The sequence below is a fragment of the Rhipicephalus microplus genome, unplaced genomic scaffold, assembly GCF_043290135.1.
Source record: "Rhipicephalus microplus isolate Deutch F79 unplaced genomic scaffold, USDA_Rmic scaffold_31, whole genome shotgun sequence".
NCBI classification, from domain to species: domain Eukaryota; kingdom Metazoa; phylum Arthropoda; class Arachnida; order Ixodida; family Ixodidae; genus Rhipicephalus; species Rhipicephalus microplus.
In genome coordinates, this window is record NW_027464604.1 from 619,723 (window position 1) to 763,901 (window position 144,179).

A 144,179-nucleotide genomic window follows, 5' to 3' on the forward strand; every position below is an offset into this window, starting at 1 on the left:
TCCTAAACGGGGGATCAAAAACTCCTTAAACAGAAATGACTGTGCAGCTGGGCTGGGTCGTCCGGTGCTTCCTTGGTAATTTTTCATGGCAAATTCTGGTATCTATGCGGCGTCTGCATTATGGAAAAAGCAGCGTTAGGTGTCAGTGAAAATTCCAGGTATGAGCTAGCCGGAGGACGTTTGCACCTTTATGTTTTCCTTGCGGCACACAGCCCTTGCAGGAGCGAAACAGGCTATCAATACAGAGTTTCAGTGCGGCGGCTCCAAGTGGCTTGCGTACATGAGCCCTTGCGTTCTTTTGTATTCTCCACAGGTGTGGCGGTGAGTTCAAAGACACGCAATAGCATGCGCGTGCTACAGGCAGCTAGGGGTACCCGACATTAAAACGCGCGTGTGCACGCACGCGCGCGCCCGTGTGGATGCGGATGCTGCTATCGGGCACACACACACACACACACACACACACACACACACACACACACACACACACACACACACACACACACACACACACACACACACACACACACATATATATATATTTCATGACCTTTCACTGTGTTCAAACTTTGCGCACCAGCAGATGGATGTGAAGAATCATTGTGGCTGACAGCGCCAAGACTCATTCATAGAGTATAAGTGGACATGGCGCAATGCGCAGTGCTTTATAAGCGCTGTGCCATGTCCTATCGTGTAGCTCGACAAAAGAAATACTGAACGCTGCATGTAACAGCAACGCGCGTCCTCGCGTCATGAAAGCATGCATGCAGTTCCAAGTGCATAAATGGAACGAATTACCGCACATGTGAAGAGCAATACGAAAAGCTCTTTCACAGCATGCAGATTATCAACAAACAGCCTTCTTGTGATTGGTTAAACCTAAGAAAGGTAATTCATATTTATTTTACCGTTGCTGTTTTACAAATGTGAGTAAAGATATTACAGGCGAAGCATTTCTTCTATCTATCTATCTATCTATCTATCTATCTATCTATCTATCTATCTATCTATCTATCTATCTATCTATCTATCTATCTATCTATCTATCTATCTATCTATCTATCTATCTATCTATCTATCTATCTATCTATCTATCTATCTATCTATCTATCTATCTATCTATCTATCTATCTATCTATCTATCTATCTATCTATCTATCTATCTATCTATCTATCTATCTATCTATCTATCTATCTATCTGTCTGTCTGTCTGTCTGTCTGTCTGTCTGTCTGTCTGTCTGTCTGTCTGTCTGTCTGTCTGTCTAGCCGCTCACGTCTGGGTGCTCTCGTGATCACCTCCTTAACTTGGCGTGAACCAAAATTAGTATGGGAGAGTTCCATAGTTTGACGAATACGACGCGCCGGTGAAGATATGAATAAGGTCACAATCCGGTTACGCGCGTCGTCAAACGCTTCCTGCTGAACAGTGACACATACCCGCGGGCGGCTATGTGCCCCAAGTAATTGACACTTAATTTTTTGCATCTACCCAGGAATGACGAGAACACACGTGGAAAATTTTGACACGTGAGCATTGAGAAATTATGAACCATTTCCCCGAAGAGAACCCTGCTGGGATGCGAAGCAGTAGTGGTGCTCACGTCGTTGACCCAGTTGAAACGGGCGTCAACGCGGGTGCTGGAAGAACGGCTGGAAGCGAACTCGGTGTATTGTTTACTCGAGTAAACGTTTGTTTGAAACGCAAAGACATGGGAGGCGGGTTGGGTTTCGTGTAAGTTTCATCGCAGATAACGAGCTAAAAAAGTGTTTCCACTCGACGTGCGGTCGAGCGTTGCGGGTGGTGGAGAGGGTGAAGTGGGAGAGATGTGTGTTATGAGCGGGTGGAGGAGCCGGCAGCTGCTGCGGGTGAGACGTCAACGTGCATCTGCAACTTGACCTACTTGGCAGTGCTCCAATACCTGCGGCGAGAAAAACGCGCTGCGGTGCGTTTGCACGGACGTACGTACGGCGTTAAACACGTGAGTCAGAGATGCTTCGCATCTAAAAAGCCTTACATCGGCAGTGCTGACCCGACGAATGCAAAGAATAAATGTCGCGGTCCCATCAGGAATTGAACCCAAGCATTCTGCGCGGCACTCAAGCATATTCTACAACAAAGCCACGCCAGATCTCGGACCCACTTTTCAAATAGCTTAATACCTTCATATGGTCATGAAACGTAAATAGTGGTTGCAGTGGTGGCAATCCAGCTTTATAAACATTACACATGTACTCCTATGATGCAGCTGTGATATCGAGTTGACGTCAATTGTTGCTAGGTGCCATGCACTGAAGTTGATTTATGCAGCAGCGTCCAGGGCTACCATCCTCACTGGCACCAGCACTTCATACCAGTTTATTGATTCTGGTGTTCCTAATGCTCAAGTTCATGTTTGCATCATTGCACAAGTGCAAACAACTGGTTATATAAACACTTGGAATTCTTCAATGTATGTCTGTGTGTGGAACATTTGGACGTATATTTGGCATAATTTCATAACGTGCCGCTATAAAAAAATTACAACATGGTCATGCTAAGCATGCCTCCGCATGCTTCGCATAATGTCGATTCCGGAGCTACGTGGAATATGCTGAATTTTTCAGAAATATTTTTGGGCAAGACGTACTTTCGGCATGAATCTTGACATAAGTATGTGTCAGTTTTTTTTACAAGAAAATGTAACTCTTAGAAATTCTGATTACCATATTTTTAATTGTATAGTCAGTGTACTCAACATTTTAAGCAGTACTCTCTTTTATATTCATACAAAACACAGCTGTAGTGTATGGCTCATAGTTGAGGAAAATGCTGGGAAAGCACAACTTTCACTTTTGCAGTCAAGACGACGTAACTTAAGGGCCCACTGAACGTTTGTGTTATGCATGGTGTACTACTAAGTTATTACCGTTACTTCGTGCGATCAGGCTGACATTATGATCTGTGCATGATACAGCTCCTCAGCTGCACGATAGTGATTTTCATTGCAAAGCTGTTTTCTGGCACGACAGGCATGAGAATTTTGGGAGAGGATGTGACAACGAGCATGTACGCTAAATCTGAGTGCGCCGTCAATTCAGTCGATCTGTGTATAGGAGCGAAAATTTAGCCAGGTAACGGTAAAAAAGTGACGCATGGGGAAAAAACGAGGAGCCCTCAAAAATGAAGGCTAGAGAAGTTCAGTGTGCGTGTGCCTCCTTTTTTCTCTCTTTTCTTCTCTCTTTCTCTTTGAGAGCTCGCCTTTGTTTTTCTTGCTCTGTTCCCTGTTTTATCTTTTCTCTTTGTTTTCTTTTCTGCCTTTGGATGCACCACTTTCTACATTCTTTCCTTTCGAGGTGAAAATACTCCACGGTTTCAGTTCACTTTAACTGAAACCATGGCTGTATACAGCTGGGACTAAGTACAGGCCAACACATCAGCAACATGTTCCAGTTGGTCCCAGCATGAACCACTCGAGACTGAAAATGAAACCAGCTGGCCTTGAAATGGAATCAGCTGGAATCATTTGTTATAATGAAACCAGTTGGTGTGAATTATTATTATTATTATTATTATTATTATTATTGTTATTATTATTATTCTTATCTTCCTTATGGTCATTCTCTTCATCCCAGAATAGCTGTAGTGCAAGGCAAATAAGTGATAAGGGCTCATTGCCTTCATGATGGTTTTTTTTGTACATCTAATGCTGACAACATTTACAGTTCATTGTATGCCAGTACAAGTTTAATTTCAAAAAGGCACAGGGTATTTCAAGCAGTGCAAACAACTAAAAAACAGTTTGTGTAAAGCACAGGACATATGCGCAACCAAATATTGGTGTGTGCTGCATCGAAGTTTAAACGGGCTGGCACTCCTTTACCTCCTCTTGCCTAGCACCTCTCTGCCAGAGGAGGACATGGCACTGCAATTTATAGAAAGGCATAAAGCTACTCTGAAAAGGTCTAACTGCTTTGCCTCATACTGCCATCACCTGATCTTTTGGAGATAAGGTAAGGTTGCATGGAAAACAGGTAGCCGTGCATCAGTCATTCCCCAATACGTACCTCTTTGAAAAATTCAAAACATCCCCGGGATGTCCTGAAATGACGAAAATATTCTTGTCCTGTAGGTTGTGCCACAAGACTGGCTGATATATCTGAGTCCATTAAATGCAGTTAAAATATGTAGGTCTTTGTAAGGACATTATAAATACTGCATTGAACAGTGTAACAGTGAAATACAGATTTAATGAGTAAACTGCAAATCAAGTGCAATGTTATCAATGCAATAATAATAATAATAATAATAATAATAATAATAATAATAATAATAATAATAATAATAATAATAATAATAATAATAATGAATATATTACTAACATGATTATAATAGTATTGTGGGGTTTCCCCATACAAAGTAACTAATTGCAAGGATTAAAAGGGGGTGAACAGGAAGGCAATGAGGTATATTTATAACAAATTCAATCTAACGAATTCTCCTACTGAGTTGCAAACGAAAGCTGGTCTATTAACACTACAAGGTAGGGCAAAAATACCAAAACTAAAGGTTTTGTTTTAATTAATTCATAGTGACATAAACAAGGACACGTCAAAAGTAATTTTTTTTCTGTCATTTTAAGTTAACACCTTACAGGCACTCACAAACACATAATAAATACACTTTTAAATCAAGTTGCTATAAATATTCATACTTCCCCCAAACCATAAAAGAATGTAAACCAAATAAGTCCTTTTGGTACTGATGCCTCATCTTTCACTGTGTCCTTAGATATGGTACAAGCATCACGCATAACCGAGAGGAGAGAAAACAAAGAAAGGAAGGCAGTATTTGCCGAACAGTATATTAGACAGCGCTTTCTTAAGAATTACATAGAAACTGCAGTTGGGTAAAGATAACTAGATGGCGCTGTACTCCTACTCTCAGATTGGCTGCACGGGGGGCTGTGCCTGGATATGCATAGAATGAGCGGATCTCTCAGTGTCCTTTATAGTCACCATACGTAGTGGATCGTTGGTGGGGCATGAACGAAGCAGAGTGGCGGGCACGTTGAAGACGCTTGCGCTCGGCTCCTTTGGCACGCGTCTCATCGGTGTTACCCATGCGTCATCTGCATTCTCAAACGCGATCGAACGCATAGACGCATGCATGGACGGACGCTTCACCCCACTCATCATCAATCACTCCGTAAATATGCTGTAATTTTTTTAATTTTCTTTTTTTTCTGGAATTTAAAAATTTATTATTATTTTTCCTCATTTTAACTTGCACATATGTTGTAATACCACTACTAGTATTATATTCTAACAAAGCTTATTCAGTAGCTAAGTACCTCTATATCACCCTACATTTCATACAACACTACGCAGTATAGATTTAAAACTACGCTTCAAAGTTAGACTCCACTTATTTACTCATAAATTGTGCCATTCTCTTTATAGAGTGATTCATAGACTGAATTATTTAGAATTTTCTAACACATTTGACAAGGTCAGTCATAAACATTTACTTAAAAATTAAGTCATCTGGACCTTGGCACTACCGAACAAAGTTTAGTACTTTGAATGCTTCGCATGAAATTGAACTCACTTTGTGCTCAGCTAAGCCCAGCTTATTTCTCATTTTAACTGCCAATGCCTCTTCCTTGCTATCATCTAAATTTCCTCATGATTTGCTGATAATAGTGTTGTCATTTGTGAAATTACTAACAGAAACTATTTGTACCACATGTTATAGATATATTGCTAAAACAATAGGCTGGAATTAATCTGAAACTCCAGCACTAACTATAAAGTTAGTGCGGGATAAATACCATATTCTTTCGTCACGATCGTAAAAATTCACGTGGCGGAGGCATACTCATCGCCACTAAAAAAGAACTATCATGCTCTCTAATCAACACATCTTCACAACTAGAATCATTATGGGTAATATGCCGTGACCCTCCCGAAGCAATAATACTTGGCGTACGCTATAGGCCCCCTCGAACTGACCCAGACTTCCCCCGCAAACTTAACGAAATCTTATCCCAGCTAACTAATAAACACCCTAACGCACGTGTTCTGCTTTATGGGGATTTTAACTTTCCCTCCATTAATTGGCTCAATCAGGTTTCACCAACCTCTGGAAATACTGAAGCAAGAGAATTCGTCGATGTTTGCCTCAACTTCATCCTCATCCAACAGGTAACCAAACTAACGCACGTCACTAGTGAATCCTCGAACATTTTAGACCTGGTATTAACAAATAGCCCCGAAAGCTTAAAATCTATTGCATACTTACGTGAAATCAGCGATCACAAAGTCGTCCATACCATATTTAACTTCACCCTAAAAATACGCTCCATTTTCCGCAAAACGATTCACTTGTATGATAAGGGTAATTATGAATTAATTAATCGTGAATTACGAGATTTCCTACCATACTTCGAACTCAATCTCAGTTCCTGTTCTCTCAATGACAGCTGGCTAATGCTTAAGGATAAGATAACTGACTTGACTAATAAATTTATCCCCACAGTGAGCTTTACTGCCAATAAAAATAAACCATGGTTTTCCACAAGTTTGAAAACATTTGAAAATAAAAAAAGCGCCTCTTCCGAGCTGCGAAGTTTAATGGTAACGCGTGCGCATGGGGCAAGTACTATGCTGCGGAAGATGCTTATTATGCTGAAATTAGAAAAGCGAAACAGACATTCTATCACAATGTTTTAACTAAAATTCTGAAATCTAACCCTAGAAAATTCTCGGAAATCATAAACCTGTAACTAACACGAGACATCACGCTTACAAACGATAAAAATGAAGACGTAAGCGACACTGTTTGTGCCAATATCTTTAACACCGCGTTCTCATCAGTGTTCACTAAAGAAGCCAACGTACCGTTTCTTACGCCACCTACTACTACCAGCGATGGACCCTGTTGTGTTATCCGTTAGTGGCATTTCATCACTCATTGACAAATTAAAACTTTCATCATCAGCTGGCGTAGACAATATTAACTCTAAATTGTTAAAAAATACTAAGGAAATTATTGCAGTGTACTTTTCGATGATGTTCTCATTGTCACTCGAAACAGGAATTTTACCAGGACTGGAAAGGTCATTCTAGTCCACAAATCAGGTAACAGACAGTCCCCCCTAAATTATTGACCCATCTCTCTAACAAGCGTCCCCTGCAAAATCATGGAACATATCATATAATTACACATCATGAACTTTCTTGACACCAACAATTTTTTTCATTTTTCCGAGCACGGATTTCGTAAATCATTATCCAGTGAACCCCAACTTGCTATATTTATTCATGATATACACTCTTCTCTCAACCATCACTTTCAGACCGATTCAATCTTTCTCGACTTCGCAAAAGCCTTTGATAAGGTACCGCACAAACGCCTACTGTTAAAACTTTCCCAGCTGAACCTGCACCCCAACATTCTTGCATGGACCACACAATTTCTTACTAACCGCTCTCAGTTCGTCTCCATTAAAAATACCCGTTCTAGCTCCCTCCCAGTAACATCCGGCGTCCCCCAAGGATTTGTACTCGCACCCCGTTTGTTCCTAATATATATTAATGATCTTCCTGTTCTTGTATCTTCCCATATCCGCTTATTTGCCAACGACTGTGTCATCTATCGCACAGTTACTAACATTTCTGATCAAACTACACTCAAACAGGATCTGGATCTCGTGCAACAGTGGTGTGATCTTTAGTTAATGAAGCTTAACCCTACTAAATGCGAACTCGCCTCACTTCAACGCCAGCGTAATCCTTTATCATTCTCATACCTAATCTCTAATTCCGCTATCGAACAAGTTCAGTCATAACTACCTAGGCGTCACCTTAACATCTGACCTTTTTTGGAACACTCACATTAACAACATCATATCATCCGCGAACAGACCCCTCGGTTTCCTAAAGCACCAATTGCGTCACGCACCACTAGACATAAAACTTCTGGCTTACAAATCGCTTATCAGACCTAAACTAGAATATGCAGCGCCCATCTGGAGCCCGCACCAGATATACCTAATAAACGAAATAGAATCTGTACAAAATCGTGCCACTAGGTTCATTCACTCTTCATATTCATACGAAATAAGCATATCATCCCTAAAACATGACATTGATATTGATAATCTTTCTGTGCATCACCGCATCGCCAGCCTCTGTTTGTTTCACAAGTTCTTTCACAGTTCCCTCAATCAAGCACCTTACATTATCCCACCAACGCGCATATCTCACCGCACAACCCATTCTTATTCAATCGCATGCGCAAGCGCTCGCACTACTACTTTTGCTGCCTCATTTTTTCTTCGCACAGCAGTGGACTGGAATGGCCTTCCCCGTGACGTTGCAGCCATCACGTGTTCATCAACGTTTGCGCAAAACATACATACATATTGCTTGTCAGAAGATCACTCTCTGTAACCTCCATTTGTTAACCTACCCCTTATGTAATACCCCCTCACCGGGGTCTTTAAGATAATAAAGTGAAGTGAAGTCGCACAAGCCAAGCATGTGGTAGCAATGCTAACCACATGCTTGGCTTGTGCGAGAAATGTCGCACCACTCCTTCCTTTCTTAATGTTAATGTACAATCAAACCAAAACATGTGCACGCATGTGCCTTTAACACATTTTGTAAACAGATTTGTCCAATGCCTATGAACAAGCCTTACCAATGCCTTTTGGCCTGTTTCACACTTCAGGGCCTTCGATGCACTGTAAGGGCACAAGAAAACTTGTGGGTCTTAAAAGTGACTTGTTTCAAGACTTTGCAATATGATGGTTAATTGAAAGTGATAAAATACTGAAGTTGATAAATGAGTTTGTTGTGGTGTCTTGTATAATATTATGCATACTTTTAAAAAAAGAAGCAAGCATGCAAATTACTAAATTCATAGTGAAAACATAATGACATCAGTGGAAGATTGGTTGTTGTGGTAACTCACCTGCAGTTTGATCGTAATTATGGAATATGAATGTTTAACTATCTTGAGTTTTAATGAACTGGCATTTAGTTTGTGAATAACAGTATGCTAAAGAGCATGTACATATTCTTGTTTGGTTGTACAACAACAGCGTTAGGAAATATTTTTAAAGAATGAGTGGTAAAAAATTTGTGGCACAAGCCAAGAACATTATTAGCATTGCTCATTTTGTAGCCAGCCTGGACATTCGAGAATAATTTAACAGACATCTGCCCAGCCAAGTATTTAAAATTACGAAGGATGTTTCAAGGGATGACTGCATAATAATTGCACCTGCATGCATGAGCTTTTGTCTCTCAAGTTTCATGCATGTGCTTCGTCATGGCAGAGCATGGTGCAAATACACCCAATGGTTGTCAGCCACTGTTTGGTACACAAGTTGCGCAGCAAAACGAATTTGAAATAAAATTTAACACAAAATGTTTCATTGCTATTTCCCAGTTGATGTATTATTTCCATTGCAATATAAAAACAAGTACATCAAATACTGGCTGTATCTCTCTTTGCAGCTATGATAAGGACTCCTAGAAATCTTAAAAGTAGGAATCGAGTATCTGGCGAAAACATCAAGCCCTTAAAATCTACAGAAGTGTTAAGCAAGGGTAAGTGACAATTGTATAGGTAGCAAAATTACTTTCCTAGAGCGAAGCAGCCAGCTGCACTAGATAAGCTGTCATGTTTAATGCGTATAACCTGCCAGGGATGAAACTTGTGATACTTTTACACATTTTCGCTTTATTTCAGTGTACTTAACATTTTAAATTTTATTAAACTAGTAAAAAATGTTTAGTTCCCCAAATAATGGCGACGGAATGAAATATAACAGTATTTAACTTGGTATGTGAAATCATAGAATATTTTGCACACTCTTCGAATTTGGCAGTTGCAGAATTTCCCTGGGACGCATACTTCTCCATATGGGCTTTACATGTTTTCTAGAGAAAGCTTCTGGGCCATCATCGTGAAATAATTTGTTTTAATTAAGCCATCATAGCAAGTGTGGTACTTCATTAGTTTTTTGCAAAGCAGTTGTAGGGTTCACATATCTCTATTTTCAAGAAATATGAAGTGAATGAATGAAAGTATAGTTAGGCAGCTAACTGAATGATATAATGACCCGTATGGACTATGACCACTGGAAGGGTGGAGCGTGTGTTGTTACACGTGAACTTACAGGCTGTTAAGGGTAGATAGACAAATATGGCTGATTGTGTGTAAGTATTAGGGCATGTCAGTTCAGATTAAATACCAGACAAAGATTACAGGCAGCAGTCCTGATAGATGTGAACTGTTGGAAGCAGTTCAAGCTGGAAAAGAAGTGGTGTATTTAATTGTGACACATTTGTTGAAACTTTGAAAACCAGGAAAATTTCTCGAGCAGGCAATGTTAAGTGATGTTTTTGATGACTGTGACATTGCACACTGTCACTCTTCACATGTGTCTGTTTCCTTATATATTTTCTACCAAAGCCACAAACAAAGATAGATGGCAGTTAACTCGCGTCCTGTTCCCTGTTTTATGCAAGTGTCATTCTGCACTTTATTACCTTAGAAGTACTTGCTGCTAGGCAGGTTGGTATAACATTATTAGAGAAAATTCTAGACGATGCGAATGTGTGGTGTAGTGTAAATATTTTCTGTAGTTCAGCTGCGACCGATGCTCTTTTTCTGTGCTTTTTCATTTTTCCAGTGGTGCTTAGGCGTCTATAATTTTCCCCCTTAGCTTAATTAGCTCCCTGAAGCTATGCATCATCTTGCCCTTTAACAACCATTGTTAAACTATTGTATGTGGCATTGTTGATGCAAAATGACCTTAGAGTATATGCTAAAGCTCCTGCAGGATCACCGGCTGAATGTGACAACCAGTTCACCATTTATAGGGCCAGAAGTATTGACATTTTCAATATATCTGTTCGCACAGTGCTTCATTGGAGTCATGCAAGCTTAAAATATGGTGCTCCCACAGAGAAATTTTTCTTCCTGTGCTGTGACCAACGGGAAAACTATGTAGACAATAATGAAAAGAGATCACAACTAGGCTTAGCTGTGTGATGTCTGCCTCAATAAAAATGTAATAAATTAATGCAAGTGTGCTTGTATCACCATGGTGTTGCCAGTTTATTACTACATTTGATATGAATCTCTGCTCGCTCCACCATGGTGTTCCTAAGGGCGTACACAGTCTTACCTCTGAGACAGCATTGCCAGAACTAATTTCACTGTCACAATCTTGAACAGGTGAGCAACAAGCATTCGCCAGTGCAGAGAACACAAGAGAAGTGGTCACTGCTTGCATGTTCAAGGTCGTATACACGCACACCGGACTATGATTTTGCAGTGTCTTACATTTTGAGTGGAGTATACATCGTGATGGCGGGAGCCATCTCTGTGGTCACCAGCTAGACTGTCACAATGTGCATATTGTTGCTTCAGACAACTGTTTAGGACAAAAAAAAGGGCACCGTAGAAAAAAAAATTTTTAGGCTAATGTAAGAGCTTGTGGTGAGGAGACTCTCAAAAGGTATATGGTGTGTCATCTTGCAATAGAGAAGCAACATTTATACCTAGTTTATGTTAGTAGGAGTCTGCTAAACATTGGCCATACAAGCTTGTGGCTAGAGAAGGATGATGTCCAGAAGTTGCCCTCCTGAAATGTTAACCTGCACCGTCCTCCCTTGCCCTTCTTGGTGCACTGGAATTTTTGCCCTATAGGTACTAATTCCTTCAGTGGGTACTCTTGAAGGGCTTCTGAATAGGCTCACTCTTACCACCTGCTTTACCCAAGGGCAAATCCTACTGTAGGAACTTGTTTGCTTGGCAGAAATTTTTAACAGGAAAAGAAGCTTCACTCGTTACACAAATAAAGCTACAGCATTGCAAGATTACTATGATGTTATGTACACAGACCTCCCACATACAACTAACTAAAATCTCACCACTTACCTCTATGGTGAGCCTGATTATGCCTTAAGACAGCATGTAAGTTTCTTGATCCTATACTTTTTACTCAGTACATGAACCTTGAAAAAACAAGATCGTCACGTGCAGTCCGTAAAACCAGTGCTTATGAACTGCAATGATGCCATCGAAAGCATCAGCGAAAGTAAATGCACCCTGCTGGAAAGCAAATTCTGCGTGAAGCCTGTAAATGTACTGTTAACAAAGTCTTCTCGACAACTTCATTATGTCTATTTCTGCAATTTGCATAATCCTGTTTCATACATACCTTGCTGTTCACCCTATAATTATTGACCTCTGAGTATTACTCAAGTGACCATGCTCATTTAACATACCTGCAAGCCTCAGTGCTAACCTAATGAAATTGGAGACTTTAATAAAGTAATGCTCTCTAACGCTCACCCCTTCAAAAAAAGTTTTTAGCATCCCCTGAAAACCTATTCTTTAAAAATTTGATCATCAGAGATGCGATGTATCTCCACACCTGATGACAGACATTTGTCCAATTACAGCCACATTATAACAACAAGCAGCCTTTGTAAGATGCGTGAACACGTGCCATCATCTCAGGTCAACATGTTTCCTGAAACCAGCTTGCTCTTAGTTATGAAACAGAATGGTTTTCATAAATCATTTTCTTGCTAAGCTCAACTTGCCCCATGACAAACTGTGTGTTTAATTTTAGACCATTCTTGGGGAGCTATTTTTCTTAATAACTAAAGAAAGCCCGATAAGGTGAAGCATGAGCTTTTAAAAGGAAATTTGCAAAACATGCACAATCGTCTCCAATACCTAGCCTGAGTATATATTTCACTAATAATGATCATTTTCATTTTAGAGCACATATCTGATGGCACAAAACCTGGAGTACCAAGGAGTCTCTCACAGGTATCTTTCACTTCTTTATTAGGGGTCATGCAACAATTTTAAATTATTCATGCGATATACTAGAAGTTTACTGCAGTGTGAATCACTTGCCACAATTTAAAAAAATAATTATGGGGGGAACATATGGACTCTTTACGAAGGTTGAAGTTGGTGCTGAGGCCGTCTGTCGCATGACCAGTAATGAGACAAAGCACGGCGCATCGCATTAGGCCTAATAGCAGTGCTACGCTTCCATTTCACACACACACGCGCGCGCATAATGTATGCTTTACTGCAATACACTGCAAGCACTTCACCCCATGACACTGGTGTATTGCGGCAATGTTAACTTTTGAAAAGACCTTTACGGGTTAGCAATTGAAGCTCGACAATGCTCCCAGCAATGAAATTTCTATTTTATTACATTTTTTCATTGTTATACACTTGCCTAAACTAGTGTTACCAGCCGTCCCGAATTTCGCTGGACTGTCCAAGACTTTGCCCGCGCTCTCCCAGTCGGGACAAATGTCCCCGATTTTTTTCCGGTGTTCAGTAAATGAAAAAAAAAAGAAACGTTTTGCGCTATAAAAGGCATGCCAAGTAACGAGCGTCCGTCATATCACATAGACAAAGAAATGTTGCTGTGGTTAGCTGCAAGGAACTTTAAACACTTCAGCTGAACTTTAGCCTCAACTTTTACTAGAGCATTCTAGAGCGAGAGGAAGTGTCACGAAGAGCACATAGCAAAATTTAGTGCCACATCAAGAGACCGACGCAATGAAGAGAAGAAATAACGGATTTGTTTGGAAGGCACCGCAACAAAGAAAACTAATTTCCTCACCCACACACAACCCCCTTCACTGCTGGTTACCCCAATCTAAACACACACTGCTAAGCAAACAAATTGCCATCATCTGCGACTGCTTAATAAAGCCACTAGGACAAGAACGTTCTCTAATTCCAACTTGTGCATTCCGTATCTATCTCGCGCACTTACGCAAGAACAAGCTTCAATGAAAGCGTTGGCACAGTATATACTTCCTCCCAAGTGACACCAGCTGTTTGATCAGTCCTCAAGCAACACGCATGCACCTACCATACATCCGCGTAGTACATGCATCAGACCAATATTCACAAATCGCGTTCCAAAGGCCTTTATTTTATGCTCGTTGTCATTGCTTGTAGATTTGGTGGCAAACACTTCGGGCTGGTAGGTGTTAATTCTGTGCTTCGGGCGAATGACGTTAACTACTCGATAAGCACGGCGACATCACAGCAATTAAGAAAAGCGGCAGCGACTTGCGTATGAATCACTTTCTAACAACAGAAAGCGACCACGACCCCACGGACAGAGGCGCTTCTCGCCATTTCAAACAGATTACAGTCCAATCCAACACCAACATCGGAGAAAAAAACATCACGACTAGAATACGATGAACCCGCTACAGACTGTGTGTCACAAGCTAGTGAGGAACTCTACCTGAACCACGGAATAAAGAACGCCCAAATCGCCTGAAAAGTGTTTTTTAACACACCGATTCTAACGCCACTTTAAGCCAAGTCAAGCCGGTTTTAAGTGGCTATTGGGTGAACCGAACCGTTTTGCCTCGAAAAGGTTCGTGCCACCGGGGGAACCGAAACACTTCCTAAAGCTAGCTAGCATCGTGAAACCACCAAAAACGACGTCATCAACGAGATAGTGTTGTTTTGTTGCGAGTACGAAACTGCGATAGGTGAAATATTGTGAAAGCACACAAAACGACATGAACTAGCCGGATACTGCGTCTTGTATTGTTACGAGTGCGAAACTGCTAGTTTGTGATATTCTCGTGAAAGCACATGCAAACATCGTGAAACCTTAAAGAACGATGTCATTTAGCGAGATGCAGCGTCCTCTACTGTACTAGAGAGAGAGAGAGAGAGAGAGAGAGAGAGATAAAGATGCAAGGAAAGGCAGGGAGGTTAACCAGACGCACATCCGGTTTGCTACCCTGCACTGGGGAAGGAATAAAGGGGAGAAAAGAGGTTGCAGAGAGATGAGAAGGTACACACAATCACGAGCACACTCGGGGAGCACACACAGTCTACAGGCGGTCGCTCAGGTTTGTTGACTTTAGGTAAATTAGCAGTGCTTTAGTTGCTTTCTGCGCGACTGAGGCAGATGCCCAAGGTCCTAGTATCTTCTGCACACAAAATGGTCCGGGTTCAAGTTGATTTGTGAAACTCCCGTGTGGGAGCGGCGGCACTACAGCAGCAATGTCGCCGAAACATGCGTGGCTTATCTTGCAGATGGTGCCGCTCGTGCACAGTGCTCCAACATCGACCGACAAAGTCCCGGCCCTGCCCAGATTATCCCCGACAGCATCCCGTGATGTCATCGGGGCCAACCTATGGAACTGGAAGACTTCGGTTACGTCACCACGCGAAGAAGACATAAAACCTCGTCCGCTTCAGTGGCACCTCAGTGGGAGCGGCGGCACTACAGCAGCAATGTCGCTGAAACATGCGTGGCTTACCTTGCAGGTTGGTTATTGTGCTCCTGCATCTTACTATCGTTCCTGCAATCTTTTTTTGATTGTGCTGCCGCTCCCAGCGAATTGTTTTGACATTTTGTTCAAGTTGTGGTCAGAATTGGTGCTAATGCTTTCCGGGGACATTGAACTCAATCCCGGATCAACAGTTGAGGAAATGCTAGAGACAATCTTAAAGACACAAACTCAAATACAAGCTAGGCTTACTCAGATAGAAGAAAAATTGGAACCTTTGTCTGAATATGCTGCTAAGATAAATAACCTTGACATTGCTGTTGAAAGCCTCCAGCGCACGATTGAACAACAGCAAGAAAGGTTAAACGAATTGGAAGACAGGGCTAGAAGAAATAATCTTCTTGTTTTTGGTGTCACTGAGACTGATAAAGAAACACGACAGGACATTGAAGAGAAAGTATTAAAAAACATATTCTCAATGCGCCTTGGTGTTACAGTGTCCTCAGTAGAAAGAATTCACCGCACTGGTCAGAAGAAAAGCAAACAGGACAGACCAGTAATTGTAAGATTTTATGACTACAATGAAAAGATGGCCATATTTAGGAGCTGCAAAAAATTGAGAGGTACTAATATCGGAGTCTCTGACGACTACTCAAAAGAAACATTAGAAAAAAGGAAGTCCCTTTGGCGCTCTGCTCTTGATGATAGGCGCAATGGTGCGAAGGTGAAGCTTGTTCGAGATAAGCTTTACATCGACGACCCTGCTTATACGTGGGATTGCCGTTCCAATACACGCGTGAAAGTTAAGAACGCTCAAAGCGAAGCACGCCGCCCGGTCTGACAAAAGAAGCAGTGCGACATAAAGCTGATAAACGTGAACGCACGAAGCGTTTTGAACAAAACAGAAGAACTAGAATCGTTGACACTAATTTATGACCCTGACTTCGTGGCTGTAACAGAAACTTGGCTAACAGAGGATGTTGCAGATACAAATGTTTTTCCCATTTCATTTCATGTACTGCGTAATGACAGACTAACCCAAGGCGGAGGCGTTGCTTTACTGATTAAGAAAACTCTTCGGTACGAATTATAATAATAATAATAATAATAATAATTTTTATTTCCATCAGCGATGGAGGAGACTGCGGGTAAAAGTTGCTTGAAAGCACAAGCAACTTGACAGAGGCCCGCAGCCACCCCTACAGTGCAGGCAGCGATGGCAAACATTCACATAAAGAGAAAAAAAAAATCACAAGAAACACATATTCGGAATACAGATATGTCTAAAAAAAAACACATCAGTAAGGAAGAATAAAAAAAAAGCAATATTTTACACTATTTACTATGTTAGCATGAATTGATGAAATGCTCGCGCAGTGTTCGTGCAGAAGTTATTTTCAATTCAATGTGTAATTTATGAAATGAATTTAAAAGGGTTGGCAGCGTGTATGATAGCTTCTGCATAGAATAGCTTGTCCGCGCAGTGACCACCTTCCACTGTTCTATGTAACGAGTGCCGTATGAATGGGTGTTTTTGGCAAGATGAGATAACTCGTGGAAAAACTTTAGGTTTTCTTTTATCTCTCGTTTGAACGCTATACTTAACTTGTAATTGTATAGGGTAAACACGCGGATGACATTTCCCTTCAAGAATAAATCTGAAGTATGGGAATTGTAGGGTACATTGAAAAGCGCCCGTAGAAATTTTTTCTGCAGTACATGAAGTCTTTCAAGATTTGTATATGTCGTCGTACCCCATACCAAAAAACAATAATACAAGGAAGAAAAAAAGAGCGCATTGTAAACAAGAAGCTTTATTTTAAAAGGTAATATCAATCTGTGACGCGCCATCATACCAACCACACGAGATAGCTTGCCTAAAACTGATTCGATGTGTAAATCCCAAAGCATATTTTGTGTGAAGGTAACTCCCAGTATTTTCACACTACTCACTATTTCTATTGCTTCATTTGTGTAAAGAAGGGTGATGTGATCGCAGGTTATCTGCTTAGATTTTGGTCTGAAAATCACGGCTTTTGTCTTTTTAGTATTAATTTGCAAAACGTTTGCTGCTGACCATTCTTGGAGCGCCCTTAGAGCAGTGTTGGTGTTATTCTGAGGCTACCAAGTTCAGGTGACGAAAAAAATAGGCTAGCGTCGTCAGCGTACATAACGTATTTCGCATCACTGTAGATATTTACTAGGTCATTGATGTAAACTATAAAAAGAAATGGGCCGAGAATACTACCTTGAGGAACGCCTCTGCTGATGTGTTTTAAGTCTGAACGGTAATGCTCAATCTGGACATACTGATGGCGATGATCTAGATACGACTTCACGAGGTTTAAGCAGTGCCCGCGAATACCATAGGTTTCAAGTTTTTTAAGTAGTATGGAATGATGGATACAATCAAATGCTTTACTGAATCCATTAAGAGTGAGTAAGCGCAAAACAGACAAGGACGTAGAAGAGACAGACACATACAGAGCGCTACTTTCAACTGATCTTTTATTTTCGCACGAACCGATAAATATATACCGAGCGAGCGGAAATAACATAAACATAAAGAACATATCGCGGAATCACATCGTAGAACCAAGCACGTGTAAATTGCACTACATAGTAAAAGTACAAGTCACTGTGTCGAATCAAGGTAATGAAGTTCTTTTTGAGAAAGCGATACTGATGGTTGGCTAACGCACATGTCAGATAATTTCGCGATTTCATATGCCTCCATAATCTCCCTTGTCATTTTGCCAGGAGCCTTAGATAGAATTTTAGTTTTTTCGAAGAGGGGTATACATCCACAATCTCGGCAATGGATGCCCAAATGGCCCGAGATTGCTTTCGTGACATTATAATGATGTTCTTTCAATCTCTGATTGATACATCGGCCAGTTTGACCAATATAGGTTCTTCCACAAGAAAGCAGAATAGCATAAACAACATTGCGAATGCAGTTCACAAAAATTGTTCGATGATTAATAAGGCAGGTGTTTGCACTGTTACACTGTGAATTAACGCGTCGACACAACCTATGTAGACGTTCGGGAGCTGAAAAGATCACATCCACTCCTGCCTTTCCCGCGATCCTTCTGAGATTATGCGATACACCATGCAAGTACGGAACGACGGCCACTTTTTTTGCTGTACGACCATTACTGCCTTTAGGTGTATCGCATAATCTCAGAAGGATCGCGGGAAAGGCAGGAGTGGATGTGATCTTTTCAGCTCCCGAACGTCTACATAGGTTGTGTCGACGCGTTAATTCACAGTGTAACAGTGCAAACACCTGCCTTATTAATCATCGAACAATTTTTGTGAACTGCATTCGCAATGTTGTTTATGCTATTCTGCTTTCTTGTGGAAGAACCTATATTGGTCAAACTGGCCGATGTATCAATCAGAGATTGAAAGAACATCATTATAATGTCACGAAAGCAATCTCGGGCCATTTGGGCATCCATTGCCGAGATTGTGGATGTATACCCCTCTTCGAAAAAACTAAAATTCTATCTAAGGCTCCTGGCAAAATGACAAGGGAGATTATGGAGGCATATGAAATCGCGAAATTATCTGACATGTGCGTTAGCCAACCATCAGTATCGCTTTCTCAAAAAGAACTTCATTACCTTGATTCGACACAGTGACTTGTACTTTTACTATGTAGTGCAATTTACACGTGCTTGGTTCTACGATGTGATTCCGCGATATGTTCTTTATGTTTATGTTATTTCCGCTCGCTCGGTATATATTTATCGGTTCGTGCGAAAATAAAAGATCAGTTGAAAGTAGCGCTCTGTATGTGTCTGTCTCTTCTACGTCCTTGTCTGTTTTGCGCTTACTCACTCTTAATGGATTCAAACCAACTAGCCCACCAACGTGTTTTGGCTTTACTGAAATCAATGTAAAGGCCGAGCACAAGATTCTTGCTTTCAAATTGTGTTAAAATGAATTCTTTTTGTTGTAGCAAGGCTAACTCAGTAGAAAGGTGTTTTCTAAATCCAAATTGGGCTGTAGATATAAGATTGTGCTTATCGAAAAAATTAGACATTTGCACGTGTATAAGTTTCTCCAGCCCTTTGGATAATACTGGTAATATCGAAATAGGTCTATAATTTTTGATATCGTTTATGTCACCTTTCTTAAAAAGCACAGAAACTCTTGCGATCTGCATCCTCCTGGGAAAGATAGCGCTCGCCAAAGACAGATTAAAGATGTAGGTAAGATATGGACAAATTAAATCAAGCACATACTTGATTGGACGAACCTGCATGCCCTCAACGTCACAACTTGAGCTATTTTTAAGCGAAAGAAAAACTGACAGTACTTCAGACTCTGTAAATGGGCGAAGGAAAAAGGAAGATGGATTGCTATCAGGCATAAATTTTGTAATATCAGCAGATGCACAAGAATTAGAATTGCTCACAAAATAATCATTAAACGTATTCGCCAAATCATCGCCCCATATTTCGTGGCCACCAAGAAATAGCTTTTCTACACGTGGAGACGATTTACGGCGATTTAAGACAGTATTAAGCTTTTTCCATAACATATCGGGTTTTTTCGAGCAGCTATCAAACTCAGCTTGAAAATAGCATTTCCTGTGTGACCTTAGTTCTTTGTTTAGTTTGTTTCTAAGCGACTTGTATTCTTTCAATATGCTTGGTTCCTTACTTTTAATGAACTTGTGATAAAGCGCATTTTTACACTTAATTTTTTGTAACAATTCAGGGGTTATCCATGGTTTTCTTATTTTTTTACCCAATTTAAACTTTTTTTGTGGGAAGTGACGCTTATACACACGAGAAATTTCATCAATAAGTTTACTGTATGCAATGTCAACGTCGTCTGTTTTCAGAATTTGCGGAATATCGCTAAGTAGCAATTCAGCTCTAAAATTATCCAAACCTGTTTGTGTAATATTTTGAAAAGAAATGTACTGATGCTTTTCATTTATCGTGAAATTTTGCTTTCTTAGTAGAGCAAATATTGGGAGGTGGTCACTAAGGTCCCACGTTATTACACCACTGTTGGCTTTTGTAGAATCGATATTAGTAATAAATAAATCTAACAGTGTTTCGCTTTCAGTAGTTACCCTTGTCGGTACATAGATTAAATTTTCGCATCCGTTAGAAGTCAGCATGGTTAACATGGCCTTTTGTGGTGCAGAAATGGTCAACAGGTCGATATTAAAATCCCCAGCAGACACCAAATAATCGCCAGTTTCTGAAACAAATGATAACAGCTGTTCATAGAAACAAAAGAAACTAGGAAGATTTCCACTTGGTGGTCTATAGCAAACGGAAAACATACAGTCATTCACACGAGCTGTTATTATTTCAAAATCATCACAACAGATACAAAAGTTGGAAAGCAGCTCGCAGTTTACGTGCTCTCTTAGCAACAGCATAACGCCACCGCCTCGGCGATTAGTTCTGTTTACACAATACGATTGATAAGACGGAAATTTGAACAAATCACGATCATCCCTGCACCAAGTTTCACTAAGCATTACTGCATCAAACAGAAAATGAAAACCATTGATGAAGTCATTTATATCTTCTTCCTTGTTATAGAGTGAACGAACGTTTAGATGAAGGCACTTCAATTGTCTCCCATTAAAGACTGTGAGAACGTGTGGTGCAAATTATTTATGGGAGATATCACGTTACTTATAGGGGTTCTCTATAGGCCCCCGGAACTTCAGTTGATATTTTTGAGAAATTGGATGACTACTTGCTAACAATGACAAACAAACGAAGCAGAGTAATAATCACAGGCGATTTTAATTTACCAGGTGTTGACTGGAATGCACGAGTTGCTGGGCCGCTTAACAGGCCTCTTGCAGAAACTCTGCTTGACATCATGATCAAGTACGATTTGGTTCAGGTAGTTGACAAGCCCACTCGAGTTCAAGGACAAACCGAGACATTGTTGGACTTACTATTTTTGTCACAGGAAGTGTTTGATTATGAAATAAGTATCGAGGATGGAATCTCGGACCATAAGGCGGTTGCAGCAACTCTTAAACCAAATAAAAAATTAGAAAAAATAACCAGAGTAAAGGTGTACACTTTTCAGGCCGCAGATGATACCTCAATTCTTGATTACTTGGAAATGGCTTTTGACGCTATCCCGCCTGCAGATGATGTAAATGACCTCTGGAAATACTTTAAGAAGGTAGTAAATAACTGTTTGTCACATTTTGTTCCCCAAAGAGAAAAGAGAACTGCAAAAGCTAACCCATGGATTACCAGAAGTATCATTCACCTAAAACGGCAACTATGTCGCGCCCGTCAGAAAATACCAAGAAACTCGTCTGTTATTGCTCAAATTAGTGCTCAGGTACGAAGAGAAGTCAAGCAATCTAAAAGTAATTTTCTAACTAATATATGGTCTGAATACATTTCCAACTCTCCCCAGAAATTTTGGCGGTACCTGTCTAGTTCGCAGTCTGAAATAACAGGGCTTTCTATAGATGGGATCTTCTATAGCGAACCGATTCAGATTGCCGAAGCACTCAATCATTACTTCAGTATTGTTTTTTCTCCAAGTATTGATCATTCAAAAAAAGGCTGTACGTTCAATGATACTAGTTCGAATCTTCTTACCGTATCTAAAGAGGGCGTAATGGCATAACTGCTTGAATTGGATCATAAAAAATCACCTGGTCCGGATATGATTCCCAACAAATTTTTGAGGCGCTACTCTGATTGGGTTTCTAGTTTCTTAGCTAAAATTTTTAATTTATCTTTGTGTACTGCCGCTGTTCCGATTGATTGGTTATTAGCAAGAGTTGCGCCCATTTTCAAAGCTGGTGACCGCCTTAATGTTTGTAATTACCATCCAATTTCTATCACACGCACGGCGTGAAAAGTAATAGAACATATAATTTCAAAATATATATTTATATATAGAAAACAATAATCTGTTTTATAATAAGCAACACGGTTTTAGAAAAGGCCTTTCAACCGTCACTCAGCTTTTTGAATCTGTTCATGCTTTCGCTACAGCCATAAACTCAAAAGAACAAGTCGATGTCATAGCGATTGATTTCTCTAAGGCCTTTGATAGAGTATGTCACCAGAAACTTATTCAAAAAATGTTAATACTTGGTATTGATCCCGCAATTGTAAGATAAGTTGAAGCGTACTTGCGCAATAGGTTGCAGTTTGTTGAAATAAGTGGCGCACTTTCTTCTCTTTTACGCGTATCCTCTGGTGTGCCACAAGGCTCCTTGTTGGGACCTCTACTCTTTTTAATTTATGTGAATTATATTGCAACGGTTGTGCCTCCTTTTGTTGATGTAAGGTTATATGCAGATGATTGTCTCTTGTTTTGTCATGTGAAAAGTGTTTCTGATCAAATGCTCCTCAATGATGCTCTTCGATGTATTGACAACTGGTGTGAAAAATGGGACATGAAAATTAATTTTGATAAAACTGTTTGCATGACAATTTCAAATAAAAAATCCCCCCTTAACTATAAATACACAATAAACAATAGAGAAATTAAGAGTTCTAATGAGTTTAAATACTTAGGTGTTACTATATCCAGCAGTTTAAAGTGGGAAAATCATATTGACAACATTACAGGACTGGCGAAGCGAAAGCTGGGTTTTCTGAGAAGGAAACTCCGTAATGCAATGCCCTCTGTTAAATTGTTGGCGTATAAGACTATTTTTAGACCAACGCTGGAGTACGCAGCTATCATCTGAGATCCACATACTAAAACTGAAATTAACAAACTTGAACGAGTACAAAGATTGGCCGCGAGGTTTATTTATTCAAATTACATGAGAACACAGTCTGTATCACTTTTGCTTGCTAGGGCTGACCTTCAATCGTTAGCTACACGTAGAAAAATAGCTCGCTTAAAATTTATTTATGACCTGTACCATAAGAACTACAAGCTGGATCCCAGTGTATACCTGTCCCCCCAGGACGAGTGTCGGCTCGTACCAATCACTCATTTTCTGTCCAAGCTAATGTACCGCGGGTGGATGTATTTAAGTTTTCGTTTCTGGTGCGATCTATTGTTCACTGGAATGCGCTTCCTCCCGAGGTACTTACAGGATGTAGATCCTCACAGGATTTTCAACGACGGCTGGACTTGTTTTTTGCCTAACATTGTTTGTGTATTGTTCACCTGTTCACCTCCCACCCCTGCTACAGCCCGCAAGGGTTAGCAGTATTGTAAATGAATAAATAAAAAATAAAACCATCCGGATCTGGCATCGCTGTGTGTCGTAGCAAGCGCAGCTGCACAGGACGTGTTCGGTGGTCTCTTCAGCTCTGCAGTAGTCGCATGTAGGAGTGTCTGCCATACTAATGCGAAAGGAATACACCTTTGTAAATGCAACACCCAACCAAAGGCGGCATAACAGTGTCGCGTCTGAGCGGGAAAGTTGTGATGGTAGCTTTAGCTTCAGCGAAGGATCTAGTTCATAAAATTGACACCTTTGGATGTTGGTAGACGACCAGAACGTGCGTGTGAGATCTCGAGCCAGCAGGTAGAGTTGTCTTGCTGCATCATTCCTTGATAGAGGAATAGGGACTACACGGGTTCCTTCATGGGCTGACCGGGCTGCATCATCGGCTAATTGATTTCCGGTAATACCGATATGTCCAGGCAGCCATTGATATATAATATCATGCCCTCGTGCTAGAGCTTCATGATAGCAATGTCTTATTTCTGTACTGTACTAAGTTGGTTAAAAACTGTGAGGTCATGCAAATATCGTAATTGTGAACGAAACAGTGTAACAGAGCATTTTTAGATACAAGTGCGAAGGTTAGGTTAGGTTAAGTTATGAAGCGTCATAAAACTGCATGAAACAATGTCAGCTATTGAGATGCAGTGTTTTTCATCATTACAAGTCGGAAACTGCGATATCTAAAGTGAAAGCGCATGAAGGCGTCGTAATGTTCCATAAAGCATTGTGAAGTAGCGAGTAAAACGTTTTCTAACGCTAGATGTGCGAAGGTTAGGTTAGGTTTAGTTGTGTTAGTTTAAGCTAGATAGCGTCGTGAAACCAACAAAAACGACGTGATCTGAAAAGAAAGTGTTGTTTTGTTACGAGCGCAAAACTGCGATATGTGAAATATTGTGAAAGCACACAAAACGGCGTGAACTAGCCTGATACTACGTCTTGTATCGTTACAAGTGCGAAACTGCTATATTGTGATATTCTCGTGAAAGCGCATGCAAGCATCGTGAAACCTTAAAAAACGATGTCATTTAGCGAGATACAGCGTTTTGTACTGTACTAAGTTGATGAAAAACTGTGAGGTCATGTAAATATCGTAATTGTGAACGAAACAGTGTAACAGAGCGTTTTTAGGTACAAGTGCGAAGGTTCGGTTAGGTTAAGGTTTGAAGCGTCATAAAACCGCAATAAACAATATCAGCTATCGAGGTGCAGTGTTTTCACCATTACAAGTCGGAAACTGTGATATCTAATGTGACAGCGCATGAAAGCGTCGTAATGTTGCAGAAACTATAGTAATGTAGCGAGTAAAACGTTTTCTAACGCCAGAAGTGCGAAGGCTAGTGTAATGGTTAAGGACGTTCGTCACTATGTTTGTTTATGTCGGACGAGAAAATATTAACATGAACAATTTAAGCGAACAAAAGAAGCTTTATATTGTACACTAGACAAGGAAGTGACAGGAGAAAGTAAAACTATATGTCCAACCCTATACACCAAGCATCACGCAACATGCACGAGAGTCAGACCGCCATTAATATGGGCAGAGTTCGCGGCTACGCTAACTCAGTGTCCAGCGCGTATAGTTCACGGTTCGTAAGAAGAAACCGCTCTCTCACAGTTTGGGTCCCCGTCATCCCGACATGATGCGGTCGTCGACGTGCGCGAGGGCAAAGATGGCACGGCTGGAACGGCTGACGGCACACGGATGCGCTACCGTGTGCAGCGCCGTTTAGTCGGACGTCGCGGCCAACCCAGCAGTCAGGGTCGCAACTCCTGAGGTCCAGGATCAGGCCATGGCTCACGAAGACCTCCCCCTGTAGGCCTCGCCCACGAACCTGCTCCCGGCCACTGCACCCAGGCAGGAGGCGTTCAGCAGGCCCCGTCCTTGGACCTTGTACAGGCCAACGGACTCGAGCCCAAACAGACACACCGGAGCTCGACCTGGCCGACACGTACGGGTCCCACGTCCGGCTCAGGAACGCTGCCAGGAACTCGTCCTCTCGAGCGGCGCACCGCTTCGTCTGCCTTCGTGGCCTCAACCCTCCGTACACACGCCCAGTACACACGCCCACGCCTCGTTCGGCAGAACGTCTCACTCGTCCCTTGCCGATGTGCGACGCTCTGGTGACACCGGTGCTTGATGGGATGGGTGCGGCTACGAAGCAGTAAACCCGCATCGGAGACGCGATGCTCCATGCGTGTAAATGGCCAGCCCGTCCAGCAAACAGCTTGCGTCGAGACGCGATGCTCGGCGCAACCATGAGCATTAGCCAGGCCACCTACGTCGCTGTGCCGAACGGCTGACCGTGGAGACGCCTCGCCGAGATCCGCGATGCCCTCGGCAAGGAAGGGAACAGCAGGCCAGGCCGCGCCCCGAGATGCAGTACTAGTGCCGGCAATGCCGCCCCAGCTGGTGGTTGGACGGCAGCAGCGTGGACGGCCGCGTTTTCTGGCCGGAACCTGGATCGCCTGCGTCCGACGCTTCGGCCCGCTGTCTTCCATCTGCCGCTGCTCCGGCTCGTCCCCAGCCACAAAGCCTACTGCCACGTAATGATCACACGTGGCCCAATCGTGGCACGCCACTTCTACGGGCCACCGCTAGTCATCAGCTGATTGGCTGACCTCACGCGCACAGTTGGCTCAAAATACCACGTGCCTGGCCCCGCACTTCCGTTGTTGTCATCGTTTTCTTCACTCATCATTAACCCCCCACACAAGAAAGTTGTTTCCACAAAACAACTTTTCTCACACAACAAAGTGATGAGGGACAGAAAAACATGCAACTTCCAACAATATTCGGAGATGACACTAATGGAAACGCCGATCTGTCTTTACAATCATACAGTCCAGAAGAATGATAACTTTTTAAATTAAACATGCATACGGGCAACAAAAACCAATCACTGCACAAGATTTTATTCTCTTATGTACTAAACAGTCCAGAACTTCCTGGCATACACTCATGAGTTCTTAAACAACAGCAACTCAGTCTTCTAGTATAGGCTGCCTTCACTCAATCTTCACAGAGGCTGAGTTTATCAAGTCCAGCTTACTCGATATTCTTCTGGAAGCGTAGCATAAAACTAAGCAGCGCTTTCGAGCCCTCAAGCCTAACGTCTTCCGAAACTGCAAGGCGCCTACGCCAAACGTCAACTCACAACGTCAAGCGCTGTTCACTTACAATGTCCTTAAAACTTCCGTAGCCGTCACCCGTCAAGCCACGTTCACTGCAAGCTTAGCGTGATCTTTCACACGACCTAGGGCTCCTGTTTCACCAACTGTGCTAAAGCCAGGGCGCATGGCTGTTTCGAGTTTGTCCGAAACGTAATCTACTATCGTGCCCATTCTGCTATTACACAAGTGCATCAAGCCCTCCCGCACAACAACCACGCTACCCTCACGATCACACAATAACCTCAATGCTCCGGGCCCTTACGGTTGTTTGCACCTAACCGCTTTAAAAACAATTATTTTTTCCTCGGCCGAATTCCTACTATGTTCTACAGTGAATAGTGCAACTTTTTCCGGGTCCGTATCTCAGCCACGGCACACGAACAAGGTGAGGCTCCTAAAGATATTTAAAACAAGAGCTTAATCCTGGCAGGCTCGCCATTTATTGTAATGAAAATATTATTCCTTATCGGGGCTAAGGCTCGTCAACGCTTGTTTTGCGTATCGTGCGAGGAGAAACGGACTTTGACAAAACGCGGTAACAACACACATGACGTTTATGACAGAGCACGAAAGAAAAACATAGAACACAGAACCAGAAAAACCGTGAAGCCGAATAAGTAACAAAACTGTCTGATCGAATGAGAAAACTACAGAACATGAGTTCAAGGCGGAAAGTTTCAAAACCTCACGATGAGATAGGGGGTCCAACGAAAGCCGAGGTGCAGGGCAGCAGGCGCTGACAGTTGATCGGAAGCGGGTTGCACCTCGATGTGCGACGCTATGGTGACGGTGACGCTTGGCGGAGTGGGGGCGTGGGTACGACTACGGAGCAGTCAACTTGCATCGGAGACGCGATGCTCCATGCCTGTAATGGGCCAGCCGGTCCAGCGAACAGCTTGCGTTGAGACGCGATGCTCGGCGCAACCGTGACCATTAGCCAGGCCACGTACGTTGCTGTGCCGAATGTCTGACCACGGAGACGCCTCGCTGAGATCCGCGATGCCCTCGGCAAGGAAGGGAACAGCAGGCCAGGCCGCGCCCCGAGATGCAGTAGCGTGGACAGCCGCGTTTCCTGGCAAAAACATGGATCGCCTGCGTCCGACGCTTCGGCCCGCTGTCTCCCGTCTGCCGCTGCTTCGGCTCATCCCCAGCCATAAAGCTTACCGCCATGTAATGGTCACACGTGGCCCAATCGTGGTACGCCACCTCCATGGGCCACCACAGGTCATCAGCTGATTGGCTGACCTCACGCACACAGTTGGCTCAAAATTCTCACGCGCCTTGCCCCGCACTTCCGTCGTTGTCATCATTTTCTTCACTTATCACAGCTAGGTTGAATTATGTTAGTTTAAGCTAGCTAGCGTCGTGAAACCACCACAAACGACGTCATCTAATCAGATAGTGTTGTTTTGTTGCGAATACAAAACTGCGATAGGTGAAATATTGTGAAAGCACGAAAACGGCATGAACTAGCCAGAAACTGCGTCTTGTACCGTTACAAGTGCAAAACTGCTATTTTGTGATATTCTCGTGAAAGCACATGGAAGCATCGTGAAACCTTAAAGGACGATGTCATTTAGCGAGATAACTCGTTCTGTACTGTACCAAGTTGGTGAAAATTTCTGACGTCATGCAAATATCGTAATTGCGAAAGAAACAGTGTTACCGAGCGTTTTTAGATACAAGTGCGAAGGTTAGGTTAAGTTAGGTTATGAAGCATCATAAAACCACAATAAACAATGTCAGCTATTGAGGTGCAGTGTTTTTCACCATTACAAGTAGGAAACTGCGATATCTAATGTGAAAGCGCATGAAGGCATCGTAGTGTTGCATAAAGCACTGTAATGTAGCGAGTAAAACGTTTTCTAATGCTAGAAGTGCGAAGGTTAGGTTAGGTTGAGGTATGTTAGTTTAAGCTAGGTAGCGTCGCGAAACCACCAAAAACGACGTCATCATCGAGATAGTGTTGTTTTGTTGCGAGTACGAAACTGCGAAAGGTGAAATATTGTGAAAGCACACAGAACAGCATGACCTTCCCAGATACTGCGTCTTGTACCGTTACAAGTGCGAAACTGCTATTTTGTGATATTCTCGTGAAAGCACATGGAAGTATCGTGAAACCTTAAAGAACGATGTCATTTAGCGAGATACAGCGTTCTGTACTGTACTGAGTTGGTGAAAAAGTGTGAGGTCATGCAAATATCGTAATTGTGAACGAAACAGTGTAACAGAGCGTTTTTAGATACAAGTGCGAAGGTTAGGTCAAGTTAAGTTATGAAGCATCATAAAACCGCATTAAAGAATGTCAGCTATTGAGATGCAGTGTTTTTCACCATTACAAGTCGGAAACTGCGATATCTAAAGTGAAAGCGCATGAAACCGTCGTAATGTTGCAGAAAGCATTGTAAAGTAGCGAGTAAAACGTTTTCTAACGCTAGAAGTGCGAAGATTAGGTTGGGTTGAGTTATGTTATTTCAAGCTAGGTAGCGTCGTGAAACTATTGAAAGCGACGTCATCTAATGAGATAGTGTTGTTTTGTTGCGAGTGCAAAACTGCGATATGTGAAAGATTGTGAAAGCACACAAAACGGCGTGAACTAGCCAAATACTGCGTCTTGTACTGGTACAAGTGCAAAACTGCTATATTGTTCGAGCACAACCATTCCATTAGATAAGAATCGATGACGTGCAGAACCCACGTGGCTAATATGTAAATGTTATCACAATGTAATCGACAAAGTAATGCTGTAAACAGCAGCACAGGCAAGCATGAGTAGACGAGGTGCAACTTTGAAGCTCGTGCAAAGGCCGGTTTGTCTGTGCCTCCATTCACACGGTGCCAAAACCGTTTCATTCTGGCATGGCATGAGAGAGTATGCTGTGATTAGCGCCTATGCTGTCCCACATCTGGAAAGAACGGAGAACATAAACAGGCATTTAATTGTAAGCAGCAAAATGAGCAGCAGATCTGGCCCTTCACGTCAGCCACGAGGAAGCCAAATAACATAGAGGTTAATCTCCTGCAAATATTTTTTTAGCATACCAGTTTCCTCAGTCTGAGCAACATGGCACACGAAACTTTGTTGGCATTGCCGCCCCTATCTGCCACCACACGTCAATATGGACATTCCGTGCCTGCAAAGGTGGAGCGTGCCGAGCCTTCAACATTGGAGAGATGCCCTCGGTGTCTGCTAGATTGCAGCAGATTCTACCCAAGGTGTGTACAACGCTGTCGGGTGTTTCAAAAACACATCATTTTTCCAATTATTTCTTTTTTTTTAGCCTAGCAAGTGTTGTCATCCTGCCATAATAACAAGGAATTCATTTTTTCTCATGCTGTTGACCTGTGGTTTGCATTCCAGGGCTTGTTTAGGGCAGTGTGTTGGCTATCGCTTGGACACCAGTGCTAGTACAGAGTGGCAAGTTTCAAAATGTCTCGTAAGTGCTTTCTATTCATAAAAACCAGAACAGCTGAAATCTCAAAGTGACGCTTTCCTTATGGGTTGAGCACCTTAACCATCTGTCGTTCAGTCGGTCTGTGTAGTATCTATCTGATCGATTGATTTATTCTAGCCTATTAAGTTTGGGCGCTCTGTGATCGTCTCCTCAATTTGACACCTTAGGTCAGCAACTCACTTATGAGTTGACTTTGTCGAGACGCGCTCATACTCAAATAAGCCATGTGCTTGACTGAGTAGGGGTGAGTAATATTTTAGCGAGCTTGATGTCGAGCGAGTCTGGTTTAAGAAAACTTTGGTGGGTTAGAATGAGCCCCAGTGCGAAATATGTATAAGTGAGTTTGAGTGAGCTCTAAGTTTTTGACCACTAATGGTTGACATGAATCAAAACTTGCATGACAGGAAAGAGTATGTTATAAAAGGGTTTGATTCAGCAATTCACTGACATTTGGTTTCTATATTATACAAGATGTTTATTTACACTACTTACAAATGCGTTAGAGAGCCAAGAATCTATGGTTGACTGTTTTTGAAAAGTCTCTTGTCACTGTCTTTTCGACCACTGATTCACCCTGCACCGACTGCTTGTCTTCCTCTATTGCTTGCTGCACCGTTCAGTGTACCAAGGGTCGGTAATGCAGTTTCCCTAACATATTGGGCGTGAGGCCCACCACCGGAGGCGCGAGTGCTGAAATCGCTGTGTCGTGAAGGGTTGGATCACGTGATCTCGCCTCGCACTGGCAAAGGAAAGCTGGCGGTTGCAAGTGTGATTCTACCGTGACTTTGCAGAGTCTTCATTTTCGAACAGCGTTGTTTTGCTCTGGCTTCATGTGTGCGGACTTACCCAGACAGACGACACAATCCGGAAAGACAGCAAAAATTACCGGAGACATGCCACAGTGCACTACATACGTGAGGGTACTCTCACGGCGGTTTGCAGTGCCACTGTCTCCTCTCTCTTTTTGTGTTGTGGTTGTTATCAACTATGGGGTTAACATGAGCACCGACCATGAATGCTCGCATAAAAGTGGATCATTTAGGTTTCCGCACGGGAACCCTGTCACAACTAATAATGAATGTGCAAAAAGTCCAATTATATATATTCCAAAATAGAATGTAGGTGTGTGTATCTGGGGGAAGTTGCTGTCATTGTCATTACACTCAAGAATGTGCCAGGTTGTTGTCCGAATTGTGAGAGAGTCTAGATATAGCCCGGAAGTTCAATTCTTTTTCCTTTATTTTGGTAATTTCACCTTATTCCAGTCTATTTCATTGCCAGTTGCTTCTGTGTGTTCGGCCAGCACGTTGGACGCAACTTTGTTACATCATACATGTGTCGCTCCAGTTAGAGCTACTTTTCGCGCCAAGGTAACCTAACAGTAGCCTGTGCCACTCTCACCCTCCTCCCCGGCTCTCCTATATGTGTGCACTCGACCACACTGGTTTCCGTCCACCAGTAGCGTAGCCAGGGGGTGGCACACCAGGCCCATCCCTCTGCCCTCCCAATATTTTCCTATGGTATATAGGAGAGCAGAAAATAATGGTGTACCACATCTACTTGCATAGCTGGGACCCATTCTAATCGAGGTGACGCCCCTTCGAAAAAATTTCTGGCATGGCCTCTGCCATCTGTGGCCTCAGCTCACAGGGTTCTTTGCTTATATATTACGTCTGTAGGATGGGCCCATAGCAACTGTCACTTCCTCTCAATGCTGATTTGATCTACAGGCGAAAACTTGGTAAGCTTCGAAAACTGGTTCATCTTCTAAGAGCTGCCATGAAATATCGCACAGTTCGTGAATAAAGCTTAAAAGAAAAAAAAAAACTGGACACTCCCTATTTTATTGAAAGCTCTGAGCCCCCCGCCCCCTTTTTTTTGTCTTGAAGTTGCGTCGTCCCGGCCATGGTCCTGGCGATGGACATTTGCAGTACTGTCGCTAGGTCAACGGGCGCAGCCGTTGTTACCTTACCTGGTCGAACGTGCCTTCGAGGAAGAGTCGAAGCGATACCTAACCCCACGGTGGGGAAAAAAACAAGGTGGGAATTCGGGGAAGGGGAGGTGTAGTGATTCCAAAATTTCTTGGTTTGGAATTTTAACCCGTGCAGGGAATCCTGAATAGGCCACCTTTGCCATTTTACAACGTTGCTTTATGAAAAAGCGTATTGAGATTTGGAAGAGGCTGTTATCCCTAGTCACGGGACACAGCGCATAATGTTCACTTACTCATGAGTTTCTACGCTGTCTAATGATCAGTATCAGTGTAATCACTTATGTCTAAATATGCTTCTGGAAATAATTTGAAGCAGTGTATGACAATTCTGCTTCCCTAAAAAACAAAATTATATTGTGCACCAAATTTTTTTTCTTTCACCACCTCTGCTCTTCGGTTTCAGGAATCTCCCAAATTTCATGGTCGCAAGCTTGGCAGATCCATATTTAAATTCACAGAGTCTGTCAAATGATTTTACAGGCACAGCAAATGCTAATATGGACTTTATCGTTGTTGGCTCAGTGGGGTGGTTCAAAATACCACTTTCGTTGAAAAAGCAGTGCTCATGTTTACACTGCACAATTTAGGTCATGTCGAATGGTTTATACATATTTTGTTTCTAAATGTAAGCTATGAAGCGTGGAAGCTTGGGCAGGTTGGTTCATTCAGTTGGTGCATTCAGTTAAATGAAAGCTTTCTTATTTATACTGCTCAAAATTTCGAATTTAGTGATGAAAATTGCACCCCTTTTTCCCTGTAACCTGCTCAAAATTTACATTTTAGTGCTTCAAAAGTAATATTTTTTTGTTTCTAAAATTGCTCCAAGTTGTATTTCGACTGTTACACCCCTGATCTTGTTAAACAGTAGCTTTCAGTGACGTTGTGTTCAATAAGCAAACAAGCTTGATATTTGGACTGAGAAATCTTGTACACTACTCCTGTAACACAAGGAATGGAGGAGCTTCGGTGTTTCTGACACCATTCACCTTTATTTTCGGTTTTGCCTTTGGCCCCAAGCCTAACAAGTGTGCAAGTTCTGCCCCGCTTCTTAAGAGCCGTACATACCACTGCCACATCATATCTGGATGCGACATTCTTAATTGTGGGCCATCTTGTGAACAAGTCTAGCAAGTATTGTGTATTTTTATGTACTAATAAGAGCTTGTATCAATAAAGAACTTGAACGTAGGGCAGCAGGCGAAAGCGGCTTTCATTATTTTTCTCACAGACTTCGCATTTGCTGAAATGTTTGATGCATCTCACCACCTTTTCGCAGGATCTAGTGACTGCATAATCTGGAAACCCTGCTGTTGGAAACCTCTGGGTCTGAGCATAAACACTGCTCATTACCTTGTGCACACATGACTTGCACACAGCCTCCTGTACCAAAGATGCAGCCAATCCATCTTCGATCACTTTGGAATAAGCTAATGTGTAAGGCAAACGAGGCTGTTGCGACCTGGGCCTGTACTGCCAACACACATGCATTGGTAAGGAGGGAGGCAGCTGCTCATATTGCGCATTTTTGATACATTTCTGTTTCTTTGTGCCAAGCTGCTCTAAAAGCATAGTAATCAAGAAAAAATGCACCAAAATGCTCCGAAACAGTCTCGAAAGCTAAAATTTTGATGTCAACCTCAGCTTCAGTGGGAAAAAAAATGGCGAGTTGGGCTAATAAGATGCACCCAATTGTGTTTTTTTTTCACTTTCCACATTTCTTGTGACAAAGGCTCCCATGGTGCCGCCATAATTTTTAAACTTTAGCAAATATACATGACTCACAAAAATGTGCTGCCGTGCATCGAGCTAGCTGCTTCTACTAGCTAGGCTGTGTGTTCTAGCGCCACTGTCGGCTTGCGAAAACCACCGAGTTCGGTGGCAAGCATAGCGGGGTTGACTCTGCGGTTCTCTGTCGTGCATAGCCCATTCCTCCAGGCACTGTGGCTTTCATGTTGACACTGCTGCATGTGGTCACCTATGAGTACGTGTTTGCTGTGAGTGAGTAACTGTAAACGTGGAGTTATTTTTTCCCTGCATTCAACGCGTCTTCCGGATGCTCTGGCACATGCACATGGGTTCTCCAAATGGGTTCCGTGAGTGGCAGATTGTGTGCAACCTATTCCCGGTTTACACCAATTAGCTGCTAATTTATTTAGACAGGCGAGAGTTCTCATTGGATTTTATATTTATAAAAGCCATCGCAAGTGAAATCCGCACATCAATGTTTGCAGGTAGAGAGAAACACTTGGTTACATGCGAAGTTGCGGTGACAAAGCGAGTGTTCAAACCATTGTAAACAATAATAACGGGCACCTTGGTGCTTTATTCGTGACTCCTTACACATCAGCAATCACTTCACACAGTTTTCATTAATGGCAATTAGCCACTGCTTCGTTTTTTAATCAAAACTCACAAGTGCCCTAAGAGGTGTCGCTGCATGCTTGCCGGCCCTGGGCTACACGAGCTTTTGGCGTATCTCAATCAGTGTTTCGGTTGGCGGCAGTGTGACCTTATTTTTTTCTTTTCTTTTTTTTTTGCAATAAAACCTGCCTCTCTACGGTCAGCGTTTTGTTTGCGTGGACAGGGATTTTTTCACCTGTGGTGCGCTAGCACTTTACGCGAGTCACGGAGCTGCGTGGGCAGCAATCGCAAGCCGACGTATTATTGAGAGTTCTTCATTGATGGTGATGACCTATAGATATTGAAAAAATATAATAATAGCGCGTGGTTGCTCATGTGGAGAGGCGTTATCAGTATCACTCGCTTATCACTTAGTGCCATATGCACGTGCTTTACAAGATAGTCTATGCTTGAAGATTTCTTGGATCTCTCCCTGCACTTTTGGAGTTGGTCTTGCATGAGGTGACCGCGAACGGCAGTGCAGCATGCTTTTGTTTGTTAGAAGCTCTTGACGCTATCATGTCACACTTTTTTTTGAGCGAACGACCACTCTTAAGTCGCTAAGATTCTTGTGCAATCACAATTATTTAATTTCTTTTTGAGTGTGATGTGTTCTTTTTTATGTCTCCGCAGAACCTAGCTTTCAACTAAACCTTTTCTAGATATTATTTTACGTGTTACGAGGGCTAGATAAGTCACGTGTGTAGCATGTAAAAAAAGTAGTGCAGTTCATACCTAGCGATCATCTGTTCAAAAACTTCCTTCAAAATCTGTTTCAGTTTAATGTGTATCATAAGGGAATTAAAGTATGCACTGGTGCCGCCACGTTGCTAAACATGGGTATTTTTAAGCTACCAGGACAACTTAGTAAAGGCTGCTAACTGCTACAAAATTGAAATTTCGCTGCTCCAGAAACCGCTCCCAATTTAGTTTCAGCCATCTCACCCCAGTTTGAGTAAAGCGTTAACCTTAGGTCTAAAAACTGAACGTTTAATTCCTGCGGCAGTTTTGCCGTAAAGTGAAGTACGCTTCCATTCTCTAAAGAGACACTAAAGAGCAAAACAATTTTTTGCATATATTTGCTTCTAATTACACTATCCGACAAACACTTTTCTTGCGGTAACATGATGCTCGGCAATGGAAAAAACACGCAAGAAGAAAATTTGGGTGGAGATTCCACTGAGATTGCCTTTGCCAAACACAGTGACGCACGAAATAATGAATGCGTCTACTGGGGGGGGGGGGGGGGAGGGTCCCACATAGCTTTTACTCATTAAAAATTAAGTACATTGTGTTCAGTGGGTGCTAGACCTAGCATACGATGATTGGAAAATTTTATTGAGCCAATGTCATAAAAATACGAAAAAGACATTTTGAAATTTGCTACGTGATGCTCAAATGCAGGGGTGCAACAGCTGCGCTGATTGCGTCAATTTTATAAAATTGCTCATTTGTGTGCCGAGCTGTGCCAAAACCATAAAATTTGCCGAAATTGTGCCACGCTGCGCCAAAATGCCTGAAGGCCCTCAAAATTTTCTCGTTTGCCCTAATGTGAGCGAGAAATGGAGACCATTTTAGCCACTTGTAGTTTGCATCATCAGTCTATGCGGGCAGACCCTAACCATAAACCGCAGTGTAAGGCAGCTGCTCATTAGTTCTAGACACTCGCAAAACTGTATCAACCAGATGAAGTTACAACGCCGCGTGCCTGTCGGTCTACTGACTGCAGCAGATATATTTAACGACGGGACGACGCAACGACAACACAAAAGATGTGTTGCCGTAGCCAGCAACACTTCGTTGGAAATATGAATTTTCTAGTCGGGAAGTGCTGCCATGGCATCTTACGAACCATTAGGAAATAAAGCTGGAAGTGTACAAGCTCTCAGCATATCGAGCTTGTACACTACCAGCTTTACAGCCAGTTCATGCCGTGACGTCAGTTGTCATAGCAACATCACATGCGATAGATATCCGGTGCCATTGCGAAGCCAACTGGCAGGTTGGTCTCGCAATGGTTTGATTAGATTGCTTTATCTGGTCAAATGCGCCTTGCAAGCAAGCCAAAAATTGTGCCCTAAACCTAACTCCTTCACAAAAAAAAAAAAATGAAGGGAGGGGGGGGGGTTGTTGTTCGAAAATTTCTTGGTCTTGTTCTAACCTGTGCTGAAACACCGCTTAAGCCACCTTCGCATAGTACATGATGGCCAGCGAAAAAGCCTTATAATATTTAGAAGGGGCTTATAGTAGTCTCTAGACACTTTGCAGTTTGTTCAATGACTGATGTATGTATATGCCACATATTTGTCAGTAGGAAAAGTTACTGGCAAAATTATTTGGGGTACAATATGACATCTCTACAGCTGTAAAAAATCTGTTTTTTTTTTTCAGTTTTAGGAATCTCATGGTCACCATCCGGGGAAATCCACATTTGAATTCTCAAACGATTTGACAGGCCTGGTGACTTCTAATGTGGACCTCATGATTGTTTGCGGAGTGGGGTGATTAAAGAAATTACTACTTTGTTGAAATAGGAGTGCTCATATTCACTGTGCATGATTTAGGGAATGTTAAATGGCTTGCACATAAATATATATTTTTAAGTCTAAGCCTTCTTTCTGCTCGAAATTAGCTGCTTGAAATTCGGTCTTTCGTGGTAAAAAAAAATGAATGTTTTTTCGCTTGTAACCTGCTCCAAATTTGAATTTTGTGCTTCAAAAGTAAAATTTTGCTGCTTTGAAAATTGCTCCAAATTCTAGTTCAGCTGTCGCACCCTGGCAAATGTTTAGGCACGAAATTTACCATTGAAATGTTGACCTTGATTTTCGTTCATTATTAATGAAATGATGACAGTGAAACTTGTAGCATTAGAGATCTCAGACCACAGCTTGTTCATCTAAGTCAAGCGATTGTTTCTCTTTATTGTCCCGACTATATCTACTTGCGGCCAGTCTGGAGGCGCACGCTCGCTTTGTTTGGGGACTGTGTACAGTAAGGAGGTTGTGCTTCTACCTATTGCCCCAATCTTGTTCCAAACTTACTCGCCGCCATCCATTGGAAAAAAAGGCTAGCACACTCAAATATTGCTCAGGTTCAGTTCTACTGTTGCACTTTCTGGTGGTACCAACGCAATGGAAACATGGTAGGAAGCATATATGACACCTCTTTCTGATACTTCAAGACAGGAGTGAATTGATAAATATTCCATTCTGCACGCACGTACCATTGTGCGTCGGGTTCAGAAGGCTTGGCCACAAAATCCTTCACAAACTGGCAGAGGAAATGATAGACAACATAATCTTTTCTTTTTTTCTGAGAAAAATTGTTTTGGAAACGTTTACTTCGAATTCGTATGCGGCAGCCAGTGCCCATGAAAATGATAAATTGGCACATTCTTGTTCAAGGTATCACATTTCGTGCTTATTGAAATAAGTACTTCATTAAGGTGAAAGTAAAAGCATAAGAGGGATGGTCACTATTTCTCACAAGTAGGTGTGAATAGCACTCGCAATAGCCGGAGTAATAGCAGTAGTAATAAGAATGTCAATGAAAATAATAATTGTTCAAAATGAAAACACAAAATTTGGAGACATGAAAGATCATGTTGTGATGCAGTTTTGGAAAGTCGTTTAGTAAAGAAAAAAAAAACCAAGTCCACACAATCCCACATGCAATCTTCAGTGCCGATGAAAAAATGTGAAACATTTTCATATGCAATAAGGCTCGCCAGAGACGCACGGGAAGAATATAATTTTAGAGAATCAAAAAATGTCCTCGTTAGTACTAATATATTTTCATTGCACCTGAAGAAAAAAAAGCACCGTTGGCAAAAATTTGTTGTGATGATTTTAGCTGAAATAGCGACATTGTTTCTAACCAGAAATGCTTTTGTGTGGGCTTGTAAACAAAGCGAGACGGCATGTCATTTCGATCCGTTAACATTTTTACCGGTATGCAATTAACTAGAAGAATCTGGAGAAACTTTTCAGAAGTACAGTCGACTCCCGGTAATTCGAAGTCGCTTAATTGGAAGTTTCAGTTAATTAGAAATGAGCAAGTGGTCCCATCAGTTTTGCATGCAATCGTATAGAAAAAAATGCTGGGTAATTCGAAGTTAGAAACCCGTAATATTGGTTAATTAGAAGTTTTTTCAATCGACAGTCTCGTTGCGACCGTAATTTTACAGTAAAATAAAGAACTTTTCATATGCCAAAACATCTGCCGGACCGCGCTGGTGTCTTTGCCATCACTACTGTCCGCAGCGCCATAGATCTTGAAGCGGCAATCTTTTTAACGATGGCGAATCGCATCGGCGGCATCGACTGACTCTTTAGTTGACTTTTGTCGAGACTCGAGTGTGTCACCGCGTCACCCGCGCGCTGGGTTGATTTCACACGTGTTTCCGCGCTTCTGATTTTGAGTGTTTTGGTGGTGACCTACGTTTGATAATGGCAACTCCTGGCCCTTACCGAACGCTAGACCTAGCGACGAAAGTCGAAGTCTTGAAGGAAGTTGACGAGGGAGGCACCGCCAAACAAGACATTGCAAGAAAGTACGGCATTAGAGAGTTTTAGTACTGCGGAATGGTTCTACGTACGCATCACGCAAGCGCCTTGCGTTACGTGGCGTCGTTTGCCACTAATCGGCTTTTAGTACGCCGTAGTACCCACGTACGTAACGAGCACGAAGCGTGTTGCGCCACCTGGTAGATCAAAATAGAAGCACGTGTTGTTGACAGCCAATGTGAGCCAATCCAAGTGTTATAGCCAGATTATGGCCATATTTTAAGCCACAGAGCCGGTCGGTGCTTGCATTCCACGGAGGTGTTGCCTTCGATGCCGCCATTTTGCAAAACGAAGTGTCGCGCTGTCGCGAACTTGTTCGAGAGCGGCGCGATCACCTCATGCGTACGCACGCACGCATCTCATGCGTGCGTACGTAGCGGCTGCGTACGTAACGCGATACGTGCGCGTTGCGGTCTGCGCATGCGCATTGCGCAGAACGTGGCGTCCTTACGTTCGTAACGCCGCCACGTACGCAGCGTACGCAGTACTAAAACTCTCTATTAAGCCTAACACGCTGTCGACTTTCATAAAGAATAGGCGCTCAATATTGGATGCGTTTGAAAGTGAAAAATCCAAGACATCGCGTAAGCGGATGCGCACCGGCGCCTACCCCGAGTTGGAGGAAGCACTGCTGATTTGGATTAGAGAGGCACGAAACAACAAACTTCCTCTCAGTGGTGAAGTCGTCACTGCAAAAGCGTCATCGCTTGCTGAAATGTTGGGCATCAACGACTTCGCTGCTTCGGATGGGTGGCTTACGCGTTTGAAACATCGCCACGACTTGATTTTTAAAAGCGTGTGTGGGGAGAAGGCGTCAGTCGATGAGGAAACGTGCCTGACATGGAAAGCGGGCAAGCTTTGTGAGTACCTCGAAGAATACCAGCCGGCAGCCATTTTTAATGCAGACGAGACTGCGCTTTTTTATCGGCTGCTACCGGACCAGACCCTGACATTTAAAGACGACGACTGTTCTGGAGACAAAAGAAGCAAAGAGAGAGTGTCGGTGCTAGTCGCGGCGAACATGACTGGCACAGAACGGTGTCGCCTGCTTGTGATCGGGAAGGCTGTCAAGCCTAGGTGCTTTAAAGGCGTGAAGACGCTTCCTGTGGATTATGCCTCGAACAGAAAGGCGTGGATGACATCCGATATATTTAAGGACTGGATCACCAAACTCGACCGCAAGTTCGCGCAATCAAACCGTAAGGTGTTGTTCCTTGTGGACCAATGTAGTGCCCACATGAACGTACCTGCCTTCAGTGCCATCCGTCTTGTGTACCTGCCTGCAAACACGACGTCCGTGTTGCAGCCCAAGGACCAGGGCATAATAAAAAATGTGAAGGTATTGTATAGGCAGCATCTCGTCGAGCGCATGCTTTTGTGCATGGACAAATCGTCGCAATACGACGTGAGTTTGCTTAGTGCCATCAACATGCTAGCGCGAGCATGGACCCGCGAGAAAGAAGAAACCATCGCCAATTGTTTCCGGGCCTGTGGTTTTATGGAAAACTCGGGGGATGCTTATCCTGGTCGCCAGTGGAAGTGCAAACAAATGAGCTCGACGACGGTAGCTTTCGCGCCGCGCTCGGTGACGTCCGTTTTGACGAGTATGTCGCTGTGGACAGCAACGTCGAAACATGCGGTCCACTAACGGACAGCGAAATCGTGCAGATGGTTCGGCCCCATGACTGCATTCCTGAAAATGACGACGACATCGGAAATGAGCCACCACCGAGGGCTGCCGATGTAGCTGCGGGTCTTGCTCTTGCGCAGCGGTTTTTTGTTGGAGAACACAACGCCGAAGAAGCACTTCGACACGTGTATTCCTTACAAAACTTGCTAGCCGCAGCCAGATTCGGCAAGCAGAAGATGACAGACTATTTTTCCTCAAAACTGTCGCACTTTTAAACTAATAAAAGTGCCGTTTTTAGTGCTTCTTGCTTAATTCGAAGTTCGTTTAATTCGATGAATTTGCGGATCCCGTGAACTTCGTATTAACGGGAGTCGACTGTAATTAGCGCCGACGCTTTTGCGTGACTCTTGTCCACACTTTCCGAACAGGCCAGCAGCAGTGAATCTTCAACGTATTGCTCAATAATAACTGTTATTGTCAAGGAATATTATTCGAGGAAGTTAGTTCACTGATATGTTTACGAAATACACCATAGTGGAAGGCTCTGGGAATTTTGACCATGTGGAGTTCTTTAACGTGCACCTATATAATAAATACAACCACACGAGCCTAAAGCATTTTCGGATTCAGCGAATAGAATGTGTTTGAGCCTTAAAAAAATATTTCGTGTCGTTGCGTCTGCATATTCATTACCCAATGCATGCGTGCCAAAAAATGCAGGCTGTGCAACACACACGTCTACTACTCTCACTGCTTCCTACAAATTGAAAAGTAATTGGCGCGAGAAAGTGGCCAAGGACAGCTCATTTACAAAGCAGTGCGTATGCGGCAAAATGCGTTTTGAAGAGTTGCCTCTCGATGCCCCCATGCGGAGCGCGCGGACACTGTATAAAAACAACTATATTTTACTCGCGGCGGCTGCTTAGGCCATAAAAGCAGGGAGCGAGCGAGTGCCTACAGACCGGCTGTGATCTACCACCCATTCGTTATATTTTTCCCTTCATAATTGATCAGGTAATGGTGCATGTACCCAAATACATACTGCCAAACCATCTGATATTGCTGTCCCAATTCATCTTGTTGGCATCACTTAAAGGAGTACTGAGACAAATTTTCAATATTTAGGAATTGTTGTTCTATAGAAGACGATTGGTTTCAAGAAGATAGTTTGTGTTGCGTGGGAAAGCATCGCATATGTTTTTAATACCTCTAATTTTAAAAGACACTATCAATTTCGATATCAAGTGGGTGGCTTCTCTGTGATATGACAAGGCAGTGTGACGTTGCAGGAACTTGGCGATTTGCTACGTACTAATGGCAGAAAAGCGATCTGCTCGTGGTACATATAAACCATGAGTGCATTGTCCCTATTGACCATGACAGTGATTTCTGTGATTCAGGCTGCATGGAAACTTCGTTTGCAAACTCAGAGGAACCTTGTTGACTTGTCATGATAATGTCCACTCCATTGCTTGCCAATACGTTGGAACAAAAACTTTAAAGTCAAAGTAACAATCTCATGCACGCTGGCTGACTATTGTGTGGCAAGTGGTAATACTGCTTGCATACCGAGGAAACTAAAAATGTCCCTTTTGCGATGTCTCAAAATTGTCTCGGTACAGCTTTTAAAGACATTAAAACCAAAAAAAATTTTTCGCGTATTAGTCAACTACAATTTATCTATCCAGGAAATACCACCCTTACCGCGAAACGACGCTTGGTAATTGAGATAACGCACCAAAAGAAAATGTGGGTGGAGATGGTCGCTTGATCTTTTCGCACGAAACCAGGTGACATCATAATATTCAAACACGTGTACTGGGTCTTATGTAAATATTGATTCATCAAAATTAAGTACACTGTTATCTGTCGGTGTGATGATCCTAAGATACGAAATTTCCGAAATAATCATCAAGCCAATGTTGCGAAAATACAATTCATTTTACAAATTTGAGCATCACAAAATAACAATAAACTTCATCCCTGATATTTTCTTCGCTGAAAATGAACTTCTGGCTTGAGAGGTCTCGGTGTGCAGCGTGTCAGTCTAAACTGAGACATTAGTTCTCTTTAGTGTACCTTTAAGAAAATATTGCCAACTGCTGGTGTAACACGAGTCACTGCAAACACTGCTTTAAAGCAATATTTGATTTTATTGAAGTAAAACATGAGAGGTTCACTGACATTTTAGTCCTATCACGTCATTGAACTCGGCCTTGTCGTTGACCCTCGTGTTCTAGCGACTTAACAGCAGTCATGAGTTCTTTTTGGGGCATGGCATAGCGTTATTATGATCCCTTTTTTGTGCCCAATTCAGGGGCTATCGTGATATTTCTGCGGCAGAATGATCCAAAGACATGCACTGAATTTAGCTTAGATGTCGAAGACCTGTACTACCATGAAATTGGGTTACTTTGTGACAGATTTTTCATGTTTTTTTCTCTTGCTGGAGAATCATCAAAATAAAGGCAAATGAAGAATGGCAGAACGTTCATAAAACATTCCCTCGCACTAAGGAGTGTTCTACTGATCCCAATTTTCAATACAAATGGCTCTATTGAGGTGGGGAGGTGAGGTGGGGAGGTGAGGTGGGGCAAATGACTCTACATCGTGTGGGCAGCTTTGTGACAATGTTGTTTTTGGCTAAATATGATTGAGAGAAAAAGGCTATCACAAAGTTACACAATGAAAAGTTCATTTGAGTTATCTACAACTGGTTTCTCTTCTAGCAACCTCACAGTTGTATGAAAATATATTCATACATGTGCCTCCGCAATGTTTTACCTCAAAGATGCCTTGTTTTGCTGGATTGGTGTTTTGCTGGAAATGAAACGAGCATATTGTGCAACAAACGGCATTGTAAACTTTTTTTTTATCTGGCCCACTGAGCGTTGAGTAGTGAACTTCAAGACTAACAAAGTTTCCATGCGTCCGTCTATTTAACCACCACCACCAAACTTTAGCTGGTGCGTGTAGTGAACAAAACGATAGGCGGGTAGTTTTTTTTTTTTTTGTAAACGGTTGCGTGTAAAGGAAAGGTGCATTGCCCACAACACTTGTTCATACGCCTCTGGGCTGTTTAAAAGATACTCTCGCGGTAAAATTTCGATGCTGAAGTGCCTCTCCTTAACCTAATTTGTGCAAAAGACAGGGTTCTTGTTGCAAAGGAGCAGAGTACTCAAAGCTTAGCTTTATGAAGCCAGCCAATTCAGTAAGCATTTTTCTCACTTGCTGCTGTGGCTAAGTAACATCGGAATTTGTGCATTTCTAGAGAAGTATCAAATGTCTTCGACGTTTACCCTTTGTTTAGTTCACCTAACACGCAGTTTCAGTTTTTTCCGCTTCCCTGTGTCGGCCTAAAATAAACATGTCTGTTCAACATCGATAATTGCTAGGCTTCAATGTGCCAACAAGATATCATTCTGAGGTACGCTGTAGTGTGCGTACCAAGATTGTGACCGTTTGGGGTTCTCCAATGCGCACATATTTTTTGGTTCGCAGGTGTTCTTTTTATATTTCGTCCCCATCTAAATGCAGCCGTTATGGTTGGAAATTCATTCCGCGCTATCAACCATACGACGGCGACACCACCCGTGCTAGGCTGTCACAGTCGTTTGCCTGATCAACAGGCAAACAACAGGTACATGCATTCCGCAGACAGGGTGTACATATGCCGCCAGAAAAAGTGATGCTGCAGCCACTACTTATTCGTTTTTTTCACTACAGAAGTGCGCAGTGTAGTATCGTCGCCACGCAGGCATATAAGCCAGTACTACCATAGCACAAAATCCCAACCAGGAAATGATCACAAGGAAGTTGCCATCACTGCACAACACTGTCTCTTCGATGCCACATGCATAGATGCAGTTCGCTTTGCAGAGCTCCTTTCTGTTTTCAAGTGCTATTTATGTGAGAGTAGCCTTCTGACAGTTTTTTTTTAAACCACAGTACAGTATTACTGGCGCAATGGCTTTTAGAGCTTTTCGTTCCAAAATGAAGCATGGTAGCGCCACAAGTACGTTCTCTCTCTGCAGCCGGTCCGCAAAGGCTGTATTGTGTCGCGAGTTTCTGTCAAGTACTGCTTTTTGGTGAGCTGCCTATCCAGTCCTGGTCTCCTATACAACGAAGACTTCAGATCAATGCAAGTCACTAAAAGCACGTGAAATTTCGGAGGTTTATTTAATGCGAAAAGAACAACATAGGAAACCACATCAGCACATCTTTCATAGCCTTTGGAGATACCATTTTAAAATTGGTACAGGAGCCTTGCAATAATCCACAAGTGTCAGTGCTGAAATTGCGTTAGAATAGATTCTTTTATCTTGTGTTGTCTATCTGGTGGTCTGTCATCCTCTTGTGCAGTATTAGCTGACGTGTGCCGAAGAATAATCCAGAGTTGAAAGTTCGTGCAGTCGTGTGTCTTGTTGTCCTGTTATAAATTTATACAGCCATAGGCTATAGCTGCAGACTAGTTCACCTGGCTTGCAACCCTGTAAATCATGTGTAGAAATCATGAAAGACCTGGTGTCTATTTGTCAATTAGTCAAACAAGCTTGTTTTAATCAACTTTAATTGAAACCTATTCCTGAATATTTTGGTCTGTGGCAGATTTTTTTTGCACAATGACTGTTGAAGTATTTGTTCATTTCTTTCCATAATGGCCACATAGCATTTGATCTGGATAGTACATTATAACGTCTACTGTCATTGTTGTTCATTGTTTTTGCTTGATATATGTTATACTGCAGTGCTTAGAACTTATCTTGAGGTGTTTATTTCTATTTACGTATGCAGGTGTCTGAAAAAGCACAGCGTTTCATCAAGACGTGGCTGTTGAAGTTTGTTGGCCTTGATGGAGGTTAGGAAAGGCACTTTACAGATGTGTTCATAGATTTGCAGCCTGGTCGCTGCTGCCCCTCGGAGCAGGGATCTGCGACAGCCTGTGATGGTTGGTTTCCTGCCCAATCGCTGCTTGCAGGACCCTGGGCAGCCCACTGTCATTGCCTCATCTCCTGCTGCAGCCTCTGAATCATCACCCAACCTCTGCTGCCCTGGCCAGCCCTATGCCGATAGAGCCTTGCTGTACTCGCCTCCTAGTTTGGGCTTCATTACTGAACTGCAGCAACTTGAAAAGCCGAACTGAAATAAATATTTTGGCTTGGCATAAAAAGTTACAAAAATTGTGTTCTGGTATTCTTATTTAGAGATTGCTAGTGTGCGGAATATTTGCACGGAGCAGTTACTTTAGTTAATGTTTTTTAGCTAATACTTGATAGAACAGCCCAGTCTCGCGAAACTGAAGAAAAATATGTGTCTTATGCTCTACATGTTGGGAGGGTAATAGGCAATGCAAGAAAAAAGGCAAAAATGGAAGATTTAGTGAAATCCTGTAGTGCTTCTACACTAGTGATCCAGTGGTCAGTCGCCTTGACGTATACTACGCTGCCAAGCTCGTACGGGGCTGCTATAATCTGCTAGAGGAGATTCTGGGGACGTAATGTAAAGTGCACCGGCAAAGAAATGCCAGTAGTAAAAAGCCCATATTAATAACGGCGGAAAATTGGCAAGCCAATGGTAGCCAATATTCGTCGTAAAGCGAATGCTGGCGTAATAACGGCATTTCATTGGCTACAAAGTGGCCCGAGAATGGTCCTATGCTGGATGTATGTTGGCAACTACGTCGGTGAAAGGACGGGCCTTCATTGGCATTCGTAGAGTGGGCCGCCGTCGGCTGGGTGTCGACAAATGCAACGGCAGGACTTCGGCCCCAGGTTGGCTTGAACGGCGGTCCTGCATCGGAAGAAGTTGCACTTTGCGGATTTGCCAACCTTGGGCCAATATTGCAGCCGACGTTAGCCAATACCGGTCCAAGATCGGTCCAACGCCGGTGTGCTGCCTGTGTTTAGAGGTGTGCGCCGGCTGGTCGGCGCGCCGCCGCCGAGAGTTTTCGCCACGCCGCCGCCGCCGACGTTTTTCATCGGCGCAATCGGCGCGCCATTTTTGCGCCAGCACTGACTTTTCACAGATTTGTCTCCTTTTTCATCTTGATTCATAGCTTCGTTTCACATTTTATGTAGCCAGTAAAAATCAGGCTTAGTTATCTTCATCCAGCTTCAGAAACCGAGAGTACCACTATGAACAGCGGCACAAGTTCGGCGGCCGCTGCATAAAATGACATATTGGACAAATTGACAAAAAATAAATATAACAGTTACAGTAAAGCATAGACACTGCCATCTTAAGCCTAAAAGCAATTTTTGCTGTTTTTTGTGTCGTAATTAGCTATGATTATGGTCATACGACGTTGAATGTAATGGCCCAGTGTTTTGATGCGTGCGAGTTCACCATAGCACTATTCGAATATTCATAAGGATGCAAAACGGCATCATTATCAGTCCAAGAAGGCAGCCTATAATTGTACCCGAAATAGTTCGTATAAACAGAAGAAATGAAGTGGTAGCAGGGCAGCACGAATGCAGCGCGTTAGATGAAGAACTACATAAAGCCCCGAAGGATGAAATCGAAAGGGAGAAGTTTAATGAAGATTGAAAGCGTCGAGTCCATGCTCGAAGCTACTCAGGGTACATCAGCACCTGTCCGCGGTGTTAAAGTTGATAATTTTTGAGGATGACCACTTATATGCAGTGTCTGAACATGCAGAAAATATTCACCATCTGTTTTATTCTTTAACTTATCTATTTGTACCGGTCTTTTAAGACATTGGATATCCGGGATGAAGATGCCAAGGCAGTAAGATGGCAAGAGAGAGAAAGGAACGCTGGGGGATTAACCATATCTTGGCATCCGGTTTGCTGCCCAGCACTGGGGGTGGAGAAATAGGGGCAAGAAAGGGCGTGTATAGAGACAGAAAGGAAAACGCATGTGCACTCAGGAGTAAGGCGGCAAACTTAACAGAGGATTTATTACATTCTGTACAGACAGGGCGAGAGATCTCTTACGAATGAGCTGGGTGGCTAACTATAAAGTGTGCGTTTTGACTATATCAGGGAATGGGTCCAGAATGCGCTGTTGAATCACGAGGCATACACACCATTTCTGACGGTGCCGCTCACGCTCGCTCAAGTCAAGATCTTTGATTGGGGCGTGGCCACCACACTGCACCTGTGACACTAAGAAACCATTGTGATCGTTTCGTCGAACGTATTATGTTGTCGGAATGCCACCTCACTTCTGGCTATGTTGGACGATACGCGGCGGACAGCAGGCTGGCAGCCCTTCGGTGACTTGTTTGATGAACAAAGAACGCGGCCCTCCTCCGTCGGCCCAGGCGCCGCGCGCAACAGCGGCTATCCAGTGGTGAGAAGCGGCGTAATAAGCTTGTCTGAGGCCACCAGTTTTAAAAATAACAAAACAAAATTTTTAAAAAAACTTGCCAGTAGAGACTTCACAAAAGACGGCTGGATTCATCAGAAATGCAGAGACCGAAATTTGAGCGGCATGTCATATATGACATAGTCCAGCACACTGGTTCTCATCACGTAACTTGAACGGACCTACTGGCACTGGGAGAGGTTAAGGATGATTGTCGCTGACAGATGTACTTCATTTGCGAAGGTAATGCTCAAAATCAACCAAATAAAACTTTACATTATATTCAAGTCTTGATAAAAAAGTAAGACAAGTTAGAAAGCTCCTTAGGTAGCCAAATAATAAATTACTTCACCATAAAATAGGAAGAAGTAATTTGCAAATAAATAATGCAACCGCTGTTTAATTGACATTCAATGACATGACCGCAATCAACGGTGTGTCGTTGCTATAAAAACTGGAAAGTTATATGTGGACACGATTGGGCGAATGCGGCGGAGAACTAATAGGTCACGCAATAAAAGCGATGTGATGTTGCAGATTTTCATCTTAACAACTCCGTGTCCTTTTGCTTGCTCGTGATGTATTCGAAGGAGCTAGCCAAGTGTCAGGTAGAAGTCAAACAGAGTAGCCGGTGCTGATAAGAGCAACGTTTATATACACTATTTACACACTAAAGGTAGCGTAATACTATATGTTGATGGTAGCATCATGGAAGCTTGATGAGAGCTTCCGAGAGCTGGTTCAGAGCGTCTCGGTGCTCGCGTTTTAAGCCGTGGTCTTCCTAAAGTTCTCTGCAGGAGAAAACAATGGACAGTTTGCAATAATCTGCAAGGCAGCTTTTCTGTAAGGTTAGTTTTCCTACCAAAAACTCTCGTTCACAGACTGCTTTTCTCGCTCATTGAGTTTTTGCCATACACCTTTTTGAGATATTGTTGTGCTCGCGTGCCTTCGCTGGAATTTGGAGAGGTGACATTTTGTTGTACTCGCATGCTCGCGTGCATTCGCTGGAATTCGAAAAGGTAAAGGCACAATGAGGGAGAAAAGCAGTCTTTGAACGAGAGTTTTTGGTTGGAAAATAAACCTTATAGGAAAGCAGCCTTGCATATCACTGTAAACGGACAGACTGCATGTCCATTCAGTCCAGGGCAGTCCAAAAAAATTGCCGTCTTCATCTCCGTCCCCCACATGGTGGGGGTAGTGGTTAGAAGAAGGCGCCTAATTTCTGCAGCCCAGCAGGGAGCGCGGCGCAGCGAATAAAAATTTAAAAAAAAAAACGAGAGGGAGAAAGAGAGAGAAAGTCAAAGACTGCCTTCTTTTCAACCCAGGAAAGGGAGAGTGTGCATGTTCAGTTCGTCACATGGCGAGGGAGAAGCACAACGTAGGTCACAGCAGAGTGCAATAACGTTGCATCGCACGTGCAGAATAGGGCCTGCAGCGCTAGGCAGGCTACGGGCTCTGGGAATGGAAGACTTGAAAGCACCACAGAGTGTGGGAAACATACCTGATGACGGATCTCAAGCTCTCGGCTAGTTGTTCAGCGCGTCTCTTGGCACGTCAAACAAATCAAGCAGCCTCGATTTCAAACAGCTCTCCCTAGGCCGTCAGTCAGTCAGGCGTGTCCAAAGAGTTTTTGACGGGGCAAGCCAACAGCCCTAAAGAATTCGAAGTATGACTGTCGCTTTGTGTTGAAGAACTTGAAGTATGACTGTCTTGGCGCACCTCGAGGGCGTTGACCTGGAACAAATTAGGGTAGGCTTAGCTGCAATCGTCCCCCGTGTCCAAGCGGCGCCAAGCCGAAGAGGCCGATCTGAACATCTTCTACAGACACACGCACACAAGCACGCACAGTTTCACTCCGAGAGGGAATCGGTAGTGGTCACAATGACGTACGTAACGTGCATCTGCTATAAAAAGGCGTGCAGTGTATGCCATAGCTTCTTTTCTTAGTCTTGGAATTCTAGTATATTTTCATTATATAGTGAAGTATGAGGCGGTTGTTAGTCGCATATATTTTGGTTAAAGTACTACAAATATTTATTCGCCGCGCATGATTTCTGGAATGGTACTCCTGAATGATGCGCCAAGAAAAAGGAAATCGCTCCAACATTTTTTTTTTAAACTAAGCTCGCACGTGGGAGTACTTGTTCTGTGTCAGTGCTTTTCTATGGTTCATGAATGTTAAGCCCCACTGCTGCTTCTATAGAATGGTGTACAATAAGCGGTATCAACGCTGTGACAGGACTTCCTACAGACTACCAAGCATTCGATCACCAGACATTTTCCCTCCGGCATATTTTGATTAAAAGAAGCGACATATTTTTGCTGAAAACCCGGTTTATGCACTGGGGCCCGGTGCACAGATGTTGCAAACTACAACTCTTGACCATCGCCAACACGAAGATGACAAGTAAAAGCCTTTATGCTATTGTCTGTACGGCCGGTGTAACGAAACCCTCTAGTCTTGAGGTTGGTGGGTTTAACCATGCACTTTGCTCATTGCTATTTTTCATCATGGTGTTTGTCTATTCACTGAGTGGTGCTATGTGGAGCACGCGGCAGTAGTGCCGATGTGCTTTTTGGTGCTGGTACAAAATGAAAACTAGCTAGCTTGTATCTCTTATTCAATGAGTCCTTCAATTAAACCTATTCTAGGGGGCTGCATAGAAGACTATACGCATGACGCAGTTGGAAAAATAAAGCACATAGTAAGAGACCACTTCTGCTAATTGAAGGACTTGTAGACCATCAGCATCTAGACTGTGGTGTTCTGCAGAAAGATGTTGAGCCAATGACGCACCGCACTAGGTTCTAAATTTAACATTGATGTGTCCAGAGCGCATTTGCTAGCAGCCTGCCCTGTGTACTGACTGTATGTTTTTTTTTCAAAAAGCTTTTTTTTTGTTTTTAGTCAGCTAGACAATTTTAAATTGGCGTTCTACTGATATCAGTCCTCGCATGTGTTTATATTAAGGTGGCTGGTTGTGGTGGTTCCTAGCATTAAGTGCAATCCTAGCATTAGGTACAAGCTGAGTGGACGCGAGAAATATCTAGACAGTATATGGAGCTCTCTAAGTACTTATTCAAATTATTTCTGTGCAAGTATTAGCTTTCGTCATCGAGGAATTCGAATACTTTTAGAGTGCACCACGTGCATCTCTTGTGACACTGTGAAGGAATACTGACGTGTAAAGCACCTGGTTAATTACATCTGAAGAATAATAAATTGATAGAGAACAACGAGCAAAGAATCCGCAAAAATAAAAAAAAGGTATGTTTCGCGGCGGATGAGTTGCAAATATAAACCAACGCATGATTACTGGTTAATTAAACATGGTCCCTCAAATACTATTCAGTTAGTTCATAACTGTGACTTTGCTATGCAATATTTTTTTTCATGGATTATTTGCTTTTGTCGCACAGGTTGGTATTACTTATTGGTAAGCGGAGCGCTGCACGTGGTTTAAATGCACCTAGTTAGAGTTCGCATTTTTTGTTGACTAAAGCTATAATAATGTGGCACTCGAAACGCCGAAAATTGAAATGACGAAATATTGGAATGCCAAAAGTTGGTACACCGAAAAATCAAAAAGCCGGTTAAACAAGATACCGAAAGTGTAAAATGCCAATGGCGCTGTTATTTCTTCTTTTCTGCTCTTCCTGCTTCACGATATGTTTTTTGCGCCTCAGTCTTCTGCACCAAGCCAAAAAATAAAAACACCCAACTATCGAAACGCCGAAATATCAAAATGTCTGCGCCACCTAGCTATACTGGAAGATGAGGTACCTACCTAAATTAGAGATTACGCCAGCACACTCTTTCACCCTAATTTTCAGTTGTCCCTTTACATTTATCTCAAGCCTTCATACAAATAGCAAACTATATATTTTCCACCTCCAATCGCACATCAGAGTGATTTCTTGCTTATCGCAAACAGCTTGTGTGCAATTCGTTGTCGAAAAATTGAAACGTCGTCATTGTCCGGGTTGCCCAAAGCAGCATCAAGCGATTTTGCAAAAAGAACGCAAACAGAGCATTTCGGAAAGATTTCTGGATGCTTGTATGACAGAAAAATAGCAGCAATATTGTTCAGCTTTTAACACCTGGAACAAACGATTTTGCTTAACTTCAAAACCAAATTCGCTATTCAAACGAGCAAGGTTACAGTACATTTCGCAAACAACACTCAGACTACACCCTGCGGAATACGGAAAGATCCCATGTACGGCATAGGTTGGCAAAATAAATGGAACTCACTCAAACTAACTCAATAACCATATATAAAAATATTTTGCTTTGGACTAACTCGGACAAAAAATGAGCGATATTCGACGTGGTCCGGCTCATACAATAAACGTCGAAGGAGCACCATTAAAAATACATGTGAAAGAATTGCAATTGCCAAGCAACATATATATATATATATATATATATATATATATATATATATATATATATATATATATATATATATATATATATATATATATATATATATATATATATATATATATATATATATATATATATATATATATATATATAATTAAGAATAAAGGAGCACACTTACGAAAATTTGATAATTCTTCCATTGTCCAAGCATTGTCATCCGCCAGGTCATTCGTTTGACAAGATCATGGTAACACTATTAGAATCTGGCTTTAAATCGCACCGTGATCGCGAAATTCGAGAATCGTTCTTGATTCACAAGTTCAACAGTCTGTTATCCGGCATTAACGAATGCGTAGGAAAAGTGTCATGCCTTTCTACGATGCCCTGACGTCCGAAATTTTGAGAAATATTTAAAGAAGCATCCCTGACGTACTTCTTAAAGGTTATCACATATTTATTTTTTTCATGCGTGATCCTCGTCATCAATGGTGAATGTTAAAAATGCCTTTTACATGCCCACAATCTTGTCTATTGTATTAGATTTTAATGGTTTGTAGTGTAGTCACGGCTGTTTAAAAGAATTTTTGTGACACTCGCATGCTGATCACACGTGTTTTGTACTGACGTGTTCATGCCTGCCCATAAAAGCGGCCACATACTCGTATTTCTGTTAATCCTGACGAAGGCCGTGCCACGGCCGAAACGTAGAGTAAACAATTATCAAATTTTCGTAAGTGGGCTCCTTTATTCTTAATTATATTTGCACCGGACCCACAGAATTTCTTTTGTGAATCATATATATATATATATATATATATATATATATATATATATATATATATATATATATATATATATATATATATATATATATATATATATATATATATATATATATATATATATATATATATATATATATATATATATAAGGGAGAGAAGTGTATACCTAAGGGCTCGTATTTCTGTGTTTTAACACAATATTAATGAGACATAACAGACAATAATGCCAAGGAATGTACAGGGGAAGTTATTAGAACCAATGGAATGTAAATAAGAAGAAAGAAAAGTGGATGAAAAATTTACCAGCTGTGAGCAGGAATCAAACCTACGACCTTCGAATAACGCGTTCGATGCTCTATATATAATCTTTCAACATACAAAAACAAGTTATTTCCCGTGCTTCTACATATTAATATTAAAGAGAAACTAACATAACATGCAATTTCCGCGACAGGCACATGCGCGCTGATAGCACTATATACAATGAGTACCACATGAATTGGCTGCTGTAAATACCTGTGCTATTTTGAAATTTGGTGATACTATGCTGGTAAATACATTCGCCTACGCTTGTAATTTGGTCATTGTGCGGAATGGTGTAATATAAAATTTTTGCAGCATAAAATCTGAGAACCATGACTTGACAGTCAGGGTCGCGTTCTTTAAAAAGTCTGTTACCTGTCCCGAGTTTCAAATCAGGTAAGGTGCATTCATGGTTCATCATTCATCAAGTCTTCCTGCAAAACACTGCAAGAAAAACTTGTCTTCATTGTATGCTCTGGTGTTAGTGCACATGTACGTGTTATCCTACATAAGCTGAGTCTTTCGACAATACCTCATCAGTTGCAATATAGCGCCTGTGTTTGCGTCTTTTTAGGTAAGCATGATTGTGTTGTATTGTATGCTGCTTCCTCAAAAACAAAATAATGACTAGGTCGTTAGCTACCTGGTGCAGAAAAAAAAAAACAAACCAAGATGCAACACTTTTTTCGTCAGTACTCCTGTCTCTATTACCCCCCCCCCCCCCCGCACACACACGCACACGAGAGCTATAAGCGCCCAAGAAGGAAGAGGGGCTGCTTACGGTTGCGCACCTGTCACTCCTTCTCTAAATGTCTCGGTGTGAGGGGGTTTCTCGGAGCAGCGAGGATATAATGTACGACTGGAATCAAAGGTGAACATTCGATATAAGTCTGCCTATTTTGGATAGAAACTGGAGGAATGAGAACTCAAACCAATATATATATTTAAGGGAAAAAAACCCGATGTTTCGAAGCTGGTCCAGCTTCTTCCTCAGGGGTGAGAGATTGGCTTAAAAACGTCGCTTCCTTTAAATATGTTTTGGTTGGAGTTTTCTCGTTACTTCAATCTACGACTCGAAGTGGGGATGGTTTTAAAGAAAAGGGTTTCCCCACTGGCTTTCGCAATAATCCATTAGGCAAAGTATCTTCTCTTTTCATCTTGCTGTGTAATCTCCTTGCCTTCTCATGACTCTCGGCTTGTTTTGTTTTGTGCTCGGCAGCTCAGGGTGAGGTGACTTTCCGCGAACCTTACCTGCCTTACAAACCAGTTAAGGCAAGCAAGCTTCCCCTGAATGGATGAATCTGTGGTCGAAGAAAAGGAAAGAGACACTATCTTTCCTTGCGAAAGCACTGCTCAGCGCCTTGAAGGGAGGGGGAGGGGAGAAAAAAGTTTAGAAGTAGGTAAGAGGAGAATTTTTAGAAGAACGTGACGGCCATGGCTGCTAGAAAAGAAAGAGAAGAAGGGCCGTTGGCAGGGCAGTCCGAATCGCACGACTTGGAAATGTGGAGCTGCAACCACATACGCACATACCTATGGTCATTCCCACGAGAAAAAAATGTTCTGAATCACCTTTCTTGGGCAAGAATACAGAAAACTATCTAATCGAGAAAACTAAAATAAATAAAGAAATAACCGATAATATAACCACCAATTGTCACCACAGCTGCGGAAGGAAAGAAGGAAAAACGTAATCCGTGACCTTGGCACCAGCGGCTAAACGGAAGCATTTATTCGCAGAACACTGTGTATAAAAAAAGACACGGGAAACACGACACCAATGGCGCCGCAACGACGCCGCGTGTCGACTCAACTTGAGCTCTGGGAACAGCGAACGGAGTGCAATGGCAGAACACTGCGAGACCACTCGCAACATGTTTGCACCATGCATACCAGTCCCGACGGCACGGTGGAGAGCTCGTTGCGTTGTTTTGTAGTCTTTCTGCATTCCTTGAAGTGCACACAGAGCGCGAAAGGATGGGTACGAGGAACTTGAACATGGAAAACGACTTTGCCATCAAGCCTTTTGCAGTGTGTACTGGACGAACGCAACGACGGGTGACGAACGACAGGAAGTTCTTAGGCGCTTCAAAAATCACTATGAATGGAATCGTTTTTGAATGGCAATGAAAAAAAAATCTTCAAAAACTTGGGCGTTGCTATGTCGGTACAACAAAACTGCAGGCCTGTTGGAAAAAGATGGCAGCAATATCTCATAAAGAGACTCGAGAATTAAAAGCCTCTCTGATTGCCGAGAAGTAACGGAATTCTTCAACCATGTTACAGCTTGAATAAATTTATTTCCGCGCGTGATGAAGGATCACGTATGGCATGAACGGTGCGTTTCTGCCTCCTTTCTTCTTGAAATATGACCGCGACAATTTTCATGGTACCCTAAATTACGCCACCGCTGTTTAAATGGTAGTAAATGACATGACAAAAGCCTATGGTCTGTGCCATCGCCACATTTTAAAAAAACTTGAAATCCAGCCAGATGGCGCATTGCTATCGGGAAATTTTGAGTGCAAACTAATGGTTCCACACGACGTTCACAAGCATCTGTCCTGTCTCTCTCGTTCTTGTTAACGTCTTGTTTGGCGCTCACAACTTTCCCAATCGCCATAATTATTAAAAAAAAACTGAAGTGGCATCTGAGGGCACAAGCAGTTCAACGCAATAGAAAAACAGAACGGGTGCTCGATTGCTTGCGAATCGTGCTGCTTTCTCGTCTTTGAAGCCACATTAATAATGAAACCGGAGCTTAGCACTCATTCTCCGTTGATTAGGTACATAATCATAGATCAAGCTTGGTGTGGATTCTAATGTCACGTAATAAAGGAGACCTGAAGTGGTACTATGCGTCACAACATGTTGCAGAACCCAATTCCATGCCTTCGTACCGTCATGCTCGTTTAATACGAACGTTTGTAGATTGGACTACAGAAACAACATTAAAGACACAGAATTATTTAATTCTTACGTTCGTTAGTAACGCCCTTCGTTATGCATTCTTCTGTTCTTTGGGAGCAGGTCACATGAGTTTTGTAGCATGAATTAACATAAATTGCTGTTTCTATTTTACCACAGTCACCGAACGGTGTACTCTATAAACACATCACCTGCATTAAACTTCGTGCCAGCACAATGTATACAATCCTAATTACGTCGAAAAAAAAATACGGGTTTCACGCAAAGAATTTTCTAATGCTTCGTTAGATATTCAACCGTTAAATTTAAAAATAGCACCACCGTGAACGGGACTAACTCCATGACCAAATTTCACTGCAAAATGCGCTCGAATAACTGCACCTTGCAGGTATGCAATATACATTGCATTAGGTTTTAAATGTGTGGTGACATCATTAGTTCAGATTACATTGTTTTTGTAGAATTAGATTTTTAGTCACGTTTACTATGCTTTTTAATGTTAATATTTCACCTCATCAGTCATTCAGTGATGGCCATTTCATTTCTACATCTTTAATGAGAGTTATGAATAGTTGATATCCATGCATTTTTTAAAGATATAAGACTGGTTTTTATCAAAGGACCAACCCTAGAACGAGTTCCGGGGAGGGGGGAGATATGAACTGTCTTATAACTTGAAAAATAAAATTTTCGGCTTCACAAGCCGGAACGTCAATACGACAACAAGGCACGCCATCGTGGGAGGTTTTAAATATTCAGAACCATAGGTCAGCAAAATAAATGGAGCCCACATAGACTCACTCAGTAAATGTTCTTTTATCTTAGGACTCGTTATAGGGCCCAGCCTATTGCCGGAATTTCGGTCACATATAGGTGACCAAAAACATTTTTCTCTGCAAAACATTTTCGCAATAGACTGCTTTCAATAGAGTAAATCAGCCCGACATTTTTCGAATACACCTTAGATAGTTGCCAAAACATCTTGGACGTTTGGCGTGGAATGACCGATCAAACTTTACGTCAATACCTATCACTTTTCGTCTCCAGTGTCTCTTTCCTTTCTTGACTATCAACTTCACAGTAATTTAACGAATCCGCATCATATAGAAGAAAATAGCTTGTGGTATACGCATCTCAAATCAAACTTAGGCGTGCACTTACGCCCCATCTCACTGTTTTGTATCGAACATTTCAGCGTTCTCATTTCACTTACGGTATTGCCACGTGGTTGCGACGTCAAAGAAGATGGTACGTGGGTTGCTCAAGACGACACTTTTTATTGAGTGAACATGTGCATAGGAAAGTGCAAAGTACTAGAAATTCGTGCTTTACACAGATAGCGGTAATCAGAGCATTGGTCGTTGGTAATATGATCTGCGCGAAGGTACGTCGCCATTTATACACGTAGCATCCATATCGTAGGTGTCTCAAGCTTATCAGAAGATTCTAAAATAATCTAGAGTTTTCGCAGACAGCCAAGCGTCCTTTGCGCAAGGCAATTTATTATGTGGTGTTTATCGTTTCAAACCCCCCACATGATTATGAGGGATGCCGTATAGTGAAGGACTCCAGAAATTTTGGCAACCTGGGGTTCTTTAACATGCACCCAAATCGCAGCACATGGACCTACAGCATTTTCGCCTCTATCGAAAATAAAGCAGCCGCAGGTGGGACCTGATCCCGCGACCTGCGGGTCAGCAGCCGAGTACCTTAGCTACGGAACCACTACGGCAGTGCCTTTGCGCAAGGCAGTGACATAAAAATACAAGCGAGCGTGGCAGTATAATAAAGTTGCGATAAAATTTCAGCACATGCAACATGTTTTACTGTGGATGCCATTTTCATACAGAACCGTCAGCGGGTGGCCACGCGTTGCAAGATGGATCGACGTCTTTGGGTATTTTGAGTAGGCTAAATTTCTACCTAAAACATACGGCGTGACGACAGCACTCACGTTGACTGTAAACTTTAACGAAACGAAGTGCACACTTCGGTGGGATGATATGCATATCATTAGGAAGCTGTTGTGTATTTCTCAAAGGTCGAGATCCTCAATGGTCAAACAACCCTTCCCTATCACGTGCTGGGTGAAAGGAATATATTCATGTAATGTTTACAGCCAGCCTATAGACCGCAACAACAACTAACGGTGTGGGCCGACATCACTCCTGTAAGTCTCTATAGTGATGTATCCGTTACAGTAAAAAGTAACTAAATACCTCACTCGTTACTCTAATAAAAAAAGGGGGAACGTTTCACGGCTACACGTTATATAAATACATAAAAAAGGTAACGCATTACTGTTACCGTAACCGAAAAAAAAAAACATAACGAATGTTACCTCCGCCGTAGCTCCGAAGTCATCAGTTTTAATCAATGTGTCTTTGCTGCAGAAACCCACGAGGAGAATTTTTAAAACTCAACTTTATGTTTCACATATACTAACCCAAGCAAGGATTATACTCAAAATGTTCAATTAACGATAATTATTTCTACAAATGTACTGAATCTTTGCAATGTTATATATAAGCTTAATGCTGCCTGCACATGTGATGGCTTTTGACTCTGCAGTGACACAGGATGAAACCATTTTTTTTTTCATTGGAGGATTACACTCAAAGTGAGGTTCAATAATCCACGGTATTCAAAAAGAAACCATCACTGAACTCTCAAGAAATTTACAAATATCGGCCTTTTCTTGATCCTTCAGCCCCTGAAATAAAGCAAGTCGAAATCGGCACTGTTGGTCCTAGCCACCGGAATGGCCCACCACGCACCAGTAGGCAATCACGGAGGCCTACATTGATGCCTTTTTATTAGAGAGGTAGGGGAGGGGGGTATCGGGAAATGTCGTGGGGAAAAGGGGGGCATTTGCAAGTTTGTGACACCAGATGTCCCTTGCAGAGATGTAAGTCTAGAAAAATCACGTCTTGCAACACACATCTTGCAATAGCAGCCTTTTTTTTAATATGTCTCAGGTTTTATTTTTATTTATATAAGAATTTAAATCATGCCTAGAAATCAAATATACAAACGAACATAGGTTCCCAGCACTTGTAATTGCATTCTTCTATTGAGTCTTTTCCGGAACAAGTCGAGAGTGGCAGTTGCTATTTCGATTGTCTCACACATCTGATGGGTATTGAGCACGTGTACACGCTGTAAAAAAACATTGCAAAGTTGAATGTTTTATACATACTTATCAAGCATTCATATTTGTGACGTTTTTAAGAACAATTTTAATGGGGCCCACTTGCAGGGGGTGTCCCCCTCCCCTGACCAAACACCAAGGGGTCAGGGAGTCAACGTTCTCTGCAGGCGTGGTCAACGGACGCCCAGCTCGTGACCAGTATGGGCTGTGTATCTGAGCAAATATTGCATTTGCTCTCATCTGCACATATGACCTTCGACAGGTTTTTGTCTTGGGGGGATGCAAACCCTTCTTTCAACTTGCATCACGACTGAGGGAGCGGGTTGTGTTGGTGTCGCTAGAGTGGGTAGCAAGTGCTGGTGGAGCTTGAAGGACAGGACAGGACAAACAACTTTATTTGGTCCTGAGAGGCAAGGCAGCGGGCCAACTATGTAGGTCCCCACCCAGCCGTTGGCTAGTCCCATGTCGGAACAGAGAGGCCATGCCTCTCCGCTCGTTCACGGGCCCTCTGGACAGCCTGAAGCTGGACGTATTGTCTGGGGTCTGTGATTGCCGTCGTCCAGTCTTCTTCTGTTTTAAAATCCTGTAACGCAGGGCACTGCCAGAGCATGTGACTCAAAGAGCAAAATTCACCACAATCTGGGCAAAGTGGATCAATATCCGGATGAAGCATGCTCAGAAAGCCCCTAGAGGGGTAAGACCCCGTCTGGAGCATGCGGAGCGTGCTTGCTTGTGATCTGTGGAGCTTATGATGGGGAAAGGGAAAAGTCTGTCGCTCTCCTCTGTAATGAGATGTTATCTCGTGAAAAGTAACGAGAGGATCACTGTGGACGAGCTCTCCCGAACCCACCCGAGAGACCACCCCGTCGCGGCTTGTGAAACCTCGCGCACAGTCGTGGGCTATCTCGTTTGGGTTCAGGTGACCCGGCAGTACGTCTGGTCCCATGTGAGCGGGAAACCAGACTATGTGATGAATAACGTCTGAGGGGGGTTTGCTGTGGAGAATTCTGGCTGCCTCTGTGGCTATCAATCCCGATGCGAACGCCCTAACGGCCGCTCGGGAATCGGTGTTCACCGTGGTGCGTTTCGTGTCCAGTAATGCCAGCGCTACAGCAGCCTGTTCTGCTACATCGACCAAGGAGGTCTTCACTGAAGCTGCCGAGACAAGTTCTCCCCTGTCATTGACTACTGCCACGGAAAACCCGCTGCCGCCGGCGTGGCGCGCCGCGTCCACAAATGTCTCTGTTCCGGAGAGGTTCTTTATGAAAGCCCTAGCCCTCGCCAACCTACGACCTTTATTGTGTTGGCGATGGATGTTTCGTGGAAGAGGGTCAACAATAAAGGAATTCCTTGTTTAATAATCAAGCTGCGTAGTTTCTCCCTGATTGAAGATAGGACGGAGGCCTGCCGCATCGAGCAGTTTTCTTCCTGTTTTGAAACTCGATAACCGAATTATTTGTGCTGACTTTTGCGCTTCAATTAATTCCGAAGTGGTGTTGTACACTCCCAACTTCATGAGTTTTTCTGTGCTAGTCGTGATTGGGACGCCGAGCACCTTTTTGACACTTTTGCGCATGAGCGTGTCCAATTTATCCCTTTCCGTTTTGGTCCAATTGAGAGCCGCCACTATGTATATGATATGGCTCATGAGGAAAGCGTGGTGGGCCCTAAGGAGGATATCCTCGCCTATGCCGCCCTTCTTGTTGGACACCCGCATAATTAATCTCAGAATGTTCTCTGTTTTTGTGGTGAGATGGGCTATAGTCTTTGCGTTGCATCTCTTAGAGTCTAATAAAAGCCCCAGAATTTTCATAGAATTGACTCTAGGAATTGTGCGACCATCCTTGGTGCAAACGCTAATGGGCACCTGATCGAGAGGGGTGAGTCCCCTAACACCTCGTCTAGCCTGTCTGTACAGCAGGAGTTCCGACTTTTCCGGCGAAAGCGCCAGTCCCGTACCTTCCAGGAAAGACTCTGTAACGTCCAGAGCCTCCTGTAGAGCTTGTTCAACCGCCGCCTCCGATCCTCCGGGACACCAGATTGTAATGTTGTCAGCATATAAAGCGTGTCCGACATTAGGAACTTTAGAAAGGCTTGCCGACAGCTTGCGCATGGCTATGTTGAATAGAAGGGGGGAGATAACTGCCCCTTGGGGAGTACCCCTTCGTCGGAGTTTGAAAGGCTTCGAGACTGATTGTCCCAGTTTTATTGCCGCCGTCCGACTCTCGAGGAAAGATTCAACGAAGGAGAAGAATTTAACTCCCAGGTTCAAAGCCGATATCTCCTTAAGAATATAGTCGTGTTTGACAGTATCGAATGCTTTAGTGAGGCCCAGTGCGAGGACCCCTTTTACATCTTTGCTTGGAAAGTCAATTATTTGTGTTTTGAGGAGGAGCATGACATCTTGCGTGGAAAGTGAGGGCCTGAAACCTACCATATTATATGGAAATAGGTCATTCCTCTCGATGTAGCGCGATATCCTGTTGTGTACTGCATGTTCTGCTACTTTGCTAAGGCAAGAAGTAAGGGAGATCGGGCGGAGGTGATCTAAGCTGGGTGATTTACCTGGCTTGGGGAATAAGACCACTGTGGCCCTCTTCCAAGTTTCTGGTACGACGCCCTCCTCCCATACCCTGTTTATCTCCTTCACTAAGACCTGAATGGCTTTATCATCCAAATTTCTTAAGAGCCGATTCGTAACTCCATCGGGACCTGGGGCAGACCTTCCGTTTAGGCTATGGAGCACTTCCCTGATCTGAGCTTCCGAGAAGGGAGCGTCCAACTCTGGGGAAGGCACACCCTCATACCGGTGGGGGACAGAAGTTGAGCTCTGGCTAAGCGGGAGGTACTTGTTGGCAAGTATCTGAAATTGGGAAGCTTCTGAGATGCCTGCCATTTTCTCCTTATTAATAAGTCGGTCTATGGCTAGTTTCTGATTGCCTTTGGATTGTCCATCATCTAGGAGGTGTTTGAAGAGGGTCCATTTGCCTCCTTTGCGCATTTTCCCGTCCGCAGCCGAGCAGGCGTCCCTCCATTGTTGTTTATGGAGTTCGGAGCAGTGCTCCTCAATATGCCGATTGAGCTCCGCAATCTTTTTCCGTAGCCTGCGATTTAGCCTTTGTTTTTTCCATCTCGCGATGAGAGAGCGTTTGGCGTCCAGGAGGTGCGCTAACCTTGCATCCATCCCCGGAGCATCAAATTCTGTTACTATTTCTTTGGTGGCCTTCTCGACATCCTTCTGGATTTGTACGAGAAGTTCACTGAAGGTGTCATGTACTGACTCATCTTCACCTCTGATTTGCCTAAAAAGGTCCCAGTCTGTATATTTATAGGTTCTTGGGGGTGGTGCTCTTATTTCCACCCGGAGTTCTATGATGCTGTGGTCGCTTCCCAAGTTCTCCTGTAAGTTGGACCACTCGACCACCGCATTTCTAGTGAAGCTGAGATCAGGCATCGTGTCTCTGGCGACCGAGTTTCCCAGCCTCGTGGGAAAACGCGGGTCGGAGATAAGCGTTAGGTTTGAGTCTATACTGGCTGCAACTAGATTGGCCCCTTTCTTTGTCCTCGTAACATAGCCCCAAGACGGATGGGGAGCGTTGAAATCCCCAGCTACTATTAAAGGGTGCGATCTGGCGGCAGCTGCGACCCTATGAAGGAGTGAGCGGATATTATGTTTATAAGCCGAAGGAGGGCTATACAGGTTAAAAACGAATATGTTGCTTCGGATTTTGCCGTTGGGGATGATTTCAATTAATTGTGCCTCAAGACCGGATCTCTTATCCGAGTCGCAAATTTTGACTTCGTGCTGCTCAAAGGAGGTATCTTTCCTGACCAACGTGGCGATACCTCTGCCATTTGCGCCTTTTTGGCTAATCGAACGGTAGCCCGAGAGAACTACCTTCTCGCTAAGTGTTTCCTGCAAGAGCAAGACGGGCGGCATTGACGCCTGTGCTTTGATGAGCTGCAGTAGAGCAGCTTTACGCCTTAAGAAACTTGCGCGATTCCACTGCCAGATAGTTATGTTTCCGGTTTGGCCCGCCATTTTGAATATTATTGAAGGAAAATAGCCTGCGGCGAACTCGTAGCGTCCGAATCCTGCTGCACTATCTTGGCTTTTGCAATCGTACCAGTGTTGGTCGTCTTGAGTTTGCTAGAGTCAATCATTTTCATTTTAGATTCGAGGATTCCTACTCGACGTGTCAGGTGGGAGACGCTCCCGTCCATACGTTCGATTGTGCTAGATTGAATGGCTAAGGCGCCTCTCTCACCTGCTTGAGCGATTCCTCAATCGCCGTTAAAGACGCGAGTACATTTTTCTCAGGGACCTGAGCGGGGGACTCGTCACTTTGCATTGCCACGCTTTCCGCGATCGCGGGGGGCGAAACGGCCTTGTGCTTATTCGACCCTCCTGCTTGAACCGGTATGGGTGTGGCTACTTCACGGGGTTCACGCGAGTTGCGGAAGAGCTCGAACTCGGCCCTCAGCGTTCGTAGTGCTTCTTTAAGTTCTGCATTTTCTTTTTTAAGCATTAAAATCTCGGATTGTTCTCTTTTTTGCTCTGGTAAAATGCCCTGCGTTACCTTTTGGCCGCTTGGGATGTTCATCCTGGCCTTGTCCGCCCAAGACATTTGCTTCTGAACGCAGCCCTTGGAACCCGATCGTCCTCTCGAACGGGAGCGACTGCTGCCCTTGTCACGCCCTCTGGAGCGAGAGTGCGATTTGCTGCCGGAGCGTCCTCTGGAGCGGGAGCGTCCTCTAGATGCCGATCTGCTGCGATGAGCGCTGGAGAATGATTCTTCTTCCGCCAGTCCTTCTTCGCCTCCAGCTGTGTCGGAGCCACGCCGCGCGCGCCTACGGCGGCGCCGCCGTCTTTGGCGCACGATGTAGGGCACTTGGAAGCGCTTTCTGCACTTGCGGTCCGCCGTTGGGTGCGCTCCGCCACAGATGGCACACGTGGGATCACACTGATGATCCGGTGATGGTGACTGCATGCCGCATCCGCGGCATTTCTTCTGTTCATCGCCCTTGGGGCAAACATCGGACCTGTGGCCCAAATCACCACATGCATAGCACACGTCCACTTGCCTGCGATACAAGGAACAAGGGTATCGAACACCATCACACACGACGTGCTGGGGGACCTTTTGTCCGTCAAACAACACGATCACTGTTGGTGTCTTCTTGATTCTTCGAACCCCCAGAGCGTCAGGGTTCCTCCGGTGGACGATCATCTCTGTCAGTTCTGCGTCACTGAGATCCACGTTGATTCCACGGATCACTCCTTTACATGTGTTGTCAGACGCAGCCACGTAAGCCACCAAGCCTATGACAGTCGAGCCCATACTTATCTCTTGAACCCTGGCGTAGGCGCGCGCATTCGCCTCGAACGGCGTGGCAACGACGAAAATGTTCTGGAAGGGGTTCGTGCACAGCGTGTCGTCGAACACCTGCTCTGCTGTTAGGGAAGCCGCCTTTGCGAGCGAGCGCTTGAAGATAAGAAGGTCTGTCTTCTTGACATTCATCCCTCCACGTGGCCGTATAATGGTTTTAAAGTGATCCCTGGGAAGGTTTGGGATCCTGGAAGCTTTCACAACACGCCTCAACACGTTCTGTGAGGCGGCAGTGCGGGAGCCGCCTTTACCGCTTCCTGTCGCTGACGTGGGCGCATTACCAGCGTTACAATCCGCCCGCTCGGCAAGTTTCTTCTTCTTGCTGGCTACTTCAATCCATCCCGCGCACTCCGCTTCTTCCGGATTGATGTCCATGCCTTCTACAACCGACACATTGGGGTTGGAGGCCATTCTTCAGCTCGACGACGCGTTAGGCGTCGTCGCAACGCTGTTGCAGCGCCCGAGAAACGCGTCGATGCGCGAGGCGTCTGCGTGGCGTGGGTAAAAGTCCTGGGGATGTCCAAAAATTTCACCCACCGGTAAGATGTTGGTATCTGCTGGTTCACTACAACAAACGGCGTCGAATGATGCACAGTTCTTGCTAGTTGAGGCAAAAAAGCCGTGCCAGAACACTTTGGAGCTTGAAGGGTTGCACCACCCGCCTCGCCCACGCCCATGTCTACACTTCATTCATTGAACACTGTGCTGAGAACTAGTTGAATAAATGCGCAGATTTGTTTCCTTCCGCATCCTATACCACTGCATAAAAGATTCTCACATTGTGAAAAGAAGGTATTTTGATTCGTTTGAAGGAAAGTTACATTCAAAGCATGACAGATACTTAGAAAAGCGGTTTCATGCAATCGCAACAAGAAAACTCGAAGCAGAGGTGCTTCTTTTTTGTGCAGCGTATAGTGTAAAAGTAAGATCGGATTCGGAAAAAGCGAAATGTGTGACGTGCGTCACTGCTTGCTCATTGTTCAAAGAAAGAAGGTTTCATAAAGTATGACGTAGCCAACAACAGCAACAAACTGCTGCATCTTAATTTAAAAAAAAAGCAAAGTGCTGCGAATTTACGGTAGAACATGGACATAGATTGAAATACGCACTATTTTTTTATGAAGGCAAAATAAAAACTACTTTGCAAAACGCTTTGCATTCATCGGGATGTCGACACATCTGTGTAGTGTCATTTATGCTATTTGGATGAAAATCCCTGAATTTCAACAAATTAATAAACCTGTGGCAGAAGAGCCTTTTGAATTTTCAGTTTCGGTTTCTGTGCCGCCGACGCCGCCGCCGGCAACGAAAATTGGCCGCACGCCGCCGCCGATGAAAAAACCGGCGTGCGCTGACAACGCCGCCGCCGCCGACTCTGGACGACCCCCACGCCGCCGCCGGTCGAAATCGCCTCGGCGCACACCTCTACCTGGGTTAGGTTAGGTTGAGTTATGTTCAAGCTAGGTAGCATCGTGAAACTACCGAAAACGACATCTAACGAGATAGTGTTGTAGCGAGTGCAAAACTGCGATAGGTGAAATATTGTGAAAGCACAAAAAACGGCATAGAACTAGCCAGATACTGCGTCTTGTACCGTTACAAGTGCGAAACTGCTATGTTGTGATATTCTCGTGAAAGCGCATGCAAGCATCGTGAAACCTTAAAGAACGATGTCATTAGCGAGATACAGCGTTCTGTACTGTACTAAGTTGGTGAAAAACTGTGAGGTCATGAAAATATCGTAGTTCTGAACGAAACAGTGTAACAGAGCGTTTTTAGATACAAAAGCGAAGGTTAGGTAAAGTTATGAAGCGTCATAAAACCACATTAAACAATGTCAGCTATTAAGATTCAGTGTTTTTCATCTTTACAAGTCGGAAACTGCGATATCTTATGTGAAAGCGCATGATACCGTCATAATGTTGCAGAAAGCATTGTAAAGTAGCGAGTAAAACGTTTTCTAACGATAGAAGTGCTAAGGTTAGGTTAGAGTAAGTTAGTTTAAGCTAGGTAGCGTCGGGAAACCACCAAAAACGACGTCATCTAACGAGATAGTGTTGTTTTATTGCGAGTACGAAACTGCAATAGGTGAAATGTTGTGAAAGCACACAAAACGGCATGAACAAGCCAAATACTGCGTGTTGTACCGTTACAAGTGCGAAACTGCTATGTTGTGATATTCTCGTGAAAGCGCATGCAAGCATCGTGAAACCTTAAATAACGATGTCTTTAGCGAGATACAGCGTTCTGTACTGTACTACGTTGGTGAAAAACTGCGAGGTCATGCAAATATCGTAATGGTGAACGAAACAGTGTAACAGAGCGTTTTTAAATACAAGTGTGAAGGTTAGGTTAGGTTAAGTTATGAAGCGTCATAAAACCACATTAAACAATGTCGGCTATTGAGATGCAGTGTTTTTCACCATTACAAGTCGGAAACTGCGATATCTAAAGTGAAAGCGCATGAAACCGTCGTAATGTTTCAGAAAGCATTGTAAAGTAGCGAGTAAAACGTTTTCTATTGCTAGAAGTGCGAAGGTTAAGTTAGGTTGAGTTATGTTATTTTAAGCTAGGTAGCGTCGTCAAACTACTGAAAACGACGTCATCTAACGAGATAGTGTTGTTTTGTTGCGAGTGCAAAACTGCGATATGTGAAAGATTGTGAAAGCACACAAAACGGCGTGAACTAGCCAGATACTGCGTTTTTTACTGTTACAAGTGCGAAACTGCTATTTTGTTCGAGCACAACCATTCCATTAGATGAGAATCGATGACATGCAGAACCCACGTGGCTAATATGTAATTGTTATCACAATGTAATCGACAAAGTAATGCTGTAAACAGCAGCAGAGGCAAGCATGAGTAGTCGTGGTGCAACTTTGAAGCTCGTGCAAAGGCCATTTTGTCTGTGCCTGCATTCACACGGTGCCAAAACCGTTTCATTCTGGCATGGCATGAGAGAGCGTGCTGTGATGAGCGCATATGCTGTCCCACATCTGGATAGAACGGAGAACATAAACAGGCATTTCTTTGTGAGCAGCGAAATGAGCAGCAGATCTGGCCCTTCACGTCAGCCACGAGGAAGCCAAATAACATAGAAGTTAATCTCCTGCAAATAATATTTTTCTGGCATCCCACTTTCCTCAGGCTGAGCAACATGGCACACGAAAATTTGTTGGCATTTCCGCCCCTATCTGCCACCACACGTTAATATGGACATTCCGTGCCTTCACAGGTGGAGCGTGCCGAGCCTTCAACATTGGAGAGCTGTTGACCTGTGGTCTGCATTCCAAGACTTGTTTAGGTCAGTGTGTTGGCTATCGCTTGGACACCAGTGCTAGTACAGAGTGGCAAGTTTCGAAATGTCTCGTAAATGCTTTCTATTCATAAAAACCAGAAAAGCTGAAATCTCAAAGTGACGCTTTCCTTAAGGGTTGAGCACCTTAACCATATCTGTCTGTCAGTCGGTCTGTGTAGTATCTATCTGATCGATCGATTTATTCTAGCCTATTAAGTTTGGGTGCTCTGTGATCATCTCCTTAACTTGACACCTTAGGTCAGCAACTCACTTATGAGTCAACTTAGTCGAGACTCACTCATACTCAAATAAGCCATGTGCTTGAGTGAGTAGGGGTGAGTAATATTTTAGCGCGGCTGCATTTCCGATGGAGGCGGAAATGTTGTAGGCCCGTGTGCTCAGATTTGGGTGCACGTTAAAGAACCCCAGGTGGTCAAAATTTCCGGAGTCCTCCACTACGGCGTCTCTCATAATCATATGGTGGTTTTGGGACGTTAAACCCCACAAATCAATCAATCAGTAATAATTTAGCGAGCTTCATGTCGAGCGAGTCTGGTTTAAGAAAACTTTGGTGGGTTAGAATGAGCCCCAGGCGCGAAGTATGTATAAGTGAGTTTGAGTGAGCTCTAATTTTTTGCCAACTAATGTTTGACATGAATCAAAACTTGCATGACAGGAAAGAGTATGTTATAAAAGAGTTTGATTCAGCAATTCACTGACATTTGGTTTCTATAATATACAAGATGTATTTTACACTACTTACAAATACGTTAGAGAGCCAAGAATCTATGGTTGACTGTTTTCGAAAAGCCTCTTGTCACTGTCTTTTCGACCACTGATTCACCCTGCACCGACCGCTTGTCTTCCTCTATTGCTTGCTGCACCGCGTAGTGTACCAAGGGTCGGTAATGCAGTTTCCTTTACATATTGGGCGTGAGGCCCACCACCGGAGGCGCGAGTGCTGAAATCGCTGTGTCGTGCAGGGTTGGATCACGTGATCTCGCCTCGCACTGGCAAAGGAAAGCTGGCGGTTGCATGTGTGATTCTACCGTGACTTTGCGGGGTCTTCATTTTCGAACAGCGTTGTTTTGCTCTGGCTTCATGTGTGCGGACTTCTGCAGACAGACTACACAATCCGGAAAGGCAGCAAAATTTACCGGCGACATGCCACAGTGCGCTACATACGTGAAGGTACTCTCACGGCGGCTTGCAGTGCCATTGTCTCCTCTCTCTTTTTGTGTTTTGGTTGTTATCAACAATGCGGTTAACATGAGCACCGACCATGAATGCTCGCATAAAAGCGGAACATTTAGGTTTCCGCACGGGAACCCTGTCACAACTAATAATGAATGTGCGAAAAGTCCAATTATATATATTTCAAAATAGAATATAGGTGTGTGTATCTGGGGGAAGTTGCTGTCATTGTCATTACACTCAAGAATGTGCCCCGTTGTTGTCCGATTTGTGAGGGAGTCTAGATATAGCCCGGAAGTTCAATTCTTTTCCCTTTATTTTGGTAATGTCACCTTATTCCAGTCTATTTCTTTGCAGTTGCTTCTGTTTGTTCGGCCAGCACGTTGGACGCAACTTTCCTTCTTACATCATACATGTGTCGCTCCAGTTAGAGCTACTTTTCTCGCCAAGGTAACCTAACAGTAGCCTGTGCCACTCTCACCCTCCTCCCCGGCTCTCGTTCTCTATGTGTGTACTCGACCACACTGGTTTCCGTCCACCAGTAGCGTAGCCAGGGGGTGGCACACCAGGCCCATGCCTCTGCCCTCCCAATATTTTCCTATGGAATATAGGGGAGCAGAAAATAACGGTGTACCACATCTACTTGCATAGCTGGGACCCATTCAATCGAGGTGACGCCCCTTCGAAAAAATTTCTGGCATGGCCTCTGCCATCTGTGTCCTCAGCTCACAGGGTTCTTTGCTTATAGATTACGTCTGTAGGATGGGCCCATAGCAACTGTCACTTCCTCTCAATGCTGTTCTGATCTACAGGCAAAAATTTGGTAAGCTTCGAAAACTGATTCATCTACTAAGAGCTGCCATGAAATATTGCACAGTCGTTGAATAAAGCTTAAAAGAAAAAAAAAACTGGACACTCCCTATTTTATTGAAAGCTCTGAGCCACCCGCCCCTTTTTTTTGTCTTGAAGTTGCGTCGTCCTGGCCACGGTCCTGGCGATGGACATTTGCAGTACTGTCACTAGGTCAACGGGTGCACGCCATTGTTACTTTACCTGGTCGAACGCGCCTTAGAGGAAGAGATGAAGTGATACCTAACCCCACGGTGGGGAAAAAAACAAGGTGGGAATTCGGGGAAGGGGAGGTGTAGTGATTCGAACATTTCTTGGTTTGGAATTCTAACCCGTGCAGGGAATCCTGAATAGGCCACCTTTACCATTTTACACCGGTGCTTTATGAAAAAGCGTATTGAGATTTGGAAGGGGCTGTTATCCCTAGTCACGGGACACTGCACATAATGTTCACTTACTCATGCGTTTGTTCGCTGCCTAATGATCAGTATCAGTGTAATCACTGATGTCTAAATATGCTTCTGGAAATAATTTGGATCAGTGTATGACATTTCTGCTTCCTGAAAAACAAAACTAAATTGTGCACCAGTTTTTTTTTCTTTTACCACCTCTGCTCTTCGGTTTCAGGAATCTCCCAAATCTCATGGTCACAAGCTTGGCAGATCCATATTTAAATTCACAGAGTCTGTCAAATGGTTTTACAGGCACAGCAAATGCTAATATGGACTTTATCGTTGTTGGCTCAGTGGAGTGGTTCAAAATATTACTTTCGTTGAAACATGAGTGCTCATGTTTACTTGCAAGATGTTTCAGCGCGCGAACAACCCCCGCAGGGGCGCCTGCACAAGTAGGCGTTTGGTGTGTAGCGACACCACGGACCCGAGCTAACGGGGGAGTTCTGACTCCCTCCCACGCCTAGCCGTGCGTGGCTTTGCCGTGTCCGGGGAAAAGGGGATCCTGGGGGTTGAGCTGACGCTGGGTGATTGGACCTTTAAGGCCCCCCGGCAGAGGCAACACACCCCTTTGGCCCCGGCTTCACGTAGACGGCACCCCTGGGCTGACCCACCCAGGGGAAATCGGCAGTCGCCTTTTCCTATCTCTCTCTCCCTACATCTTCGTCTTTATCTCTTACTGTTTATCTGTCCTGTCTTCTACTCTCTTCCGTTTACTTCCAAACTTCCTGGCGGCTAGGGTTAACCCTGTGCAAATAGCCTACCTTGGTCTAGGCGCATTGGGTTATAGTGGCGTTGTACGGCTGGCGTCTGCAGGTTTCAGCATCTGTAAACCTGCAGCGTCCCCTCGTTGGGCTCCGTGGTGGGTGGCCGCCAACGCTACTGAACAACATACACTTAGCATGCACAAAGCATTCCCTTTACTAAGGGATCGTGCCTCCTCAAAGCGGGTACGCACCGAAGATATCAACTTTTTCATGCGGTCAAGACAAACCTTTCCTCGATTCCATGTTATACACTGTGAAAAAACTAACAAGCAAGCCAGAACAGTATCCCCCTTCGTAGTGGCTAGGTCCTTAACCGAAACTCTCGGTGCCGGGTACAAGGTTACCAAAATGGCCAGTGGAGATCTACTCCTTGAAATACGTGAACAAAACCAATTCGATAAACTGAACACCCTCACAACGTTTGGAGACACACCCATCAGTATTACGCCACACAGGTCCATGAACTCATCTCGCGGGGTCGTATCAGACGTAGATCTGCTTGAGCTGACGGAAGCTGAACTTCTGGAAGGATGGAAGAGCCAGAACGTGACAAACGTACAGCGTATTAAGATCAGAAGAGATCAAAAGGAAATCCCAACCAAACACTTAGTACTGACCTTTGCTTCGAGCGATTTGCCGGAAACTATTCAGACTGGGTACACAAAGACATCCGTGAGACCATATATTCCCAACCCCCGCCGTTGCTTCCAATGCCAGAAATATGGCCATGGCTCCAAAACGTGTCGTGGTCGCCAGACTTGTGCACAATGTGGAGTTCTAGGCCACGTGTCTGAGAACTGCAAACAACCACCACACTGTGTAAACTGCGAAGGAAACCATGCCGCATATTCACGCTCCTGCACATACTGGAAAAAAGAAAAAGAAATAATTACGTTGAAGGTGAAGGAAAACATTACATTTAAGGAAGCACGGCGAAGAGTCGCTCCATTCTATGGAGCTACATACGCTGATGCGGCGCGTCAGGGGGCACCGCCGCACCAGCCCTCGCCACTCCCTCGGCCCGCGCATACCGAGCCGGTGGTTGTGGCACCTGCCCCCAAGGCGGCTGTAGCCCAGGCTACACCGCCTACTCCCAAACAGAGACCGGAGACTCCAGAGTCCTCCAGTCTCAAGGCCTCACCTCCGCAGGTGAGGCCCGAAATTCGAACTAGCAGCCCGCACGTGCGGGCATCCAGTGCCTCCGAGGAGGCAATGGATACGTCGGCACCCTTGGTGCCGAAAGAGCGGCGTGGCTCCTTGGAGCGCGCCAAGAAAACAAAAAAGCCGATAACAGGGCCTGGTGACGGCCCTGTTAAGTGAAGTCAAACTCTGTCTAAACAGCCACTCGCTTTTCGTACACACAGCACTATTTTACATTCACCATGAACACTCAAATTATACAATGGAACGTCAGGGGCCTTTTCAGAAACCTTGACGACATCCAAGAACTCTTACACGAATACTCACCAAAAGTGCTGTGTGTACAAGAAACACACCTTAATTCAAAGCACACAAATTTTCTCCGTAAATACGTTATATTCCGAAAGGACCGTGTTGATGCTATGACATCATCCGGAGGTGTTGCCATCATTGTGAATCAAGGAATTGCATGCACACACTTACAACTCCAAACATCCCTTGAGGCAGTGGCTGTTCGAGCAGTTCTTTTTGATAAACTGATCACAATCTGCACTATCTACATTCCTCCTAGCTATCAGCTGCAAAAACGTGATTTACACTCTTTAATTGATGAACTTCCGGAGCCCTATGTTCTCCTTGGAGACTTTAATGCGCATAGCAGGCTATGGGGTGACTCTCGGTATGACGCGCGAGGTCGACTGATTGAAGAGTTCCTTCTCTCCTCAAGCGCGTGTCTTCTAAATCGAAAAGACTCAACGTATTATAATCTCGCCAATAACACCTACTCCTCCATAGACCTAAGCATAGTATCCCCATCTCTTGTGCCCCTACTCCAGTGGAACGTCATCAGTAATCTGTACGGAAGTGACCACTTCCCCATAGTTTTGAGCACAAATACAGTAACTGAGTGTCCATCACGTGTTCCCAACTGGCTCATAAACAGAGCCGACTGGGAACACTTTTATACCATCGCTCGTCTAGGTTGGAATGACATAAGTACTTTGAACATTGATGTTGCTGTCAACTACTTCACAGCATTTTTGATTGATGCTGCAACAAAATGCATCCCACAAACAAATGGACACCCTGGAAAACGGCGTGTGCCATGGTGGAACTCTGAATGCCGAAACGCGCGCAAACAGCAAAACAGAGCTTGGAGGCTGCTTCGGAACTCACCGACAGCCGAAAATCTTGACACCTTCAAGAAAATAAAGTCTCAAGGCAGGCGAACGCGTCGGCAGGCAAGAAGAGAAAGTTGGCAGAAGTTTTTGTCAGGGATCAATTCATACACACAGGAAACTAAAGTGTGGAACATGGTCGGTAGGATAGCAGGAAAACAAGTACACACACTTCCACTCGTAAACACTCAGGGTGACACCTTGGAAGATCAGGCAAACTTCCTCGGTGCACACTTCGAACAGGTGTCCAGCTCATCCCACTATACTGACACTTTCCAAAAATACAGAACAAGAATAGAAAAGCAGAAACTCGAACACAAATGCACTGGATACGAGGCATATAATCAAGCGTTCAGTCTAGCTGAGCTCCGAACATCCCTAAACTCCTGCAGTACTTCTGCCCCAGGTTCTGACCGTGTCGTTTATGAAATGTTAAAAAACCTGCCGATCGAAACGCGAAAAACCTTACTTTGTTTGTACAATGCTATCTGGTTTTCTGGCACTATCCCTAACTCCTGGAAAGAGGCTATTATAATTCCCGTTTTGAAAGAGGGCAAGGACCCTTCCTTACCTTCCAGTTATAGGCCTATTGCACTCACAAGCTGCTTGTGCAAAATCTTTGAAAAAATGATAAACTGCAGACTTGTACACTTTCTTGAAATAAACAATTTGCTCGATCCATTTCAGTGTGGGTTTCGAGAAAGTAGATCCACCACAGACCACCTTGTTCGTATCGAGGCACAGATCAGGGACGCCTTCGTCCATAAACAATATTTTCTCTCTGTATTCCTCGATATCGAAAAGGCTTATGATACAACATGGCGTTTCGGAATTCTAAGAGACCTGTCCCACCTTGGCGTGCGCGGAAGAATGTTTCACATAATCGAAAGTTACATGACAAACCGGACATTCCGTATCCGAGTGGGCACGGTTCTTTCCCAAACATTCGTCCAGGAAACAGGCGTGCCACAAGGTGGTGTACTTAGCTGCACACTTTTTCTCATCAAGATGAATTCCTTGCACTTGTCCATCCCTCGCAATATGTTCTATTGTACATATGTCGACGATGTTCAGCTTGGCTTCAAGTCATGCAACTTGGCCATGTGTGAGCGGCAGGTTCAGCTTGGTTTAAATAAGGTCTCCAGATGGGCAGATGAAAACGGATTTCGACTTAACCCACAAAAAAGCACATGTGTCTTGTTCTCTCGAAAGAGAGGCATGCACTCGGAACCCGACATTCAACTGAACGGGCAACAACTGTCCGTCAAAGCCGAGCATAAATTTTTAGGCTTAATCTTGGACAACAAGTTGACCTTCGTACCCCACATAAAGTATTTAAAAACAAAATGTTTAAAAGCCATGAATGTTATAAAAGTGTTGTCACGTACTACGTGGGGTAGTGACAGGAAATGCCTCATGAACCTGTATAGAAGCCTTATTCGCACCCGCTTAGATTATGGGGCCATTGTTTATCAGTCAGCGACTCAAAGTGCTTTGAAGATGCTGGATCCCGTGCACCATTCGGGCATCCGCCTTTCTACGGGTGCTTTTCGCACCAGCCCCGTAGAAAGCCTTTACGTTGAGTCAAATGAGTGGTCCCTTCATCTGCAAAGAACCTACATGTCCTTTATATATTTCCTTAAGGTGAAAGCAGACAAGAGGCACCCCTCATACTCTACTATTAATGACTTATCGAGCTCCATTCTTTTTCAAAACAGGCCTTCAATGAGGCAGCCCTTCTCAGTTCGCCTGAAGGGTCTAGCTGAAGAAACTGCAGTATCACTTGAACACAGTTTAATGGCTCCTGTTGCATACCCGCCACCGTGGCAGTGGCAGACTATAGATTGCGATGTGTCTTTTTTAGAAGTTACAAAACATGCGCCTATTGCCCATATTCGAACATACTTCTTGGAACTTCAATACAAATACACACGTCCTGAGTTTTTCACAGATGCCTCTAAGTCTAACTCTTCTGTGTCCTACGCTGCTGTTGGCCCTTCCTTTTCGGATGCTGGCCCTCTACATCCAGGCACAAGTATCTTCACAGCGGAAGCTTACGCGATACTTGTGGCAGCTAAACACATCAAACAATCACAAATACAAAAAGCAGTAATTTATACAGACTCCCTCAGTGTGGCAACGGCTCTGCACAGTCTTAAAAAACAAAAAAACCCTGTCCTCGTTTCACTTTACTCCATTTTATGCACCCTCTACACACTCAACAGACATGTTGTTGTGTGCTGGGTGCCAGGGCACCGTGAGATTCAAGGCAACGTGATGGCGGATCAGCTTGCTGCATCCGCCCACGAAAGCACCGCCGTTACACCGACATCAATCCCGGTCCTTGATCTTAAGCCGTCTCTCAAACGAAAACTCAGGGACTACTGGCAGAGCAAGTGGGATACACACACACAAAACAAACTACATGTTATCAAGCCACACCTTGGCCATTGGCCACCAGTATCAAAATCGCGTCTAACAGAGGTAACACTAACAAGACTCAGGATAGGACACACATACACGACACACACACACCTTTTGTCTGGTGGCAATCCACCATTGTGTGACAGATGTGGGGAATACTTAACCGTCCTTCACATGTTAATTCAGTGTAAACACTTAGAAACTCTTAGAAAACAACATTTTCCAATACTCTACCGACAACATATACCTTTACACCCTGCAATGTTTGTCGGTAGGGAACCACTTTTTAGTCATAATTCATTGTTAGCGTTTTTAAAAGAAATTCACAGCTTTCATGTCATATACCCGGGCATACCGTAGCAGGACCTCTCCAGAGAGGTTTTTGCTGCGGTGGCTACACAAAAAAGCACATGCCTCACGGCCCTTGGACGCAAGGGTTTGAACGAGTGAGGCACTTGTGCTATTGCCATACATATCCACCATCGTCTTTTATTATCACCAACTTTTGTCATCTGTTCACATCACACACACCTTTCACGGCATGGTCATGATTTTATTACCTGTATGTTTTTACCCGCCTTACTGCGAGGAATTTTATGGCCCTTATACAGCCGCTTATCACAATCATTGTCCATATTTTTTAGTAAGATGAACTGGCGCTCTTTGGCCGTGAATCGGCCCTTGCGCCATAAAACATCAAACATCATCAGCGCGCGAACAAAGGAAAAAGGACAGTTGAAAAAGCTCACTCTAAATTGGTCAAGCGGGGCATCGCTAACCTCTGCCTTGTCAATGCCTTAAAGAAGTCATGCCCGCACATGGTACACCACAGCTTTGCTCTACAAGTAGAGCGGCTTACCAAAGCTGGTTACCCCGCGCATGTTCTCGTTTCGGTGGCGGAAAAGCTGGTCACTGTCTTGAAGCGAGGCGACAAACCGGATAAGCGAAACAGTGTCAGAAAGAGCCGGCCTGTCGTACTGCCTTACGTGCACGACGTATCACACAGGCTAAAAAAGATTGCTCGAGACGCCAACGTTTTTGTGGTTTTTTCTGCCCCGGAAAAATTGCAGAGGCTTTGCAAACGGGTCAATGCACCTCGTGCAAATTCTGCCTCGTGCTCTGTCGCGCACAGGACACGCTACGTCCCATGCGCAGTGGGAGTCATTTACTTGATTCCACTGACGTGTGGGTGCATCTATGTCGGGCAAACCGGCAGGTGCATAAATGACCGCCTCCGAGAACACCGAAACAATGTGCACAATGTGGTACAAGGGCATCTTGGCGTTCATTGCCGAGATTGTTAGTGCACCCATCTCTTTGATCAGTGCTCAATATTGGCAAGGCACAGGGACCAGCTTACCCGAGAAATTATTGAAGCCGAAAAAATACACTTGCTAGGAAATAAATGTGTAAGCACATCTTCGATTGCTTTATCACAGGCTGAACGTGATTACCTAGCTGGGCTTTGAGGCAATAGAGGACCTGTCACACGTGTTTTGTTACTGATGGATAGATTAGGCGTGCCTTTTACCTTCATGCTCTGTTATCATCTTTTTTTAGCAGTATATATTCTTGCCACTCTGTCAAATAAAGTTAGTTGCGAGTCAGCGCTCTTTCTGTCTACCCTGTCCTTTTTCCTTTGTTCGCGCGCTGAAACATCTTGCAAATATGACTACGCACCAACTAGCCCAAGTTTCCACTCTCATGTTTACACTGCACAATTTAGGTATTGTCGAATGGCTTGTACATATTTTGTTTCTAAATGTAAGCTATGAAGCGTGGAAGCTTGGGAAAGTTGGTTCATTCAGTTAGTGCATTCAGTTAAATGAAAGCTGAATACTGCTCAAAATTTGGCATCTAGTGATGAAAATTGCACACCTTTTTTCCTGTAACCTGCTCAAAATTTACATTTTAGTGCTTCAAAAGTAATATTTTTCTGTTCCTAAAATTGCTCCATGTTGTATTTCGATTGTTGCACCCCTGATCTTGTTAAACAGTAGCTTTCAGTGACGTTGTGTTCAATAAGCAAGCAAGCTTGATATTTGGACATTCTTTTCGCATTTCTTCTGGCGCCCCCATAATCTAGCATGCACCTACCAGTCTGACCAATATAACCGTTGGCGCATGACTGAGGAATCTTGTACACTACTCCTGAAACACAAGGAATGGAGGAGCTTCGGTGTTTCTGACCACATTCACCTTTATTTTTGGTTTTGCCTTTGGCCCCGAGCTTAACAAGTGTGCAAGTGCTGCCCAGCTTCTTAAGAGCCGTTCATACCACTGCCACATCATATCTGGATGCGACATTCTTAATTGTGGGCCATCTTGTGAACAAGTCTAGCAAGTGTTGTGTATTTTTATGTACTAATAAGAGCTTGTATCAATAAAGAACTTGAACGTAGGGCAGCAGGCTAAAGCGGCTTTCATTATTTTTCTCACAGACTTCGCATTTGCTGAAATGTTTGATCCATCTCACCACCTTTTCGCAGGATCTAGTGACCGCATAATCTGGAAACCCTGCTGTTGGAAACCTCTGGATCTGAGCATAAACACTGCTCATTACCTTGTGCACAAATGACTTGCACACAGCCTCCTGTACCAAAGATGCAGCCAATCCATCTTCGATCACTTTGGAATAAGCTAATGTGTAAGGCAAACGAGGCTGTTGCGACCTGGGCCTGTACTGCCAACACACATGCATTGGTAAGGAGGGAGACAGCTGCTCTTACTGCTCATTTTTTATACATTTTTGTTTATTTGTGCCAAGCTGCTCTAAAAGCATAGTAATCAAGAAAATTGCACCGAAGTGCTCCGAAACAGCCTCGAAAGCTAAAACTTTTATGCCAACCTCAGCTTCAGCGGGGAAAAAAATGGTGAGTTTGTCTAATAAGATACACTCAAATGTGTTTTTTTTCTCACTTTCCGCATTTCTTGTGACAAAGGCTCCCAGGGTGCCGCCATAATCTTTAAACTTTAGCAAATATACGTGACTCACAAGAATGTGCTGCGGTACATCGAGCTAGCTGCTTCTACTAGCTAGGCTGTGTGTTCTAGCGCCACTGTCGGCTTGCGAAAACCACCGAGTTTGGTGGCAAGCATAGCGGGATTGACTCTGCGGTTCTCTGTCGTGCATAGCCCATTCGTCCAGGCACTGTGGCTTACATGTTGACACTGCCGCATGTGGTCACCTACGAGTACGTGTTAGCTGTGAGTGAGTAACTGTAAACGTGGAGTTATTTTTTCCCTGCACCCAACGCGTCTTCCGGATGCTCTGGCACGTGCACATGGGTTCTCAAAATGGGTTGCGTGAGCGGCAGATTGTGTGCAACCTATTCCCGGTTTACACCCATTAGCTACTAATTTATTTAGAAAGGCGAGAGTTCTCATTACATTTTATGTTTAAAAAAGCCATCGCAGGTGAAATCCGCACATGAATGTATGCAGGTAGAGAGAAACACTTGGTTACATGCGAAGTCGCGGTGACAAAACGAGTGTTCGAACCATTGTAAACAATATTAACGGGCACCTTGGTGCTTAATTCGTGACTCCTTACACATCAGCAATCACTTGACACAGTTTTCATTGTGGGCAATTTGCCACTGCTTCGTTTTTTAATCAAAATTCACAAGAAGTGCCCTAAGAGGTGTCGCTGCATGCGTGCCGGCCCTGGGCTACACGAGCTTTTTTGGCTTATCTCATTCAATGTTTCGGTCGACGGCAGTGTGACTTTGTTTTCTTTCTTTTCTTCTTTTTTTTGCAATAAAACCTGCATCTCGGTCAGCGTTTAATTCTCGTGGACAGGGATTTTTTCACCTGTGGTGCGCTAGCACTTTACGCGAATCACGGAGCGGCGAGGGCAGCAATTGCGAGCCGATGTATTATTGGGAGTTCTTCATCGATGGTGATGACCTATAGATATTGAAAAAATATCAACACTGGCCAACTTGTGCTATATTAATAGCGCGTGGTTGCTCATGTGGAGAGGCGTTATCAGTATCACTCGCTTATCACTTAGTGTCATATGCACGTGCTTTACGAGATAGTCTATGCTTCAAGATTTCTTGGATCTTGCCCTGCACTTTTGGAGTTGGTCTTGCATGAGATGACCGCGAACGGCAGTGCAGCTTGCTTTTGTTTGTTAGAAGCTCTTGAAGCTATCATGTCACGCTTTTTTTTTGAGCGAACGACCACTCTTACGTCACTAAGATTCTTGTGCAATCACAATTATTCAATTTCTTTTTAAGTGTGATGTGTTCCTTTTTAATGTCTCCGCGGAACCTAGCTTTCAACTAAACCTTTTTTAGATATTATTTTACGTGTTACGAGGGCTAGATGGCACGTGTGTGGCATGTAAAGAAGTAGTGCAGTTCATATCTAGCGATCATCTGTTCAAAAACTTCCTTCAAAATCTGTTTCAGTTTAATGTGTATCATAAGGAAATTAAAGTATGCACTGGTGCCCCCACGTTGCTAAACATGGGTATTTTTAAGCTCCCAGGACAACTTAGTAAAGGCTGCTAACTGCTCCAAAATTGAAATTTCGCTGCTCCAGAAACCACTCCCAATTTAGTTTCAGCCATCTCACACCAGTTTGAGTAAAGCGTTAACCTTAGGTCTAAAAACTGAAGGTTTAATTGCTGCGGCAGTTTTGCCGTAAAGTGAAGTACGCTTCCATTCTCTAAAAAGACACTAAAGAGCAAACCAATTTTTTGCATATATGTACTTCTAATTACACTATCCGACAAACACTTGTCTTGCGACAACATGATGCTCGGCCACGGACAAAACATGCAAGAAGAAAATTTGGGTGGAGATTTCACTGAGATTGCCTTTACCAAATACAGTGACGCACGAAATAATGAAGGCATCTACTGGGGTAGGGGGGGGGGAGGTCACACATAGCTTCTACTCATTAAAAATGAAGTACATTGTGTTCAGTGGGTGCTAGACCTAGAATACGATGATTGGAAAATTTCATTGAGCCAATGTCATAAAAATACGAAAAAGACATTTTGAAATTTGCTACGTGATGCTCAAATGCAGGGGCGCAACAGCTGCGCTGATTGCGTCAATTTTATAAAATTGCTCATTTGTGTGCCGAGCTGTGCCAAAACCATAAAATTTTACGAAATTGTGCCACGCTGCGCCAAAACGCCCGACGGGCCTCAAAATTTTCTCGTTTGCCCTAAGGTGAGCGAGAAATGGAGACCATTTTAGCCACTTGTAGTTTGCATAATCAGTCTATGCGGGCGGACCCTAACCATAAACCGCAGTGTAAAACAGCTGCTCATTAGTTCAAGACACTCGCAAAACTCTATCAACCAGATGAAGTTACAACGCCGAGTGCCTGTCGGTCTGCTGACCGCAGCAGATATATTTAACGGCGGGACGACGCAACTACAACACAAAGACAAGAGATTTCAGCCGAAGACAGGAGACTTCGTGTTGGGATTTAACTGTTTATTTGGGCGAACCTGTGCCCAGTAAACGGAAAGCCCAATTACAGCAGCAGTCTCGCACAGATAGTAGTCTCGAACCGATAGCGGCGAACGGAGCGTCGGCCTTCGATCAACAACTTACAAGCGGCGAAGTGCGTCGGCATTTATACTCTTGCCGTCGAATGTTCTAGCGTTATCGCTGGCGGTGGCGTAGGTTCCAGAACAATCTGTACCGTTCGCACAGTGGGCGTGATCTTATCGAAATGATCTACTACAGTCCGGAACCTTTTCGAAAACTGCAGGCGCGGTTTGCGCTGAGAATCGTGTGGTGTTTTTGGACGATAACAAAAACTTGGAAAATGGAACGTGGCATTGCCCCACTTTGAAAAAAAGGCATCGTCCCGATGCTTTAACTAAAGATGAAGGTACAATAATAATGCAAGAAAAAAACAATGAATAAATTACGATACAACAATAATACAAAAAAAACACTGTTTCAGTTTGTTAACGCGCATGAAACGGCTTGAGGCGCGTGACATGGACGACTTCAGGTCGCGATCGGCGTTGATGAGAGTTCGTGATGCCGTCGGGGACAACCTCGTAATCAAGTGGGCCGAGACGTCGAACAACCCTGTACGGTCCGAAGTACCGTCGCAGAAGCTTTTCACTTAGTCCTCGTCGGCGTATCGGCGTCCACACCCAAACACGTTCACCGGGCTGGTATTCCACGAAGCGTCGTCGAAGAATGTAACGGTGGCTGTCGGTCGTCTGTTGATTCTTGATACGGAGACGCGCAAGTTGTCGGGCTTCTTCGGCGCGCTGAAGGTACTCGCTCACATCGAGGTTTTCTTCGTCGGTGACAATGGGTAACATGGCACCGAGCGTCGTTGCCGGGCTCCTTCCGTAGACCAATTTGTAAGGAGATATCTGCGTCGTCTCCTGCACCGCCGTGTTGTATGCGAAGGTCACATACGGAAGAATGGCGTCCCACGTCTTGTGTTCAACATCGACGTACATTGACAGCATGTCGGCGATCGTCTTGTTAAGCCGCTCGATGAGGCCGTTGGTCTGTGGGTGGTACGCTGTCGTCCGGCGGTGGTTTGTTTGGCTGTATGCCAAGATCGCTTGAGTTAAGTCGGCAGTGAATGCCGTTCCTCTATCGCTGATAAGGACCTCCGGGGCGCCGTGAGGTAGGACGATATTTTGGACGAAGAACTTGATTGATATGTGGGGTTTAACGTCCCAAAACCACTCTATGATTATGAGAGACGCCGTAGTGGAGGGCTCCGGAAATTTCGACCACCTGGGGTCCTTTAACGTGCACCCAAATCTGAGCACACGGGCCTACAACATTTCCGCCTCCATCGGAAATGCAGCCGCCGCAGCCGGGATTCGAACCCGCGCCCTGCGGGTCAGCAGCCGAGTACCTTAGCCACTAGACCACCGCGGCGGGGCTTGGACGAAGAACTTAGCTACCTCGGATGCACTGCCTTTTGGCAGGGCTTTTGTCTCGGCGTAGCGGGTGAGGTAGTCGGTAGCTACCACGATTCACTTGTTTCCGAAAGCCGACGTCGGGAACGGCCTCAGTAGGTCGATACCAATCTGCTGGAAAGGTCGGCAAGGTGGATCAATTGGCTGCAGAAGTCCCGCTGGCCTTGTCGGCGGTGTCTTGCGTCGCTGACAGTCCCGGCATGTCCTCACATAACGAGTGACGTCGGTGGTAAGACGTGGCCAGTAGTACCTTTCTTGTATCCTCGTGAGCGTGCGAGAAACACGGAGGTGCCCTGCCGTCGGATCGTCGTGCAGGGCCTGCAGGAGTTCTGGTCGCAGAGCTGAAGGCACCACAAAGAGGTACTTAGCTCGAAGCGGTGAAAAGTTTTTCTTTTGAAGAAGGCCGTTTCGTAGAAAGAACGACGCAAGTGCGCGCTTGAATACCTTCGGGACTTCGGCGGTCCTGCCTTCGAGGTATTCTATGAGGGCCTTAAGTTCCGGGTCGGCCCGCTGTCGTTCAGCGAAGTCGTCGGTAATTATCGTTCCCAAGAAGTAGTCGTCATCCGGGTCGTTGGTTAGCGGTTGGTCGACAGGCGCACGAGAGACAGTCGGCGTCGGAGTGTTTTTTGCCGGACTTGTAAATGACAGTAATGTCATATTCTTGAAGTTTCAGGCTCCATCGTGCGAGGCGACCTGAAGGGTCCTTCAAGGTGGCTAGCCAACACAAGGCGTGGTGGTCGCTCACAACTTTGAAGGGCCTGCCGTAGAGGTAGGGTCGAAATTTCGACGTAGCCCAGATGATGGCGAGGCACTCCTTTTCTGTTGTGGAATAATTTGCTTCTGCTTTGGATAGCGATCGGCTGGCGTAACTAATAACCCTTTCAAGTCCGTCAGCCCTCTGCAAAAGAACGGCGCCAAGATCTACGCTGCTTGCGTCAGTATGTATTTCTGTCTCGGCGGATTCGTCGAAATGAGCAAGTAACGGAGGCGTCTGGAGGCGATGTTTAAGCTCCTGGAAAGCGTGTTCCTGTGGTGTTTCCCACTTGAACTTCACGTCGGCCTTGGTAAGGTTAGTGAGAGGATCGGCGATTCGGGCGAAGTTTTTCACGAACCGCCTATAATAGGCGCACAGGCCTAGAAATCGGCGCACGGCTTTCTTGTCAGTGGGCGGCGGGAAGTCGGCGATGGCGGCTGTTTTCCGTGGATTGGGACGAACTCCAGACTTTCTGATAACGTGCCCCAGAAACAAGAGCTCCTTATACGCAAATCTGCACTTTTCTGGCTTCAGTGTGAGTCCGGAAGTCTGGACGGCTTAAAGTACAGCTTCAAGGCGCCGAAGATGCTCGTCGAAACTCGAGGAAAACACGACGACGTCGTCCAAGTACACAAGGCAAGTCTGCCACTTCAATCCTACCAGTACTGTATCCATAACGCGTTGAGAAGTTGCAGGCGCTGTGCAAAGGCCGAAGGGCATCACCTTAAACTCGAAGAGGCCGTCCGGTTCTATAAACACCGTCTTCTTTCGGTCTCTTTCGTCTACTTCGATTTGCCAATAGCCAGTCTTGAGGTCCATTGACGAAAAGTACTTGGTGTTATGGAGCCGATCAAGTGCGTCGTCTATTCGTGGGAGAGGATACACGTCCTTTCTTGTGATTTTGTTCAGGCGGCGATAATCAACGCAGAAACGTAGCGTCCCATCCTTTTTCTTCACTAACACCATGGGGGATGTCCATGGACTCTTGGGCGGCTGGATAATGTCATCCCGCAGCATTTCGTCAACTTGTCTCTTCATGGCCTCACGTTCTCGCGTCGAAACCCTCTACGGACTCAGACGGAGTGGTCTGGCATTTTCTTCGGTTATGATTCGATGTTTCGTGATTGGGGTCTGCCGAATTTTTGATGACGACGAAAAGCATTCTTCGTATTGCAGGAGCAGGGCCTTGAGCTGTTCTTGCTTATCGTTCGGAAGTCTGGGAATGACGTCGAAAGTTATGGGAGGGGCTTGGTTTCTCTGAGCAGGTTCCGCGGAATCGGCGAGGGCGAAAGCACTGGTGGCTTCGACAGTTTCTTCGATGTATGCGACCGTTGTTCCTTTGTTCACATGTTTGTACTCGTTGCTGAAATTCGTGAGCATAACCGTTGCTTTGCCTCCCCGCAGCTCTGCAATTCCTATTGCGACGCAAATATTTCGTGTGACCAACAGATGCTGACTGCCTTCAACGACGCCTTCCAAGTCAGGTGATTTAAGAGCACCGACTGAAATAATGACACTTGAGCGAGGCGGAATGGTGACTTGTTCTTCCAGCACATTCAAGGCATGGTGTCCTGACGGCGTGCGCGGTGGTAGTGCTTCTTCTGTGGATAACGTTATCGACTTTGTTTTTAGGTTGATGACAGCACCATGGAGGCATAAGAAGTCCATGCCAAGGATGACATCTCTCGAGCAACGCTGTAGGACTACGAAGTCTGTAGGATAAATACGGCGGTTAACGGTGACTCTCGCTGTGCAGATTCCTGCAGGCGTTACGAGATGACCTCCGGTTGTGCGGATTTCAGGGCCTTTCCAAGCTGTCCTAACTTTCTTTAACTTCGAGGCGAACGACCCACTGATGACAGAATAGTCGGCTCCAGTATCGACGAGAGGGGTCACACTGTGGCCGTCGATAAGAACGTCGAGGTCGCTAGTTCACCGTCTTGCATTACAGTTAGGGCGTGGCGTCGGGTCACGGCTGCGTCGGCTTGTTTCGCTGCTTCCATGTTGCGTCGTCAGGCCACCTTCGGTAAGTGAGCTTTCGCCGCCAGGGCTTTGCCTGGTTGGCGTTGTGTTCGGAAAGCTCCGTCGCGGCGTCGTCGTCGTCGGAGGATCTTCGGTATTTCGTCGCACAGCAACCGCACCTCCACCGGTTGCTGCCCTTAGTTTCCCGGATACGGGCTAGGAGACAGGCCCCGCGTTGGGCCAGAGTACTGCCAGTGGTGCGGTAACGTGCGGCGGCTGGGCGACGGCGAACGCGAAGGGCTTCGTGGGTTCCACCGAGTTCCTGTCAGGTAGTCGGCGATGTCACGTGGTCGTTCTCCTGGCTGTGGACGTGGTGCATTGACGGCGGAGCCACGCAGTCCAATCTGTCGGTACTGGGAACGGCGGTATGTGTGTCCGGCCTCGCCGCAGTGGTAGCAGAGCGGGCGATGGTCAGGGGTACGCCAGACGTCAGTCTTCCTCGGTGCACTGCGCTGGGCCTCTGGAGAACGGTATGACGTCGGTGGGGGTGGTGGCGGCGGTGGCGTCTGTCGACAGAAGTGCGATGGGGCGGCGTTTTGGCGTGGACGGGGAGGAGCGTTGTGGCGCAGTGCAGCGGCGTAGCTTATAGCTTCCGGCTCGGGCAGCGGTGCGTAGGGAATTTGAAGCGATTGCCGATCTTCTTCTAGCACAATGTAGGCGATTGAATCCACTTGAGGCTGCGCCAAAGGCAACAGCTTGCGCAGCTCTTCCCGCATGATCGCTCGGACCGTTTCACGCAGGTCTCCGGAGTTACTTTCTTGAGCAGCAGTGCAGTCTGCGGTCAGGCGACGATTATACTGTCTGGTGCGCATGTCCAGGGTCTTTTCGATAGTGGTCGCTTCGGCTACAAATTCTTGGACGGTTTTCGGTGGGTTTCTCATCAGTCCCGCGAAGAGCTCCTGTTTGACCCCTCGCATGAGGAAACGAACTTTTTTCTCCTCAGGCATGTCTGGGTCAGCGTGACGAAATAGTCGGGTCATTTCTTCTGTGAAAATGGCGACATTTTCATTTGGTAGCTGAACCCGGGTCTCTAATAAAGCAGCGGCCCTCTCTTTGCGAGCGACGCTCGCGAACGTTTGCAGGAATGCGCCGCAGAAAACATCCCAGGTTCGGAGCGTGGACTCCCGATTTTCGAGCCAGGTCCTTGCGGTGTCTTCCAAATAGAAGAACACACGAGGCAGCTTTTCGTCATGGTCCCAGTGGTTGAGGGCGGCCACATGGTCGTATGTTTCTAGCCAGGACTCCGGGTCTCCGAACGATGACCCATGGAAAATTGGTGGTTCCCTGGGTTGGTGCATGACCATCGTGGGCTGGGACGCTGCGGTTGTCATTGTCGCTCATGTCATTGTGCGAGAGGTACGGGGATCGATACCCCGCACCTCCACCAGATGTCACGGGGTCGTGACGTGGCCGAAGACAGGAGACTTCGTGTTGGGATTTAACTGTTTATTTGGGCGAACCTGTGCCCGGTAAACGGAAAGTCCAATTACAGCAGCAGTCTCGCACAGATAGTAGTCTCGGACCGATAGCGGCGAACGGAGCGTCGGCCTTCGATCAACAACTGACAAGGGGCGAAGTGCGTCGGCATTTGTACTCTTGCCGTCGAATGTTCTAGCGTTATCGCTGGCGGTGGCGTAGGTTCCAGAACAATCTGTACCGTTCGCACAGTGGGCGTGATCTTATCGAAATGATCTACTACAGTCCGGAACCTTTTCGAAAACTGCAGGCGCGGTTTGCGCTGAGAATCGTGTGGTGTTTTGGGACGATAACAAAAACTTGGGAAATGGAACGTGGCAGTATCATAAGGAAATTAAAGTATGCACTGGTGCCCCCACGTTGCTAAACATGGGTATTTTTAAGCTCCCAGGACAACTTAGTAAAGGCTGCTAACTGCTCCAAAATTGAAATTTCGCTGCTCCAGAAACCGCTCCCAATTTAGTTTCAGCCATCTCACCCCAGTTTGAGTAAAGCGTTAACCTTAGGTCTAAAAACTGAAGGTTTAATTCCTGCGGCAGTTTAGCCGTAAAGTGAAGTACGCTTCCATTCTCTAAAGAGACACTAAAGAGCAAAACAATTTTTTGCATATATGTACTTCTAATTACACTATCCGACAAACACTTCCCTTGCGGCAACATGGTGCTCGGCAACGGACAAAACATGCAAGAAGAAAACTTGGGTGGAGATTTCACTGAGATTGCCTTTACCAAACACAGTGACGCACGCAATAATGAAGGCGTCTACTGGGGGAGGGGGGGGGGTCACACATAGCTTCTGCTCATTAAAAATGAAGTACATTGTGTTCAGTGGGTGCTAGACCTAGCATGCGATGATTGGAAAATTTCATTGAGCCAATGTCATAAAAATACGAAAAAGACATTTTGAAATTTGCTACGTGATGCTCAAATTCAGGGGTGCAACAGCTGCGCTGATTGCGTCAAATTTATAAAATTGCTCATTTGTGTGCCGAGCTGTGCCAAAACCATAAAATTTGCCGAAATTGTGCCACGCTGCGCCAAAATGCCCGACGGGCCTCAAAATTTTCTCGTTTGCCCTAATGTGAGCGAGAAATGGAGACCATTTTAGCTACTTGTAGTTTGCATCATCAGTCTATGCGGGCAGACCCTAAGCATAAACCGCAGTGTAAGACAGCTGCTCATTAGTTCAAGACACTCGCAAAACTCTATCAACCAGATGAAGTTACAACGCCACGTGCCTGTCGGTCTGCTGACCGCAGCAGATATATTTAACGGTGGGACGACGCAACGACAACACAAAAGATGTGTTGCCGTAGCCAGCAACACTTCGTTGGAAATATGAATTTTCTAGTCAGCAAGTGCTGCCATGGCATCTTAGGAACCATTAGGAAATAAAGCTGTAAGTGTTCAAGCTCTCAGCATATCGAGCTTGTACACTACCAGCTTTACAGCCAGTTCATGCCGTGACGTCAGTTGCCATAGCAACACCACATGCGATAGATATCCGGTGCCATTGCGAAGCCAACTGGCAGGTTGGTCTCGCAATGGTTTGATTAGATTGCTTTATCTGGTCAAACGCGCCTTGCAAGCAAGCCAAAAGTTGTGCCCTAAACCTAACTACTTCATGGAAAAAAAATTGAAGGGAGGGGAGGGGGTTGTGGTTCGAAAATTGGCCCCGAGCTTAAACAGAGAGGAGCTTTGCAGAGCTACTCTCTGTTTTCAAGTGCTATTTATGTGAGAGTAGCCTTCTGACAGTTGGTCTTGTTCTAACCCGTGCAGAAACACTGCTTAAGCCACCTTCGCCATAGTACATGATGGCCTGAGAAAAAGCCTTATAATATTTAGAAGGGGCCTATAGTAGTCTCTAGACACTTTGCAGTTTGTTCAATGACTGATGTATATATATGCCACATATTTGTCAGTTAGAAAAGTTACTGGCAAAATTATTTGGGGTACAATATGACATCTCTGCAGCTGTAAAAAATCCGTTTTTTTCCAGTTTTAGGAATCTCATGGTCACCATCTGGGGAAATCCACATTTGAATTCTCAAACAATTTGACAGGCCTGGTGATTTCTAATGTGGACCTCATGATTGTTTGCGGAGTGGGGTGATTAAAGAAATCACTACTTTGTTGAAATAGGAGAGCTCATATTCACTGTGCATGATTTAGGGAATGTTAAATGGCTTGCACATAAATATATATTTTTAAGGCTAAGCCTTCTTTCTCAAGCTGCTCGAAATTCGGTCTTTCGTGGTAAAAAAATGAATGTTTTTTCGCTTGTAACCTGCTCCAAATTTCAATTTTAGTGCTCCCAGAGTAAAATTTTGCTGCTTTGAAAATCGCTCCAAATTCTAGTTCAGCTGTCGCACCATGGCAAATGTTTAAGCACGAAATTTACCATTGAAATGTTGACCTTGATTTTTGTTCATTATAATGAAATGATGACAGTGAAACTTGTAGCATTAGAGATCTCAGACCACAGTTTGTTCATCTAAGTCAAGCAATTGTTTCTCTTTCTTGTCCCGACTATATCTACTTGCGGTGAGTCTGGAGGCGCACGCTCGCTTTCTTTGCGGACTGTGTACAGAAAGGAGGTTGTGCTTCTACCTATTGCCGCAATCTTGTTCCAAACTAACTCGCCGCTGTCCATCGGGAGAAAAGGCTGACGCACTCAAATAATGCTCAGGTTCATTTCTACTGTTGCACTTTCTGGTGGTATAAACGCAATGGAAACATGGTTGGAAGCATATATGACACCTTTTTCTGATACTTCAAGACAGGAGTGAATTGATAAATATTCCATTCTGCACGCACGTACCATTGTGCGTCGGGTTCAGAAGGCTTGGCCACAAAATCCTTCACAAACTGGCAGAGGAAATGACAGACAACATAATCTTTTCTTTTTTTCTTAGAAAAATTATTTTGGAAACGTTTACTTCGAATTCATATGCGGCAGCCTGTGCCCATGAGAATGATAAATTGGCACACTCTTGTTCAAGGTATCACATTTCGTGCTTATTGAAATAAGTACTTCATTAAGGTGAAAGTACTTCATTAAGTACTTCATTAAGGCGCAATTGGCCGCTCTTCAGTCGGTCGGGATTCAGCCGGACGGGACTCAATTTGATGCACGCGCGGATCCAACAGTTCTACTGGCGCAGTTGGCCGCTCTTCAGTCGGTCGGGATTCAGCCGGACGGGACTCAATTCGATGCACGCGCGGATCCTACATTACGCTCTGCACCGCATCGTCAGTGCTTCTGGCCTCACGTTATCAACCCGCCATACCACGTGACTCCTTCAGAAGCCTTTATAAGAGCCATGCCGCATCGCTTCAACTTCAGTGGGTGTGGCGGACCAGGCCTCGCCATGCTGCCTAATAGGCCGTTCCTCTGCGTTATGCAGGTCCTGCTGGCGCAATTGGCCGCTCTTCAGTCGGTCGGGATTCAGCCGGACGGGACTCAATTTGATGCACGCGCGGATCCAACAGTTCTACTGGCGCAGTTGGCCGCTCTTCAGTCGGTCGGGATTCAGCCGGACGGGACTCAATTCGATGCACGCGCGGATCCTACATTACGCTCTGCACCGCATCGTCAGTGCTTCTGGCCTCACGTTATCAACCCGCCATACCACGTGACTCCTTCAGAAGCCTTTATAAGAGCCATGCCGCATCGCTTCAACTTCAGTGGGTGTGGCGGACCAGGCCTCGCCATGCTGCCTAATAGGCCGTTCCTCTGCGTTATGCAGGTTAGTGTTTATTATAGCTCTATCAAAAGTGACTATCGTGGCCTCCTGGTCCTGCCATCCCCACGCCAGTGTCTTGAAATTTTATGCAATGTTTTTTGTGCATGCAAACTTTTGTTATGTGGGGATGTTGAGTTGAACCCTGGGCCGAGCACTGAAGCCTTATTGACTAAACTGCTGGAAGGCCAAAATAAGTTGGTCACAGAGATGGCTACTTTGAGGGATCAGCAGTCCAACATGGAAAAAATGATTTCAGACCTTAACAAGCGTTTTCTCGAATTTGGAATGCATATCGATCGAATAGACGGCCTAGAACAGGCGGTCAAATCGCTACAAGCGAAAGTAGCTGACATTGATGATAGGAGCAGGCGTTCAAACCTGGTTTTGTTTGGCATTCAGGAGGGCAGCACTGAAACTGAGACAACTCTTCGCGCTGAGGTGATTGAAAACCTTTTTTGGGACAAGCTAAACGTAAGATGCAGCTCTGTTGTAAGAATCCACCGCATTGGAAAGCCGGGTAAAATGAGGCCAGTAATTGTATCCTTTCAAAATTATAACGAAAAGCAGGATGTTCTTAAAAATGCACGAAAGTTAAAGGGAACAAAAATTTACATTCAGAATGACTATTCGGTGGATACTCTAAGGAAACGCAAGCTTTTATGGCAAAGTGCAAAAGAGGAAAAAAAACAGGGCAAGAAAGTGATTCTTCTGCATGATAAACTGCGAATAGATAACGAACTTTACGTATGGGATGATGTCACACATTCGAGGGTTGAACTGGTTACTCGGCGAAAAGTTTCCTCCAGGGATTGACAGATACCTTCTCGCCTTGAGGAACTGCGCCTCTTAAATATCAATGCGCGTAGCATTGTGAACAAAAGTGATATTCTTGAAGCTTTGATCTTGGGATACAGCCCTCATGTTGTTGTGATCACTGAAACTTGGCTCCGAAGTGAAGTTCACGACAACAGTATATTTCCGCCTTCGTACCAAGTATTTCGTCGAGATAGAAGTTCAAAAGGAGGTGGCGTTGCCGTCCTGATTAAACAAAACATTTCAGCAGCACTTTCAAAACAAATCAATAACCATGAAACTATTACCTTGAAATTGTCATGCTGGGGCTTTTCCTTAGTACTAGTAGCCATTTATCGCCGTCCCGATGCTCCACCGGAGTTTTTGCAGGATTTATGTGATCACGTCTTGGGTTTTAGACAACAAAAAAATAATTATTGCTGGTGACTTCAACCTTCCTGGTGTAAATTGGGAGAACCCGTTTGCTTCTAATGAACCCAGTGCTCATGTTCACAGTGTACTGGACTTATTGATGTGCTGTAATTTGGAACAGGTGGTTAGACAACCTACTCGTGTTCAGGGTAGTTCCTCTTCTATATTAGATCTTGTTTTTTTGAGCCGATGCATGACCGACTTTTCTGTGACAATTGAACCTGGTCTTTCAGACCACTATATGGTGAAGTGCGTATGCCACTTCTTGACAAAGAAAAGTGCTCCTTCTAAAACTGTCGCAGTCAAAGATTACCTTCATGCAGCGGATGAAAGCGTCTTAGACTTTCTTGACATAAACTTGAGCAATTTTGGTGGGTCTGATGTTTCTGAGCTATGGGAGACATTTAAAAGGTTATGTCTATACTGCATAGATCATTTTGTGCCAAATAAAATGAAAAGGATCGCGAAAAAAAATCCGTGGATCACCCGTGACATCTTGCATCAAAAAAGGAAACTAAAACGATTACGACGTCACCGCGCATCTCAGACAACTATTCACACAAACCAGACACTTTTAAACCAGTCTATCCGATGTGCTAAGCAATTTTATTTTCAACACACTCTTCCAGACTTCATACGGACGGCTCCTGATAAATTCTGGTCGCAATTATCTCGCAAGAAAGAAGGTACTCTTCAAATAATTCACAATGATACAATCGTTGTAGATGAAACAAGCATAGCGACACATTTCAATGAGTACTTTCAAAGCGTTTTCCAAAAAGATTGCGACAGCGCACGGGCTTCTGCTACCTCTCCTTATCTCGACGCAGACATCGTGTCCTTATCTGGAGTTGTATCTATGCTTCTGAATTTAAAGACTAAAGCTTCGCCTGGTCCCGATAACATTCACAACGCGTTTCTGCGTCGATACGCTGAGATGGTTGCTAAATTCCTTGTGATCATTTTCCGCGCCTCCCTGTCTTCTTCTTCTGTTCCGATAGATTGGAAAATAGCGCGAATTGTACCAATACTCAAATCAGGAGATAAATTATTGATTACAAATTATCGCCCTATATCTATTACCTGTTCTTGTTGTAAGCTTCTCGAGCACGTCATAGCTAACTACATCACTAATTTTCTTAATGAGAACAATATATTAACCCCATTTCAACATGGGTTCAGAAAAGGTTTGTCCACTGTTACTCAACTGGTCACAGTCATACATACTTTCGCATCTATTCTTGATAAATCCGGGCAAATTGATGTTATTTTCTTAGACTTTAGGAAGGCTTTTGATCTAGTTCCCCACAATAAATTGATTTTCAAACTTAAAAATATTGGCCTTCCAGAGTTTATTGTAAATTGGGTATCCGCGTACTTGTCAAATCGAACACAATTTGTTGATATAAATGGTCACTGCTCATCTAAACTTCAGGTTACATCAGGAGTTCCTCAGGGAAGTGTTTTAGGGCCCCTACTTTTTTTAATCTATATAAATGATATTGTTGAAGTTGTCCCTGAATATGTCGGAATAAGGCTATTTGCCGATGATTGCGTGCTGTACAAGGAAATTGTTACCATGAATGATCAACAGCTTTTAAATACCTGCCTTGATAACGTTTACCAGTGGTGTAAGCAATGGGATATGAAGCTAAACTCAGACAAAACAGTGTACATGAACATCACTAGAAAGAAAAACTTCTTTTCTTTTCCATATGCGCTACAAACTCACGTACTCAGGGAGGTCAGTGTGTATAAGTACCTTGGCGTAACGATAACCAAAAATCTAAGTTGGAATATGCATGTATCGAACATTTGCGCATCCGCTTTCCGTAAGCTATGCTTTCTCAAGTACAAACTTCGTTTTGCCCCGTCATCAGTGAAGCTGTTAGCCTATAATACCATCATTAGACCTTCTCTCGAGTATGCGTGCGTCATTTGGGACCCATACACTAGGAAAAACATCCATGCCATAGAAATGATTCAACGTAAATGCATCAGGTTTATATTTTCTAAGTACCGCATGACAGACTCCCCTACAGCTATCATGAAAGAAAATAATATACAAGAACTTCAACTTCGTCGCAAAATTCTGAGATTAAAATTTCTTTTTCAGTTAAAACACAAACATTTCGCACTAGATGCCTCTACGTTTATACAACCACTGACGTCACGAGAAACTAGAAATCGCCATGCTGCGTCAATAACACCATTCCAGACACGTACCAATACATTTAAGTTCTCTTTTTTTCCCAGGACCATTGTAGACTGGAACGCCCTGCCGTTTGAGTCGTTACAGAACATTGAACACTTTGATTTTATCACTTCATAACGTTAAGCCCCAAAATGCTCCTATCGCTGCGCCATATGTTATTGCGAATATGTATTGGTGTGTATAGTTTTGTGTAAATATACTTAATTTGGTCACGAATTGTTACTAATTTATGTGGTGAAAATTGCTGTTGAATATTAATTGTCATGCGTACATTTATTAATTTTGTGTGCCTTGACTGCTGATTGCTTGTGATTTTTTTCTTTTTTTTTCCCACTCCTGCATGGGCTCTGAAGAGAGCCTGCAGTATTCTGTAAATAAATAAAATAAATAAAAAGTAAAAGCATAAAAGGGATGGTTACTATTTCTCACAAGTAGGTGTGAAAAGGACTCGCAATAGCAGGAGTAATAGCAGTAGTAATAAGAATGTCAATGAAAATAATAATTGTTCAAATTGAAAACACAACATTTGGAGACGTGAGAGAGAACACAACTTTATTGTTTAGAGAGAGAACACAACTTTCGTGAAAGATCATGTTGTGATGCAGTTTTGGAAAGTCGTTTTAGTAAAGAAAAAAAAAACCAAGCCCGCACAATCCCACATGCAATCTTCAGTGCCGATGAAAAAATGTGAAACATTTTCATATGCAATAAGGCTCGCCAGAGACGCACAGGAACAATATAATTTTAGAGAATCAGAAAATGTCCTCATTAGTACTAATATATTTTCATTGCACCTGAAGAAAAAAAGCACCGTTGGCAAAAATTTGTTGTGATGCTTTTAGCTGAAATAGCGACATTGTTTCTATCCAGAAATGCTTTTGTGTGGGCTTGTAAACAAAGCGAGACGGCATGTCATTTCAATATGTTAACATTTTTATGCAATTAACTAGAAAAATCTGGGGAAACTTTTCAGAAGTAATTGGCGCTGACGCTTTTCCGTGACTCTTGTTCACACTTTCCGAACAGGCCAGCAGCAGTGAATCTTTAATGTATTGCCCAATAATCAACTGTTATTGTCAAGGATCATTATTCGAGGAAGTTAGTTCACTGATATTGTCACGTAAGAGTGAGGGTAGCCCGAAGACAGGAGACCGGGAGGTTAGTAGAAATAGAAGGAGATCCGTTTATTTGGCGGACTTGCGCTCACTAAAGTAAAACAGACACACCGGCCTAGCGGGAGGCGAAGAGCGCGTTCGACGGCCGTCGGGTAACCGAAAATGTCCCACTGGAACGCAAAACGCGTTCGACGGCCGTCGGGTAACAGAAATGTCCCACTAGAACGCAAGGCGCGTTCGACGGCCGTCGGGTAACAGAAATGTCCCACTGGAACGCAAGGCGCGTTCACCATCCGAGATACAGTCGTCGCGTCTGGTGCTATCTCGTTATCAACGAATGGTCGACGTGCGGGCCATGATCTTCGCAGATGAGTCGCGGTGCATCCTGGACCACGATAAGGCCGCGTGCCGGCGGTATCGGCATGCACAACACTATCCGCAATACGCCTCGCGGCATTGCACCCCTCCTCAACGTAAGCATCGACCCGATGCTTTGTTTAAAATAAAATTAAAACAAAAGGACAGCCTGTGAGAAAGTAAATGGCAAATAAGCACGAATCACGCACACATAAAGAAAACAAGAGATGCAAACAGGGAGCCTCCTTTAGAGCGCATGATAGGGCTTCAAACGGGCGACGTGTACCACTTCTTGTCGTGCGCGGCGTCGTTGGGATGAGCAAGCCCCATCAGGGACCACTTCATAGTCCACTTCACCCACTTGACGGATGACTTTGTATGGGCCGAAATAACGGCGCATGAGTTTTTCGCTTAATCCTCGGCGGCGAACGGGCGTCCAAACCCAGACTTTGTCACCTGGCCTGTATGTTAAATCGCGTCTCCGCAGGTTGTAGCGTCTTGCGTCGTTTCGCTGTTGGTCTTTTATGCGCAGACGAGCAAGCGGCCAGGCTTCTTCTGCGTGCTGAAGGTAGGCGGCCACGTCTAGGTTGTTTTCATCGGTGACATTAGGCAGCATGGCGTCCAGGGTAGTAACGGCATCCCTCCCATGGACGAGATTAAATGGTGTCATTTTAGTGGTCTCCTGCACCGCGGTGTTGTAGGCGAAGACCACGTAAGGCAGAATTAAGTCCCAGGTCTTGCGTTCTGTGTCCACGTACATAGCGAGCATATCGGCAATGGTCTTGTTCAAGCGTTCCGTGAGACCATTTGTCTGCGGATGGTACGCAGTTGTTCTTCGGTGATCTGTATGACTGTAATGTAAGATTGCCTGAGTAAGATCAGCCGTAAACGCTGTTCCCCTGTCTGTTATTAGTACCTCAGGTGCGCCATGACGGAGGAGAATTGATTCGACAAAAAATTTGGCAACTTCTACGGCTGTGCCGTTCGGGAGGGCCTTAGCTTCTGCGTATCGGGTAAGGTAATCAGTGGCCACTATGATCCACTTGTTGCCGGATGTTGACGTGGGGAAAGGTCCAAGCAGGTTCATACCAATCTGTTGGAATGGTCTCGACGGGGGTTCAGTTGGCTTGAGAAATCCAGCTGGCTTTGTTGGAGGTCTCTTCCGGCGCTGACATTCGCGGCAACTCTTGACGTACCGCGCAACATCTGAGGAGAGGTGGGGCCAGTAGTATCGTTCTTGAATTCTGTGGAGTGTGCGTGTAAAACCGAGGTGACCTGCAGTGGGTTCGTCATGCAACGCTTGTAAAATTTCTTCTCTGAGGCTGCTTGGGACGACAAGAAGGTAAGCTGCCTTATTCGGTGCGAAGTTCTTTTTAACTACCACCCCGTTTTGCACACAGAAGAAGGATATCCCACGCTTGAACAGTGCAGGCGGTATGGAGGCCTTTCCTTCGATGTTGTTGATAAACTGTTGTAGGATCGGATCTGAGCGCTGCTGTAATGCAAAGGTGCTGCTGCTGATAGGCCCAAGAAAGTCATCGTCGTCTTCATGGCTTGGTGGTGCGCCGACAGGGGCTCTTGAGAGGCAGTCTGCGTCGGAGTGCTTACGACCAGATGTGTAGACTACCTTAACGTCAAACTCCTGAAGCCGTAGGCTCCATCGAGCGAGGCGGCCAGAAGGGTCTTTCAAACTGGCCAACCAGCACAACGCATGATGGTCCGTTACGACCTAGAAGGGTCTGCCATATAAGTATGGGCGTAATTTCGAGGTGGCCCATACTATCGCAAGACACTCCTTCTCAGACGTGGAATAGTTCACTTCCGCTTTCGACAGTGAGCGGCTTGCATACGCGATGACGCGCTCGCAGCCCTTGTGCTTCTGAACGAGAACGGCACCTAAGCCGATGCTGCTGGCGTCTGTATGTATCTCAGTTTCGGCATTTTCATCAAAGTGACCCAGCACAGGCGGCCACTGTAAACGTTGTTGAAGTTCTTTGAATGCCTCACGTTGCTCAGCTTTCCATTCGAAAGGGGCGTCCGACTTGGTGAGCTGCGCCAAAGGGGCAGCAATGTGTGAGAAGTTCTTGACAAAGCGTCGGTAATAGGCGCACAGTCCTAAGAATCGGCGCACTGCTCTCTTATCTTGCGGTTGAGGAAACTGTGCGATAGCGGCTGTCTTTTCGGGATCTGGTCTTACGCCATCTTTGCTTATAACATGGCCAAGAAACTGTAGTTCTTCATAGGCAAAATGGCATTTTTCTTGCTTCAGTGTCAGCCCTGATGACTTAATTGCGTCCAGTACCATCCGGAGTCTTTTCAGGTGGTCGCTAAAGTTGGAGGCGAAGACGACCACATCGTACAGGTATACGAGACATATTTGCCACTTGAGACCTGCCAGTACTGTGTCCATTAGACGCTGGAAGGTTGCTGGAGCGGAACAAAGTCCAAATGGCATCACTTTGAACTCATACAATCCATCCGGCGTGATGAAGGCGGTCTTTTCTCGGTCTCTTTCATCAACCTGAATTTGCCAATACCCTGTCTTCAGATCAATGAACGAGAAGTACCTTGCATCACTAAGACGATCTAGGGTATCGTCGATCCTTGGTAAAGGGTACACGTCCTTCTTGGTTACACTATTCAACCGTCGGTAATCGACGCAAAACCGAAAACTTCCGTCTTTCTTTTTGACAAGGACAACTGGTGCCACCCATGGGCTTTTCGATGGCTGAATTACATCGTCGTGTAACATTTCCTCAACTTGCTCTCGGATGGCCTGACGTTCACGTGCCGACACACGATAAGGGCTTTGATTGAGAGGGCGGATGTCTTCTTGTGTTATGATTCGATGCTTTGCCAGAGAAGTGTGTCGGACCTGTGAAGAAGTGGCGAAACAGTCGTCATAACGTCGAAGGAGGTTCTGGAGCAGTTGCTGCTTGCATTGAGGCAATGAAGGGTTAATGTCGAATGACAGCTGCGAGTTGTGGGTCTGTGGGGTGATGGTCGCTGGATTCAAGAGGGCGAGGGTGTCACTGACTTCCGCGATTTCATCGAGAAAGGCAATTGTCGTGCTTTTGGCCAGGTGACGATGTTCTTGGCTGAAATTTGTTAGCAGCACTGGGCCCTGTCCATTCCGGAAGTCCGCAATGCCTCTTGCGATTGCGATATCACGGCCAAGCAAAAGCTGTATGTTACCTTCGACGACGCCATGAGCATTTTCGGCAGTACCAGTGGTTACGGGGATTAGGGTCGTTGATCGGGGTGGGACGCTCACGTCATTCTCGAGCACACGGAGGGCTGTGCGATTGTGTGGTGCCGAGTATGAATTTATGGCTTGATCCGAGGAAAGTTTGATGGATCTGGACGCCAGGTCAATAACCGCGTGATGTTGAGTCAAGAAGTCCATGCCGAGAATGACGTCACGGGAGCACTGTGGGAGCACCAAGAAAGTAGCAAGGTATGTGTGACCATCGAATGTCACCCTTGCAGTACATCGTCCCGATGGGGTGAGGAGGTGGCCTCCCGCTGTGCGGATCTGCGGGCCGTCCCAAGCCGCCTTGACCTTCTTCAGCTGTGCTGTCAATGGCCCGCTGATGACCGAGTAGTCAGCTCCTGTGTCAATAGAGGCAGTTACCGGGTGGCCGTCGATAGATACTTCAAAATCGGTGGCACGTGGGCTGGAGTTGCGCGTTGGTTTTGGGTTCGGGTCACGGCTTCGTCTTGTTGATTCGTTTTGCTTCGTCTCGCGGCTTGGGTTGTTGTGCGTTGTCGTCGTCGTAGATGATGTGCTGTCGTCATATATGGTCTTCGGTGGAGGGTCTTCAGCTTTTCCTCTTGAAGCAACCTCACCTCCAAAGGTTGCTGGTTTTAGTTTCCCCTACGGGGGCTTGGGGACGTTCTTCGTTCGTTGTTGCTGCGGTTCGGTGACGTGAAGCGTGGAGATGGCGGTGATGGAGAACGGCTGGACAAGTACTCTGTATGGCGCAAGTAGTTTTCGATTGCCGGAGGTCGTTGTCCAGGGCGTGGCCGTGGTGCCTGAGATGAGAAGCCATGCAGTCCCATCCGCCTGTAGGGGCAGTGTCGAAGAATGTGGCCGGCCTCACCGCAGTAAAAGCATAGGGGACGGTCGTCGGGAGTTCTCCAGGTGTCGCATTTTCTTTGGCTCGGGCGTCTCTCATATGTAGGGTGGGCGGGTAAGGGCGGACGGCTACTTGGGGCTGCAGCGTACCGTCGAGGACTGGGCTCGTTTCGTCGGGGTGGCCTAGTGTTCACTGCAGCGGCGTAAGTCATTGCTTCGGCCTCTGTTCGAGTCATCGCTGATGAAGAGCCAAGCGCCTGCTGGACTTCATCACGCACTATGTCCAAGAGAGATGCTCCTTGGGGGGGGCTGGGGGGTAGGAGGTAGCAATCGGCGTAGTTCTTCCTTAACCACTTCTCGAATAGCTTCCCGCAGATCGTTGGTGGTTAGCCCACCTCGAATCGGTTCCGAGTAGAGCGAGCTGAGCTGAAACGGGCGGTTGTATTGCCGAGTCCGGGCGTCCAGGGTCCTTTCTATGGTGCGCGCTTCTTCAGTAAATTCGGCGACTGTTTTAGGAGGGTTCCTTACGAGACCGGCGAAAAGCGACTCCTTCATCCTTCGCATAAGGTATCCGACCTTTTTGTCTTCGGTCATGTCTTGGTCCGCTCGCCTAAAAAGACGTTTCATTTCTTCGACGTACACGTTTAGGGTCTCATTGGGCTGTTGGGTCCTCGATTCTAGCAGCAGCTGGGCCCTTTCTTTTCGCATGATGCTGGTGAAGGTCCTGAGCAACTCATTCTTCAGAAATTCCCAGGTGGTCAGTGTGGTCTCATGGTTTTCATACCACGTTTTGGCGGGGCCGTCCAGGGAAAAGTAAACGTATCGCAGCTTCATTTCTTCATCCCACCTGTTTAATGTAGCCACGCGCTCGAATTGGTCGAGCCATTCTTCTGGGTCTTCAGCGGCATAACCATGGAAATTTGGGGCACCCGCGGCTGCTTCAGCATGACAGGGGTAGGTGATTGCGGGGTGCTCATGGTGGCTGTGGAAGCGTCATTTCGTGGTCGCGTGGGGTCCGGTAGCGGTCCCAGCTCAGGTGGCAGGTTTCGGAGGCGGCGACTGCTTCGAGTATCTGTGTCTTCAGCGTGCTCGTTCATACCCCGCACCTCCACCAGATGTCACGTAAGAGTGAGGGTAGCCCGAATACAGGAGACCGGGAGGTTAGTAGAAATAGAAGGAGATCCGTTTATTTGGTGGACTTGCACTCACTAAAGTAAAACAGACACACCGGCCTAGCGGGAGGCGAACAGCGCGTTCGACGGCCGTCGGGTAACCGAAAATGTCCCACTGGAACGCGAAGCGCGTTCGACGGCCGTCGGGTAACAGAAATGTCCCACTAGAACGCAAGGCGCGTTCGACGGCCGTCGGGTAACAGAAATGTCACACTGGAACGCAAGGCGCGTTCACCATCCGAGATACAGTCGTCGTAGCGTCTGGCGCTATCTCGTTATCAACGAATGGTCGACGTGCGGGCCATGATCTTCGCAGATGAGTCGCGGTGCATCCTGGACCACGATAAGGCCGCGTGCCGGCAGTATCGGCATACGCAACACTATCCGCAATACGCCTCGCGGCAATATGTTTACGAAAGACGCCATAGTTGAAGGCTCTGGGAATTTTGACCATGTGGAGTTCTTTAACGTGCACCTAAAAATAAATTTAGGTGCACGTTTAAGTGCACGTTATAATAAATTTAGGTGAACGGGCGTCTCAACGCCCGCGCACTCCGCATGCGGGCGTCGAGAGTTGGCTCTCGACGCCCGCATGCGGAGTGCGCGGACAAGGTATAAAAACTATATTTTACTCGCGGTGGCTGCTAAGGCCATAAAAGCAGGGAGCGAGCGAGCGCCTACAGACCGGCTGTGATCTACCACCATTTCGTTATATTGTTCCCTTCACAATTGATCAGGTAATCGTGTATGTACCCAAATTAATACTGCCAAAGCATCTGATATTGCTGTCCCGATTCATCTTGTTGGCATCACTTAAAGGAGTACTGAGACAAATTTTCAATATTTAGGAATTGTTGTTCTATAGAAGACGATTGGTTTCAAGAAGATAGTTAGTGTTGCGTGGGAAAGCATAGCATATGTTTTTAACACCTCTACTTTTAAAAGACACTGTCAATTTTGATATGAAGTGGGTGGCTTCTCTGTGATATGACAAGGCAGTGTGACATTGCAGGAACTTGGCAATTTGCTACGTACTAATGGCAGAAATGCGATCTGCTCGTGGTACATTTAAACCATGAGTGCATTGTCCCTATTGACCATGACAGTGATTTCTGTGATTCAGGCTGCATGGAAATTCCGTTTGCAAACTCGGAGGAACCTTGTTGACGCATCATGATATTGTCCACTCCATTGCTTGCCAATACGTTGGAACAAAAACTTTAAAGTCAAAGTAACAATCTCATGCACGCTGGCTGACTATTGTGTGGCAAGTGGTAATACTGCTTGCATACCGAGGAAACTAAAAATGTCCCTTTTGCGATGTCTCAAAATTGTCTCGGTACAGCTTTTAAAGACATTAAAACCAAAAACATTTTTCGCGTATTAGTCAACTACAATTTATCTATCCAGGAAATACCACCCTTACCGCGAAACGACGCTTGGTAATTGAGATAACGCACCAAAAGAAAATGTGGGTGGAGATGGTCGCTTGATCTTTTCGCACGAAACCAGGTGACATCATAATATTCAAACACGTGTACTGGGTCTTATGTAAATATTGATTCATCAAAATTAAGTACACTGTTATCTGTCGGTGTGATGATCCTAAGATACGAAATTTCCGAAATAATCATCAAGCCAATGTTGCGAAAATACAATTCATTTTACAAATTTGAGCATCACAAAATAACAATAAACTTCATCCCTGATATTTTCTTCGCTGAAAATGAACTTCTGGCTTGAGAGGTCTCGGTGTGCAGCGTGTCAGTCTAAACTGAGACATTAGTTCTCTTTAGTGTACCTTCAAGAAAATATTGCCAACTGCTGGTGTAACACGAGTCACTGCAAACACTGCTTTGAAGCAATTTTTGATTTTATTGAAGTACAACATGAGAGGTTCACTGGCATTTTAGTCCTATCACTTCATTGAACTCGGCCTTGTCGTTTACCCTCGTGTTCTAGCGGCTTAACAGCAGTCATGTGTTCTTTTTAGGGCATGACATAGCATTATTATGATCCATTTCTTGTGCCCAATGCAGGGGCTATCGTGATATTTCTGCGGCAGAATGATCCGAAGACATGCAGTGAATTTAGCTTAGATGTTGAAGACCTGCACTACCATGAAATCGGGTTACTTAGTGACAGATTTTTCATGTTTTTTTCTCTTGCTGGAGAACCGTCAATATAAAGGCAAATGAAGAATGGCAGAACGTTCATAGAGCATTCCCTCGCACTACGGAGTGTTCTACTGATGCCAATTTTCAATACAAATGGTTCTATTTAGTTGGGGAGGTGAGGTGGGGCAAATGACTCTTCGTCGTGTAGGCAGCTTTGTGACAATGTTGTTTTTGGCTGTGTATGATTGAGAAAAAAGGCTAGCACAAAGTTACACAATGAAAAGTTCATTTGAGTTATCTACAACTGTTTTCTGTTCTAGCAACCTCACAGTTGTATGAAAATTTATTCATACATGTGCCTCCGCAATCAAGATGTTTTACCTCAAAGATACCTTGTTTTGCTCTGTTGGTGTTTGGCTGGAAATGAAACGAGTATATTATGCAACAAACGGCATTGTAATTTTTTTTGTCTGGCCCACTGAGCGTTGAGTAGTGAACTTCAAGACTAACAAAGTTTCCATGCGTCCGTCCATTTAACCACCACCAGCAAACTTTATCTGGTGCGTGTAGTGAACAAAACCATAGGCAGGTAGTCTTTTTTTTTTGTAAACGGTTGCGTGTAAAGGAAAGGTGAATTGCCCACAACACTTGTGCAGGCCACGTTCATACGCCTCTGGGCTGTCTAAAAGATACTCTTGCGGTAAAAACTCGATGCTGAAGTGCCTCTGCTTAACTTAATTTGTGCAAAAGACAGGGTTCTTGTCACAAAGGAGCAGATTACTCAAAGCTTAGCTTTATGGAGCCAGCCAATTCAGTAGGCGTTTTTCTCACTTGCTGCTGTGGCTAAGTAACATCGGAATTTGTGCATTGCTAGAGAAGTGTCAAATCTGTTCGACGTTTACTTGTTGTTTAGTTCACTTAACACGCAGTTTCAGTTTTCTCGCTTCCCTGAGTCGGCCTAAATTTAACATGTCTGTTAATGTATGTCTGTATGTTAACATGGATAATTGCTAGGCTTTAATGTGCCAACAAGATATCATTGTGAGGTACGCTGTAGTGTGCGTATTAAGATTGTGACCGCTTGGGGTTCTCCAATGCGCACATATCTTTTGGCTCGCGGGTGTTCTTTTTATATTTAGTCCCCATCTAAATGCAGCCGTTATGGTCGGAAATCCATCCCGCGCTATCAACCATACGACGGCGACACCACCCGTGCTATGCTGTCACAGTCGTTTCACTAATCAACAAACAAACGACAAGTACATGCATTCCGCAGACAGGGTGTACATATGCCGCCAGAAAAAGTGATGCTGCAGCCACTACTTATTCGTTTTTTTACTACAGAAGTGCGCAGTGTAGTATCGTCGCCGCACAGGCATATAAGCCAGTACTACCATAGCAAAAAATCCCAACCAGGAAATGATAACGAGGAAGTTGCCACCACTGCACAACACTGTCTCTTCGATGCCACATGCATATATGCAGTCCGCTTTGCAGAGCTCCTCTCTGTTTTCAAGTGCTATTTATGTGAGAGTAGCCTTCTGACAGTTTTTTTAAACCACAGTACAGTATTACTGGCGCAATTGCTTTTAGAGCTTTTCGTTCCAAAATGAAGCATGGTAGCGCCACAAGTACGTGCTCTCTCTGCAGCCGGTCCGCAAAGGGCTGTATGTGTCGCAAGTTTCTGTCAAGTACTGCTTTTTGGTGAGCTACCTATCCAGTCCTGGTCTCCTATAAAACGAATACTTCAGATCAATGCAAGTCTCTAAAATCGCATGAAATTTCGGAGCTTTATTTTATGCGAAAAGAACAACATAGGAAACCACATCAGCACATCTTTCATAGCCTTTGGAGATACCATTTTAAAATTGGTACAGGAGCCTTGCAATAATCCACAAGTGCCAGTGCTGAAATTGGGTTAGCATAGATTCTTTTATCTTGTGTTGTCTATCTGGTGGTCTGTCATCCTCTTGTGTAGTATTAGCTGACGTGTGCCGAAGAATAATCCAGAGTTGAAAGTTCGTGCAGTCGTGTGTCTTGTTGTCCTGTTATAAATATATACAGCCATAGGCTATAGCTGCAGACTAGTTCACCTGGCTTGCAACCCTGTAAATCATGTGTAGAAATCATGAAAGACCTGGTGTCTATTCGTCAATTAGTCAAACAAGCTTGTTTTAATCAACTTTAATTGAAACCTATTCCTGAATATTTTGGTCTGTGGCAGATAATATTTTGGTCTGCGGCAGATTTTTTTTGCACAATGACTGTTGAAGTATTTGTTCATTTTATTCTATAATGGCCACATGGCATTTCATCTGGATAGTACATTATAACATCTACTGTCATTGTTGTTCATTGTTTTTGCTTGCATATATGTTATACTGCAGTGCTTAGAACTTATCTTGAGGTGTTTATTTCTATTTACGTATGCAGGTGTCTGAAAAAGCACAGCGTTTCATCAAGACGCGGCTGTTGAAGTTTGTTGGCCTTTATGGAGGTTAGGACAGGCACTTTACAGATGTGTTCATAGATTTGCAGCCCGGTCGCTGCTGCCCCTTGGAGCAGGGATCTGCGACAGCCTGTGATGGTTGATTTCCTGCCCAATCGCTGCTTGCAGGACCCTGGGCAGCCCACTGTTTTTGCCTCATCTCCTGCTGCAGCCTCTGATTAATCGCCCAACCTCTGCTGCCCTGGCCAGCCCTATGCCGATAGAGCCTTGCTGTACTCGCCTCCTAGTTTGGGCTTCATTACTGAACTGCAGCAACTTGAAAAGCCGAACTTAAATAAATAGTTTAACTTGGTATACTTAGAAATAAAGTTACAAAAATTGTGTTCTAGTATTCGTATTTATAGATTGCTAGTGTGCGGAATATTTGCACGGAGCAGTTACTTTAGTTAATGTTTTTTTAGCTAATACTTGATAGAACAGACCAGTCTCGCGAAACTGAAGAAAAAGGTATGTCTTATGCTCTACATGTGGGGAGGGTAATTGGCAATGCAAGAAAAAAGGCAAAAATGGACGATTTAGTGAACTCTTGTAGTGCTTCTACACTAGTCATCCAGTGGTCAGCCGCCTTGAAGTATACTACGCTGCCAAGCTCGTACGGGGCTGCTATAAGCTGCTAGAGGAGATTCTGGGGACGTAATGTAAAGTCCACCGGCAAAGAAATGCCAGTAGTAAAAAGCCCATATTATTAACGGCGGTAAATTGGCAAGCCAATGGTAGCCAATATTCGTCGTAATGCGAATGCTGGCGTAATAACGGCATTTCATTGGCTACAAAGTGGCCCGAGAATGGTCCTATGCTGGATGTATGTTGGCAACTACGTCGCTGAAAGGACAGGCCTTCATTGGCATGTGTAGAGTGGGCCGCCGTCAGCTGGGTGTCGACAAACGCAACGGCAGGACGTCGGCCACAGGTTGGCTTGAACGGCAGTCCTACACCGGAAGAAGTTGCACTTTGCGGATTTGCCAACTTTGGACCAATATTGCAGCTGACGTTAGCCAATACCGGTCCAAGATCGGTCCAACGCCGATGTGCTGCCTGGGTTAGGTTAGGTTGAGTTATGTTCAAGCTAGGTAGCATCGTGAAACTACCGAAAACGACGATATCTAACGAGATAGTGTTGGTTTGTAGCGAGTGCAAAACTGCGCTGGGTGAAATATTGTGAAAGCACACAAAACGGCATTGAACTAGCCAGATACTGCGTCTCGTACCGTTACAAGTGCGAAACTGCTATATTGTGATATTCTCGTGAAAGCGCATGCAAGCATCGTGAAACCTTAAAGAACGATGTCATTAGCGAGATACAGCGTTCTGTACTGTACTAAGTTGGTGAAAAACTGTGAGGTCATGAAAATATCGTAGTTGGGAACGAAACAGTGTAAGAGAGTGTTTTTAGATACAAGTGCGAAGGTTAGGTTAAGTTATGAAGCGTCATAAAACCGCATTAAACAATGTCGGCTATTGAGATGCAGTGTTTTTCACCATTACAAGTCGGAAACTGCGATATCTTATGTGAAAGCGCATGATACCGTCGTAATGTTGAAAGCATTGTAAAGTATTGAGTAAAACTTTTTTAACGATAGAAGTGCGAATGTTAGGTTAGGTTGAGTTATGTTAGTTTAAGCTAGGTAGCGTCGTGAAACCACCAAAAGCGACGTCATCTAACGAGATAGTGTTGTTTTGTTGCGAATGCAAAACTCCGATATGTGAAAGATTGTGAAAGCACACAAAACGGCGTGAACTAGCCAGATACTGCGTCTAGTACTGTTACAAGTATGAAACTGCTATATTGTTCGAGCACAACCATTCCATTAGAGGAGAATCGATGACAGGCAGAAACCACGTGGCTAATATGTAATTGTTATCACAATTTAATCGACAAAGTAATGTTGTAAACAGCAGTAGAGGCAAGCATGAGTAGTCGTGTTGCAACTGTGAAGCTCGTGCAAAGGCCAGTTTGTCTGTGCCTGCATTCATACGGTGCCAAAACCGTTTCATTCTGGCATGGCATGAGAGAGCGTGCTGTGATGAGCGCATATGCTGTCCCACATCTGGATAGAACGGAGAACATAAACAGGCATTTAATTGTAAGCAACGAAATGAGCAGCAGATCTGGCCCTTCACGTCAGCCCCGAGAAAGCCAAATAACATAGAAGTTAATCTCCTGCAAATATTTTTTTAGCATCCCAGTTTCCTCAGTCTGAGCAACATGGCACACGAAAATTTGTTGGCATTGCCGCCCCTATCTGCCACCACACGTTAATATGGACATTCCGTGCCTTCACAGGTGGAGCGTGCCGAGCCTTCAACATTGGAGAGATGCCCTCGGTGTCTGCTAGATTGCAGCAGATTCTACACAAGGTCTGTACAACGCTGTCGGGTGTTTCAAAAACACATCAATTTTCTAATTATTTCTTTTTTTAGCTTAGCAAGTGTTGTCGTCCTTGCATAATAACAAGGAAGTCATTTTTTTTATGCTGTTGACCGGTGGTTTGCATTCCAAGGCTCGTTTAGGGCAGTGTGTTGGCTATCGCTTGGACACCAGTGCTAGTACTGAGTGGCAAGTTTCGAAATGTCTCGTAAGTGCTTTCTATTCATAGAAACCAGAAATGCTGAAACCTCAAAGTGAGGCTTTCCTTAAGGGTTGAGCACCTTAACCATATCTGTCTGTCAGTCGGTCTGTGTAGTATCTATCTGATCGATCAGTTTATTCTATCCTATTAAGTCTGGGCGCTCTGTGATCGTCTCCTTAACTTGACACCTAAGGTCAGCAACTCACTTATGAGTCGACTTAGTCGAGACTCGCTCATACTCAAATAAGCCAGGTGCTTGACTGATTAGGGGTGAGTAATATTTTAGCGAGCTTGATGTCGAGCGAGTCTCGTTTAAGAAAACTTTGGTGGGTTAGAATGAGCCCCAGGCGCGAAGTATGTATAAGTGAGTTTGAGTGAGCTCTAATGTTTTGCCAACTAATGTTTGACATGAATCAAAACTTGCATGACAGGAAACAGTATGTTATAAAAGGGTTTGATTCAGCAATTCACTGACATTTGCTTTCTATAATATACAAGATGTTTATTTACACTACTTACAAATGCGTTAGAGAGCCAAGAATCTATGGTTGACTGTTTTCGAAAAGTCTCTTGTCACTGTCTTTTCGACCACTTATTCAACCTGCACCGACCGCTTGTCTTCCTCTATTGCTTGCTGCACCGTTTAGTGTACCAAGGGTCGGTAATGCAGTTTCCCTTACATATTGGGCGTGAGGCCCACCACCGGAGGCGCGAGTGCTGTGTCGTACAGGGTTGGATCACGTGATCTCGCCTCGCACTGGCAAAGGAAAGCTGGCGGTTGCATGTGTGATTCTACCGTGACTTTGCAGGGTCTTCATTTTCGAACAGCGTTGTTTTGCTCTGGCTTCATGTGTGCGGACTTCTGCAGACAGACTACACAATCCGGAAAGACAGCAAAATTTACCGGCGACATGCCACAGGGCGCTACATACGTGAAGGTAGTCTCACGGCGGTTGCAGTGCCATTGTCTCCTGTCTCTTTTTGTGTTTTGGTTGTTATCAACAATGGGGTTAACATGAGCACCGACCATGAATGCTCGCATAAAAGCGGAACATTTAAGTTTGCGCACGGGAACCCTGTCACAACTAATAATGAATGTGCGAAAAGTCCAATTATATATATTTCAAAATAGAATGTAGGTGTGTGGAGCTGGGGGAAGTTGCTGTCATTGTCATTACACTCAAGAATGTGCCCCGTTGTTGTCCGATTTGTGAGAGAGTCTAGATATAGCCCGGAAGTTCAATTCTTTTCCCTTTATTTTGGTAATGTCACCTTATTCTAGTCTATTTCGTTGCAGATGCTTCTGTTTGTTCGGCCAGCACGTTAGACGCAACTTTCTTTCTTACATCATACATGTGTCGCTCCAGTTAGAGCTACTTTTCTGGCCAAGGTAACCTAACAGTAGCCTGTGCCACTCCCACCCTCCTCCCCGGCTCTCCTTCTCTATGTGTGTATTCGACCACACTGGTTTCCGTCCACCAGTAGCGTAGCCAGGGGGTGGCACACCCGGCCCGTGCCTCTGCCCTCCCAATATTTTCCTATGGTATATAGGGGAGCAGAAAATAACGGTGTGACTTTGTTTTCTTTCTTTTCTTCTTTTTTTGCAATAAAACCTGCCTGTCTACGGTCAGCGTTTTGTTTGCGTGGACAGGGATTTTTTCACCTGTGGTGCGGTAGCACTTTACGCGAGTCACGCAGCGGCGAGGGCAGCAATTGCGAGCCGATGTATTATTGGGAGTTCTTCATCGATGGTGATGACCTATATATATTGAAAAAGTATCAACACTGGCCAACTTGTGCTATAATAATAGCGCGTGGTTGCTGATGTGGAGAGGCGTTATCAGTATCACTCGCTTATCACTTACTGTCATATGCACGTGCTTCACGAGATAGTCTATGCTTCAAGATTTCTTGGATCTCGCCCTGCACTTTTGGAGTTGGTCTTGCATGAGATGACCGCGAACGGCAGTGCAGCTTGCTTTTGTTTGTTAGAAGCTCTTTACGCTATCATGTCACGATTTTTTTTGAGCGAACGACCACTCTTACGTCACTAAGATTCTTGTGCAATCACAACTATTTAATTTCTTTTTGAGTGTGATGTGTTCTTTTTAATGTCTCCGCGGAACCTAGCTTTCAACTAAACCTTTTTTAGATATTATTTTACGTGTTACGAGGGCTAGATGTCACGTGTGTGGATGTAAAAAAGTAGTGCAGTTCATACCTAGCAATCATCTGTTCAAAAACTTCCTTCAAAATCTGTTTCAGTTTAATGTGTAACCTAAGGAAATTAAAGTATGCACTGGTGCCCCCACGTTGCTAAACATGGATATTTTCAAGCTCCCAGGACAACTTAGTAAAGGCTGCTAACTGCTGCAAAATTGAAATTTCGCTGCTCCAGAAACCGCTCCCAATTTAGTTTCAGCCATCTCACCCCAGTTTGAGTAAAGCGTTAACCTTAGGTCTAAAAACTGAAGGTTCAATTCCTGCAGCAGTTTTGCCGTAAAGTGAAGTACCCTTCCATTCTCCAAAGAGACACTAAAGAGCAAAACAATTTTTTTGCATATATGTACTTCTAAATACACTATCCGACAAACACTTTTCTTGCGGCAACATGATGCTCGGCAACGGACAAAACATGCAAGAAGAAAATTTGGGTGGAGATTCCAATGAGATTGCCTTTGCCAAACACAGTGACGCACGAAATAATGAAGGCGTCTACTGGGGGGGGGGGGGGGTCACACATAGCGTCTACTCATTAAAAATGAAGTACATTCTGTTCAGTGGGTGCTAGACCTAGCATACGATGATTGGAAAATTTCATTGAGCCAATGTCATAAAAATACGAAAAAGACATCTTGAAATTTGCTACGGGATGCTCAAACGCAGGGGTGCAACAGCTGTTCTGATTGCGTCAATTTTATGAAATTGCTCATTTGTGTGCCGAGCTGTGCCAAAACCATAAAATTTTCCGAAATTGTGCCACGCTGCGCCAAAACGCCCGACGGGCCTCAAAATTTTCTCGTTTGCCCTAAGGTGAGCGAGAAATGGAGACCATTTTAGCCACTTGTAGTTTGCATAATCAGTCTATGCGGGCAGACCCTAACCATAAACCGCAGTGTAAAACAGCTGCTCATTAGTTCAAGACACTCGCAAAACTCTATCAACCAGATGAAGTTACAACGCCGCGTGCCTGTCGGTCTGCTGACCGCAGCAGATATATTTAACGGCGGGACGACGCAACGACAACACAAAAGATGTGTTGCCGTAGCCAGCAACACTTCGTTGGAAATATGAATTTTCTAGTCATCAAGTGCTGCCATGGCATCTTAGGAACCATTAGGAAATAAAGCTGTAAGTGTTCAAGCTCTCAGCATATCGAGCTTGTACACTACCAGCTTTACAGCCAGTTCATGCCGTGACGTCAGTTGCCATAGCAACACAGCATGTTATAGATATCCGGTGCCATTGCGAAGCCAACTGGCAGGTTGGTCTCGCAAAGGTTTGATTAGATTGCTTTATCTGGTCAAACGCGCCTTGCAAGCAAGCCAAAAATTGTGCCCTAAACCTAACTCCTTCATGAAAAAAAAAATGAAGGGAAGGAGGGGGGGGGGGGGGTTGTGCTTCGAAAATTTCTTGGTCTTGTTCTAACCTGTGCAGAAACACCGCTTAAGCCACCTTCACCTAGTATATGATGGCCTGTGAAAAAGCCTTATAATATTTAGAAGGGGCTTATAGTAGTCTCTAGACACTTTGCAGTTTGTTCAATCACTGATGTATATATATGCCACATATTAGTCAGTAGGAAAAGTTACTGGCAAAATTATTTGGGGTACAATATGACATCTCTACAGCTGTAAAAAATCCGTTTTTTCCAGTTTTAGGAATCTCATGGTCACCAACTGGGGAAATCCACATTTGAATTCTCAAACGATTTGACAGGCCTGGTGACTTCTAATGTGGACCTCATGATTGTTTGCGGAGTGGGGTGATTAAAGAAATTACTACTTTGTTGAAATTGGAGTGCACGTATTCACTGTGCATGATTTAGGGAATGTTAAATGGCTTGCACATAAATATATATTTTTAAGTCTAAGCCTTCTTTCTCAAGCTACTCAAAATTCGGTCTTTCGTGGTAAAAAAAAATGATTGTTTTTTCGCTTGTAATCTGCTACAAATTTAAATTTTAGTGCTCCAAAAGTAAAATTTTGCTGCTTTGAAAATTGCTCCAAATTCTAGTTCAGCTGTCGCACCCTGGCAAACGTTTAAGCACGAAATTTACCATTGAAATGTTGACCTTGATTTTTGTTCATTATTAATGAAATGATGACAGTGAAACTTGTAGCATTAGAGATCTCAGACCACAGTTTGTTCATCTAAGTCAAGCAATTGTTTTTCTTTATTGTCCCGACTATATCTACTTGCGGCGAGTCTGGAGGCGCACGCTCGCTTTATTTGCGGACTGTGTACAGAAAGGAGGTTGTGCTTCTACCTATTGCTGAAATCTTGTTCCAAACTAACTCGCCGCCGTCCATTGAAAAAAAAAAAGGCTAGCGCACTCAAATAATGCTCAGGTTCATTTCTACTTTTGCACTTTCTGGTGTTACCAACGCAATGGAAACATGGTAGGAAGCATATATGACACCTCTTTCTGATACTTCAAGACAGGAGTGAATTGATAAATATTCCATTCTGCACGCACGTACCATTGTGCATCGGGTTCAGAAGGCTTGGCCACAAAATCTTTCACAAACTGGCAGAGGAAATAATAGACAACATAATCTTTTCTTTTTTTCTGAGAAAAATTGTTTTGGAAACGTTTACTTCGAATTCGTATGCGGCAGCCAGTGCCCATGAAAATGATAAATTGGCACATTCTTGTTCAAGGTATCACATTTCGTGCTTATTGAAATAAGTACTTCATTAAGGTGAAAGTAAAAGCATAAGAGGGATGGTCACTATTTCTCACAAGTAGGTGTGAATAGCACTCGCAATAGCAGGAGTAATAGCAGTAGTAATAAGAATGTCAATAAAAATAATAATTGTTCAAAATAAAAACACAAAATTTGGAGACATGAAAGATCATGTTGTGATGCAGTTTTGGAAAGTCGTTTTAGTAAAGAAAAAAAAAAAACCAAGCCCGCACAATCCCACATGCAATCTTCAGTGCCGATTAAAAAATGTGAAACATTTTCATATGCAATAAGGCTCTCCAGAGACGCACGGGAACAATATAATTTTATAGAATCAAAAAATGTCCTTATTAGTACTAATATATTTTCATTGCACCTGAAGAAAAAAAAGCACCGTTGGCAAAAATTTGTTGTGATGCTTTTAGCTGAAATAGAGACATTGTTTCTAACCAGAAATGCTTTTGTGTGGGCTTGTAAACAAAGCGAGACGGCATGTCATTTCAATCCGTCAACATTTTTATGCAATTAACTAGAAGAATCTGGGAAAAAGTTTCAGAAGTAATTAGCGCCGACGCTTTTGCGTGACTCTTGTCCACACTTTGCGAACAGGCCAGCAGCAGTGAATCTTCAATGTATTGCTCAATAATCGAGTGTTATTGTCAAGGATTATTATTCGAAGAAGTTCGTTCACTGATATATTTATGTGGGCGTCGAGAGTTGGCTCTCGACGCCCACATGCGGAGTGCGCGGACACTGTGTAAAAACAACTATATTTTACTCGCGGTGGCTGCTTAGGCCATAAAAGCAGGGAGCGAGCGAGCGCCTACAGACCGGCTGTGATCTACCACCCATTCGTTATATTGTTCCCTTCACAATTGATCAGGTAATCGTGCATATACCCAAATACATGCTGCCAAACCATCTGATATTGCTGTCCCGATTCATCTTGTTGGCATCACTTAAAGGAGTACTGAGACAAATTTTCAATATTTAGGAAGTGTGGTTCTATAGAAGACGATTAGTTTCAAGAAGACAGTTTGTATTGCGTGGGAAAACATCGCATATGTTAGATGCGGAAGCTTGTTATACTCGCGCCTTGTAGTGCGCCGTCCGCGCCGTCCGCGCCGTCCGCACCGCTTCTCGAACATTCGACAGCTGACGCGCGCGCATGCGCCGTCGCGCCATCGCCCACTCTTCCACCATCTGTGCATCCCTTCCTCCTCTACACACCGCGCGTGCTTCACTCCTCCACCATCTGTGCACCCTTCCTCCTCTACACACCGCGTTCGACATCTACAATTCTCCTGATTCTCCAGTGGACGCGCATGTGGCGTCGCGCTTCGAGAACATTCAACAGCTGACAGTGCATGCGCCGTCGAGCTGTATATATACTCAAGGTCGGCGCTCGCTCGCTCAGTTGCCGCTCGTCGGTTGGTTTGTACGGCGCGTCGACGTCCAAGGTCGCGGTGAAATGAATTCCAACGAATCCACAAACACAATGATCGACGTCCCTTCGACCAGCGCCGCCCTTTCGCATACGTGTGTACGTGTTCACTCATTTAACACCCCCTCCTACAACCACGTTAACCAATTTAGCCATCGACCCAAGTAAGTCGCAATTTAACACCCCATTTCACAACCACGTTAACCAATTTAGCCATCGACCCAAGTAAGTCGCACTTTAACACCCCGTTAACCAATTATATGCTCCGCAACATCCTCAGTGTTCCCCCGAGGGAAGCTGCGGGCAATTTTTTTTAATACCTCTACTTTTAAAAGACACTATCAATTTCGATATCAAGTGGGTGGCTTCTCTGTGATATGACAAGGCAGTGTGGCGTTGCAGGAACTTGGCAATTTGCTACGTACTAATGGCAGAAAAGCGATCTGCTCGTGGTACATATAAACCATGAGTGCATTGTCCCTATTGACCATAACAGTGATTTCTGTGATTCAGGCTGCATGGAAACTCCGTTTTCAAACTCGGAGGAACCTTGTTGACTCGTCATGATGATGTCCACTCCATTGTGTCCAATACGTTGGAACAAAAACTTTAAAGTCAAAGTAACTATCTCATGCACGCTGGCTGACTATTGTGTGGCAAGTGGTAATACTGCTTGCATACCGAGGAAACTAAAAATATCCCTTTTGCGATGTCTCAAAATTCTCTCGGTACACGTTTTAAAGACACTAAAACCAAAAACATTTTACGCGTATTAGTGATGTACAATTTCTCAATCCAGGAAATACCACCCTTACCGCGAAACGACGCTTGGTAATTGAGATAACGCACCAAAAGAAAATTTGGGTGGAGACGCTCACTTGATATTTTCGCACGAAACCAGGTGACATCATAAAATTCAAACACGTGTACTGGGTCTCATGTAAATATTGATTCATCAAAATTAAGTACACTGTTATCTGTCGGTGTGATGGACCTAAGATACAAAATTTCAGAAATATTCATCAAGCCAATGTTGCGAAAATACAATTCATTTTCAAAAATTAGCATCACAAAATAAAAAATAAACTTCATCCCTAATATTTTCTTCGCTGAAAATGAACTTGTGGCTTGAGAGGTCTCTGTGTGCCGCGTGGCAGTCTAAACTGAGACATTAGTTCTCTTTAGTGTACCTTCAAGAAAATATTGGCAACTGCTGGTGCAACTGCTGGAGTCACTACAAACATTGCTTTGAAGCAATATTTGATTTTATTGAATTACTAGCTTTTAGTCAAATTACTAACTTATCAATCTCTCGTAAGGACGAAGATAGAATACGCATCAGCCATTTGGGGCCCGCATCAAGCATATCTCATCGATCAACTCGAGTCACTTCAAAATCAAGCCACACGATTTATTCATTCTACGTACTCTTATGACGTCAGCATATCAGCACTGAAAGCAGAATCTGGCCTATCATTGCTTGCATCTCGTCGCCGCATTTCTAGTCTTTCCCATTTTCACAAGTTTTTTTACAGCTCGCTCGGCAGGCCACCATACATTCTTCCTCCGGCCCGCATCTCCCATCGCACTGGTCACCCGCAACAAGTTGAGCGGCCGCGTACGCGCACCGTCACTTTTTCGTCCTCATTCTTTTTTCGTGCAGCTACGGACTGGAACGGCCTTTCTAACGAAATCACCGCCATAACCTGTCCTACCACCTTTTTGAACACCGTAACAAACTACCTTGCATTGTAAAAAAAAAATGGCTTTCACGTCTCATATATGTACCCACCCCGTATGTAATACCCCTTCAATGGGGCCTTTAAGGTAATAAAATGAAATGAAATGAAATGAAACATGAGAGGTTCACTGACATTTTAGTCCTATCACTTCATTGAACTCGGCCTTGTCGTTGACCCTTGTGTTCTAGCGACTTAACAGCAGTCTTGAGTTCTTTTTGGGGCAAGGCATAGCATTATTGTGATCCCTTTCTTGTGCCCAATGCAGGGGCTATCGTGATATTTCTGTGGCAGAATAATCCGAAGACATGCAGTGAATTTAGCTTAGATGTCGAAGACCTGTACTACGATGAAATCGGGTTACGTTGTGACAGATTTTTCATGTTTTTTTCTCTTGCTGCAGAATCGTCAATATAAAGGCAAATGAAGAATGGCAGAACGTTCATAAAATATTTCCTCACACTACGGAGTGTTCTACTGATCCCAATTTTCAATACAAATGGCTCTATTGTGGTGGGGAGGTGGGGTGGGGCAAATGACTCTACATCGTGTGGGCAGCTTTGTGACAATGTTGTTTTTGGCTGAGCATGATTGAGAAAAAAGGCTAGCACAAAGTTACACAATGAAAAGTTCATTAGAGTTATCTACAACTGTTTTCTGTTCTAGCAACCTCACAGTTGTATGAAAATTTATTCATACATGTGCCTCCGCAATCAAGATGTTTTACCTCAAAGATACCTTGTTTTGCTCGATTGGTGATTGGCTGGAAATGAAACGAGCACATTATGCAACAAACGGCATTGTAAACTTTTATTTTGTCTGGCCCACTGAGCGTTGAGTAGTGAAGTTCAAGACTAGCATAGTTTCCATGCGTCCGTCCATTTAACCACCTTCAGCAAACTTCATCTGGTGCGTGTAGTGAACAAAACGATAGGCAGGTAGTCTTTTTTTTTGTAAACGGTTGCGTGTAAAGGAAAGGTGAATTGCCCACAACACTTGTGCAGGCCACGTTCATACGCCTCTGGGCTGTCTAAAAGATACTCTTGCGGTAAAAACTCGATGCTGAAGTGCCTCTGCTTAACTTAATTTGTGCAAAAGACAGGGTTCTTGTTACAAAGGAGCAGATTACTCAAAGCTTAGCTTTATGGAGCCAGCCAATTCAGTAGGCGATTTTCTCACTTGCTGCTGTGGCTAAGTAACATCGGAATTTGTGCATTGCTAGAGAAGTATCAAATGTCTTCGACGTTTACTTGTTGTTTAGTTCACCTAACACGCAGTTTCAGTTTTTCGGCTTCCCTGTGTCGGCCTAAAATAAACATGTCTGTTCAACATCGATAATTGCTAGGCTTTAATGTGCCAACAAGATATCATTGTGAGGTACGCTGTAGTGTGCGTACAAAGATAGTGACCGCTTGGGGTTCTCCAATGTGCACATAGCTTTTGGTTCGCGGGTGTTCTTTTTATATTTCGTCCCCATCTAAATGCAGCCGTTATGGTCAGGAAATCCATCCCGCGCTATCAACCATACGACCGCGACACCACCCGTGCTATGCTGCCACAGTTGTTCGCCTGATCAACATCAACGTACATGCATTCCACAGACAGGGTGTGCATATGCCGCCAGAAAAAGTGATGCTGCAGCCACTACTTATTCGTTTTTTTATTATAGAAGTGCGCAGTGTAGTATCGTTGCCGCACGGGCATATAAGCCAGTACTACAATAGCACAATGTCCCAACCAGGAAATGATCACGAGGAAGTTGCCATCACTGCACAACACTGTTTCTTCAATGCCACATGCATAGATGCAGTCCGCTTTGCAGAGCTCCTCTCTATTTTTAAGTATTATTTATGTGAGAGTAGCCTTCTGACAGTTTTTTTAGCCACAGTACAGTATTACTGGCGCAATGGCTTTTAGAGCTTATCGTTCCAGAATGAAGCACGGTAGCGCCAAGAGTACGTTCTCTCTCTGCAGCCGGTTCGCAAATGGCTGTATTGTGTCGCGAATTTCTGTCAAGTACGGCTTTTTGGTGAGCTACCTATCCAGTCCTGGTCTCCTATAAAACCAAGACTTCAGATCATGCAAGTCTCCAAAAGCACATGAAATTTCGGAGGTTTATTTATAGCGAAAAGAACAACGTAGGAAACCACATCAGCACATCTTTCATAGCCTTTGGAGATACCATTTTAAACTTGGTACAGGAGCCTTGCAATAATCCACAAGTGTCAGTGCTGAAATTGGGTTAGCATAGATTCTTTTATCTTGTGTTGTCTATCTGGTGGTCTGTCATCCTCTTGTGCAGTATTAGCTGACGTGTGCCGAAGAATAATCCAGAGTTGAAAGTTCGTGCAGTCGTGTGTCTTGTTGTCCTGTTATAAATTTATACAGCCATAGGCTATAGCTGCAGACTAGTTCACCTGGCTTGCAACCCTGTAAATCATGTGTAGAAATCATGAAAGACCTGGTGTCTATTCGTCAATTAGTCAAACAAGCTTGTTTTAATCAACTTTAATTGAAACCTATTCCTGAATATTTTGGTCTGTGGCAGATAATATTTTGGTCTGTGGCAGATTTTTTTTGCACAATGACAGTTGAAGTATTTGTTCATTTTATTCCATAATGGCCACATGGCATTTGATCTGGATAGTACATTATAACACCTACTATCATTGTTGTTCATTGTTTTTGCTTGCATATATGTTATACTGCAGTGCTTAGAACTTATCTTGAGGTGTTTATTTCTATTTACGTATGCAGGTGTCTGAAAAAGCACAGCGTTTCATCAAGACGTGGCTGTTGAAGTTTGTTGGCCTTGATGGAGGTTAGGAAAGGCACTTTACCGATGTGTTCATAGATTTGCAGCCCGGTCGCTGCTGCCCCTTGGAGCAGGGATCTGCGACAGCCTGTGATGGTTGGTTTCCTGCCCAATCGCTGCTTGCAGGACCCTTGGAAGCCCACTTTCATTGCCTCATCTGCTGCTGCAGCCTCTGAGTCATTGCCCAACCTCTGCTTCTCTGGCCAGCCCTATGCCGATAGAGCCTTGCTGTACTCGCCTCCTAGTTCGGGCTTCATTACTGAACTGCAGCAACTTCAAAAGCCGAACTGAAATAAATAGTTTGGCTTAGTATACTCAGAAATAAGGTTACAAAATATTGTGTTCTGGTATTCTTATTTATAGATTGCTAGTGTGTGGAATATTTGCACGGAGCAGTTACTTTAGTTAATGTTTTTTTAGCTAATACATAATAGAACAGCCCATTCTCACGAAACTGAAGAAAAATGTATGTCTTATGCTCTACATGTGGGGAGGATAATAGGCAATGCAAGAAAAAAGGCAAAATTGGACGATTTAGTGAAATCCTGTAGTGCTTCTACACTAGTCATCCAGTGGTCAGTCGCCTTGAAGTATACTACGCTGTCAAGCTCGTACGGGGCGCTATAAGCTGCTAGAGGTGATTCTGGGGATGTAATGTAAAGTCCACCGGCAAAGAAATGCCAGTAGTAAAAAGCCCATATTAATCACGGTGTAAAATTGGCAAGCCAATGGTAGCCAATATTCGTCGTAAAGTGAATGCTGGCGTAAAACCGGCATTTCATTGGCTACAAAGTGGCCCGAGATTGGTCCTATGCTGGATGTATGTTGGCAACTGCGTCGGTGAAAGGACGGGCCTTCATTGGCATGTGTAGAGTGGGCCGCCGTCGGCTGGGTGTCGGCAAATGCAACGGCAGGACGTCGGCCCCAGGTTGGCTTGAACGGCGGTCCTACATCGGCAGAAGTTGATCTTTGCCGATTTGCCAACCTCTGGCCAATATTGCAGCGACGTTAGCCAATACCGGTCCAAGATCGGTCCATCGCCGGAGTGCTGCCTGGGTTAGGTTAGGTTGAGTTATGTTCAAGCTAGGTAGCTTCGTGAAACTACCGAAAACGACGACATCTAACGAGATAGTGTTGGTTTGTAGCGAGTGCAAAACTGCGATAGGTGAAATAATGTGAAAACACAAAAACGGCATTGAACTAGACAGATACTGCGTCTTGTACCGTTACAAGGGCGAAACTTCTATATTGTGGTATTCTCGTGAAAGCGCATGCAAGAATCGTGAAACTTTAAAGAACGATGTCATTAGCGAGATACAGCGTTCTGTAGTGTACTAAGTTGGTGAAAAACTGTGAGGTCATGATAAAATCGCAATTGTGAACCAAACAGTGTAACAGAGCGTCTTTAAATACAAGTGCGAAGGTTAGGTTAGGTTAAGTTATGAAGCGTCATAAAACCGCAATAAACAATTTCAGCTATTGAGAAGCAGTGTTTTTCACCATTACAAGTCGGACACTGCGATATCTAATGTGAAAGTGCATGAAACCGTCGTAATGTTGCAAAAAGCATTGTAAAGTAGCGAATAAAATGTTTTCTAGCGCTAGAAGTGCAAAGGTTAGGTTAGGTTGAGTTATGTTAGTTCAAGCTAGGTAGTGTCGTGAAGCCACCAAAAACGACGTCATCTAACGAGATAGTGTTGTTTTGTTGCTAAAACGAAACTGCTATAGGTGAGTTATTGTGAAAGCACACAAAACGGCGTCAACTAGCCAGATACTGCGTCTTGTACTGTTACAAGTGCGAAACTGCTATATTGTGTTATTCTCGTGAAAGCGCAAGCAAGCATCGTGGAACCTTAAAGTACGATGTCATTTAGCGGGATACAGCGTTCTGTACTGTACTAAGTGGGTGAAAAACTGTGAGGTCATGCAAATATCGTAATTGTGAACGAAACAGTGTAATAAAGCGTTTTTAGATACAAGTGCGAATGTTAGGTTAGGTTAAGATGTGAACAGTCGTAAAACCGCATTAAACAATGTCACTTAGTGAGATGCAGTGTTTTTTACCATTACAAGTCGGAAACTGCGATATCTAATGTGAAAGCGCATGAAACCGTCGTAATGTTGCAGAAAGCATTGTAAAGTAGCGAGTAAAACGTTTTCTAACGCTAGAGGTGCGAAGGTTAGGTTAGGTTGAGTTATGTTATTTTAGGCTAGGTAGTGTCGTGAAGCCACCAAAAACGACGTCATTAACGAGATAGTGTTGTTTTGTTGCTGAAACGAAACTGCTATAGGTGAGTTATTGTGAAAGCACACAAAATGGCATGAACTAGCCAGATACTGCGTCTTGGACCATTACAAGTGCGAAACTGCTATATTGTGATATTCTCGTGAAAGCGCATGAAAGCATCGTGAAACCTTAAAGAACGATGTCATTTAGCAAGATACAGCGTTCTGTACTGTACTAAGTGGGTGAAAAAATGTGCGGTCATGCAAATATCGTAATTGTGAACGAAACAGTGTAACAGAGCGTTTTTAGATACAAGTGCGAAGGTTAGGTTAGGTTATGAAGCGTCATAAAACCGCATTAAACAATGTCAACTATTGATATGCAGTGTTTTTCACTACTACAAGTCGGAAATTGCGATATCTAATGTGAAAGCGCATGAAACCGTCGTAATGTTGCAAAAAGCATTGTAAAGTAGCGAATAAAATGTTTTCTAGCGCTAGAAGTGCAAAGGTTAGGTTAGGTTGAGTTATGTTAGTTCAAGCTAGGTAGTGTCGTGAAGCCACCAAAAACGACGTCATCTAACGAGATAGTGTTGTTTTGGTGCTAAAACGAAACTGCTATAGGTGAGTTATTGTGAAAGCACACAAAACGGCGTCAACTAGCCAGATACAGCGTCTTGTACTGTTACAAGTGCGAAACTGCTATATTGTGTTATTCTCGTGAAAGCGCAAGCAAGCATCGTGGAACCTTAAAGTACGATGTCATTTAGCGGGATACAGCGTTCTGTACTGTACTAAGTGGGTGAAAAACTGTGAGATCATGCAAATATCGTAATTGTGAACGAAACAGTGTAATAAAGCGTTTTTAGATACAAGTGCGAATGTTAGGTTAGGTTAAGATGTGAACAGTCGTAAAACCGCATTAAACAATATCACTTAGTGAGATGCAGTGTTTTTTACCATTACAAGTCGGACACAGCGATATCTAATGTGAAAGTGCATGAAACCGTCGTAATGTTGCAAAAAGCATTGTAAAGTAGCGAATAAAATGTTTTCTAGCGCTAGAAGTGCAAAGGTTAGGTTAGGTTGAGTTATGTTAGTTCAAGCTAAGTAGCGTCGTGAAGCCACCAAAAACGACGTCATCTAACGAGATAGTGTTGTTTTGTTGCGAAAACGAAACTGCGATAGGTGAGTTATTGTGGAAGCACACAAAACGGCGTCTACTAGCCAGATACTGCGTCTTGTACTGTTACAAGTGCGAAACTGCTATATTGTGTTATTCTCGTGAAAGCGCAAGCAAGCATCGTGGAACCTTAAAGAACGATGTCATTTAGCGGGATACAGCCTTCTGTACTGTAATAAGTGGGTGAAAAAATGTGCGGTCATGCAAATATCGTAATTGTGAACGAAACAGTGTAACAGAGCGTTTTTAGATACAAGTGCGAAGGTTAGGTTAGGTTATGAAGCGTCATAAAACCGCATTAAACAATGTCAACTAATGATATGCAGCGTTTTTCACAACTACAAGTCGGAAACTGCGATATCTAATGTGAAAGCGCATGAAACCTTCGTATTGTTGCAGAAAGCACTGTAAAGTAGCGAGTAAAACGTTTTCTAACGATAGAAGTGCGAAGGTTAGGTTAGGTTAAGTTCGTTTAAGCTAGGTCGCGTCGTGAAACCACCAAAAATGACGTCATTTATTGAGATAGTGTTGTTTTGTTGCGAGTGCGAAACTGCGATATGTGAAATAATGTGAAAGCACACATAACGGCACGAACTAGCCAGATACTGCGTCTTGTACTGTTACAAGCGCGAAACTGCTATTTTGTGATATTCTCGTGAAAGCGCATGCAAGCATCGTGAAACCTTAAAGAACGATGTCATTTAGCGAGATACAGCGTTGTGTACTGTACTAGGTTGGTGAAAAACTGTGAGCGCATGCAAATATTGTAATTGTGAACGAAACAGTGTAATAGAGCGTTTTTAGATATAAGCGCGAATGTTAGGTTAGATTAAGTTATGAAGCGTCATAGAACCGTAATAAACAATGTCAGCCAATGAGATGTAGTGTTTTTCACCATTACAAATCGGGATCTGCGATATCTAATATGAAAACGCAAGAAACCGTAGTAATGTTGCAAAAGGCATTGTGAACTAGCGAATAAAACGTTTTCTAACGCTAGAAGTGCGAAGGTTAGGTTAGGTTGAGTTGTGTTAGTTTAAGCTAGGTCGCGTCGTGAAACCACCAAAAATGACGTCATCCATTGAGATAGTGTTGTTTTTTTGCGAGTACGAAACTGGATAGGTGAAATACTCTGAAAGCGCACAAAACGGCATGAGCTTGCCGGATACTGCGTCTTGTACCGTTACAAGTGCGAAACTGCTATTTTGTGATATACTCGTGAAAGCGCATTCAAGCATCGTGGAACCTTAAAGAACGATGTCATCTAGCTAGATACAGCGTTCTGTACTGTACTAGTTGGTGAAACACTGTAAGGTCATGCAAATATCGTAATTTTGAACGAAACAGTGTATTAGAGCGTTTTTAGATACAAGTGAAAAGGTTAGGTTAGGTTAAGTCATGAAGCGACAAAAAACCGCATCAAACAATTTCAGCTATTGAGATGCAGTGTTTTTCACGATTACAAGTCGAAAACTGCGATATCTAATGTGAAAGCGCATGAAACCGTCGTAACGTTGTAGAAAGCATTGTAAAGTAGCGAGTAAAACGTTTTCTAACGCTAGAGATGCGAAGGTTAGGTTAGGTTGATTTATGTTATTTTAAGCTAGGTAGCGTCGTTAAACCGCCAAAAACGACGTCATCTAACGAGTTAGTGTTGTTTTGTTGCGAGTGCGAAACTGCGATATGTGAAATATTGTGAAAGCACACATAACGGCACGAACTAGCCGGATACTGCGTCTTGTACTGTTACAAGCGCGAAACTGCTATTGTGATATTCTCGTGAAAGTGCTTCCAAGCATCATGAAACTTTAAAAAACGATGTCATTTAGCGAGATACAGCGTTCTGTACTGTAATAGATTGGTGAAAAACTGTGAGGTCATGCAAATATCGTAATTGTCAACGAAACAGTGTAATAGAGCGTTTTTAGATACAAGCGCGAATGTTAGGTTAGGTTAAGATATGAACCGTCGTAAAACCGCATTAAACAATGTCACTTGGTGAGATGTAGTGTTTTTCACCATTGCAAGTCGGGAACTGCGATATCTAATGTGAAAGCGCATGAAACCATCGTAATGTTGTAGAAAGCATTGTAAAGTAGCGAGTAAAACGTTTTCTAACGATGGAAGTGCGAAGGTTAGGTTAGGTTATGTTGGTTTAAGCTAGGTAGCGTCGTCAAACCACCAAAAACGACGTCATCTAACGAGATAGTTTTGTTTTATTGCGAGTACTAAACTGCGATAGGTGAAATGTTGTGAAAGCACACAAAACGGCATGAACAAGCCAGATACTGCGTGTTGTACCGTTACAAGTGCGAAACTGCTATACTGTGATATTCTCGTTAAAGCGCATGCAAGCATCGTGAAACCTTAAAGAACGATGTGATTTAGCGAGATACAGCGTTCTGTACTGTAATAGATTGGTGAAAAACTGTGAGGTCATGCAAATATCGTAATTGTGAATGAAACAGTGTAATAGAGTGTTTTAGATACAAGTGCGAATGTTAGGTTAGGTTAAGATATGAACCTTCGTAAAACCGCATTAAACAATGTCACTTAGTGAGATGCAGTGTTTTTCACCATTACAAGTTGGGAACTGCGATATCTATTGTGAAAGTGCATGAAACCGTCGTAATGTTGTAGAAAGCATTGTAAAGTAGTGACTAAAACGTTTTCTAACGATAGAAGTGCGAAGGTTATGTTAGGTTGAGTTATGTTAGTTTAAGCTAGGTAGCGTCGTGAAACCACCAAAAACGACGTCATCTAACGAGATAGTGTTGTTTTATTGCGAGTACGAAACTGCGATAGGTGAAATATTGTGAAAGCACACAAAATGGCATAAACTAGCCAGGTACTGCGTCTTGGGCCGCTACAAGTGCGAAACTGCTATATGGGATATTCTCGTGAAAGCGCATGAAAGCATCGTGAAACCTTTAAGAACGATTTCATTTAGCGAGATACAGCGTTCTGTACTATACTAGGTTGGTGAAAAATTGTGAGGTCATGCAAATGTCGTAATTGTGAACGAAACAGTGTAATAGAGCGTTTTTAGATACAAGTGCAAAGGTTAGGTTAGGTTAAGTCATTGAGCGACAAAAAACCGCATCAATGTCAGCTATTGAGATGCAGTGTTTTTCACCATTACAAGCCGGAAACTGCGATATCTAATGTGAAAGCGCATGAAACCGTCGTAATGTTGGAGAAAGCATTGTAAAGTAGCGAGTAAAACGTTTTCAAACGCTAGAGATGTGAAGGTTAGGTTAGGTTGTGTTATGCTATTTTAAGCTAGGTAGCGTCGTCAAACTACTGAAAACGACGTCATTTAACGAGTTAGTGTTGTTTTGTTGCGAGTGCGAAACTGCGAAATGCGAAATATTGTGAAAGCACACATAACGGCACGAACTAGCCAGATACTGCGTCTTGTACTGTTACAAGCGTGGAACTGCTATTGTGATGTTCTCGTGAAAGTGCTTGCAAGCATCGTGAAACCTTAAAGAACGATGTCATTTAGCGAGATACAGCGCTCTGTACTGTACTAAGTTGGTGAAAAAAACTTTGAGGTCATGCAAATATCGTAATTTTCAACGAAACAGTGTAACCGAGCGATTTTAGATACAAGTTCGAAGGTTAGGTTAGATTAAGTTATGAAGCGTCATAAAACCGCATTTAACAATGTCAGCCAATGAGATGTGTTTTTCACCATTACAAGTCGGAAACTGCGACATCTAATGTGAAAGTGCATGAAACCGTCGTAATGTTGCAAAAAACATTGTAAAGTAGCTAATAAAACATTTTCTAACGCTAGAAGTGCAAAGGATAGGTAAGGTTGAGTTATGTTAGTTCAAGCTAGGTAGCGTCGTGAAGCCACCAAAAACGACGTCATCTAATGAGATAGTGTTGTTTTCTTGCGAGTACGAAACTGCGATAGGTGAGTTTTTGTGAAAGCACACAAAACGGCGTGAACTAGCCAGATACTGCGTCTTGTACTGTTACAAGTGTGAAACTGGTATATTGTGTTATTCTCGTGAAAGCGCATGAAAGCATCGTGATACCTCAAAGAACGATGTCATTTAGCGAGATACAGCGTTCTGTACTGTACTAGGTTGGTGAAAAACTGTGAGGTCATGCAAATATCGTAATTGTGAACGAAACAGTGTATTAGAGCCTTTTTAGTTACAAGTGCGAAGGTTAGGTTAGGTTAAGATATGAACCGTCGTAAAACCGCATTAAACAATGTCACTTAGTGAGATGCAGTGTTTTTCAGCATCACAAGTCGGGAACTGCGATATCTAATGTGAAAGCCTCCGAAACCGGCGCAATGCTGTAGAAAGCATTGTAAAGTAGCGAGTAAAACGATTTCACACGAAAGAAGTGCGAAGGTTATGTTAGGTTGAGTTAGTTTAGGCTAGGTAGCGTCGTGAAACCACCAAAAACGACGTCATCTAACGAGATAGTTTTGTTTAATTGCGAGTACGAAACTGCGATAGGTGAAATATTGTGAAAGCACACAAAACGGCATGAACAAGCCAGATACTGCGTCTTGTACCGTTACAAGTGCGAAACTGCTGTATAGTGATATTCTCGTTAAAGCGCATGCAAGCATCGTGAAACCTTAAAGAACGATTTCATTTAGCGAGGTACAGCGTTCTGTACTGTAATAAGTTGGTGAAAAACAGTGAGGTCATGCAAATATCGTAATTGTGAACGAAACAGTGTAATAGAGCGTTTTTAGTTACAAGTGCGAAGGTTAGGTTAGGTTAAGATATGAACCGTCGTAAAACCGCATTAAACAATGTCACTTAGTGAGATGCAGTGTTTTTCATCATTACAAGTCGGAAACTGCGATATCTATTGTGAAAGCGCATGAAACCGTCATAATGTTGCAGAAAGCATTGGAAAGTAGCGAGGAAAACGTTTTCCAACGAAAGGAGTGCGAAGATTATGTTAGGTTGACTTATGTAAGTTTAAGCTAGCTAGCGTCGTGAAACCACCAAAAACGACGTCATCTAACGAGATAGTGTTGTTTTATTGGGAAGACGAAACTGCGATACGTGAAATATTGTGAAAGCACACAAAACGGCATGAACAAGCCAGATACTGCATATTGTACCGTTACAAGTGCGAAACTGCGGTATTGTGATATTCTCGTTAAAGCACATGCAAGCATCGTGGAACCTTAAAGAACGTTGTCATTTAGCGAGATAGAGCATTCTGTACTGTAATAAGTTGGTGAAAAACTGTGAGTTCATGCAAATATCGTAATTGTGAACGAAACAGTGTAATAGAGCGTTTTTAGATACAAGCGCAATTGTTAGGTTAGGTTAAGTCATGAAGCGACAAAAAAACGCATCAAACAATGTCAGCTATTGAGATGCAGTGTTTTTCATCATTACAAGTCGGAAACTGCGATATCTAATGTGAAAATGCATGAAACCGTCGTGAAGTATTAAAAAGCATTGTAAAGTAGCGAATAAAACGTTTTCTAACGCTAGAAGTGCAAAGGATAGGTAAGGTTGAGTTAGGTTAGATCAAACTAGGTAGCGTCGTGAAGCCACCAAAAACGACGTCATCTAATGAGATAGTGTTGTTTTGTTGCGAGTACGAAACTGCGATAGGTGAGTTATTGTGAAAGCACACAAAACGGCGTGAACTAGCCAGATACTGCGTCTTGTACTGTTACAAGTGCGAAACTGGTATATTGGGTTATTCTCGTGAAAGCGCATGCAAGCATCGTGGAACCTTAAAGAACGATGTCATATAGCGGGATACAGCGTTCTGTACTGTACTAAGTGCGTGAAAAATTGTGCGGTCATGTAAATATCGTAATTTTGAACGAAACAGTGTAATAGAGCGTTTTTAGATACAAGCGCGAATGTTAGGTTAGGTTAAGATATGAACCGTCGTAAAACCGCATTAAACAATGTCACTTAGTGAGTCAGTGTTTTTCACCATTACAAGTCGGGAACTGCGATATCTAATGTGAAAGCGCATGAAACCATCGTAATGTTGTAGAAAGCACTGTAAAGTAGCGAGTAAAACGTTTTCTAACGATAGAAGTGCGAAGGTGAGGTTAGGTTAGGTTAGTTTAAGCTAGGTAGCGTCGTGAAACCACCAAAAACGACGTCATCTAACGGGATAGTGTTGTTTTATTGCGAGTACGAAACTGCGAAAGGTTAAATGTTGTGAAAACACACAAAACGGCATGAACAAGCCAGATACTGCGTGTTGTACCGTTACAAGTGCGAAACTGCTATACTGTGATATTCTCGTTAAAGCGATCGCAAGCATCGTGAAACCTTAAAGAACGATGTCATTTAGCGAGATACAGCGTTCTGTACTGTATTAAGTTGGTGAAAAACTGTGAGGTCATGCAAATTTCGTAATTGTGAACGAAACAGTGTAATAGAGCGTTTTTAGTTACAAGTGCGAAGGTTAGGTCAGGTTAAGATATGAAGCGTCGTAAAACCGCATTAAACATTGTCACTTAGTGAGATGCAGTGTTTTTCACCATTACAAGTCGGGCACTGCAATATCTATTGTGAAAGCGCATGAAACCGTCGTAAAGTTGTAGAAAGCATTGTAAAGTAGAAAGTAAAACGTTTTCTAACGATAGAAGTGCGAAGGTTCTGTTAGGTTGAGTTATGTTAGTTTAAGCTAGGTAGCGTCGTGAAACCACCAAAAACGACGTCATTTAACGAGATTGTGTTGTTTTATTGCGAGTACGAAACTGCGATAGGTGAAATATTGTGAAAGCACACAAAATGGCATAAACTAGCCAGATACTGCGTCTTAAACCGTTACAAGTGCGGAATTGCTATATTGTGATATTCTCGTGAAAGCGCATGAAAGCATCGTGAAACCTTCAAGAACGATGTCATTTAGTGAGATACAGCGTTCTGTACTGTACTAGGTTGGTGAAAAACTGTGAGGTCATGCAAATATCCTAATTGTGAACAAAACAGTGTAATAGAGCGTTCTTAGATACAAGCGCGAATGTTAGGTTAGGTTATGAAGCGTCATAAAACCGCAATAAACAATTTCAGCTATTGAGATGCAGTGTTTTTCACCACTACAAGTCGGAAACTGCGATATATAATGTGAAAGTGCATGAAACCGTCGTAATGTTGCAGAAAGCATTGTAAAGTAGCGAGTAAAACGTTTTCTAACGCTAGAGATGCGAAAGTTAGGTTAGGTTGAGTTATATTATTTGAAGCTAGGTAGCGTCGTTAAACCACCACAAACGACGTCTTCTAACGAGTTAGTGTTGTTTTGTTGCGAGTGCGAAACTGCGACATGTGAAATATTGTGAAAGCACACATAACGGCACGAACTAGCCAGATACTGCGTCTTGTACCGTTACAAGTGCGAAACTGCTAATGTGATATTCTCGTGAAAGTGCTTGCAAGCATCGTGAAACCTTAAAGAACGATGTCATTTAGCGAGATACAGCGTTCTGTACTGTACTAAGTTGGTGAAAAAACTTTGAGGTTATGCAAATATCGTAATTGTCAACGAAACAGTGTAACCGAGCGTTTTTAGATACAAGTTCGAAGGTTACGTTAGATTAAGTTATGAAGCGTCATAAAACCGCATTAAACAATGTCAGCCAATGAGATGTGTTTTTCACCATTAAAAGTCGGAAACTGCGATATCTAATGTGAAAATGCATGAAACCGTCGTAATGTTTTAAAAAGCATTTTAAAATAGCGAATAAAACGTTTTCTAACGCTAGAAGTGCAAAGGATAGGTAAGGTTGAGTTAGGTTAGTTCAAACTAGGTAGCGTCGTGAAGCCACCAAAAACGACGTCATCTAATGAGATAGTGTTGTTTTGTTGCGAGTACGAAACTGCGATAGGTGAGTTATTGTGAAAGCACACAAAACGGCGTGAACTAGCCAGATACTGCGTCTTGTACTGTTACAAGTGCGAAACTGGTATATTGGGTTATTCTCGTGAAAGCGCATGCAAGCATCGTGGAACCTTAAAGAACGATGTCATATAGCGGGATACAGCGTTCTGTACTGTACTAAGTGGGTGAAAAACTGTGCGGTCATGCAAATATCGTAAAATTGAACGAAACAGTGTAATAGAGCGTTTTTAGATACAAGCGCGAATGTTAGGTTAGGTTATGAAGCGTCATAAAACCGCAATAAACAATTTGAGCTATCGAGATGCAGTGTTTTTCACGATTACAAGTCGAAAACTGCGATATCTAATGTGAAAGCGCATGAAACCGTCGTAACGTTGTAGAAAGCATTGTAAAGTAGCGAGTAAAACGTTTTCTAACGCTAGAGATGCGAAGGTTCGGTTAGGTTGATTCTTGTTATTTTAAGCTAGGTAGCGTCGTTAAACCGCCAAAAACGACGTCATCTAACGAGTTAGTGTTGTTTTGTTGCGAGTGCGAAACTGCGATATGTGAAATATTGTGAAAGCACACATAACGGCACGAACTAGCCGGATACTGCGTCTTGTACTGTTACAAGCGCGAAACTGCTATTGTGATATTCTCGTGAAAGTGCTTCCAAGCATCGTGAAACTTTAAAAAACGATGTCATTTAGCGAGATACAACGTTCTGTACTGTAATAGATAGGTGAAAAACTGTGAGGTCATGCAAATATCGTAATTGTCAACGAAACAGTGTAATAGAGCGTTTTTAGATACAAGCGCGAATGTTAGGTTAGGTTAAGATATGAACCGTCGTAAAACCGCATTAAACAATGTCACTTGGTGAGATGTAGTGTTTTTCACCATTGCAAGTCGGGAACTGCGATATCTAATGTGAAAGCGCATGAAACCATCGTAATGTTGTAGAAAGCATTGTAAACTAGCGAGTAAAACGTTTTCTAACGATGGAAGTGCGAAGGTTAGGTTAGGTTAAGTTGGTTTAAGCTAGGTAGCGTCGTCAAACCACCAAAAACGACGTCATCTAACGAGATAGTTTTGTTTTATTGCGAGTACTAAACTGCGATAGGTGAAATGTTGTGAAAGCACACAAAACGGCATGAACAAGCCAGATACTGCGTGTTGTACCGTTACGAGTGCGAAACTGCTATACTGTGATATTCTCGTTAAAGCGCATGTAAGCATCGTGAAACCTTAAAGAACGATGTGATTTAGCGAGATACAGCGTTCTGCACTGTAATAGATTGGTGAAAACTGTGAGGTCATGCAAATATCGTAATTGTGAATGAAACAGTGTAATATAGTGTTTTAGATACAAGTGCGAATGTTAGGTTAGGTTAAGATATGAACCTTCGTAAAACCGCATTAAACAATGTCACTTAGTGAGATGCAGTGTTTTTCACCATTACAAGTTGGGAACTGCGATATTTATTGTGAAAGCGCATGAAACCGTCGTAATGTTGTAGAAAGCAGTGTAAAGTAGTGACTAAAACGTTTTCTAACGATAGAAGTGCGAAGGTTATGTTAGGTTGAGTTATGTTAGTTTAAGCTAGGTAGCGTCGTGAAACCACCAAAAACGACGTCATCTAACGAGATAGTGTTGTTTTATTGCGAGTACGAAACTGCGATAGGTGAAATATTGTGAAAGCACACAAAATGGCATAAACTAGCCAGGTACTGCGTCTTGGACCGTTACAAGTGCGAAACTGCTATATTGTGATACTCTCGTGAAAGCGCATGAAAGCATCGTGAAACCTTTAAGAACGATGTCATTTAGCGAGATACAGCGTTCTGTACTATACTAGGTTGGTGAAAAATTGTGAGGTCATGCAAATGTCGTAATTGTGAACGAAACAGTGTAATAGAGCGTTTTTAGATACAAGTGCAAAGGTTAGGGTAAGTTAAGTCATTGAGCGACAAAAAACCGCATCCAACAATGTCAGCTATTGAGATGCAGTGTTTTTCACCATTACAAGCCGGAAACTGCGATATCTAATCTGAAAGCGCATGAAACCGTCGTAATGTTGGAGAAAGCATTGTAAAGTAGCGAGTAAAACGTTTTCAAACGCTAGAGATGTGAAGGTTAGGTTAGGTTGTGTTATGCTATTTTAAGCTAGGTAGCGTCGTCAAACTACTGAAAACGACGTCATTTAACGAGTTAGTGTTGTTTTGTTGCGAGTGCGAAACTGCGATATGCGAAATATTGTGAAAGCACACATAATGGCACGAACTAGCCAGATACTGCGTCTTGTACTGTTACAAGCGTGAAACTGCTATTGTGATGTTCTCGTGAAAGTGCTTGCAAGCATCGTGAAACCTTAAAGGACGATGTCATTTAGCGAGATACAGCGCTCTGTACTGTACTAAGTTGGTGAAAAAAACTTTGAGGTCATGAAATATCGTAATTTTCAACGAAACAGTGTAACCGAGCGATTTTAGATACAAGTTCGAAGGTTAGGTTAGATTAAGTTATGAAGCGTCATAAAACCGCATTTAACAATGTCAGCCAATGAGATGTGTTTTTCACCATTACAAGTCGGAAACTGCGACATCTAATGTGAAAGTGCATGAAACCGTCGTAATGTTGCAAAAAGCATTGTAAAGTAGCGAATAAAACGTTTTCTAACGCTAGAAGTGCAAAGGATAGGTAAGGTTGATTTATGTTAGTTCAAGCTAGGTAGCGTCGTGAAGCCACCAAAAACGACGTCATCTAACGAGATAGTGTTGTTTTGTTGCGAGTACGAAACTGCGATAGGTGAGTTATTGTGAAAGCACACAAAACGGCGTGAACTAGCCAGATACTGCGTCTTGTACCGTTACAAGTGCGAAACTGCTGTACTGTGATATTCTCATTGAAGCGCATGAAAGCATCGTGATACCTTAAAGAATGATGTCATTTAGCGAGATACAGCGTTTTGTACGGTACTAGGTTGGTGAAAAACTGTGAGGTCATGCAAATATCGTAATTGTGAACGAAACAGTGCAATAGAGCGTTTTTACATACAAGCGCGAATGTTAGGTTAGGTTAAGATATGAACCGTCGTAAAACCGCATTAAACAATGTCACTTAGTGAGATGCAGTGTTTTTCAGCATCACAAGTCGGGAACTGCGATATCTAATGTGAAAGCCTCCGAAACCGGCGCAATGCTGTAGAAAGCATTGTAAAGTAGCGAGTAAAACGATTTCACACGAAAGAAGTGCGAAGGTTATGTTAGGTTGAGTTAGTTTAGGCTAGGTAGCGTCGTGAAACCACCAAAAACGACGTCATCTAACGAGATAGTTTTGTTTAATTGCGAGTACGAAACTGCGATAGGTGAAATATTGTGAAAGCACACAAAACGGCATGAACAAGCCAGATACTGCGTCTTGTACCGTTACAAGTGCGAAACTGCTGTATAGTGATATTCTCGTTAAAGCGCATGCAAGCATCGTGAAACCTTAAAGAACGATTTCATTTAGCGAGATACAGCGTTCTGTACTGTAATAAGTTGGTGAAAAACAGTGAGGTCATGCAAATATCGTAATTGTGAACGAAACAGTGTAATAGAGCGTTTTTAGTTACAAGTGCGAAGGTTAGGTTAGGTTAAGATATGAACCGTCGTAAAACCGCATTAAACAATGCCACTTAGTGAGATGCAGTGTTTTTCATCATTACAAGTCGGAAACTGCGATATCTATTGTGAAAGCGCATGAAAACGTCATAATGTTGCAGAAAGCATTGGAAAGTAGCGAGGAAAACGTTTTCCAACGAAAGGAGTGCGAAGATTAAGTTAGGTTGACTTATGTAAGTTTAAGCTAGCGAGCGTCGTGAAACCACCAAAAACGACGTCATCTAACGGGATAGTGTTGTTTTATTGCAAGTACGAAACTGCGAAAGGTGAAATGTGAAAACACACAAAACGGCATGAACAAGCCAGATACTGCGTGTTGTACCGTTACAAGTGCGAAACTGCTATACTGTGATATTCTCGTTAAAGCGATTGCAAGCATCGTGAAACCTTAAAGAACGATGTCATTTAGCGAGATACAGCGTTCTGTACTGTATTAAGTTGGTGAAAAACTGTGAGGTCATGCAAATTTCGTAATTGTGAACGAAACAGTGTAATAGAGCGTTTTTAGTTACAAGTGCGAAGGTTAGGTCAGGTTAAGATATGAAGCGTCGTAAAACCGCATTAAACATTGTCACTTAGTGAGATGCAGTGTTTTTCACCATTACAAGTCGGGCACTGCAATATCTATTGTGAAAGCGCATGAAACCGTCGTAAAGTTGTAGAAAGCATTGTAAAGTAGAAAGTAAAACGTTTTCTAACGATAGAAGTGCGAAGGTTCTGTTAGGTTGAGTTGTGTTAGTTTAAGCTAGGTAGCGTCGTGAAACCACCAAAAACGACGTCATTTAACGAGATTGTGTTGTTTTATTGCGAGTACGAAACTGCGATAGGTGAAATATTGTGAAAGCACACAAAATGGCATAAACTAGCCAGATACTGCGTCTTAAACCGTTACAAGTGCGGAATTGCTATATTGTGATATTCTCGTGAAAGCGCATGAAAGCATCGTGAAACCTTCAAGAACGATGTCATTTAGCGAGATACAGCGTTCTGTACTGTACTAGGTTGGTGAAAAACTGTGAGGTCATGCAAATATCCTAATTGTGAACGAAACAGTGTAATAGAGCGTTCTTAGATACAAGCGCGAATGTTAGGTTAGGTTATGAAGCGTCATAAAACCGCAATAAACAATTTCAGCTATTGAGATGCAGTGTTTTTCACCACTACAAGTCGGAAACTGCGATATATAATGTGAAAGCGCATGAAACCGTCGTAATGTTGCAGAAAGCATTGTAAAGTAGCGAGTAAAACGTTTTCTAACGCTAGAGATGCGAAAGTTAGGTTAGGTTGAGTTATATTATTTGAAGCTAGGTAGCGTCGTTAAACCACCACAAACGACGTCTTCTAACGAGTTAGTGTTGTTTTGTTGCGAGTGTGAAACTGCGATATGTGAAATATTGTGAAAGCACACATAACGGCACGAACTAGCCAGATAATGCGTCTTGTACCGTTACAAGTGCGAAACTGCTAATGTGATATTCTCGTGAAAGTGCTTGCAAGCATCGTGAAACCTTAAAGAACGATGTCATTTAGCGAGATACAGCGTTCTGTACTGTACTAAGTTGGTGAAAAAACTTTGAGGTTATGCAAATATCGTAATTGTCAACGAAACAGTGTAACCGAGCGTTTTTAGATACAAGTTCGAAGGTTACGTTAGATTAAGTTATGAAGCGTCATAAAACCGCATTAAACAATGTCAGCCAACGAGATGTGTTTTTCACCATTACAAGTCGGAAACTGCGATATCTAATGTGAAAATGCATGAAACCGTCGTAATGTTTTAAAAAGCATTTTAAAATAGCGAATAAAACGTTTTCTAACGCTAGAAGTGCAAAGGATAGGTAAGGTTGAGTTAGGTTAGTTCAAACTAGGTAGCGTCGTGAAGCCACCAAAAACGACGTCATCCAATGAGATAGTGTTGTTTTGTTGCGAGTACGAAACTGCGATAGGTGAGTTATTGTGAAAGCACACAAAACGGCTTGAACTAGCCAGATACTGCGTCTTGTACTGTTACAAGTGCGAAACTGGTATATTGGGTTATTCTCGTGAAAGCGCATGCAAGCATCGTGGAACCTTAAAGAACGATGTCATATAGCGGGATACAGCGTTCTGTACTGTACTAAGTGGGTGAAAAACTGTGCGGTCATGCAAATATCGTAAAATTGAACGAAACAGTGTAATAGAGCGTTTTTAGATACAAGCGCGAATGTTAGGTTAGGTTAAGATATGAACCGTCGTAAAACCGCATTAAACAATGTCACTTAGTGAGATGCAGTGTTTTTCACCATTACAAGTCGGGAACTGCGATATCTAATGTGAAAGCGCATGAAACCGTCGTAATGTTGTAGAAAGCATTGTAAAGTAGCGAGTAAAACGTTTTCTAACGATAGAAGTGCGAAGGTTAGGTTAGGTTAGGTTAGTTTAAGCTAGGTAGCGTCGTGAAACCACCAAAAACGACGTCATCTAACGGGATAGTGTTGTTTTATTGCGAGTACGAAACTGCGAAAGGTTAAATGTTGTGAAAACACACAAAACGGCATGAACAAGCCAGATACTGCGTGTTGTACCGTTACAAGTGCGAAACTGCTATACTGTGATATTCTCGTTAAAGCGATTGCAAGCATCGTGAAACCTTCAAGAACGATGTCATTTAGCGAGATACAGCGTTCTGTACTGTACTAAGTGGGTGAAAAACTGTGCGGTCATGCAAATATCGTAAAATTGAACGAAACAGTGTAATAGAGCGTTTTTAGATACAAGCGCTCATGTTAGGTTAGGTTAAGATATGAACCGTCGTAAAACCGCATTAAACAATGTCACTTAGTGAGATGCAGTGTTTTTCACCATTACAAGTCGGGAACTGCGATATCTAATGTGAAAGCGCATGAAACCGTCGTAATGTTGTAGAAAGCATTGTAAAGTAGCGAGTAAAACGTTTTCTAACGATAGAAGTGCGAAGGTTAGGTTAGGTTAGGTTAGTTTAAGCTAGGTAGCGTCGTGAAACCACCAAAAACGACGTCATCTAACAAGATGAGTTTTGTTTTATTGCGAGTACGAAACTGCGATAGGTGAAATGTTGTGAAAGCACACAAAACGGCATGAACAAGCCAGATACTGCGTGTTGTACCGTTACAAGTGCGAAACTGCTATACTGTGATATTCTCGTTAAAGCGCATGCAAGCATCGTGAAACCTTAAAGAACGATGTGATTTAGCGAGATACAGCGTTCTGTACTGTAATAGATTGGTGAAAAACTGTGAGGTCATGCAAATATCGTAATTGTGAATGAAGCAGTGTAATAGAGTGTTTTAGATAGAAGTGCGAATGTTAGGTTAGGTTGAGTTATGTTAGTTGAAGCTAGGTAGCATCGTGAAATCACCAAAAACGACGTCATCTAACGAGATAGTGTTGTTTTGTTGCGAATGCAAAACTGCGATATGTGAAAGATTGTGAAAGCACACAAAACGGCGTGAACTAGCCAGATACTGCGTCTTGTACTGTTACAAGTGCGAAACTGCTATATTGTTCGAGCACAACCATTCCATGAGATGAGAATTGATGACAGGCAGAACCCACGTGGCTAATATGTAATTGTTATCACAATGTAATAGACAAAGTAATGTTGTAAACAGCAATAGAGGCAAGCATGAGTAGTCGTGTTGCAACTGTGAAGCTCGTGCAAAGGCCAGTTTGTCTGTGCCTGCATTCATACGGTGCCAAAACCGTTTCATTCTGGCATGGCATGAGAGAGCGTGCTGTGATGAGCGCATATGCTGTCCCACATCTGGATAGAACGGAGAACATAAACAGGCATTTAATTGTAAGCAACGAAATGAGCAGAAGATCTGTCCCTTCACGTCAGCCACGAGAAAGCCAAATAACATAGAACTTAATCTCCTGCAAATATTTTTTTAGCATCCCAGTTTCCTCAGTCTGAGCAACATGGCACACGAAAATTTGTTGGCATTGCCGCCCCTATCTGCCACCACTCGTTAATATGGACATTCCGTGCCTTCACAGGTGGAGCGTGCCGAGCCTTCAACATTGGAGAGATGCCCTGGGTGTCTGCTAGATTGCAGCAGATTCTCTACAAGGTCTGTACAACGCTATCGGGTGTTTCAAAAACACATCAATTTTCTAATTATTTCTTTTTTTTTAGCTTAGCGGTGTCCTGCCATAATAACAAGGAAGTCATTTTTTCTTATGCTGTTGACCTGTGGTTTGCATTCCAAGGCTCGTTTAGGGCAGTGTGTTGGCTATCGCTTGGACACCAGTGCTAGTACAGAGTGGCAAGTTTCGAAATGTCTCGTAAGTGCTTTCTATTCATAGAAACCAGAAAAGCTGAAACCTCAAAGTGAGGCTTTCCTTAAGGGTTGAGCACCTTAACCATATCTGTCTGTCAGTCGGTCTGTGTAGTATCTATCTGATCGATCAGTTTATTCTATCCTATTAAGTCTGGGCGCTCTGTGATCGTCTCCTTAACTTGACACCTAAGGTCAGCAACTCACTTATGAGTCGACTTAGTCGAGACTCGCTCATACTCAAATAAGCCAGGTGCTTGACTGATTAGGGGTGAGTAATATTTTAGCGAGCTTGATGTCGAGCGAGTCTCGTTTAAGGAAACTTTGGTGGGTTAGAATGAGCCCCAGGCGCGAAGTATGTATAAGTGAGTTTGAGTGAGCTCTAATGTTTTGCCAACTAATGTTTGACATGAATCAAAACTTGCATGACAGGAAACAGTACGTTATAAAAGGGTTTGATTCAGCAATTCACTGACATTTGCTTTCTATAATATACAAGATGTTTATTTACACTACTTACAAATGCGTTAGAGAGCCAAGAATCTATGGTTGACTGTTTTCGAAAAGTCTCTTGTCACTGTATTTTCGACCACTTATTCACCCTGCACCGACCGCTTGTCTTCCTCTATTGCTTGCTGCACCGTTTAGTGTATCAAGGGTCGGTAATGCAGTTTCCCTTACATATTGGGCGTGAGGCCCACCACCGGAGGCGCGAGTGCTGTGTCGTACAGGGTTGGATCACGTGATCTCGCCTCGCACTGGCAAAGGAAAGCTGGCGGTTGCATGTGTGATTCTACCGTGACTTTGCAGGGTCTTCATTTTCGAACAGCGTTGTTTTGCTCTGGCTTCATGTGTGCGGACTTCTGCAGACAGACTACACAATCCGGAAAGACAGCAAAATTTACCGGCGACATGCCACAGTGCGCTACATACGTGAAGGTAGTCTCACGGCGGTTGCAGTGCCATTGTCTCCTGTCTCTTTTTGTGTTTTGGTTGTTATCAACAATGGGGTTAACATGAGCACCGACCATGAATGCTCGCATAAAAGCGGAACATTTAGGTTTCCGCACGGGAACCTCGTCACAACTAATAATGAATGTGCGAAAAGTCCAATTATATATATTTCAAAATAGAATGTAGGTGTGTGGAGCTGGGGGAAGTTGCTGTCATTGTCATTACACTCAGGAATGTGCCCCGTTGTTGTGCGATTTGTGAGAGAGTCTAGATATAGCCCGGAAGTTCAATTCTTTTCCCTTTATTTTGGTAATGTCACCTTATTCTAGTCTATTTCGTTGCAGATGCTTCTGTTTGTTCGGCCAGCTCGTTAGACGCAACTTTCTTTCCTACATCATACATGTGTCGCTCCAGTTAGAGCTACTTTTCTGGCCAAGGTAACCTAACAGTAGCCTGTGCCACTCCCACCCTCCTCCCCGGCTCTCCTTCTCTATGTGTGTATTCGACCACACTGGTTTCCGTCCACCAGTAGCGTAGCCAGGGGGTGGCACACCCGGCCCGTGCCTCTGCCCTCCCAATATTTTCCTGTGGTATATAGGGGAGCAGAAAATAACGGTGTGACTTTGTTTTCTTTCTTTTCTTCTTTTTTTTTGCAATAAAACCTGCCTGTCTACGGTCAGCGTTTTGTTTGCGTGGACAGGGATTTTTTCACCTGTGGTGCGGTAGCACTTTACGCGAGTCACGGAGCGGCGAGGGCAGCAATTGCGAGCCGATGTATTATTGGGAGTTCTTCATCGATGGTGACGACCTATAGATATTGAAAAAGTATCAACACTGGCCAACTTGTGCTATAATAATAGCGCGTGGTTGCTGATGTGGAGAGGCGTTATCAGTATCACTCGCTTATCACTTAGTGTCATATGCACGTGCTTCACGAGATAGTCTATGCTTCAAGATTTCTTGGATCTCGCCCTGCACTTTTGGAGTTGGTCTTGCATGAGATGACCGCGAACGGCAGTGCAGCTTGCTTTTGTTTGTTAGAAGCGCTTTACGCTATCATGTCACGATTTTTTTTTTGAGCGAACGACCACTCTTACGTCACTAAGATTCTTGTGCAATCACAATTATTTAATTTCTTTTTGAGTGTGATGTGTTCTTTTTAATGTCTCCGCGGAACCTAGCTTTTAACTAAACCTTTTTTAGATATTATTTTACGTGTTACGAGGGCTAGATGTCACGTGTGTGGATGTAAAAAAGTAGTGCAGTTCATACCTAGCGATCATCTGTTCAAAAACTTCCTTCAAAATCTGTTTCAGTTTAATGTGTATCCTAAGGAAATTAAAGTATGCACTGGTGCCCCCACGTTGCTAAACATGGGTATTTTCAAGCTCCCAGGACAACTTAGTAAAGGCGGCTAACTGCTGCAAAATTGAAATTTCGCTGCTCCAGAAACCGCTCCCAATTTAGTTTCAGCCATCTCACCCCAGTTTGAGTAAAGCGTTAACCTTAGGTCTAAAAACTGAAGGTTCAATTCCTGCAGCAGTTTTGCCGTAAAGTGAAGTACCCTTCCATTCTCCAAAGAGACACTAAAGAGCAAAACAATTTTTTGCATATATGTACTTCTAAATACACTATCCGACAAACACTTTTCTTGCGGCAACATGATGCTCGGCAACGGACAAAACATGCAAGAAGAAAATTTGGGTGGAGATTCCACTGAGATTGCCTTTGCCAAACACAGTGACGCACGAAATAATGAAGGCGTCTACTGGGGGGGGGGGGGGTCACACATAGCTTCTACTCATTAAAAATGAAGTACATTCTGTTCAGTGGGTGCTAGACCTAGCATACGATGATTGGAAAATTTCATTGAGCCAATGTCATAAAAATACGAAAAAGACATCTCTAAATTTGCTACGTGATGCTCAAACGCATGGGTGCAACAGCTGTTCTGATTGCGTCAATTTTATAAAATTGCTCATTTGTGTGCCGAGCTGTGCCAAAACCATAAAATTTGCCGAAATTGTGCCACGCTGCGCCAAAATGCCCGACGGGCCTCAAAATTTTCTCGTTTGCCCTAATGTGAGCGAGAAATGGAGACCATTTTAGTCACTTGTAGTTTGCATCATCAGTCCATGCGGGCAGACCCTAACCATAAACCGCAGTGTAAGACAGCTGCTCATTATTTAAAGACAGTCGAAAAACTCTATCAACCAGATGTAGTTACAACGCCACGTGCCGGTCGGTTTGCTGACCGCAGCAGATATATTTAACGGCGGGACGACGCAACGACAACACAAAAGATGTGTTGCCGTAGCCAGCAACACTTCGTTGGAAATATGAATTTTCTAGTCATCAAGTGCTGCCATGGCATCTTAGGAACCATTAGGAAATAAAGCTGTAAGTGTTCAAGCTCTCAGCATATCGAGCTTGTACACTACCAGCTTTACAGCCAGTTCATGCCGTGACGTCAGTTGCCATAGCAACACCACATGCTATAGATATCCGGTGCCATTGCGAAGCCAACTGGCAGGTTGGTCTCGCAATGGTTTGATTAGATTGCTTTATCTGGTCAAACGCGCCTTGCAAGCAAGCCAAAAATTGTGCCCTAAACCTAACTTCTTCATGAAAAAAAAAATGAAGGGAAGGAGGGGGGGGGGGGTTGTGGTTCGAAATTTCTTGGTCTTGTTCTAACCTGTGCAGAAACACCGCTTAAGCCACCTTCGCATAGTACATGATGGCCTGTGAAAAAGCCTTATAATATTTGGAAGGGGCTTGTAGTAGTCTCTAGACACTTTGCAGTTTGTTCAATCACTGATGTAATATATGCCACATATTATTCAGTAGGAAAAGTTACTGGCAAAATTATTTGGGGTACAATATGACATCTCTATAGCTGTAAAAAATCCGTTTTTTTCTAGTTTTAGGAATCTCATGGTCACCATCTGGGGAAATCCACATTTGAATTCTCAAACGATTTGACAGGCCTGGTGACTTCTAATGTGGACCTTATGATTGTTTGCGGAGTGGGGTGATTAAAGAAATTACTACTTTTTGAAATTGGAGTGCACATATTCACTGTGCATGATTTAGGGAATGTTAAATGGCTTGCACATAAATATATATTTTTAAGTCTAAGCCTTCTTTCTCAAGTTGCTCAAAATTCGGTCTTTCGTGGTAAAAAAAAATGAATGTTTTTTCGCTTGTAACCTGCTACAAATTTAAATTTTAGTGCTCCAAAAAGAAAATTTTGCTGCTTTGAAAATTCAAATTCTAGTGCTCCAAATTCTAGTTCAGCTGTCGCACCCTGGCAAATGTTTAAGCACGAAATTTACCATTAAAATGTTGACCTTGATTTTTGTTCATTGATAATGAAATGATGACAGTGAAACTTGTAGCATTAGAGATTTCAGACCACAGTTTGTTCATCTAAGTCAAGCAATTGTTTCTCTTTATTGTCCCGACTATATCTACTTGCGGCGAGTCTGGAGGCGCACGCTTGCTTTATTTGCGGACTGTGTACAGAAAGGAGGTTGTGCTTCTACCTATTGCTGCAATCTTGTTCCAAACTAACTCGCCGCCGTCCATTGGAAAAAAAAGGCTAGCGCACTCAAATAATGCTCAGGTTCATTTCTACTTTTGCACTTTCTGGTGTTACCAACGCAATGGAAACATGGTAGGAAGCATATATGACACCTTTTGCTGATACTTCAAGACAGGAGTGAATTGATAAATATTCCATTCTGCACGCACGTACCATTGTGCATTGGGTTCAGAAGGCTTGGCCACAAAATCTTTCACAAACTGGCAGAGGAAATGATAGACAACATAATCTTTTCTTTTTTTCTGAGAAAAATTGTTTTGGAAACGTTTACTTCGAATTCGTATGCGGCAGCCAGTGCCCATGAAAATGATAAATTGGCACATTCTTGTTCAAGGTATCACATTTCGTGCTTATTGAAATAAGTACTTCATTAAGGTGAAAGTAAAAGCATAAGAGGGATGGTCACTATTTCTCACAAGTAGGTGTGAATAGCACTCGCAATAGCAGGAGTAATAGCAGTAGTAATAAGAATGTCAATGAAAATAATATTTGTTCAAAATAAAAACACAAAATTTGGAGACATGAAAGATCATGTTGTGATGCAGTTTTGGAAAGTCGTTTTAGTAAAGAAAAAAAAAACCAAGCCCGCACAATCCCACATGCAATCTTCAGTGCCGATTAAAAAATGTGAAACATTTTCTCATGCAATAAGGCTCTCCAGAGACGCACGGGAACAATATAATTTTATAGAATCAAAAAATGTCCTCATTAGTACTAATATATTTTCATTGCACCTGAAGAAAAAAAAGCACCGTTGGCAAAAATTTGTTGTGATGCTTTTAGCTGAAATAGCGACATTGTTTCTAACCAGAAATGCTTTTGTGTGGGCTTGTAAAGAAAGCGAGACGGCATGTCATTTCAATCCGTCAACATTTTTATGCAATTAACTAGAAGAATC